Raw genomic sequence first — 144179 nt, forward strand, 5'->3', positions numbered from 1 at the left:
AAGCCAGTACTTTCCTTGGGGCTTCCCAGGGGGTGCAGTGGAAAAGAATCTGCCTGCCAATGCAGGAGATGCACGGGACTCGGGTTTAATCCCTGGGTCGGGAAGATGTCCTAAAATAGGAAATAGCAACCCATTCCAGTATTCTCGCCTGGAAAATTCCATGGACAGAGGAGCCTGGTGGGCTGCAGTCCATAGGACAGCAAAGAGCTGGACACGACTGAGCAACACACACAATGCTTTCCTTCGAGGTGTTCACAACATAGGGGAGGAGACAGGTAACAGATGGCCTTGGCACAATGAGATTCATCTCCATCCTAATAAAGCCTCATTCAATTATTCAGAGTACATAGAAGAAGCAGCAATTCTATATGAGGAAGAGCTGAAAGAGGTGGGGAAAAGCTCGAGAAAAGGCATAGGGGTGGAAGGCTCTTGAGCTGACTCCATGGACGAGTGTAAAGCCATGGAAGGCATGACTTCAGGAAGACATGCTGGGCTCTGGGAGCATGGAGTGGAGCTCTTGCTGAGGCCAAGTTGCTCATGTGGGAGCTGTGTGGGTCTGAGGAAGGGTGGGGGACTACTGGCATCAGAAGTGGGGGCCAGAAGTGTTGTCTGGAGAGTGAAGGGCTCTATACACCATGCTGAGGAGTTGGGGCTTTCTCGGATGGGTTCAAACCTACAAATGGACAAAGTTCAGATCGTAAGTGACCATAGAGCTGTGACCACAACCGTTGCAGCAACCTGCCCAGAAATCCAAATCACAGCCTCAGTCCACAGCTCCCAGCTTCCCACCTTTTTGTCCCCGCTTCCAACTTAGGACCAATCACATAAAATGCCCATTTCCAGTTACCAGCCTCCACCTTCCTCAGGCAACGAGCTCCAGTTAGGGCACACCTGAAGTCTCTGAAACGTGTTCGTGCCCCCTGCTTGGCTTTGAGTTTCCGCTCTAAAAGAATTGCTTGTTTATTCTCATTTAAGTCACGTCTTCATTTATTTCCACAGTAGAGACCACAGGTATTGCTTTGTAGAGAGGGAGAGGGGGCAATGGAAACAGATCTCATACCCTGATATGTGGTGTTAATACAGCCACAGAGAGTGGTGTTATTCAGAGCTAGAAAAATCTGCTTTTTAAGACCCTTTGCAATCTATACACACACAGAAATTAATAACGTTTATGTTCACCTGAACACACCCAAATTCTTTTACATTCTAAAGAAAGGCTTTATATCTTTAAATGCAGTTTAAAAACAAGTGTCAGCGCTGTCTTCCATTTTCTTTCTGACAACTTTTTTATTTCCCCTTGTGGGAGATTGCATCAATTTGTCCCTCTTCCCTAGATCAGGTCCCTGATTAATTTTACTCTACAGCCTCCTCTCACCACCACTCCCCCCCAACTAAATGGGTGGAGCCCTGTGATGGTGAATTTGGTCATGTGACCTGCTTTGGCCAATGATATGTTAGCAGATATGATGCAAGCAGAGACTTGAGTCAGTCTTGGCCTCTGAGTCTGGGGCTTTTATACCTCTGCCACCTGCATAAGAAGGACCCCGCTTGTCACAGAAGAGGATGAGTGTCAGGTGGAGCTAAACCACTCCAGCCAAAGAGTCTAGATTACACAACCACCAGCTGACCAATGAGTTAAATAGTTATTTTTCAGTTCCTCTAAAATTTTGTGATTGTTACTCAACAGTTCATACCAATAGTTGACTTTCCACCGCTTGATTTCAGAATTTCAAGAAATTCTTCATTACCATGAGTATATGATTATTCATAGCAAATTCTAATGGTTGTCTACCCAAATTCATGTCCATTCTTTCCTTCTGTTAGAACCTTGATTTTATTTTCAGGTCACCCTGTGCTCAGACAAGTGCCCAGAGAAGGTGTCCTGTTCAACCTCAAGGAACAAATTTCCGTACATCCAAGTCAATTGTAGTTTTCTGGTGACTGCAAATCTATACCTGTTATGGCCAGTGAAGTGTCAGAAGGCTTCCAGGGGCTTTCTGAAATGGCTTCTCTCCTCTTTATGAGGAATTCATGAGGTGAGGCTTCCTTTTTTAATGCCACTTGACTCTTAGAACTGCTGCTGCCATCTCGGGACAAAGAGAGAAGCTGACAACAGGAAAACCGACATTTTGAAGAGAACAGATGGGAAGGGGCTGTGTCCCAGACTCGTTGAGTGGCTGTCCCACAGCGAGCCTTTGGCACTGCCCTAACTCGGGGCTATTTGATACGTGCCCTTGCTATTTAGGCCTTGTTTTCTTACAGCTTCTACTCCTTATAGCTCAATCCTTCCTGATTCGGATGTCTCCTCAGAAAAGGAAAATCCCATTTAAAGAGTGGGAAGAGTTGATTTTCTTTTCTTTCTTATGTTTTCATCAAATGATTCATAAAATCACGTACTAAAAAATGGGGCAAGGCCTCTCAAAATCTTTGAAGATGGGCTTAAAATGTTTGCTCCAATTTGTTGTTGCTGAGTCATTCAGCTGTGTCCAGCTCTTTGCCACGCTATGGACTGCAGCACACCAAGCATCCCTGTCCTCCACCATCTCCCTGAGTTTGCTCAGACTCATGTCCAGTGAGTTAGTGATGCCATCCAATCATCTCATCCTCTGTTATCGCCTTGTCCTCTTGCCCTCAATCTTTCCCAGCATCACAATCTTTTCCAATGAGTCAGCTCTTCACATCAGGTGGCCAAAGTATTGGAGTTTCAGCTTCAGCAACAGTCCTTCCTGTGAATATTCAGGGTTGATTTCCTTTAGGAATGACTGGTTTGATTTCCTTGCAGTCCAAGGGACTCTCAAGAGTCTTCTCCAACCCCACAGTACAAAAGCGTCAATTCTTGGGTGCTCAGCCTTCTTTATGGTACAACTCTCACATTTGTACATGACCACTGGAAACACCATAGCTTTGACTAGTCAGAACTTGGTCATATAGATGTCATTTGCTTCAATGACATGATGCCTCCAAAATTTGACTTTAAGTGGTGTCACCATGGCTACAATATGCTATGAAAGGACTCCTGACCTCACTACATGAGTCTGTGCCGCTTTGGGCTAACAGATAAGTGCAGGAAGAATTTCAACAAGCACAAGGTTCCTTGATGATGGTCCCTCCTTCCAAAGAGAGACTCCCAGGGCCTATTACCCTTTCTTGACCAGGGTGAAGTTGACCCTCTTTAAGTAGCAGCATATACATTATGAAAAGCTGATTCAGTCCTCAAGAATGTTCTTGCTCCAGCACAACAAGCACATGATACATCTGCTCAGTATGATACATCCCAATGCAGTAGATGACACTTTTTGAAAACATATTAAAATGTCATTAGATTTTATCTAAACTTGCTGCTAATTTGGGTAACTTGTCTATCTTCCCCTCTTCCCATGCTGTGCTCAGCAGAAACCAGCTCATGCCAAATTATCATTCATTTTGTTAAAACTTCAGGCCACTCTCTGGACTTGCAAACTTTCTTCTGCCCCGGGGCCACTCACTGCCCTCACTCTTGTTGTACTCACTGCCCTCACTCTTGTTGTTCCCGGAAATGTCTCTCTCCCACTCACCACCTGGTAAACTTCTTGGCATCTGGCAATGCAAAATTCAAACATCAATTTCTCTCTGAAGGTTTGCCTGGACCCTTGAGACAATGCTGCACAAGGGGTGAAGTCAGACTACCTGATTTTGGATTCACCTCTCCACCCAGTTGGGGGCTCAGATGGTAAAGAATCTGTCTGCAGATGCAGGAGACTCGGATTCGATCCCTCGGTCAGGAACATCCCCTGAAGAAGGAAATGGCAACCCACTCCGGTATTCTTGCCTGGAGAATCCCATGGACCAAGGAGCCTGGTGGGTTACAGTCCATGGGGTCCCAAAAGATTCGGACACAACTTAGCAACCAACACTTTCACTTCACTATCCCCAGTTAGCCAGGACACCTCAGTAGAGGAGCCCAGCTTTTCTGAGCCACGTCTCAGCTTCCTCTCCTGTAAAATACGAATGCTGATTGCTCCTGCTACCAGCCTGTGCCAGGAATGAGCTGAGCTCATGGGAGAGGCCTGGCACAGAGTAAAGGCTCAATATGTTTTTGGCCGTTGTTGCTAGATACCTTTCTACAGAATCATAAAGCTTTATAGCTGAAAGGGGCTTCAGAGAGTTCTTCTCAACCTTCAATGTACAGTGAATCACTTGGGGATCCTGTTAAAATACAGGCTCCGGTGCAGCAGCTCTGGGGCAGTGCCTGCAATTTCTGTGCATTTCTCACAAGTGTTGCAGATCCTGCTGGTCCCAGAACCGCACTTTGACCAGCCCAGCTGGTATGGGATGCTGAGTTCCTGCTTGTTTTAGAAAAGAGGAAGATGAGGCCTGAGAGGGGATGTTCTTGGCCCAACAAGATCTAGAAGACTGCTGAGAAAGGCAATACGGAACACAATCCTGGTGGAGTTTAAAGAGAGATTCACTTTTCAAAGCAATCCTCATCTGAAAACCATGTGAAATTGATCTGTGCATCATGAATTTGTTTCCTCACCCCGAGAGCCAGCGCTCCATTTCCTGAAGAGGTATCCTTTTTTCCTGACTCTCAGATGGGAGGAAGAGGGGATGAGATGGACAATGTCGAAAGCAAAAGGATTAAGCCAAAATGAGCAGTGTTCTGTTGCGGGAGAAGAGGAAACACATGACCTCAGGGGCCCGTGGTATAAAACATAGCTTAGAAGGAGCTGCCTTGGGTTTTTACTCATCCCAGAACATCCTAAAAACAATCAAAGTTTTCAGGAAATTGGGAGATTGTGCAGAAACAGTCATTGCTTTTCCAGCAAAAGGCAATTACCAGGTTTCCAACATTAGGGAAATACTCAGCTCTCTCATCTGTGGGGAGGCATCTGGGCTGATGAGGCTTGCTTGTATGGACACTGAGCCGGGTCTCACAGCTTTCCTAAGTAGATCCCAAAATTACTCCCTAATTAAGAAGATGTGCCCATCACGTCCCACTGTTTGTGCTGACACCCAGATGCCTGTCACATTGACTACCACGGTGGGTTCTATTTCTTTTCCCCACACCTGACCTTGTCTCTCATTTGGTTCAAACCAAAGCTTAACCCCGGCTTCTCAGCGCAGCTGAGAAGGAACCTACTAAAGATAACACACAGAGCCCCCATCAGAGAAACTGCTGGAATCTACCAGCCCCTGAATGCAATCCTTTAGAGAAGGCATGACTCGATCCTAAGTGAGATCTGGTATTTAACCATCTTCCACCATTCACAAGCTCTATTGGTGTCAACAAAGTTTTCCCCATCAGCTGCTGGATGGAAGAAGAAATGGAAGAAAATTGTTCTCTGAAGGGTTGCTCATACCCAAAAGGCTACAAGAGTTCAGAGATGCAAGTCCCTGAAGAAAAGGGATCAAGTCTTTTGCATGGTATCAATGATTCCAGGAATTCTGTTCATTTTCTATCAAAAGATGACCAGTAAACTCCCTCAGGCCTCTCTGCTGTCTGCAAATGGCCCTTGTCTTCAGAGAGTTGACAATCTAGTAGAAGGAAGAAGAAATAACTAGGAAACAAGATGGAGAGTGGTCCCTGCACTAAAGGAGTAGGAGAATTGCTGGAGGAAGGGAACATGAACCCTGATCTTAGAAGTAGAGCACCACCCTTCAGGCAATTTTCAGAGTTTCATGGCCCAGCTTTCTCAACTTCCCTAAGGATATCTAGAATATGAGACTTGTCTAACTTAAAGAGTAAATGAATGGGAAATAGTGTATATAGTCTTCTGCTTTTATAAATATAAAAATATGTATGAAAGTGATTGTAGAGATGAGGAGCAAAGGACTTACACGTTTTAAGTAGTTGTTTCATCCCAAATGGCACTGTAAGGTTGGGCAGGTTGTACACTGTACAAGGGCACCTGATCAAGGGGGTGAACAAGGACTAAAATCCAACGATGTGCCTTAGTGCAGGGTTGTATTTATCCAGAAAAAAAAAGGTGTCCCTTTTTATGATTTGCACAGGGCACCACATTGGCTAGTAGTGGCCCTGATTCTGAGAAGTTAAAAATACCTTAAAATTTCTGTCAAATATTTATAGCATTTTCTTTTGAGACTTAGCAACTGAACAACAGCAACACTGCTATAGATAAAATAAGCAACTAGATTCTACTGTGTAGCACAAGAATCTATATTCAATATCTTGTAATAAACTATAATGGAAAAGAATGTATTATATATGTGTATATATATATATATATATATATATATATACAAAACTCAATCTGCTGTAAATCTGAAACTAATACAACATTGTACATCAATTATATTTCAGTTAAAAAAAATTAAGATTCATGTTGATAACTGCCTGGTTTGTAAAAGTCAGAGTCACCTCCCAGAAACATCAGAGTGCCTGTGGAGTGGGTGCTGGCATGAAGTGCAGGCAGGAGCTTGCTGAGCAAGGCCCTCCAGGCTGGTTTGCAGAGGATGCAGCCGGGCAGCAGGATGGGGCTCTAGGGAACGTGGTCGGCTGGGGTCTTTGTCTCCCGGCTCACCTGGAGCTGAGATGAGCATTTCTGACTCTCTGACTTTGGACCTCTGCCATTGCTGCACTAGAGTATTCGGCTCAGCCTCCCACCCCAGCATCAGCTCTCCTGGTCATCCAGTAACAGGTGACATGGAACAGGCAGTCCAAGGTTTAGGCAGAGAGGTTACCAGGCACACAAATGAACTTCAACATCCCTTACTTGAAAAAAAAGCCAATAAAAAAAGCAGATTTCCTGTTTGCCACTCTAAAGAGGAAGCTTTCTGTAACCTCAGAAATTTCAGGCCCTGATGCCTGCTCTTCTCTGCCTTAGGAACCTGCAGCCTCAGCCCTGGCTGAATGCAATTGGCATTAACCACATTCAGCTTTTTAATAGCTGATTCCAGCCAAGCTTCTCCTCTCCCCGTCTTCAACCCCGAGAGTATTGCAGAGATTAATTAGAGAGAAGCTGTCTGTAAGAAGGTAGCCATATTATGAGTCTCTGGAGAGCAGGGCCCCTGTCTAATTCAGCCACTCGTCCCATAAATACTTACTGAATGTGCCAGGCATTCTTCCAGATATAAGAGCAGAGTGGTTCTGGTCACACGCTCTGAGCAATGCTGCATGGTTCCTGTTTCAGCTCTACTACTGCCTGCAAGCTGTGTGGTCTTGGGCAAGTTAACTGACTTCTCTGAGCCTTAGGATAATAATGTTACCTCACAGGGTTTGAAGGCTTAAATGACATATGTATAAATTTCTGAGAACAAAGAATGAGAACATGTTGTACACAGATGATTGTAACAGTCCCAAAGCAGAAACAACCCAAATGTCCATCTGATGAATGGATACATAAAAGGTGGCACATCCATACTATAGATGATTATTCAGTGATAAAAAGAAATGAAGTACAGGCAAATATAATAAGGATGAGCCTTGAGAACATTATGCTAAGTGAAAGAAGCCAGTCACAGAGGACCACATATTGTATGATTCCATTTTTATGAAATGTCCAGAACAGGGAAATCTAAAGAGACCGAAAGTAGATTAGTAGTCACCTGGGCAGGCGGAAGGGAGAATGATGGGCAGGTACTGGGTTTCCTTTTGGGGTAATGAAAACGTTCTAAAACTGATGATGGTAATGGCTGCACAACTCTGTGAACACACTAGAAGCCATTGGAATGTATACTTGAAATTGGTGAACTGTATGGTATGTGAAATATAATTTTCACTAAAGCCGTTTTTAAAATGTCTTAGAACAATGCCTGGTGCAAATTAAGCACTAAATAAGGGTTAGTTAATATTGTTTGGTGCTCAGAAAATTAGGAATGTAAAAGATTAGCAGTCTCTGCTTCGTGAAGTTTGCATCCATGGAATTCACTTCTGCATCCTATGCATTGTCAGGCACGGGGGTAGGCACATAGCCAACATCCTCCGTTGGCTGTTGGACCATGTGCCTTCTACAAGTCTCATCAAGTGAAGGGATGACTTGTGATGGCTGCTCAGGACTGTCTGCCTGTCTATCCTTGTCCCACCCTCTCGTGGTCCACACAGTCAACTCAGCAGTTTTCCTTCTGGATCATCTCAACTCCTGGCTTGGCTTTGTCTCATATCTTTAGAAGTCTTCAATCTCTTCACTTCCTACCCTATCTTTGGACTTTTTTTTTTTTTATATGGACCATTTTTAAAGTCTTTATTGAATCTGTTACAATATTGCTTCAGTTTTATGTTTTGATTTTTTGGCCAGGAGGCACAGGGATCTTAGCTCCCTGACTAGGGATCAAATGACACCCCCTGCATAGTAAGGCAAAGTCCCACCCCGTGGACTGCTAGGGAGGGCCCCCCCACCCTTGGACTCCAATGCCTCTGCTTCTCTGGTTTGGACCTTCAGCTCTCAGGAACAGGCTCTGGGCCCCCATCCACCGGATGGGGTGGTGCCAGTGACATGGGACCATCTCGTTCTCAGCGCATTGCCAAGGTTCCAGGCACACCAGTTCTTGGAACATTCACCAGAGGGACTCCGAGTACAGAGGCAAATGAAGACCTCATGCCCGAGGAGCCACACCTGGGTTCACACAGCCAGATGGCCGTGTTCCGGGGGAGTCTCAGGGAATACAGAGGAGGCAGACTCTGATCTTCCAGGACAGCAAGGCACTGTCTGCAGCCCCATCCAGTCCTGGCTTTCCATGTCGGGTGACCAACTCGACCCAGCTTGCCAGGGACTTTCTCAGTTAAAAAGCTCAAAGTTTCTGCTCCCAGGAAAAGCCTTGGCCCCAGGCTAGTTGGAGTGGATGGTCACTCTAGTTCCACAGCTCAGTGGGAGGGAGTGTTCCCTGGGAGTCAATGACCCCGCCTCCTCCTTCCCCTCCTCCTCTTCCTCCCCTGGCAACAACCAGGGTGGAAATCATCATGATGGCATCAGGCTAAAGACAGACAACAGAGCCAGCACACAGGTCATCAGAGACTGGGGAGCCTCCCCTCACACCCATGGGGGGCAAAGAGTGGAGGAGCAGGGGAGTTGCAGGACAGCCCACCAGCCTGGGGGTTCCAAGGGGAGAGGCTTCTAGACACGAGGCAAAGAGGAAAAGACAAGGAGGCAACGGCATTCCACCAGAGGGCTGGGCGGGCCTGGGGCATCCGTCCTCCCTAGAGCCCCATACTAGCCCCAGCCCTTCTGCATCGGCCCCCTTTGCCCTTGTCACCCCCAGTCTGCGCCTCTACGTCGCACACCAGCCTGGATGACAGCAGCCATCCGTCTTCCTGTGCAGGCGGCAGCGGTTATCAGGCGGAATGAAGCTGGTGGAGCGGAGATAGGTGTTCACAGCTGCGGGCAGAGGCCAGCGTGGCTGACTCCCAGCACCGTGGGTTTAAGAATAATGAACATCAACCACGGGAGCCAGACAGCAAAGAGCCCTGAGGTGTGGCCTCCCTCGTCTCTTCCCGCGGCATTGTCCTGCGGCCAGCCTCAGTCTGGGAGGGACACGTAACAGCGTGTGAATTCACTGCAGGCCAAAACTAGGAGACAAGCGCCCCCAGGAAAGGATCGGAGTGTGTACAGCAACCCCCAGCTTAGTCAACACCACCCCTGCCACACACATCACACCAAGGAGGGCATCTCTGAGGTTCTTAGACCCTTAAAAAAAAAAGTCATCATTGACATTTTGAAGTCCTAGAATCAAGTTATCAGGTTTTTCCCTCCAAAGCCCTAGGTGACACCATCCTTAAGTGTCCTTGAATAGTAGGTTTTGGAGACCTGGAGGCTCTGGATAGGGGGCTGGGGAGGGGCAGCTCTGTGCAACCAGTGTCCTGTGATGGGCGAGAAGGTTGCTGAGAGGTGCCAACTTCATCTCTTCTCACCCGATTTTTCCTCCCTGCTCTCCAAAAAGAGAATGCCCATTCTCACCTGCAGACTCAGCACTACCCAGGTCTGAGACCGTCCTGATGGGCAGCAAGTGTCTTGGCAGTAATGTCAGTGCCCGGAGCTGGGGGAAAGTCCTATTGCCCATGGGTTCCAAGGCTTGTATAGCCAGGTTACCCTGGGAATCAGAAGCCTGAATGGGGCCCCGTGAGTTGACCCAGCATGGAGGACAAGAGTCCTGATTCAGTTTCCCTATCCAGCACTCTGTTGCCCTATAGACCATGTGTCCCACTCTCACTTCCCTTAATCTGCTGAGTTGGGGACCTATCACTCCACTTGAGTTGTTCCAGCCATTCATTAGAGGCTGCAGCTTGATTCCCAGAGCTTGCTACTGGCCGCTGGACAGCTGGCCTTGCCAGGACCACATCCACCCCATCCTTCCTGGTCCTGGGGCCTTCTCTCTTCCCCTGAGCCTATCAGCCACATGGCTGTGGCCCCGATGGGTCTCACACTTGAGTTTGTCTCCTTTCTTTCCCTCCTCTTTCCATATTCGTTGAGTGGACTGGAAGGTGTGGTCCAGTGGCTGGATAAGCGACCATTGCCTTGCTGAGGGCAGAGAGGAGCCGAAAGAGAGCAGAGGCAAGAGGTGACCTGGATCCTCAGAAAAGCAGACGCTGCTGCTCAGAGGAACCAGGAGGAGGAGTGTGAAGGGCAACTGAGAAGAGGCCCAAAGCTAATACAAACGCAAATAGGACAGCAAAAAAGTACTGCATGTGGGTTAAATGCCCACACTCTGGAATGAGACTTCCCAGGTTCAAACAACCTGTGTGATCTTGAGTAAGCACTTAATTTCTCTGAGTCTCATCTGAATTTTCTCATCTAAAAAATAGAGATAATAAAATCTTAAAGGGTTGCAATAAAAACCGAGTGAGAAGCACATAGCCTGTGCATGGCATATAGTAGATACTCTAGAAATAGGGGCCATCATTTTATTGGAAAATACATACAATATGCTTTGGTTATAGGAACACCACCTCCAGGAAGCCCTCTAGGCTCTCTTTCAAGTTTCTAGAGTATTTTGGGGGGAAAGAGCAGAAAAGAGAGTAGGGGATGGTGGGGTGGGAGGGTTGGTGGGGAGGGAATAAGGATAATAAATGGGGACAAGCATGCATTTTGCCCCTCCCTGGGTCGGGGCCCTGTGCCAAACCCTTGACATATCAAACCTCATACTATCCACCCAGGAAGGGTTTCCCTGGTGGCTCAGTGGTAAAGAATCCACCTCCAATGCAGGAGACACAGGAGACACTGGTTCGATCCCTAGGTCTGGAAGATCCCTGGAGGAGAGCATGGCAACCCACTCCAGTATTCTTGCCTGGAGAATCCCATGGACAGAGGAGCCTGGCGGGCCACAGTCCACAGGATCACAAAGAGTCAGACATGATTGAAGCGACTAAGCACTCAAGCACATTCACCCAGGAGCCCAAAAGAGGGAGACATTCTGGTTGACCCAACAAAACAATAACCGGCCTTAGTCAATGAACAGTAAGTTGCTCCTGAGTGATGAGGGGACATACGAGGCCCAAAAGGAAAACTATCTCAGGACTGGCCTTCAGTGACAGCCCAAATTCCGGGCTTCAGGCTCATCAGCATAGCGTAAGGCTCTTTCCTAAGGCCGAGGGGCTGTGAGCATCTGAACATCACACTACCATCCCCCAGGACAGCAGGTGAAGAGAAAACTTTTCCCAGGTACAAAGCAGGAGCACGGGCAGAGCCCGTCAAAGGGGAGGTCACACACTGAGCTCAGACCTGGGTTAGAGATGCGGCATTTTCAAAGCATAACCTATTTACTGTGCTGGGTCACGGGGCAACAAATGGGGCAGGGGTTCTGGAATGATCTGCTTGTCTGTAAATGGCTGTTTGCCATGGCAACGGGCACCGTGGAGACTTCAAGCCTGCTCAGATGGGAATCTGCTCTCCAGGGATGAGTCAGACCTCTGTCTCCTCATTGTGCAGGGCAGGCTACTCACAGAGTGAATCCTTCCTAGGGCCAGCCCGTGTCTCCCCGTTTTCTCTCTTTGGGAGATTTGGATCAAGGGACAATAGAGTGAAGAGGAAAGAAAAGGCAGCACAAAATCCAGTCAGACCAGCCTCTCTGAGAAAACCTGTTCTGCCTCCCACTCCCAAATAGCAGAAGTCAGGAAGCCCAGAAAATGCTATCGCCTCATCCCCAACTGAGCCAAGCATCACTTCTACCAGGGACTTTCCAGAATGCCTTCATCTGTGCACCCATTCCATGAGCAGTTACTACAAAGATAAACATAGACACAGTCCCACTTTCCAGGAGCTTCCAGAGCCCCAGGGAGGTTTCCAGAGCATCTGCTGTGGGAGATTGGCTGAGTACAGCCCCAAAGAGCACCAACAGGGAGGGATAGAGTCCTGGGAAGGCAAGGGGCCCCACCTCAAACCCCCTTCTCCATGGTTCCCCCCATCTCATAATGGCCAAGCCCAGTACTCCAGTGAGTCAGACCAAATCTTGGTTCCAGTTCTCTCTCTCACACCTCATGTCCAGCCCATCCTATGCTCCCTACTGCAGCCATGCCTCTTGGCTGGTCTCCCTGTTTGCCTCTCTCTCATTGCCTGTTCTCCATGGACCAGGGAGGGCCAGCCCTCCAACTGAAGTCAAGTTGTATCCTCTTCTGCTCAAAACTCACCAAGGGCTTCCCCTCTCACTGGGAGGGAAAAGCCATATCTGTGGTTTTAAGGCCCTGTTTAACCTGCTCGCTGCTACCATTTAAACTCCTGCCAGTGCCAGCCCCTCTCCCAGTCTGCTCCAGTACTGCTGCCCTTTTTATCATCTCTCCTCAAATAGCACCTTCTCCCAGAGGTCTTTCCCAACCCCTGTGGGGAGGCTGTGATGCTTCTGCTTTTCTGTTGCAAGAATTTAACAAGTTATTGCCTATGAAATATCTGGCAAGATGGTGCTTAATAGATGGTAATAACTTCCTCCTACCCCTGTATCAGTCAGTCATGGCTGTGTAACAAACACCCCCAAATATCATGGCTTAATACAGCTGTACATTTCTTTTGCATCTGAAGATATAAGATTCTTTGGGTTTTTCATTCCTGCCATTCAATCCCCATCCGCTGAGATAAAATAAGCAGAATAAAAGAAACACTCAAATGTCCCAGCTCCTCCTTCATGCCCAGAAGAGATGGCTGGTGCCCATCCAAAGTGCTGCTTCACCAGGCGGAGACCTGGGCTGCAGATTAAAAGCCGGGACTGTGCTGACAGTGGGATTGGCTGGAAACCAACCAGGAAAACAGGCCAGCATCCAGCAGAGCTAATCTGTTGTCCACCCACTGTGGGCTCAAGGGGCTCAAGTCACTTTTCTAGAGTGGATACAACCCTGGTATCACCTGGCTCTCTCTACCCCTTAAAACCCAGACAACAGTCCTTCCCACAGTGGTCCAGTGGTTAACACTCCGAGCTCCCAGTGCACGGGGCACAGGTTCAATCCCTGGTCCAGAAACTAAGATTCCACATGCCCTACTGTGTGGTGCCACCAAAAGAGGGAAAAAAAAAAAATCCAGACAACATTGCCTCAAACCCAATCCGCTATCCCAGCCCTGGCTCCCCCCAAAGTGTTACATCCTCACAGTCACCCTGGCTCTAATCCCTGCCTTCCCTGAGTTCCTGTTTTCTGCTCCACATTCTGCTGCTGGTCTTTTGTGCCCACGTGGCCACCCAGCCGTAGGATGTAGACCCACCCCAGCCTTGAGAGGGCAGCAGTTCACACTGGTGATTTGGAAACATGAAGGCAGTTGGATCCACAAAACGAGTTTAAAATTAAACCTCAGATGTACTTGCTCTCAAACAGAACCTGAGCTATTTCACCCGCCCGGGTGCCAGCACCTTCCAGGCTGCTCAGGTTCTCTTGTGGCTGGCTCCCCTGCAACTGCAAACACCGCCCCCATCCTTTGTATTGCATAGAAGAGCCCAGCTTTCTCCAGCTCCTAATAGTTCAGAACCCCTTTGCCTGTCCACCAGAGCACGTCCTCAGAACAGTGCACGGTCCAGGCGATACCCTGTCCCGCGTGATGTTAAAGATATGAACATCCACTTCCTCAAGCAGAAGGGAAGGATGTCCCTCACTCCCCCCAGGAAGACAGGCATCCTGGTGTTGGCTTGGATTTTTTTATGATGATACTTTTTCCTTCCTGTGGGCTGGATCTGCCCTCATCCAGTCCTGTTCTCTTATCTGTCTTTACCTACCTAGTCCTGCAGCCCAAAGGGGCTGAGGGTGGATTTGGAGGGAGAAGACACTGGCCTGGGGGGTAGTGGGCATGTTTGTGAACTGGGTTCTATATCACGATGCTTGAAGCCAACAGAGGATGAAATGAATGTCCATCACAGCCCTGATGGTTTAAGTCAAACTGTTTCCCCTGAACAGCCCAGCCTGTGACTCAGGGGTGCAGGAGGAGCTGCAGAGTTCCCAGATGCGTGACACCACACTCCTTCACTCCAGGAAAAAGGAAGGCTGGGTGGCTAAGACATCTGCAGGTAAGAGGCCACGGAGCAATCCCCTCTAGGAAATCCTGGCCCGGGCCTGTGGACCACACATGTCTATCCACACCTTGCCTTGTTTGTCCTTTTGCAAGGAATAAATGCCCAACTGGTAGGTCTCTGGGTCCAGTGATGAGGAGAAGAGAGGAAAGATGACGGCAAGGGTTGGGAATAAAGGCAGGTTGGTCCAAGCCGAGGCAGGCCACACCTGGAGCCCTCCCCAAGGCCATGGTCAGGGTGCCTTTGGCTGGCCTGTCCCCACCACCGCTCTGTGCCCAGACCTTCCCAGGAGCTTTTCACCCTCCGTTAGCCACCATCTGGCGGTGTTGTTGAGAGCCTGGAGGGTGGCCAGGAGCTGGCACGAGCTAAGCACGGAGATTTGCTGGCCTGCGTGCTAGGCCTGGCCCCAGAGACCTGGGCTCTCTCCTGATTCCATGATGGGGGAGGGGGTTTCAGCTGCACCAAGCGTGGCCCGCAGGGTCGGCAGATGGGCAGCCCCGGGAGGAAGCCACATGGCAGGGCTGTGTTGTTGTTAAATGCAGCTCATTAGGTTTTATCAGCAAGATGCTGCTCCATTGGCAGGAACATACCTGCCCCCAGCAAGGGAGGCTGCCAGAAGCATCAATGGCCCTGGGAAGACTTTGGTGGGAAGGCTGGAGCCATAGGCTTGCTGGAGCCAAGTCTTGGAGCATGGTACCCTCTCCCAGACCTACCCCTCCATGCTTGGGGTGGGGGGTTTTGTTCTCAGTCGTGACTCACTTGGTGAATGTCGTCAGGTCACCTCCCACCCTTCCTTCTTCCTGACTCCCACCCCCTCCCCATCTCTTTGTGCCAGGCACCAGCAGGCACAGCTCTGAGAAGTGAAGTGGGGTTGTTCTCATCTCAGCCTTGCCTATGTTCCCTCCTCGTTGGCTTCAGACCAGCTGCACTCTGCCTTCCCATGGCTGTTTCTCCACCAGCATGTCCACAGCTAGTCCTATTTCTGAACCTCAATTTTCTGTGCAGATCCGGGGAGCAGCTACTGAAGACCACACATGTTCCAGGTCACAGATGCCCTGTGCTGGACCCCTCCAGGTACCAAGTCTGATTTATGGGCACCTGAGCTGGGCACTCCAAAATCTCTGCAGGTGGTGACTGCAGCCATGAAATTAAAAGATGCTTGCTCCTTGGAAGAAAAGCTATGACCAACCTAGACAGCATATTAAAAAGCAGAGACATTACTTTGCTGACAAAGGTACCTCTAGTCAAGGCTATGGTTTTTCCAGTAGTCATGTATGGATGTGAAATTTGGGCCATAAAGCTGAGCGCCAAAGAATTGATGCTTTTGAACTGTGGTGTTGGAGAAGACTTTTGAGCGTCCCTTGGACTGAAAGAAGATCAAACCAGTCCATCCTAAAGGAAATCAACTCTGATATATTCCAATATTCATTGGAAGGACTATTGCTGAAGCTGAAGTTCCAATACTTTGGCCGACGGATACAAAGAACTTACCTCATTTGAAAAGACCCTGATGCTGGAAAAGACTGAAGGCAGGAGAAGGGGACAACGGAGGATGAGATGGTTGAATGGCATCACTGACTCAATGGACATGAGTTTGAGCAAGCATCAGGAGTTGGTGATGGACAGGGAAGCCTGGAGTGCTGCAGTCCATGGGGTTGCAAAGAGTCGGACACGACCAAGCAACTGAACTGAACTGAGCTGGGCACAGTGATCCCTGCCTTTCACAGATGGGAAGGTGCTAGTGAGTGAGTTGAATGGCTGGTTTCCAGGTCCTGAGACGAGGTGTCTGATTCAAGCTTCTTTCTGCTAGTTTTTCCCTGTAAGATGGAGTGAGATTGGCAGTGTGATCTAGAAAACCAGCATCCCAGCACAAGGCTAAGCGGATTCAGACATGACTTAGGCTAGGCCTGGCATGCTGCAGTCCGTGGGGGCACGAAGAGTCGGACATGACTGAGCGACTGAACTGAACTGAGACTTGGGCCCTGAGGCCACCAGAAATGTGTTTGTCTGATGAACTAAGGAATTTGTTAGGAGAGAAGTCACCTAAGGAAGATGGAATCAGACAGATGAACTCAGCCTGGCACTGAGCATGACACAGGGGGTCTTCGGGACCACAGCGAGCCCGGGCACAGCTGGGGCCTCGGCGGCGCCTGGGCTGAGGCAGGAGGACCTGAGGTGAGGACCAGGAGATGTCGGGATGGCCACGCAGCAGCTCAGGGCCCTGAGGGACCAAGAGTGGGGAGAGAGACCTGCTCGTGGCACGGGCAGCAGGCCAGGGCTTGGGACACTCACGCGGTCTGTCCCCAGCTAAGGTGGCCATGCACAGGGGCTGTGGGGGCTCAGCTGGCCCCAGACCTCTGTGGCTAAGCCTTGGAGGAAAGCTGAGGGTGGCCTTTCCTGCAGGATTCCTTGCCCAGGAAACTGTAGTCGAGGGGTTGGCAAGTCTGGCCCTCTGCCTGGTTTTGTATGGCTTGCAAACCAAGAATTGCTTTTACATTTTTAAGCAGTTACCCAGTGTCTTCCTTCCATCCCTGAGTGCGAACAGATGCTTTCCTTCACCTGCACCTGGCCACGTGAGTCACCACCAACACAGCTTCAGGTGGGATGGCTTTGGCTGCACCAGAGTCAACCAGGATTAAACAATATGGAATGAGAAGCCTAGAGGTCAGAGGTTCCAGGGTAAGTTCACAGCTCTGGAACATCTCCAGGTCACATCCTCTGAGAGTTTATGCTGTTGGCCTTGCCCACCTGGCTGCAAGACAGATGCTGCAGGTACCACCTCCCAGACAACTGCATCCCAAGACCCGAAGTTATGGGGAATGGGGCTTCTCATTCAAACCAAGTCCTTAGCAGACTTCCATCAAGTCCCATTGGCCAGGACTGGTTCACATGTCCAGCCCGAAAGCCATCATTGGCAAAGGGGAGAGAGCCAGGCTCCAGGCGGACCCCCACAGTGTACACAGCACCCCATCCTGAGCACAGCTGGGATTCTGTTGGAAGGAAGATGGTGGGAGTGGACATTCAACTGGAAACCAACCCAGCTACCAGGGCTTGTTGGGATTTTTGTTTTTTTAGCTTCTGTGTTATTTTTAACTAGAGATATTATACTGTCAAAACAAGTGAGTCACCATGCCCTTCTGACTGAAGCCTGGTGGCTTATTAATACTTCCATCCAAATTCCCAGGGAGACACAGATGCCTGGATGGGACAAAGCAAGAAAATGTTCGGCTGCCCTTGGAAGGGTTTGATGTCATCACACCAGGAGCTGGGATGCTGGATTGATGGAGAGGGCCTGGGCTGAGGACCCATGTGTAGGGATTTGGCAAGTAATGGCTTTTATTCATTCACTGTGTGACAGGCACTACATTAAGACATGAGAGAAACACTCCATAAAATATTAAGGGGCTAAAACTAATTGAATTGTCCAAATACTCCAGGGGTGGCCCCAACAGGGAGGGGACCCTTCTCCTAGCCCCTCCTTGTCACGGAAATGATTCAAAATCACCAAACCAGGGGACAGGTTGTCAGCATTCTGATTCTAGATGAGCTCCTAGCCCATCCTCAGTTTCCTCATTTGTAAAATCAGCATTTGGTGTCAAAGGTCAAGGTTCTTGCCACTCTTGTCCTCACTGACTGCAACCTTGAAGCACAAATGACAAGCAGGATGCAGAGGTCTGAAACCAGCAGATCTCTAGATTGATGGAGATGATGCAATGGTGATGGGGATGATGAAGGGGTTAGAGATGGTGGTATTCAGGAGGCTGAGCCCTGGCTGTATGCCATCATTGCCCTCACGTAGCACCTCACTGAATTACCTCCAAAGACTCTATGGAATAGTCACTTTTATTAACCTGATGTAACAGATAAGGAAACAGGCTGGCGAGGTACATGCCTACATTCACCTATGGAGCTGTGTCTCTCCAAAATTCTTATGCCCTATCCCCATTGTGACTGAATTTGGAGATTGGGGCTTTATAGAGGTCATCTAGGTAGAGCCTTAATCCAGTAGGATCGGTGTCCTTACAAGAAGAGGGACAGGAGAGACTCTCACAGAGAAAACACCACATGGGACACAGAGAAGATGACCACCTGCAAGCCAAGGAGAAGGGCCTCAGAAGGAATCAATCCTGCTAACACTTGATCGTGGGCATCCAGCTTCCAGAATTGAGAGAGAATAAATTTCTCTTGTTTAAGCCACTCCAACTGTGGTATTTTGTAATGGCAGCCCAAGCTGATACACCAGCCAATGGCAAAGCCATCAATGAAACCAGGCAGTCTGCCTTCAGAGCCACATCAAGAACCTCTCTATCTAACAAACGATCTAATTTATAGAACAGAAAGAGCCTCACAGACTTAGAGAATGAACTTATGGATGCCAGCAGGGAAAATATGGGGAAGAGAGAGTTAGGGAGTTTGGGATGGACGTGTACACACTGCTATATTTAAAATGGATAACCAACAAGGACCTACTGTATAGCACAGAGAACTGTGCTCAGTGTTAACTGGCAGCCTGGATGGGAGGGGAGTTGGGGGGAGAGTGGATACATGTACGTATATGGCAGAATCCCTTTGTTGTCCACCTGAAACTATCACAACATTGTTAACAGCTATGTGCAAGTGAGCGTGCTCAGTCATTTCAGTCATGTCCAACTCTTTGCAACCCTATGGACTATAGTCTGCCAGGCTCCTTTGTCCATGGGATTCTCCAGGCAAGAATACTGGAATGGATGACCGTGTCCTCCCCCAGGGGATCTTCTTGACCCAGGGGTCGAACCCGCATCTCCTACAGCTCCTGCACTGCAGGCAGATTCTTTACTGCTAAGCCACCAGGGAAGCCCCTAATCAGCTCTATTCCAGTAGAAAAAGTTAAAAAAAAAAAAAAAGAAGAAACTCACTATCTACAACTCGACTCTGATTGGAGAGGTGGGTGGTGGGTCTCCATGTGACTGGGCCTGTAGGTACAAAGTATACAGATTGCCAAGGCTCACCCTCTCCATTCTACCCAACAAAAGACAATCCGTTCAGGACCAGCCAAGACCCACGTTTTGGGTGAAAATGATCCCAGGGAAATGCAGGCTAGTGTTCAGTGGGTGGCTGGAACCATCAGGGTAAGGTGTTGACCTGTGTCATGCGTCAGATGTCTGTAGGTACCAAAGAGATTTCAGTCAGATTTGAAGGGGTGTCACCATCTGCTTCCAGAGGAGAGTCCCAGTTGCTGCCCAAGTCAAACCTGGATTGGAATCCTGTCTTCCCCAGGGTGGGATCTTGGACAAGTTACTTCACCCTCTGAGCCTGTTTCCCTATCTGTCACATAACCATCCTGACTCCACAGCAGTGCTGTGAGCATAGAGAAGTCAGCACACAGGACTCCACTTCACAGATGATCTCAATTTAGTAACACTTAACCCGCGGGAACCACCTGAAATCCCTTGAGCTTCATCAAAGTGAAAGCCATGGTTACAAACCCCCGGCAGGCAGCCATCAGTCTTTCCTGGAAGGAGCTGGGGATAAATGAACAGATCACAGTCTTACAGGTCAGGTGCTGTTCTAGTTCTCACCCCACTGTTGGCAGAGGTCTGAGCAAGTCCCCTCAGAGTGCCGTTCACGGCCCCCAGGGGCGAATCTTGCTTCCCCTGCACTGCTTACCTCCTGCCCCAAGCTTTCCTTCCCACAAGCACTTGCTCTATTCCTTAGGCCGCGGGGTGAGGGGATGCCATGAAAGGACTCCCCAAAAGCTGCTCGCCCACTGGACAGCCACAGCCTGAACCCCAAACCACAGCCCCTCTGAGCATACCCACTCCATCCTCCAACCCCTGGGAAAGCTTGTCTCCGGAGACCTGGAAGAGAAGCCCAACACCCTGAGGGAATTTTGTGTTTTAAGCCTGGGAAGCTAGGCTTTCCCTCCCAGTGACTAAGATTCCGTACTCCCAATGCAGGGGGCCGGGGTTCAACCCCTGGTCAGGGAACTAGATCCCACATGTTGCAACTAAGACCCAGCACAGCCAAATACATAAATATATAAAAATATTTTAAAAAGAAAGAAGACTGGGAGAATGCAAGAGGCAAGAGCAGCCCTGGTTTCATCAGCAGGGTCTGCCCCCTTGAGGGGACCAGCAAGAGTCCTCGCTTCTTTCCTGGGGCTGCCCATCATCTCCAGGCCATGTTCCCAAGCCACGCCAGCACACAGCTTTCTCTCCCTTTGCCAGCCCCTCTCCGAGGAACCCCCAGCCGGGGCAAGCCGAGCCAGCAGCTCCTAGGTAGACAGAGTCCAGGGCCAAGTATTTCTCCTCCCGGGAAATTTAGGATTCCGCCTCAAGAGCGAAGGCCCTGGAGCCAGCCAGCCAGGACTTCAACCAAGTTTCACCCTTCCAGACACGTGACTTTGGACAAGTTTGTTGTTATTTTTGTTGTTTAGTCACTAAGCCATCTCTGCGACCCCATGGACTGTAGCCCGCCAGGCTCCTCTGTCCATGGGATTCTCCAGGCAAGAACACTGGAGCAGGTTGCCATTACCTTCTCCAGGGGATCTTCCTGATCCATGGACTGAACCTGCATCTCCTGCGTTGGCGGGAGGATTCTTTACCGCTGAGCCACCAGGGAAGCCCTCAGGCAAGCTGCTCCCTCTCTAAGCCCCGTTATCCTCATCACTAAAAATGGACACCCAAAACACAGGTTTCATCAGGTCATGAGGACTAGAGAGTGCATAAAACAGGAGTAACAGAGGGCCTGGCAGGAAGTAAGCTCGAGACAGAGATTAGTGAGCTCTGATCCAGGGCCCGGGGTTGGAGTGGAGTGAATGAGGCCATGAGGGCACAGAGTGCAGAGGCCTAAGAATGAGGGCGCCTTAAAGCTCGTGGCCTGGCACCTGGCTTACCTCACAGGTGAAGCTGAGAGACCCAGAAGTCCGGAATCAGCCAATACTTGCATCAGTCTTCACAAAGAATGGGCTTCCCCTGGTGGCTGAGATGGTAAAGAATCCGCGTGCAATGTGGGACACCTGTGTTCAATCGCTGGGTTGGGAAGGTCCCCTGGAGGAGGGCATGGCAACCTACTCTAGTATTCTTGCCTGGAGAATCCCGATGGACAAAGGAGCCTAGCGGGCTACAGTCTATCAGTTCAGTTCAGTCACTCAATCATGTCTGACTCTTTGTGACCCCATGCACTGCAGCACTCCAGGCTTCCTTGTCCATCACCAACACCTGGAGCTTGCTCAAACTCATGTCCATTGAGTCAGTGATGCCATCCAACCATCTCATCCTCTGTCATCCCTTTCTCCTCCTGCCTTCAGTCTTTCCCAGAATCAGGGTCTTTTCCAATGAGTCAGTTCCTTGCATCAGGTGGCCAAAGTATTGGAGATTCAGCTTCAACATCAGTCCTTCCAATGAATATTCAGGACAGATTTCTTTTAGGATGGACTGATTGGATCTCCTTGCAGTCCAAGGGACTCTCAAGAGTCTTCTCCAACACCACAGTTCAAAAGCATCAATTCTTTGGTGCTCAGCTTTCTTTATAGTCCAACTCTCACATCCATACGTGACTACTGGAAAAACCATAGGTTTGACTAGACGGACCTTTGTTGGCAAAGTAGTGTCTCTGCTTTTTAATATGCTGTCTAGGTGGTCATAACTTTCCTTCCAAGGAGCAAGCATCTGCTAATTTCATGGCTGCAGTCACCATCTGCAGTGATTTTGGAGCCCAAGAAAATAAAGTCTGTCACTGTTTTCATTGTTTCCCCATCTATTTGCCATGAAGTGATAGGATGGGATGCCACGATCTTAGTTTCTTAAATGTCGAGTTTCAAGCCAGTTTTTTCACTCTCCTCTTTCACTTTCATCAAGAGGCTCTTCAGTTCCTCTTCACTTTCTGCCATAAAGGTGGTGTCATCTGTGTATCTGAAGTTATTGATATTTCTCCTGGCAATCTTGGCTACAGTCCATGGGATCATGGCTACTACAGGTAGTCCAAGGCTACAGTCCATGGGGTCGCACAAAGGAAGATGCAGGGTCCAGCCTGCAGAGGGCGCAGTTCCTGAGCTGGCTCCAGTTGCTCAACTCTTCTCACTTCTCTGGGCCTGTTTACTCAGCAGAGATGCTGAGGCTCCCACGGTGGGTCCCTCTCCACCATCCCCATCCCAGAGCTGTGTGGGGACCAAGTGATAAGGGACTCAAAAGGCTTTGTAAACTATAATAGGTGGACCAGACTGATCAAAAGACGATGCTTACAAGCAGGATGGTTAGTATTACATTCTGGGAGGTTTTCTCCAGTCTCCCCACCCTAGCCCGCCTCTCAGCTCCCCTCCTAATGAGCTGAAAGTCTTGCTAGCTATTTAAAGCCTCTATTAAACACATTTAATTATCTTTTGATTCTCTGGTTTCATGTCTTTACATCTGAGAGAAAAAAAAAGCAAAAGTACCCAAAACATGAGTTGGTAGAGTTGGTAATAAAGTGCTCTGTAGCAAGACCCATTTGTCTCACCTCCATTTTAGTTTTTTAAACAAAAACTACATATCACCAACCACCACCTTCAGTGAATTAAATGGTAAGGAAAATTAGAAAACAGCTCAACTTTTAATCAATATTGGCCTTGGCCATGCAAACAGAGGTTCCTTCTTTGGCCCATTTCTAATCAGGAGTGTTAATTATCTTGCTACATGCTAGTAAATTAAGTATGAACTAATGAAGTAAAAGGAGGTCATTTGCTAAGGAAAACTGGTTACATATTGTTAGCTCTTGGGGATTCGATGGAAAACCACTGTCATGAAAATGGCTTTAAAAATTAGACCTGATATTTGATTTGTGAGGTTGCCTGGCTGAAGGGATGAATCACAAAGTCTCCTGCAGCAACCCGTGGAGGACCTGAAGGCCTTTGGACCACAAGATGCTGTCATCATCACCTCCTCTGTACTCGAGTCTTTCAAAGGTCTGCCCCCTGGTGAGAGCCCTGTAACCCCTAGATATCAACACTATGTAGGGGCAAGAGAAACAAAGGTGGGAGAAGTGTAGGTGATTGTGAAGAGAGAGAGCTGGGGAAGGTGGGGGGCAGGTGTGCACATGAGCAAACACACCGTGGGCTCCAGTCCATGGCCCAACTGCAGCAGTGTCTTCTCAGTGGGCGAGTCCAGGGCAGCTGAATGGACACCATCCTACTCTCCAAGGTACAGAATAAGAGCTTTAGCGGTTTTGCCCCTCATGTGGGGGTCCAGGTGCTGCCTTGGCAGCAGCAGAAAAGCTGAGCAGGAAGGCAGAATGCTTGGGCTTGGTCCAGTGTTGGTTATTCAAGTCAGGGAGACAAGCCTATCACTGAATGACCGACTTTCCTGTCCTCCCATCCATGAGCCAGGCCTGCAGTGCAGAAGCAGCAGAATAAGCTCACTAGTTCTGAAAGTTCATCCAAGGCCTCGACTGCCACGCTAAGTGAGGCAGAAATTGCTAGTTGCCTACCAGTATTCATTCTCCTGTTCTTCCTTAGAAGAGAACTCTTGTCTCATTTATAGTGTCCATGTGGAAACTGATCTTCCCAGGTGGTGCTAGTGGTAAAAAGCCCACCTGCCAGTGCAGGAGACATAAGAGATGGGGGTTTGATCCCTGGAGTCGGGAAGATCCCCTGGAGAAGGAAATGGCAACCCACTCCACTATTCTTGCCTGGAGAATCCCATGGACAGAGAAGCCTGGCAGGCTGCAGGCCATGGTATCTCAAGAGTCAGACGTGTCTGAAGTGACTTAGGACTTCAGGATGTGAAAACTACATTTCCCAGCCTCCCCCGCACCTGAGTGACTAAACTCTGTTCTATGAAATATAAGTGGATATTACTATATATGATAGCTAAGGAGAAGAATTGATGCTTTTGAATGTGGTGTTGGAGAAGACTCTTGAGACTCCCTTGGACTGCAAGGAGATCCAATGAATCCATCCTGAAGGAAATCAGTCCTGATTATTAATCGGAAGGACTGATGCTGAAGCTGAAGCTCCAATACTTTGGCCACCTGATGCAAAGAACTGACTAACTGGAAAAGACCCTGATGCTGCGGAAGATTGTAGGCGGGAGGAGAAGGGGATGACAGAGGATGAGATGGTTTGATGGTATCACCGACTGAATGGACATGAGTTTGAGTAAACTCCGGGAGTTGGTGATGGACAGGGAGGCCTGGAGTGCTGCAGTTCATGGGGTCACAAAGAGTCGGACATGACTGAGCGACTGAACTGAAGGAGAAGAAAAATTGAGTGCACATTTTTGCTCTTCCCTATTCTTTTTTCCCCTGCCTGGAATATAGACATGATGATTGGTGCTCCAGCAATCATTTTGGGGCAGAGGCAAACTTGAAAATGAAAACCACTTCCTAACAATGGTGGAGAATAAAGACAGAAGCAGCCCTGGTCTCTGTTTACTGGGGAGCCCCACTTCAGTGCTGAAACACCTTCCTTTGAACTTGTATAGGAGAGGGAAAACAAAACACCTGAGGTGATGTTTGAGTTATGGTTTTTACTGGGGTCTGGGTGAGGCTGTCTCCTCTCAGAGTGGAACGCTATTTCTAACTCATGCAATGAGGAATATGGCCATCTCAGAACTGGCAGTGGGTAGCTCCAAAGGTTTGATTTACTCAAAGTTTGTCAGGCTGAAAGGAGAAACAACTACTTATGAGGGGGAAGCTCCTGTGAAAGGGGAGAGCAGAAATCTAGCCACAGTGACCCACCCCCCCACCCCCCACGACAACCCATTCTAGACACACTGGCTTTGCTCACCCTCCTCTCACTGGTCAGAACATTCCAGCTCCCCGCTGAGGTTCAAGTCAGATGTCCCTATGTGTTCAGGTAAATGGGGCTTGGGGCACGGCCTTGGGGCTTAGGTGGGAGTTAGGCTGCTAAAGCCCTCACTTCCTGAAGCTTCACTCTTGTGCAGTTCCCTTGGCGGCTCTCCCTCTGAAGCCACTGCCCAGTGAGGTAGCCTCCTTCTAAGTCCCAGCAGCCTGTCCACCTGACTCGTCAAGAGTCAGACCAGGAAGGCTGCTGACAGGAGTGCCCAACGTCCTCCGTGATAGTGGAAGGTGGGGAAGCACCCAGGCCCCCTCTCTCGGGGCAATAGAGGCCTTGAAGGTGACCTCACTTCTCTGTGTCACACACAAGAAGAAAACTGAGGCCAGGAGGGTCAGGAAAATGCTCAACATTTAGCCTGAGAGAGACCAACACCAGCTCCTCCAGCTCCTTCCAATCCACCGCTCCTAAACCTTCAGTCACGTGACCCAGTTCACTAAGGGTTGAGGAGAATTAAACCCAGGTTGGGCTGAACCCCACTTCTGTGTGGTTCACAAAAAGTGTTAACTCAGCCATATTCTAAAACCATGCCACTAGAAATAAATGCACGTTACAGATGTTGTAGTCATACTCCTAGGCATATATCTAGAGAAAAACATGATCTGAGAGGATACATGCACCCCAATGTTCACTGAAGCACTGTTTACAACAGCCAAGACATAGAGGCAACCTAAATATCCATTGGCAGAGGAATGAGTAAAGAAGATGTGGTACACATATACAATGGAACATTACTCAGCCGTTAAAAAGAATGAAATAATGCCATTTGCAGCAACATGGATGGGCCTAGAGATTGCCATCCTGAGTGAAGTCAGTCAGACAGAGAAGGAGAGACATCACATAACATCCCTTATATGTGAAATCTAAAGTGAAATGATACAAATGAACTTACAAAACAGAAGCAGACTCACAGACATACACAGAGAATGAACTTACAGTTGCTGGAGGGAAGGATGGGGAAGGGATAGTTAGGGAGCTTGGGATGGACAGGTACACACTGCTATATTTAAATGGATAACCAGCGAAGACCTGCTGCATAACACAGGGCACTCTGCTCTACGTTATATGGCAGCCTGGTTCGGAGGGGAGTCTGGGGGAGAATGGATACATGTGTATATATGGCTGAGTCCCTTCACTGTCCACCTGAAACCATTACATGTTTAATCAGCTGTAACCCCACACAAAATAAAAAGCTTAAAAAATAGAAAGAATGTCCTTCCTCACAGGGTTGTGGTGAGGATGAAGTTGGCCAACACTCAGTGGCTTACAACAGGGGACAGCCTCTCTCATGCTTCAGTGAGTTGACAAGGCTCAGCTGGGCAGTTCTCACTTGGCATCTCTTGTTCTTATAGTCAGATATCAACTAGAGTTGCGGTCACTTGAAGCAGGTATCCAAAACAGCTCACTCACAGGGCTGACGGAGGATGAGACTGCTGACGGGAGCAGGGGATGCTTTAGAGAGGTGGACATGGAGGGCTTTTCTGAGGAGGTGACATTTTTGCTGAGGCCTGAATGGTGAGGGGACAGCCATACAAATGCTTGTTGGAAGCCTGTCTCCACCTGGAGGAACAGCAGTTATGAAGCCTATGATTCCAGAAGGACTTCTGCCGGAAGATTTCAGTCCCAGCAGCAGGCGAACCCAGCCAGCCAGTGGAGGAGGCAGCTGGTACTCTCCACTTGGGAGAGTTCTTCAGAAGGAAAAGAAAACATGATGCAGGGATGGGTGGGCAGGAAGCCTGCCTCGCTTGAGGCTTGGAAAGATGAGATTGGGGCCAGGATCCTCCTTCCTGTGGAAAACTGCCTCACTTGTTCAGTCCAGGCCTCCTAACTGAATTGGGATACTCCCCCCATTCCTCAGATTTCATGATTGCCACCAGCGACATGTCAGTGACAGCTTAGCCCAGCAGAAATAGCACAACTGGAGACAGAACGCAAGATTGCAAGGCACCTTTTATGAAGCGAGCCCAGCAGGCACCCTAAACAGCCTTCACTCTGTTGCCTTCTCTTTGACATGAACAGCTGCACTAATGTGAGTTTACCCATCAGATAAAAATAATTTGCTAAATATCACAGTGGAGTTATTTCTAAGTGGCTTCAGTTACTGTCATAAGATGCAGAGCTGGCTCTACAGTGATATGCATTTGGAGAACAAAATCAGGGATTTGAATCAAAACCTCAGAGAAATGAAGCATATATTCACGGTTCAATCAGGTGCTATTATAGCCTGGATTATTTAGCTATTTGAGTCTACCAATTTAAATGCTAATCTCATCTGGGAACACCCTCATAGTAACACCTAGAAATGTTTAGCCATGTATCTGGGCCCCCACGACCCAGTCAAGTACTCAGCGCTCAGCTACTCTGTCATGTCTGACTCTTTGGGACCCCATAGACAGTAGCCCACCAGGTTCCTCTGTCCATGGAATTTTCCAGGCAAGAATACTGGAGTGGGCTGCCATTTCCTACTCCAGGGTAGCTCTTCCTGACCCAGGGATCAAACCCACATCTCCTGCATTGGCAGGCGGATTCTTTACCACTGAGCCACCTGGGAAGTCGACATATAAAATGAACCATCACACCCGATCCATACATTAACGCACTTCACTGAAACTCTTTCAGGTGGCTCTGAAAGAGCCAATGGACCACCCAATGGTCTAGATGAAGAATTTGAGACTCAAAGCTTCTAAGCTTGCCAAAAGTCACAGTGCCACTCACAGCGTGTTCCATATCCTAAGCCAGGGCTCTCTGACTTCGCAGCTGTGCTGGTTCATTTTCCCCTGGCACCTGGCTGTGGTATGGTTCATAAATACTGTGCAGGTGTGAATACTGGCTAGAGGAGTCTGCGCACCCCATGCCTAGAGAGGTTCTGGTTAGGAGACAAATTCTACCAGTCCCTGAAGCCCCTCCTGATAGAACGAGCATGCTTCCCTGGGAAGAGGAGGCTGGTCTAGAACTGTGTTAACCCTCTCCCGGCTTTTTGGACTTTTGGGTACCACCCTCCTCCTGGGGACAATTTATGTGAATTGCAAGGAAGGGTCTCAGAGGAAATAAACAAGAAATAAACAGCCCTTTAACAATCCTGCCTTCTCCTCCCCAGTGGTTTTGGTCCAGGAGGACCATCAGCTCTGTCCTGTCCTGAGCAGGTGGGGGCATTTTCAGAAATGTTCTTAAAATGTAGAGACAAAGTGTTAGACGGTGAGTGCAGAGGGACTGTCCAGCTGTTTTCTGACTTGGCTCTGGCTGTGGCAGGGGGAGATGGCAGGGGGCGCACTGCCGCAGCGGCCCCCACCTGCCGGAAGGGACCACGGCCAGCAGCTGCTCCCCACCACCATCCACTTCCTCTTCTCTCTCCTTCCCCCTGAGGCCTTCCTGGCTTCTTCTCCCAGAGCTCAGCCCACTGGCCTCCAGCCAAGCTGGCACCTGGCAGGTGGATGAAGGCAGGGTGAGTCACAGCTTCCTAGAAAACCGTGGTCTAGATGAACTCCCAAAGGGCGGAGGCCATGCCCAACCAGCCTCTCCTGGAGCCTTGTCCAGCTTGTTCTGTTCCAGGTACTCGAACTGCAGTTGGAAGAAAAGGGGGACCTACAGGCTCACCCTGGGTGTGGGACCCAGTTTCTGGCTGTGCCTGGCCCAGTTCAGCTCAGTTCTGTGCTGCCAGGGAGCCAGGACACTGGACTCAGAAGACAGACTCAGAAACTATTTTCTGATTTAATGTGTCTCAAGCTGGTGTTGTTTAGTCGCTAAGTCACATCCGACTCGTTGCAGCTCCATGGACTGTAACATGCCAGGCTTTCCTGTCCTTCACTGTCTCCCAGAGTTTGCTCAGACTCGTGTCCATTGAGTCGATGATGCCATCCAGCCAGCTCATCCTCTGTCATCCTCTTCTCCTCCTGCCCTCAATCTTTTCCAGCATTAGGGTCTTTTCCAGTGACTCAGTTCTTCACATCAGGTGGCCAAAGTACTAGAGCTTCAGCTTCAGCAACAGTCTTTCCAATGAATTTTCAGGGTTGATTTCCTTTAGGATGGACTGGTTTAATCTCCTTGCTGTTCAAGGGGCTCTCAAGAGTCTTCTCCAGCGCCACAGTTTGAAAGGATCAGTTCTTTGGCCCTCAGTCTTATTTATGGTCATACACACAAAAAGTCACCTGAGATCTTGCTAACATGTCGGTTCTCATTCAGTAAGCCTGGGAGGTGCTGAGCCTCTGCCTCTCCAACAAGTTCCTGGGGATGCAGTTGATGCTGGCTCCCACCCTGCACATTGAGTGTCTAGAGGCTCTAACCCCATCTCCCAGGGTGTGCTGTGGTTCAAAGGGGACACATCCCAGCAAGGGCTGGCAGATGCAGAAGGGGAACAGCATCAAGCAATGAAAATATGAGTGCTTGGGGGTCAGGCAAACAGTTACTTCACCTGTCTGAGCCTCAGTTTCCTCTACTGTAAAAAGAAAACACTAATTTCATTGGAGTTTCTGATGAACCAAATGTCCTAACATTCATAAAGTGTGAATTACTGTTTTTTAACCAATCAGAATATCAGGGATCACCACATCTGCTTACAGAAGTGCCTTCGGGGACTTCCCTGGTACCACAGGTGGATAAGAATTCACCTGCCAATGCAAGAGACACGAGTTCAATCCCTGGTCTGGGAAGATTCCACATGCCTCGGGACAACTAAGCTCATGCTCAGCTACTGAGCCTGGGAGCTGCAACTACTGAAACCCACATTCCCTAGAGCCCATGCTCCACAACAAGAGAAGCCACTGCAATGAGGAGCCCGAGCATTGCAAGGAAGAGTAGCCCCCACTTGTCACAACTAGAGAAAGCCCAAGCAAAGCAACTAAGACCCAATGCAGCCAAAAATAAATAAATAAAATTATTTTTTAAAAGTAAGTGCATTCATCTGAGATGGTATAAGGATTTTCAATACCACTGGATATCAAGTAATGATGGACAATGATCCTGAGACACAGGAAATAAAATAAGACCTATGATTGCCTTTGCTTCCTGCCTTTAGAAAGTTTCCAGAGGTGGTGCAGAAATGGGAAACTCAAGAGGAGCTCAGCGGACTCTCTGAGTTGAGGAGATGAAACTGAGGATTTGGGGAAAGGTGTTGGAGAAGACTCTTGAGAGTCCCTTGGACTGCAAGGAGATCCAACCAGTCCATCCTAAAAGAAATCAGTCCTGAATATTCATTGGAAGGACTGATGTTGAAGCTGAAGCTCTAATACTTTGGCCACCTGATGCGAAGAACTGACTCACTGGAAAAGGCCCTGATGCTGGGAAAGATTGAAGACAGGAGGAGAAAGGGATGACAGAGGATGAGATGGTTGGATGGCATCACCAATGGGATGGACATGAGTTTGAGTAGGCTCTGGAAGTTGGTGATGGACAGGGAGGGTTGGCATGCTGCAGTCCCTGGGGTCACAAAGAGTCAGACGCAACTGAGCGACTGAACTGAACTGAACTGAATGCAGTTAGAGATGGAAGGACAGGGTCCTGAAGAGAAGAGAGCTGCCCAGAGAGAACTCCAGAGACCTGCGGAAGGTTGCTTTGAGTATTTGCCTAGACTGATCAGTTCATGCATGTGAGGAAACTACCCACCGTTATGGAAAGAACCTTCCAAAAGGAGGACCAGGTACAGTGCCTATTCCCACCAGTCAGACTGGAAAAATTCATAGACTTGAGTATTTAGAAAAGCCTTACCCCATTAGTGAAGAATAATTAACACCAGACAGCACTGCTCTGGTCCTGCCTACCAAATCTTAAAGCAAGATTCAAAAGAGTCAAAATGTAATTAAACTGCACAACTCAGTTGGTAAAGAATCCACCTGAAATACAGGAGACCCCGGTTCAATTCCTGGGTTGGGAAGATCCCCTGGAGAAGGGATAGGCTACCCACTCCAGTATTCTTGGGCTTCCCTTGTGGCTCAGCTGGTAAAGAATCTGTCTGGAACGTGGAGGACTTGGGTTCGATCCCTTGGTTGGGAAGATACCCTGGAGAAGGGAAAGGTTACTGACTCCAGTATTCTGGCCTGGAGAATTCCATGGACTGTATAGCCCATGGGGTTGTGAAGAGTCGGACACAACTGAGCGACTTTCACTTTCACTTTTCTGAAAAAAAGAGATTTCAAGAATTTAAAAATATCCAGCACCTAACAAGGTAAAAATCACAATATCTGACATCCAATCAAAGATTACTAGATTACTAAAGCAGAAAAACATGACTACAGTGGGAAATTAAAAAGCAATCAATTGAAATCAATCCAGAATTGACACAGATGTTAGAGTTAGCACACATAGACATTAATTATTCTAATTGTATTCCATATTGAAAAGCTACATAAAACCATGGAAGAATTATTTTTCAAACACCAAAATCAAATTTCATCTCAATACTATAATGTCCAGATAAAAAGCAATACTGGATGGAATTAGTAGAAGATTAGACATTACAAAAGAAAAGATTAGTAAACTTCAAGACAGTGATAGAAATTATCTAAAATGAAATTGAGAGGAGAAAAAAGATTTTTTAAAAGTTAAAAGAGCATCAGTGAGCTCTGGAACAACTTCCAGCAACCTAACATAGGTGTAATTGAAATTTCAGAAAGATATGGGGATGCAAACAGAAAATATTTGTTCTGATTCAGTAGGTCTAGGGCAGGGCCCAAGAACTTGCATTACTTACAAGTTCCCAGGTTTAATGCTTTTGGTTCAAAGGTTACACTGAGCTATTGCTCTAAGGCAGAAATCAGTAAAATATACCCTCTGGGCCAAATCTACCCACTTTTATAAAGTTTTTTTGTTCAGTTGGTTTTGGTTTTTTATAAATTTTATTGGGTAGAGAGTGGTGTCCACAAACTCTCATGCCATGGGACAGCTTGAGCTCAGTGTGAAGACAAAAGAAGAAATATAGGGCCGTGAGATCTCAGGAAGAAAGAATGCAGGCAGAGGGGTCACTGAAGATGGGCCCAGGATTGATCAAACCCCTGTGTCTCTTTACCTGTGGCTGGAGGTGAATGGCCAGATCACAGCCTCCCCATCCCTGGCAGCTTGGTGACATCACAGCCTCTCGGTCCCACCCCAGACCCACTGCATCAGTCTCTCCAAGGAATGGAGGCCTAGGGCTCCCTGTTTCTTGGGCTCAGCAAGCAGTTCAGATGATGACCCAAGTCTGCAAACAATCTCCAGCCAATTTCTGTGACCCCTTCCAGCTATGCAAATATCTTAAAATACATTTGAGTATCTCATCAGCATGTGCTTAGGGGGCAGCCACCTATGAGACCAGTAATGTTAATACACCCATTTCACAGATTAGGAAACTGGCCCACTCTGAGACCAGCTAGTTCATGGCTCATTTCACTTGACCTTAATTCCACCCAGAGCCCAGTCAGTCAGTCAGTCAGTTCAGTCACTCAGTCGTGTTCGACTCTTTGCGACCCCATGAATCACAGCACGTCAGGCCTCCCTGTCCATCACCAGAGCCCAAATTGTCTCAAACCTGTGCTTCAAACCTGCACATCTCAAACTAATCCACAGGTGGGCAAACTTTTCCTAGACAGCCTCTCTTCGACTCTGTGGTCCACACCGCCTCTGTTGCAGCAGCTTGACTCTGCCACAGCAGAAGAAAGGCAGCCTTAGACATTATGTAAATAAGCAAGCATGACTGTGTTCTGATAAAATTTTATTGATCGACGCTGAAATTTGAATTTCACACATTTTACATCACAAAATATTTTTCGCCTTTTGATTTTTTTTTTCAATGATGAAATAGAATTCATATTTTATAGAAAGACAAGGAAAATATAAACATAAAACTTTTCTCTGCCCATTTGGGCCTCCTCCCTCCCCTTTATCACTGAGTCAGACATGACTTAGCAACCAAACAAACAAGCCTCCCCTGTAGTGTATGTTGTGCACCTGCATTAACCAGAGCTCTCAGGAGATAACACTCCTTCTTAATCTTGTAAAGAGTCACAATGATCCATAATTCCTTGGAAGATAACCTTCCCTCTTAATCTTGTAGGGGGTCACGATGACCCACTACTTCTTATACATGTGGATCTGGGTTGTGTCAACTGTCAATACATCATTTGTCTCAAACACTATATAACTGTGCTTTGACCTCTCAAGGGCAGGGCAGGGCAGGGGACTCCTCAGGGCTTTCTGAAAGAACATCTCCTGCGTTATAATCCTCAGGTTGGCTCAAATAAGATTTTCCATTTCTTTCTTAGATCAACTACTGATTTATTTGTCATCAATACCAACCATCTAAAAATATAAAAACCATTCTTAGCTCACAGGCCATACAAAAACAGGCATCGGGTCAGATTTGGCAGTGGCCATGGTTTGTGAACCCCTGCACTAATCCATTCACATATCAGGCAACTGGCCCTCCAAGGCAATGAGCTGGGGTGTCTGGGCCCTGAGGGCAGTTTTGGTTTCAGACCCATCACTTCACTCCCCCAACCCCTGCCCTGCCCCGCTCTGCTCTTTGCTTCTCCTTGGATCTGCCCAGCCTGACCTCTTTGACTCCCAGATTTACACTCACCTCTTAGGTCTTTAAGTCTGGGCTTCCTAAGTGGTACAGTGGTAAAGAATCCACCTGCAGGAGACACAAGAGATGTGGGTTTGATCCCTGGGTCAGGAAGATCCCCTGGAGTAGAAAATAGCAACCCACTCCAATGCTGTTGCCTGGAAAATTCCATGGACAGAGAAGCCTGGCGGGCTACTGTCCATGAGATCGCAAAAAGTGGGACACAGCTGAGCACACACACAGTAATACTTGGCCCCCCAAGCACAGGCAGTACTAACCACTTTGCCATCTTGCCTTAACAAGTCTAGCCCAGGGCTTCACTGCTTTCCAGAGATCAGACACATTAATTACCTACCATTTGGAAATTCAAGGTGGGGCAACTTACCCTGAATTTTAAAACAAAATCAAATCCTCCCAGCCAGTTTACAACCCACAATTTACAAGCCCAAGGTGGGAAGGCCTCCCGGACCCTGGGTAAGCCTGTAGTCAGAATCAAACAGTGTAGAAGTCACATTGGTTCCGTGCTTTTCACAAACAGCCCCAGAAGTTCTCGTGTGACACAGAACTTTTTTTTCAGTGGATTATTTTAGCTACCAGCCAGCTCTGTGATCTCTCTCCCCTGGGGTCAAGTTCAAAGAGAATTCCAATGTGATTAAGTAAACATATGCAAGTAGTAGATTTATGTGCTACTGTGCTATTCTTTGTGATGTTGGCACTGGGGGTAGGGAATTATCACAGCTCCTGGGTGCTCAGCTTATTTCCTAACAAATTAACTCATCAGTCCCCACTGTGGATGAAAGCACTGCTTGGGACATTTGAAATTCAAAGTGAAATGCGTTCATGGCTCTATCATTTGAAAAGGATGAGGAGGACAGGGATCAGGAGGCGGTGGTGATGAACAAACACAGACCAGTGAGGAGTGACTGGTGGATCTCTGCTGTGTGTGGATGTGTGTGGTTCGTGGAGAGGTGCGGAAGCGAGTCGGGTATTTCTATCCATCGTGACTGAGAAACTGGACTGCAAATGGCACCTGGAGCAGTGGGCTGACTGCCCCACATGGGGAGTTAATGGAAACGTGGAGAGCTTTTCTGTTTTAATAAAGTACTTGAGCTATTATCTCAGCACACCCACCGTGCACAGGGACCATGCAGGCTGCTGGGTTAACCAGGCAGTTAGAGCAAAAATAAATTCCCTCTCAGCTTGGCACATGGATGCTCTGGTCCTGATTTGCCATCAACAACAAAGGATGTTTGGGACCTGAATCCCTCCCCAGCCATCCCTTCTGTATCCTCTGGGTACAGGGTCCCTTGCAGGAAAACAGTTAGTAAACAGATCCATGTCACAGCCCTATCCCTACATACGGAAGTTAGGGGCTCCCCTGGTGACCCCATTTTAATCCTCACAATCACCTTGCGAGGAGGCTTTAGCATCGCCCACCTTGTACGTGTAATAATACCATTTTACAGAGGAGAAAATTGAGGTTCAGAGAGGTCATCGAGGCAGAGCAAGTTCTGGAAGTCAAGTCAGCTAACTCTGAGTCCTGAGCTCTCTCCCTTATGGCACAGCAGGACCCCCCAGGGTCCTGAAATATACCATGCCTTGGGCCTCACATCAAACCCAAGCAACCTCTCAGGTTAGGACTCACTGAGGGGGACTTCCCTGGTGGTCTAGTTGTTAAGAATACGCCCACCAATGCAGGGGATGCAAGTTTGATTCCTGGTCAGGGAACGAAGATTCCACATGCCATGGGGCAACTAAGCCAGTGTACCACAACTGCTGAGTCTGAGTACCACAACTACTGAGCCCGAGCACCACAACTACTGAGCCCGAGCACCACAACTACTGAGCCAGAGCACCACAACTGCTGAGCCCAAGCACCACAACTACTGAGCCAGAGCACCACAACTGCTGAGCCCGAGGGCCACAACTAAGATCTCACCTGCAGCAATGAAGGATCCCACAGGATATAACGAGGTTCCCATGTGCCACAACTAAGACCTGACGCAGCTAAATAAATATTTGTAAACATACTCACAAGCTCTTTGGCTGGGAAAACAAATACCATATGTAGAAGTTCAGGACTTTTTTTTAAAAAATGTTGAGAAAGAAATGAAAAAAAAAAAAAAAAAACTCACTAAGGATGGGGAAGTGGATGGCCCTGGCCTTGAACAAGGAAAGAGAAGAAATGAGAAGGGGTCATGTAGAAGCAAATGGAGTCCCTCTTGGATCCAAGAGAGAACAGACCCCATGGGCATGTCTGGGAAACCTATGCTGGCTTCCATAAGACCTCTATGGGCATCATGGTCGAACTGAGTCTCGAGAGAACCCATCCCATGGGAAAGGGAGCCTAGATGGGAGCTCTTGGCCCAGTCAACAGATTTGTTGGAGAGGCGAGAGACTCTGATTTCCCTGTGGGATTTGCTGTTTGCATGGGTTGGTCCCTTAGCCAGCCCCATGGATTCACAACAAAACTTCACAGAGAACAGAATTTAGTGTGTTCTTGTTTAGACTCAGGCTCCGAGGCCAAGCAGCCCACACCTGGTCCTGCAGTGTCCTCTTAATACCCATGGGAAATGTGTAAGTCATGTGACTTCCCTGTGTGTATGTGGGATGAAGAAAATGATCTTGTGATTTTCTAGTTCTATCATTTTTATATCCTTGACATGGAAGAAAGGAGACAGACACATGTGTAAGATAACAGAAACCTGCTAAAAAAAAATCCTGTAGTTGAATTTGAACAGGAAGTATCAGAAAGTTTCATGATGATTTTTATCTTTACAAAAGAACTAGTTCTGAGATTTAGTCACTGAAACAATCACCAACCAAAGATAAATAAGCATCCCTTATACCTAGATGGGCTTCCCTGTAGCTCAGCTGATAAAGAATCCGCCTGCAAAGCAGGAGACCCCAGTTCAATTCCTGGGTTGGGAAGATCCGCTGGAGAAGGGATAGGCTACCCACTCCAGTATTCTTGGGCTTCCCTTGTCACTCATCTGGTAAAGAATCCACCTGCAATGCGGGGGACCTGGGTTCAATCCAGAGACTGAACATTCTTGCCTAGAGAATCCCCATGGACAGAGGAGGCTGGTGGGCTACAGTCCATTGGGTCGCAAAGTGTCGGACGTGACTGAGCGACTAAGTACAGCACAGCACACGCAGATAGTGCTTTTAAATACCAGTTCACACTGAAAGGAACCAAGGCTACTTGGAGAAATGGTTGATTTAAGGACTGGCTCAGGAAATATACAAGATATATAGGAGACTAAGCCATCAAAGGGTCATTACAAAAAACTCAAGGGCCACTGGCCCACGTTGAGAAAATCTGAGCATCCATAAGGGTAATAGCTGTCAGGGATCAAAACCCACCAAACATACTTAAATCCATGAGTCATGAATGGTCCTAAAGCTAGCTAACTGGTTACTACTGGTGGATGCTGGGGAACCCACTCATTATTTTGAAAACTGATAAAAATTAAAGCAAAAGAATTAAACATTTAACCTATCTTTCCAAAAAGGACTGTGCCACTGAGGAAGCAAAGAACTGATAGAGGGGCATTTCTCATTATAGAAGTAACTGAGCTAATAAATAAAGAACAATGATAAAATTAGAAGGTCAACATTTTGTAGTCCCTAATAAACTAATGGGCCTAAGCATTGTTACTCAATGGCTGCTAATATCACAGAGAGACAGAGACAGAGAATCAGACATTAAATGCCTCCTGGTAGAAGAACACAACACCACCTATGAAGTAGTGATGACCAAAAAATAAATAAATAACAACTTGAATCTGATCAAGCTTCTGGATTCAAATACCAGTTTATAGGGAATACAGCAGAAGAGCCTGTTAAATAACACCAAGGGGCTGCAATCAGCAAAACCCAGACTGTGGAAGCCCCACAAACAGCCTGGTTTCTTGTATGATGTAAATTGCAAGAGGGAAAAAAGAGATGGATGGTGAAACTGTAGGTTAAAAGAATGACAAATTTAGAAACAAATGGACCAATCACAATGTGTGGAATTTTGTGGATCCTAATTCAAATAAACTGTTAAAAAAGTTTGACGTCTAGAAGACAACTGGAAATTTGAATACTGACTTGGTATTGGATGCTCTAAAGAAACCATTACAAATTTCTTTTAGGGGTGATAATTCTATTTGGATAATTTTTTTTTAAAGTAGCTAAGTCTGATGCATCCTTATCTCAGACACACACTGAATTATTTATTAATACACGACCCTGTAGATGAACTTTGAATAGTGTGGGCTACTGGAAACTTCAGAGGCCAAGCTTTAGTGAGGGTGAGGAAGCCAGTTCCAGGGTACCCAAGAAATGGTGCCTGATGGAAGATGGTGGATGCCTAGCAGAACCGTGGGTAGCCCATGGCGCCCCCTGGTGTATGAGAACTTGATCCTGAGCATGAGAAGTGCTAGACATCCTGTGTGTACAAAAGTGAAAGTGAAAGTGAGTCCCTCAGTCATGTACCACTCTTTGCAACCCCATGGCCTGCCAGGTTCCTCTGTCCATGAGATTTCCCAGACAAGAATACTGGAGTGGGTTGCCATTTCCTTCTCCAGGGTTTGTGTACAACTGGAATAGAATCAGGTTAATCGGCATTATTACTTGTAACAGGACTCTTCTATACGCACAGGCTGGTAAGGTCTCCAGAAATTCAGAAACTCATTTACAGAGAGGTAACAATTTCTTGTACAAACCTAGAAGGACTTTTTCTAAATACTCAAATTTCTTGGCAGAATCCAATAGCTTCTTCTATTCAAGGTCGTTTAAACCCTAGTATATTTGGGTTTAAATGCACAGACCCTTCCTTTTCCTTAGAAAATTTTTCCTAAATGAGTAGTGCTCAGACTTTGAAAGATTCACTTGTTAAAAATACAGGTTCTGGGTCATCCACTACCCCAGACTTTTATGAGTGAGTCTAGAAGAACTAGGACTCTTAACAAACTCTTAGACTTCCAGGAAAGGCTCAAAAGAAGAAGAAGAAAAAAAAGCAGATCTCCCTCTCCCCTTCCCACTGATTCCAGCTCAAGACATTCAGAGCCGCCGTGCCTCTGTTCTATCAGGCAGGTGTTCACTCTGTGTCTTAGTGCTGGAGCCCCAAGAGTGGGCCCGGACGACAGTGCCATGGCCAAGGCCAGCTGATGGTCATGACCCTTCCCTGCTGTCCTGCCAACTGATTACAGGATTTGCAAACTACCCAGGTGCTCTATCTTCCTGTGGATCCAGGAACAGGGAGAGACTGCTTGGTAGACTGATGACTTGGGCATGGGCATGGTTGATCTCTGAGGATGGGAGGAAGTGCCTACTCTATGCCCGAGACCTTGTGCAGGAAAGAGAAGACGTGGCCCCGCCCCCAGGGATTCAGAGTCTAATCATCTTTATTTTATATCCTCTTCTTCACCCGCCCTCCACTCCATCCTCACCTGGCCCTGTCCTGGACTGGGGCTTCCTGTCTCCCTTGGACCATCCCAGTAATCTCTACTCCACCATCACCACCACTGAAACCCAAGCCCTGAGATCTGCTGGTGGCCAGCACTATTCAGGGTTAATTACAGAGTCCTGGTAAATATTTCAGTGCAGGTCTGAGATAAGGATGCATCTGATGAGGTCTCTCTTTGTGGGAAAAAAAAAAATCTATAATAGAATTCTCACACCAAATCTAATTAACAGGGCTTCTCAAGTGGAGCTAGTGGTAAAGAACCTGCCTGCTGATGCAGGAGGTGGAAGAGACTTGGGTTTGACCCTGGGTCAGGAAGATCTCCTGAAGGAGGGCATAGCAACCCACTCCAATATTCTTGCCTGCAGAATTCCGTGAAGAGAAGACTGGCAGGCTATAGTCCATGGGGTTGCAATGAGTCAGCACTTGCCTATGGTATTTTCCAGGCAAGAATACTAGAGTGGGGTGCCATTTCCTCCAAGGGATCTTCCCAACCCAGGGATCGAACCCCCATCTCTTGCATCTCCTGCACTGGCAAGAGGATTCTTTACCACTAGCACCCCCTGAGAAGTCCTATAGAAGTGTCATATAACTCAGCAATTTCACTTCTAGGTATCTACACAAGAGAAATGAAACTATGTATTCACCGAAAAACTGTTCACACATATTCACAGCAGCTTTATTCATAATAGCCAAAAAGTAAAAAAAAAAAAAAAAAAAAAAAAACCCACAAATATCCATCAACTGATGAATAGAAAAACAAAATGTGGTGAAGTAAAGTGAAATTTGCTCAGTCATGCCTGACTCTTTGCGACCCCATGGACTATACAGTCCATGGAATTTTCTAGGCTAGAATACTAGAGTGGGTAACCTTTTCCTTCTCCAGGGGATCTTCCCAACCCAAGGATCAAACCCAGGTCTCCTGCATTGCAGGCAGATTATTTACCAGCTGAGCCACAGGAAAGCCCCAGAATTCTGGAGTGGGTAGCCTATTCCTTCTCCAGCAGATCTTCCCAACCCAGGAATCGAACTGGGGTCTCCTGCATTGCAGGCAGATTCTTTACCAACTGAGCTGTCAGGGAAGCCCATAAAATGTGGTATAGCCTTAAAATGAAATGTTATTCAGGCATAAAAAGGAATGAAGAACTGGTTTGTGCTATGCACGAATCTTGAAATTATTATGCCAGATAAAAGAAGATAAACACAAAAATCTACATACTGAGTGACTCTATTTATATGAAATATCCAGAAAAGGCAAATCTGTAAGTACAGAAAGTAGACCAATGACTGCCTGGGGCTAGGCGAGGGGAAATGGAAAGTGACAGCTTTGAGTACTGAATTTCCTTTTTTCCCCCAACTTTTGGCAGCACTGTGTGCTGCGAGGGGAGTCTTAGTTTCTCAGAGATCAATCCTGCATCCCTACAGCGGAAACTCAGAATCTTAACCATTGGATCACCAGGGAAGTAAGTCCCTGAATACAGAGAGTGATAAAAATGTTCTGCAGTTAAGATAGAGGTGATGGTCACAAAACTCTGTGAATATAATAAAAACTACTGAATCGTGCACTTTAAAACAGTGACTATTATGGGATGTGAATTACATCTCACAACAAACAAAACAGCTGATGATAAGCCAGCCAAGAGTTCACCCAAGTCATCAGCCTCTCAGCCCTGTTCTGACACCACACAGTGTCCATCTCAGCCTCACACAACCAGAGTCCCTCACGTGGGGACTCTCCCACCCATGTCTGTAGCTGAGGGGGCAGCTGGCATTTCTTACCATGTGACATAGGGCAGAAGGCCCCACCCTTGCAGCTAACAGGCTGGGGGAGTGGCCTGGAACACCCACTGCCTGGCCAGAAGCCCATGACTTCAGCTGCCTCACTCGAGATGACAGCCTAGGTCAGTTGGACCTCTCCCTCCTTCTCTCTTTGGAATCTGGAACTGGAGAAGGAAGGACAGAAGAGATGAGAGAGACCAGCCTTCAGAGCAGACCTGGGAGCTGGTGAGCAGGCGGAAGACAAAGGATGCGGCAAGGATGTGAAAGCCAGGGAGGGCAGTCAGAAGGGAGCAAGAAGAGTGGCCAGCAGAGCGGCTGTCTTCTTCCTTCCCAGGACTGTGTGGTACTCGAATTCCTGCTCTGATTCTGAGTCCCTGTCGTGTCTTTTTTATTTTCTGGGTGTGCTGGGTCTTTCTTGAGGCACGTGGGCTTCTAAAGTTCTGGCAGGCAGGCTCAGTAGTAGGAGTGTGTGGGCTTAGTTGCCCTTCGGTATATGAGATCTTAGTTCTCCAAACAGGGATCGAACCCACATCCCCTGCATTGAAAGATGGAGTCTTAACCACTGGACCACCAGGGAAGTCCCTCCCTGTGGTGTCTTTATGGCAGCCACCAGTTTGAATGAGGTCTGTTCTTTGTACTGAAAAGAGCCTGATGTCACCCAGCAGGCATTTGTAAACCCACGTTGGAGAGACCAGCTCCCCTGGATTCATGGCCTTTGGGATGAGTTCTTTGGTTTACAAAGAAAATGGCAACTCTCAATGGTCTTTTCCAGAGTCCAGCTGAGACAGCCTCAGGCCGTCTACCTGAGATTCTCTATGTAGGACTCCGGGATCCACTTTAGATGCTGGCTTCAGAAGCCCTTCAAAACCTGCCAGCAATGAGAAGATAATACACAAGGTGTAGGTTTCTGCAACACTGACCAGTTACCATCTTGGTGTCCTTTTTATTTTTCTTTTGACTTATTTGACATGATTTAGCCTCTGTAATCCCCTCAAGCTAGCCTGGTTTCTATAAGACTGATGATTGGTGTGGAATAATAAAGGTAGTCAAACCAAATATCTTATCTGGAGTGACCTTGAACCTATCAGTATTCTTCAAAGTAGGGAGAAGACATATCACATCTCACTTTTAATGAGGAAAAAAAAAAACTGTTGCTGGAAATATTTACCTTTCATCTACCGCGCTGAGAGATGGGGGAGATTTGTCAGCTTTGATCTCCACTTGTTTAATTACTGGGAAATGAAGTGTATGCGAGCCAGCGGGATCATGAAGTCTCACTCTTGCTGCAAAAGATGGCAGCTGGGGACCCAGCAGCCTGGCCTTTCATTTTCCCAGATCAAAGTTGAGCCAGCACCAGGATGGAAGTAATAGCCTGATGAAATGCGCCTGAAGAAGAACCAGGTGGTAGGGACTTGAGCAAGGGGTCACTGGAACAGTGTCTCCCATGGGGTCTTCCCTTCTTGCCTTGTACCCTAAGAGAAGAGCAGCATGATAGTCCAGGGCCCTGTGTGGCCTGCCTGACCAAGAGTCTGCCCACATACCACATGCCACGTCCCAACTTGAGGCAAACCCAGTGCACCTGAGCATCGTGGCCTTAGCTCTGACCACTGGGCATGCACTCCGAGTACCTGACTCCCTCCACCAGTGCTGGACCTCCCAGCTACAACCTCAGGTCGGTCCTATTCTGAGCCTCACCTGCCCAATCCAAGTGAGTGGACACTATCCCAAGGATAAGACCAGGAAACTGAAAACAAGACAAAAGCAGGCCTGCTTCATGGACAGATGGCCAATGATGTAGGATATGGAATTGGGCCTCTGGGCATGCAGGGGCTGATGGGTAACCATGGGATAAAGATGGGTAACATTTAGGGGAGGGCACTGTCAGTCACGATGGATAGCATCCCACCATCCTTAACACAGGGGTAGCTCCACCAATGTGTTTGTGTGCTCAGTCGCTCAGTCATGCCTGACTCTGCAATCCCATGGACAGTAGCCTGCCAGGCTACTCTACCATGCTCATCTCTAAAGTGAGGGTGTTAAATGAGACATTCTTGAAGAACATTCCCTCTTTAACATTATCTATCTTTATGATTACAAACTGTGGTGCTGGAGAAGACTCTTGAGAGTCCCTTGGACAGCAAGCAGATCAAACTAGTCAATCCCAAAGGAAATCAACCCTGAATATTCATTGGAAGGACTGATGTTGAAGCTGAAACTCCAATACTTTGGCCACTTCGTGTGAAGAGCTGACTCACTGGAGAATACCCTGATGCTTGGAAAGATTGAGGGCAGGAGGAGAAGGGGACAACAGAGGATGAGATGGTTGGATGGGATCACCAACTCAATGGACATGAGTTTGAGCAAGCTCAAGGAGATGGTGAAGGACAGGGAAGCCTGGCCTGCTACAGTCCATGTGGTTGGGGTAGCAAAGAGTCAGACATGATTGAGTGACTGAATGATTACAACAAATCCTTATGATTCTATTTATTGAGCCTCTTTTGTAACCAGAACTGTGCTAGCTCCTGAAGAAGGCACATAGGATAATCGTGGTGGTGGTGATGATGGTAGCTGCTCACATTTACTGAGTCTTCATGATGTGCCAGGTGCTATACAAAGATCAATTTGTTCATTCTTCAGAAATAACTATGGGGTCAATACCATTATGTATTATCCCATTTGACAGATGAGGAAACTGAGGCCAGAGAGGTTACCTAACTTACCCAAGTTCATACAGCTGTTAAGTGACAGAGCGTGCTGTCAAGATATTAAACTTCTCTTACATTTCAAACAAGGAGACAGACAAATCCTCCTGAAACAACATAAGGGAAAATATGATATAGGATTAAATTGTGCAGGACAAATGTTCAGCCCCAAAGCAGAAATTAGCAAACTATGGCACATGGAGCCAACAGTCCACTACCTCTTGTTATAAATAAAGTTTTATTGAAACACAGCCACACCCATTTAGTGCATATTGTCTACAGTGGCTTTCATGCCACATTGGCAAAGCCAAGTGGTTGCAACAGAGATCATGTGTCCATAAGCCTAAAATTATTCACCATATGATTCCTCAAAGTTTGCCAAACCCCCACCCCTGCCTTATGGTGACCAACTGGCTGGCTGGTTTAATATATTAACAGTGATTATCTTGAAGTTGAATATTTTTACTTCTTTATTCTATTCCTTATTATATGAACTTGTAAAATGATAATGAATTATTTTTACAGACAGAAAAGAAAATGTCACCAAGAGAACCTTTCTCTACATTTCTATAGAATCATGATCTTCTGGTCCATAGTAAACCTCTGCCCTCTCCACCAACTCCACTTACTACCAACTCTGGAGTGAAATCTGATGGTCCTTGAAGTTGCCCTTCTTACTGGCCCAGGAGACTAGATCCCACATTTGGAGGCTGAGACGGGAGCACCAAGCCCCAAGGAGGCCTTCTGTGGAGATGCTGAAGAAAAGTGTTCCCTTCCCAACCATCTGCAAGGAAATTACCCATGAAACCAACTCTAACCATGCTTTTAAAAACTCCTTCCATCCAAGTCATAATATTTTTGGAGTGAGATTTACTTTACAATATTTTAGTAACTGCAGTGTTGCAACTAGGAGTTCTTTGTAGCTGGTCTCAGGGGCCTTCCTAGGACGTTGCACTTAATGAGGTTTATAATTCAATAAAACTACATCTGCATCTTTAATTATGCCTAACATTTAATCTTCATTGCTCCACTTGAATTGGAAGAGCTAAAATTAGGTCCGCTGTAGTTTAATCTGATAATAAACATCCATGACATTTAGAGCAAAAATGTACTCATTTCATTAGAGTGGCCGACACGTTTACCATTTGCCTGAACTGAACAAATACTCTCAACAGTCCCTCCAACTGTAACAGAGAACATTGTTTTAAACCATCCCCTGTAGACTCCTGGAACTCTGGAGCTGACAAGGACCTTGGAGGTTAAGCAGTCTAGCAGAACTATTTTTCAAAGGAGGGCACTGAGGCTCAGAGAGCTGAAGTCATTTGTCCAGCATCACAGAGCAAGTTAGCAGATAGAGGATATTGCAGGAAATAAGACCCAGGATTCTTAGATCCCTGCCCAGTGATCTATTTGTCATTCCTCTATTGCTACGCTTGCATATATAGCTAAAGTAGGACACGATTACTTGTTGGCCAAGACTCTCTCTGGGCAATCACCGCCAACCTTTTTTATGGAATGCAGACAAGATGTCATTTGAGTACCTATACTGAGCATCATGCCCCAATCCCAAATTCAAAGCAATAACAAATAAAATATAAAAAGAGAAAATTAATAAAGCACGCCATCATTGAAAAGAAAATCAGTATCTCCAAGGACAAAAACTCAAGAAAACAAAACATTAAATGAACTGAAGCTTCGAGCTATTTGCCTGCAAATCTAGAAGGATGCAGAGGTGGTTAGTAGTTTAATTCCACCAGTAACCAAAACTGCCCCATTAAAGACCAAGGATGAGACCCAGGCACTTTTTTTTTTTTTTTTTTTTCATTTTGTGCTTTGGTTTATTGATTTTTGAAAAACTTTTTATTTTGTGCTGGGACATAGCCAATTAACAACAATCTTGTGAGAGTTTCAGGTGAGCAGCAAAAGGACCCAGCCATACAAACACATGTATCCGTTCTCCTCCAAACCCCCTTGCATCCAGGCCACCACAGAACATTGAGCAGGGCTCCGTGTGCTGTACGTAGGTCCTTGTCAACTATCCATTTTAAACACAGCAGTGTGTGCATGTCCATCTCAAACTCCCCAACTATCCCCTTCCCCCAGCACCCCCGCCCCCCAACAATCGTAGGTTTGTTCTCTTAGTCTGTGACAAGACCCAGGCTCTTTGATTTAAGCTGAGACAGAGGCTAAAAAATTAGGGAATGACACAGCTAGACAATCACAATTTGTCAAGCATCACAGTAATAATTAATAATAATTCCGGCAAGAATCATTAGCAGATGCTAAAACCTATGGATAAAAATTTGAGGATAAACAAGATATTTACATAGTCTCAAAGACTTCCCCAGAAAATGCCGGTTACTTACAAAGAGGAAAATATTAACTATGAAAGTGGTGAAGTCTTGCGAATACCACCTGGACTGAGTGACCCATGTTCCCATCAGCAGCAGTGGCATACAGAAGAGCACAGCATCACTTTTCCGACCCTTTCCACTTCACCAGGCTTCGTACTTTGCCGTTGACTCATTCTCACTGTAAACCCATCTGTTCTCTGCTTCTGCACTTTCTTGAACCACCATCTCTTACGAGGCAGGGATTGGTCTGCTTCATTTATCTGGAAGGAGCTGGTCAAGAGACAGATGTTCCTGATTCCTCACAAGGTTTTTACACCTAGTTTCTCATTGACCCTCATAGTCTGAAAATTAAGAAAAACATATTTTTCTCCTATTAAAAAAAAATGTTCAGAGAGGCTAAGCCACTAGCCCGAAGTCACACAGCCAGCAAGTGGCTGAGCCCATATCTCCTGTTTCCAATGGTAAGATACTGCAGTACACGTCGTAGCTGACTCCCCAGCATGCATCCCCCTCTCCCACTGTGTGGCCATGGTTCAGTTTCAGTAACTGACCCTGCCTTCAGGTGGGCCCCACTTAGTGCCAATCATGAAAGCCCATCTCTCCTCCAGCAATTGAGGCAAGAGCTCAGGCCTAAGCTGATCAGCACGTGCCATTCCCCTGGGTCTGGGGAACAGTAAGAAGTCTGCTGGGAGTTTCCATTCTTATGCTTCCTTACTTTTAAGAACAAGATTAGGAAGCTTCTCTCTCTTCATAAGATAAATACAGAAGAAGGTAAATCAGCTTGCTGCTAGCAGCAGTTCTACAAAGAAGGGAAGCAGCCCTAGAACAAAACTAACACTGTGGATGGCGGAAGAGAGAAGAAAAAAGGACCAAGCACCTGTGATGACCTTGTGAAGTGCAATGTCAGACAATCTTGAAACCACATTAAGTCGGGTCATCTGATCATTGCAATCAAAAGCACCCTCCTGGGGCTTGCCTGGTCTCTCAGCTGTAAAGACTCCGCCTGCCAATGCAGGAGACACAGGCTCGATCCCTGATCCAGGGGGATCCCACGTGCAGGAGAGCAGCGAAGCCCGTGCACAACTATTGAGCCTGTACTCCAGAGCCTGAGATTCACAACTACTGAAGCCCCGGAGGCTAGAGCTGGTGTTCTGCAACAAGAAAAGTCACTGAATGAAAAGCCTGCGCACTGCAACTGGAGAGGAGCCCCTGCTTGCCGCAAACCAGAGAACATTCAAGGGCAGCAAAGAAGACCCAGCATAGCCATAAAAAAATAAATAAAAAATATTCATTGAAAAAAAGCACCCTTCTGGATGCAGGCCCCTTCTTCCCTGAGGCAGCCTGGCAAATGCAGAGCCCAGCAGTCCAAGTGTGCCATTAAGCCGCAAGGCAAGAATGACACCTGCCTCATCAGCCCCCATACACCCCCGCTGTCCTCCAATGGCTGTTTGTTGACACTGCCTCTCTTGAGCTGTTTGAACTTCGCAGGGAAGGCGGTTCTATGGTGCTGTGAGTCATCCTTCCGAGAAGCAGCCTTCATGCTAAGGCAGGGTGAAGATGTGTCTGTTCCCAGTACACACTGCCTCTTCTCCTCCCCCACAAAGGGCAGCTTTCCTCCGCAATCCATGCACATGCAGTTTATTCCTCACAGCACCAGCAGGTCCCAGGCCTGTTGCTTGCTGCTTCCAGTTATTCGCTTGGAATCAGAGCCGCTGGGAAGTCAAAACTAGCCTTACTCTACCAGCATGAAAATGAGATGCAGAAGCAGACTTTTGGCTTCACAGAGGGAAGGATCTGGGACTTTTCTCCTCTTCCTAAGAACATCAGGGCTCCTGCCTACATGGGTCTATGATTACACAGCCATTTGGAAATTCTGTGAATTGGAAGCAGCACTGTCATTGACTTCCTACAAAGAAGAGGCAGCGGGAGAAGTCTTCCGGCAGAGGGACACGGGGCCGCCATCTGGCTGGAAGTCACTGTATTTACATAAGTTGTCGCTTCCCTTCAGGTGGCGAGGAGCAGTGTGCCGGGGAAGGGATGCTAATGACCAAGGCCATGCTTGACAGCACATATTAATCAGGGTTTTATTTGATTTTTTTATTTTCTGTATTTTATAATGCTTTATAAAGCATTGTAAGGGACAGAGACTGACCTTCCCAGGCCTGGCTAATTCCTAAAGACAGCAGAAAAACGTGCCTTCAGTATGCCATTCTATGCAAACCAACCAACCCAAAGCCCATACCTCTACCCACTCCTTTATCTAACTTTCTCATACCATGCTGATGTTCCCCTGTCCTAAATCACCCCCAGGCCAGGTACCAGCCATATAGAGACCACCCTTGTAGCCCAGAGCCCACTCACATTATTCAGACTATACAATCCGGTGGTGGGTTAGACACTAAGTTGTGTCCAACTCTTTGTGACCTCAAGGACTGTAGCTCACCAGGCTCCTCTGTCCACAGGATTGTCCAGGCAAGAATACTTGAGTGGATTGCCATTTCCTTCTTTAGGGGATCTTCCTGACCCAGGGAATGAACCTGGTCTCCTGCATTGCAGGCGAATCTTCACTGACCAAACTACCAGGGAAGCCAGCCATAATACAATCCTAAACTCGTTCAAAGTGACCTACCATATGTGTCCATTCCTTCCCATGGAAACTGCAACAAAGGCTCTGGCCAGGCCCTCCCTTGCCTTCTTCACTCCTGATGTACCCAGGTTTCTCCCCAGGTGACCCTGCAGAGCAGGTGTGTCTCCTGCTTTTGGGAACTGTGAGTAATAAACTCTGCTTTTAAGGCAATTAAGTTTCCATGTCTGTCATCTTGCCATATCTGATTAAGCCAGAACAGACAGCAAGAGGAAGAGAGTATGATTGTAGGTAATGCCTACCACACTGCAAAGTAGGATTATTAGCTCCGTTTTCCATGTGCATAAAGTGAAGCTCAGACGGTTGAGTAACTTGCTGCTGTTGATTAACAGGGAATAGTGATCATGAGCTCAGGGTACTGCAGTCAACTTTTTTATAGAGATATATGAAATTTTAGAAATACTGTTATTTGGCAGGAGAGTTGAGTACTATTCATCAAAATTAAAAAGTTTTATTTTAGGAGGGAAATTTCTTAGGCTTAGTTAGTAGAGATGAAATATGTTCTGTGAGTCCACTCAGAGGAGCTATTGGGGAAAACTGACAGAATAACTCGCAGGAACTGGCCGGCATTACTGCATCAAATCTCCTGGGCTTTTTGTTTACATTCTTACAACCTCAAGAGGAGGCGAGCCAAGTTGGAATGTGGCCAGCGGAGCAGAGGGTCCAGCTGAGACTGAACTCACAGTCCCTCTCCAGGGTATCCCAGTGACAAAACAGGCCACCCCCAGCATGTCAGCGATGTGATTACATAAGGAAAACCACAAGCAAGAAGTAAACATTCATTAGGGGAAGAGCAGCACATGGTCTTACTGTTACTCATGTCTGGCCTGGGGACCAGCAGCACTGGCATCACTCAAGATGTTAGAGATGCAGAATCTCCAACCGCATCCCAGACTCCCCAAACCAGAATCTGCAAGTTAACAAGATCCTTGGATGCTTCACATGCATGTCACAGTTTGGAAAGCTCTGGTCTTTATAGTTCCACACTTGAGAATGGGGGACAGTGGGGAAACGATTAGGATGTGAGTGAAGGAGGAGATCAGAGATGGACTGAAGCTGTAACTGGAAGGACTCGTACTGAGTCTGTGTGTGTGGTGCCTCTTTGGTACCACAGACCCGATAGAGCTCCCACTGCTTTCCTGGTTAGGTTATCAGGGTTTTACCAACTCATCCTGGATAATCCTTTGTCATGGGAAGGGGGGTGATGTCACGTGCACTGTAGGCTTCTTTAAAAAATAATGTACATTTTCTCCCAGCACACCTCATAGCCTGTCTTCTGCATCAGCCACCCTGGCCTTAGACCTGTTATCTTTACCTTCCATCCCCTTCCCAACTGGCCTGTCTTCTGCACAACCTCCTGGCTTGCTTCCACCTTCTATCATTCTCCTTTTCACTACCCATCCTGAGTATCCTCACAAAATCCCAGAAGCTGGTTCTAGTCTCTGGAAACAAATTTGGCTGCATGAATCAGAAAACAAGGGACTTCCCTGGTAGTCCAGTGGCTAAGACCCCGGACTCCCAATGTAGAGGGCCCAGGTTCAATCCCTGGTCAGGGAACTAGATCCCATGTGCCACAACCAAAATTGAAGATCCTGCATGCTGCAACAAAGACCTGGTGCCGCCAAATAAATACTTTTTTTAAAAAGAAAAAAAAATAAAAAATAAAAAGTATCATAAGTATCCCAGGTCTGTTTCCCATATCAAAGTTCTGGAAGTCAGCTGTCCAAAGTTGGTACTATAGTCCCCTTATTCCTCCCACTAGGCCTTGTATAAAGCTGGGAGTGCACTCTGCTATCAGGTCCAAGACGGCTGCTGTAGCAAGGGCCTCATGTGTGGTCCCAGCCCAGAAAGGAGAAAACGGATGAGATGGGCCTAAATCCACCCTTTTAGGACATCTGCCAGGATTTTGCTGACATTTAGGATGCTGTTGTTGTTATCATTCAGTCTCTAAGTCATGTCTGACTCTGTGACCCCATGGACCGCAGCACACCAAGGTTCCCCTGTCCTTCACTATCTCCCCAAGTTTGCTCCAAATCATGTCCCTCGAGCTGGTGATGCTAACTAATCACCTCATCCTCTGCCACCCCCTTCTCTTCCTGCCCTCAATCTTTCCCAGCATTAGGGTCTTTTCCAGTGAGTCGGCTCTTTGCGTCAGGTGGCCAAAGTATCAGAGCTTCAACATCAGTCCTTCCAATAAATATTCAGTGTTGACTTCCTTTAAGATTGACAGGTTTGATCTCCTTGCAGTCCAAGGAACTCTCAAGGGTCTTCAGCACCACAACGTGAAAGCATCAATTCTTTGGCACTCAGCCTTCTTTATGGTCCAACTTTCACATGCATATATGACTACTGCAAAGCCACAGTTTTGACTATATGGAGGTAAGAATGTAAAAGACTTTTGATCCCATGGTAACAACAAGAAAAATCTGGACAAAAATTAAAATCTTTCTCAACAGGTCTAGCGAAGAGTAGAAGGAAGCCTTGATGAACTGAATTCCAAAAAGCCATTCATAGGGGAGCAGAGGGCCACAGCAACTGGCCTGCCTGAGAAAGGATGGGCAACCGGTCTGGGCATGTGTGGCAACATGGAGGGGAGAAACGGTCCAGGAATGAGGAGAGACCAGCTTAGTCTTAGCTGCCTGTGTAGCTGTCAGGATTGATCAGAGAAGCCAAACTACTACTATCAGAGAAACAGGGATTACTTTCATGAGTTTGACCTGACACAAGCTGGGGACCTGGTGAAGCAGACTCACAGGCTGTTGCCTCTGTAACTAGTATCAAGCCTTAAATCACCAGAGGTCAGCTAGACTGGCAGTCAGAAAGGAAAATTGAATGTGGACAAAGGAAAGGACAAATTAGAATCACAAGGATGAACTGAAACTTAGGAGGACAAACTGGAATCCACAGCTGTCACTCAAAGTTTCCAATCTGAATGCTCCAGATGATTTATAGGAAAAGCCAACAGCCTTTGCCTCAGAGGTACAGCTGACCTACAATTCAGAGAAGAAGTGTAGGCCCTCAAGGGAGCTAGAGAGCTGGCCATCAAGGTAGGCATTCCCGTTGTTCTCGCTAACCTTCCGAATGTCCAACAATGGACCTTCAGCTTCACTTCTGTCTGCAGGATCTTGTGCAAAATGTCTCCTGGGGCCTCAACTAACCTAGAAGTACAGAGAAGGAAATTCTCGGAAACTTAGTTCCAATTCAGCCAAACTGACAAAATACAGAGCTGCCATAGACCGTGTGCAGGCTGGCAGGAGGACATCTGAAAGAATCCCGGCAGGAATCTGAAAGAATCCCACGTGCAAAAATAAATTACTCAGTCCAACAATGCTGCCCTGTCAAAGCCGTTGCCAAAGAAGGAAGGAGTCATGAAGACAGGGCAGGTGAGCAGAGACAAATCTCTTAGTCCCACTCAGCTTCATGATGATCATGCTGGTTGGATGTGGGGGCCCTGAGAAGTTCGATGAATGCACAAAACCAAAAATATCTGAAACTCTAATCCAACCTCCTCCCAATTCAAATACTGATCAGAGAGAAAAGCTGGAAGACAAATGAGAATTTACTTTAAACTGTCGATCTAATTAAGGCAGCAGCCCAACCAGACTCAAGGAGGAATGACTGATTCAGTCTCTCATACTATCTGCAAGATCGAGGAGTGGGTTTGCCTGTTCTGGAAAACAAAGCAAAAATATTATACTTTATTCTCCAAACAAAAAAGATTATGAAACATGCAAAGAAGCTAGAATATGTAACCAAAAGTCAGAAAAATCATAGTCAATATAAACAGATCCACAGACAAATACTAGTTAATGGATTGACAGATAAGAAATTTATATCAACTCTTACAAATATATTAGGTTATAGGAAGAGATTAATATGGTGACTGAATATATGGGCTCATTCAAGATAAAAGGAAAAAAGTTAAAATTGAAAAAATTATAACAATACATTGTAGGATTTAAAGTGTATGTAAAAGTGAAATATGACAACAATAGCATGTAAGATGGGAGAGGAGTAAAGAAAGGTTCTTACATTATTCATGAATTTGAGGTAGACTATGATAAATTATACAGTCAGCAAAAGCAAGACTGGGAGCTGACTGTGGCTCAGATCATGAACTCCTTATTGCCAAGTTCAGACTTAAATTGAAGAAAGTGGGGAAAACCACTAGACCATTCAGGTATGACCTAAATCAAATCCTTTATGATTATACAGTGGAAGTGACAAATAGAGTCAAGGGATTAGATCTGACAGAGTGCCTCTTCAGGAACTATGGACGGAGGTTCCTGACATTGTACAGGAGGCAGGGATCAAGACCATCCCCAAGAAAAACAAATGCAAAAAGGTAAAATGGCTGTCTGACAAGGCCTTACAAATAGCTATGAAATGAAGAGAATCAAAAGGCAAAGTAGAAAAGGAAAGATATACCCATTTGAATGCTGAGTTCCAAAGAATAGCAAGGAGAGATAAGAAAGCCTTCCTTAGAAATCAGTGCAAAGAAATAGAGGAAAATAATAGAATGGGAAAGACTAAAGATCTCTTCAAGAAAATTAGAGATACCAAGGGAACTTTTCATGCAAAGATGAACACAATAAAGGACAGAAATGATATGGACCTAACAGAAGCAGAAGATATTAAGAAGAGGTGGCAAGAATACACAGAAGAACTGTAAAAAACAGATCTTCACGACCCAGATAATCACAATGGTGTGATCACTCACCCAGAGCCAGACATCCTGGAACGCGAAGTCAAGTGGGCCTTAGGGAGCATCACTAAGAACAAAGCTAGTGGAGATGATGGAATTCCAGTTGAGCTATTTCAAAACCTAAAAGATGATGCTGTGAAAGTGCATCACTCAATATGCCAGCAAATCTGGAAAACTCAGCAGTGGTCACAGGACTGGAAAAGGTCAGTTTTCATTCCAATCCCTAAGAAAAGTAATGCCAAATAATGTTCAAACTACCCCACAGTTGCACTCATCTCACACGCTAGCAAAGTAATGCTCAAAATTCTCCAAGCCAAGCTTCAACAGTATGTGAACCATGAACTTCCAGATGTTCAAGTTTGTTTTAGAAAAGGCAGAGGAACCAGAGATCAAATTGACAACATCCACTGGATCATCAAAAAAGCAAGACAGTTCCATAAAAACATCTACTTCTGCTTTATCGACTCCGCCAAAGCTTTTGACTGTGTGGATCACAACAAACTGTGGAAAATTCTTTAAGAGACGGGAATACCAGACTACCTAACTGCCTCCTGAGAAATATGTATGCACATCAAGAAGCAACAGTTAGAACTGGACATGGAACAACAGACTGATTCCAAATTGGGAAAGGAGTACATCAAGGCTGTATATTGTCACCCTGCTTATTTAACTTACATGCAGAGTACATCATGAGAAATGCTGGGCTGGATGAAGCACAAGCTGGAATCAAGATTGCCAGGAAAAATGTCAATAACCTCAGATATGCAGATGACACCACCCTTATGGCAGAAAGCAATGAACTAAAGAGCCTCTCAATGAAAGTGAAAGAGGAGAGTGAAAAAGTTGGCTTAAAACTCAGCATTCAGAAAGCTAAGATCATGGCATCTGATCTGATCACTTCATGGCAAATAGATGGGGAAACAATGGAAACAGTGACAGACTTTATTTTTTTGGACTCCAAAATCACTGCAGATGATGACTGCAGCCATGAAATTAAAAGATGCTTACTCTTTGGAAGAAAAGTTATGACCAACCTAGACAAATATTAAAAAGCAGAGACATTACTTTGCCAACAAAGGTCCATCTAGTCAAAGCTATGGTTTTTCCAGTAGTCATGTATGGATGTGAGAGTTGGACTATAAAGAAAGCTGAGCACCAAAGAATTGATGCTTTTGAACTGTGGTGTTGGAGAAGACTCTTGAGAGTCCCTTGGATTGCAAGGAGATCAAACCAGTCCATCCTAAAGGAGATCAGTCCTGAATATTCATTGGAAGGACTGAAGCTGAAGCTGAAGCTCCAATACTTTGGCCACCTGATACGAAGAGCTGACTCGTTGGAAAAGACCCTGATGCTGGGAAAGATTGAAGGCGGGAGGAGAAGGGGACCACAGAGGATGAGATGGTTGGATGGCATCACCCATGGGATGGACATGAGTTTGAGTAGGTTCTAGGAGTTGGTGATGGAAAAAGGGAAGCCTGGCATGCTACAGTCCATGGGGCCACAAGGAGTCAGACACAAGTGAGCGACCGAACTGATAATAAACTAAGAATGTATATTTAATCCCTAGAGAAACAATTTCAAAAGTATAAAGAGAGACAGCTGAAAATCCAATAGAAGATATAAAATATGAGGGAATTCCCTGGTGGTCCAATGGCTAAGACTCCATGCTTCCAATACAGGGGGCCTGGGTTTAATCCCTGATCAGGGAACTAGATTCCACATGCCACAGCTAAGAGTTCACATGTTACAGGTAAAGATCCTCAATGCTGCAACTAAGACCCAGTGAAGCCAAACAAATGAATGAATAAAAATATTTTTTAAAAAATGAAATAAGTACGGCTTGTCCCATCACTTCATGGGAAATAGATGGGGAAACAGTGTCAGACTTTATTTTTGGGGGCTCCAAAATCACTGCAGATGGTGACTGCAGCCATGAAATTAAAAGACACTTACTCCTTGGAAGGAAAGTTATGACCAACCTAGACAGCATATTAAAAAGCAGAGACATTACTTTGCCAACAAAAGTCTGTCTAGTCAAGGCTATGGTTTTTTCAGTGGTCATGTATGGATGTGAGAGTTGGACTGTGAAGAAAGCTGAGCACCGAGGAATTAATGCTTTTGAACTGTGGTGTTGGAGAAGACTCTTGAGAGTCTCTTGGACTGCAAGGAGATCCCACCAGTCCATCCTAAAGGAGATCAGTCCTGGGTGTTCATTGGAAAGACTGATGCTGAAGCTGAAACTCCAATACTTTGGCCACTGGATGCGAAGAGCTGACTCATTGGAAAAGACCCTGATGCTGGGAGGGATTGGGGGCAGGAGGAGAAGGGGACGACAGAGGATGAGATGGCTGGATGGCATCACCAACTCAATGGTCATGAGTTTGAGTAAACTCCGGGAGCTGGTGATGGACAGGGAGGCCTGGCATGCTGTGATTCATGGGGTCGCAAAGAGTCGGACACGACTGAGCAACTAAACTGAACTGAACTGAATCCAAAAAAAAAAAAAAAAAACAGGGAGAAAAGGAATAAAGAACAGATGAACCAAATAGAAAACAAATAACAGGAAGATTTGTTGTTGTTGTTAGTAGTCACTAAGTTGTGTCCTACTCTTTGTGACCCCATGGACTGTAGTCCTCCAGTCTCCTCTGTTCATGGGATTTCTCAGGGAAGAATACTGGAGTCCATTGCTATTTCTTTCATCAGGGGATCTTCCCGACTCAGGAATCGAACATGCATCTCCTGCATTGGCAGGCAGACTCTTTACTAAGCCACAAGGGAAGCCCTACAGGAAGATAAGCAAAACCATATCAATAATTTATATCACATGTAAATAGATTAAACACTCCTATTAAAAACTAGTGATTGTTAGACTAGATATAAAAACAAGACCAAACTATCTGCTGCCTACTCAGGAGACACACTTTAACTACAAAGATTAAATCTTTTGGGCTTCCCTCATAGCTCAGTTGGTAAAGAGTCCGCCTGCAATGCAGGAGACCCGGTTCGATTCCTGGGTCAGGAAGATCCCCTGGAGCAGGAAATGGCAACCCACTCCAGTATCCTTGCCTGCAGAATCCCATGGACAGAGGAGCCTGGCAGGCTACAGTCTATGGGGTGTCAAGCACAACTGAGCGATGCACACACTAAATGTAAAAAGATGGAGAAAAATAGACCATGAAAAAATAATTAGAATAATAATCATAAGAAGCTAGGCAAAGTAGACTTTATGATTAAAAAAATTACCAGAGATAAAGAAAAAATTCATAATGATAAAAGGGTCAATCCAATAAAAATGCAAAACTATCTTCAATGAATATGCAACAGAATTTCAAAATGCACATGGCAGAAATCAGAAAAGGGAGATACAGACAAATATATAACCACAAAAGTATATTTTAGCATTACCTTCTCAGGAATTCATAGAAGTAGATGAAGTATAAGTAGAAATACAGAAAATCTGAATAACACTATCAACCAGCTTGACTTAACTGACATTTACAAAATATACTAAACTGTGATACAAGTCTCAAATTTTTTTTTTAATTTTAAAATAATTCAGAATATGATTCTCTGATGAAAGGTAGTTAAATTAGAGATCAATAACTTAAAAATCTAGAAAACCTCTTAATATTTGGAAATTAAGCAGCACTCTTCTAAGCAATACATGGATTATGAAGAATTCACAGGAGAAATTAGAAAATATTTCCAACTGAATGATAACAGAGTGAATAGTTCATTCATAGAATTCTCACCTGCCAACTGAATGATAAAGAAAACACAACTTATCAAATTTATGGGATGTGGCAGAGTACTTAGAAGGAAATTTACATCCTTAAATGCTTATATTAGAAAACAAAGATTTAAATCACTAATCTAGATCTCCACTATAAGAAGTTATATATTAGAATGAAGGATACAAAATTAGTAGAAGGAAGAAAATAATAAAGAGTAGAAATCAATGAAATAGAATATATATGAACACTAGCAGATTTAGCAACATCATAGGATACAAGGAAAATATACAAAAAAATTAGTTGAATTTCTACATACTGGCAGCCTATAATGTTTAAAATGAAAAATTTAAAAGAATAACATCTGCAATAGCATTAAAAAAAATACTTAGAGGCAAATTTAACAAGAGACATGCAAAACTCCTTCACTGAAAATTATAAACACTGCTGAGAGAATTTTAAAAAGACCTTAAAAATGGAATGACATACCGTGTTCATGGATTATAAACATTTGGTATTATTAAGATATTAATTCTTCCCAGATTCAATAGAATCCCAGTAAAAAATTCCATTTCTGTAGAAATTGAAAAACTGACTCTAAAATTTATACAGAAATAAATATGAAGGACTTAAACTAGTCAACGCAATTTTGGAAAAAATTTTTGGAAAACTCACAGTACTTGTTTCAGATAAAGCCACAACAATCAAGATAGTGTGGGATTTGCATAAAGACAAAAATATGAGTGGAACAAAATCAAAATTCAGAACTAGACCCAAATATATACTAACAACTTACTTTTGCCAAGACATTAAGACAGTTCCTTATGTGTGTATGGACGGGGGTGTCTTTCCAACAAATTATTTTGCTGGTACAACTAGGCATCCAGTTGGTGGGGGAAAAAAAAAGTGAACCTCCATCCCTACCTCATCCCATATGCAAAAATCAGTTTAAGATGGGTCACAGACTCTAACATAAAAGCTAGCATTGTAAAACTTCTAGGAGAAATCATCTGAGAACAGCTTCACAAATTTGAGGTGGAGAAAGTTATTAAAGAGCACACAAAAATTGTAAGCCATTAAAAAGGATATTCATCTCTTCCATTTTATCATAATTAAATATGTCTGCCCTTTTGAAAAACACTGTTAAGAAAGCCACTGACTGGAGAAAATGCATGCAAAATACATTTCCAATAAAGGAACACCACTTCTGCTTGGATCTAAATGATTAGAATTTAGTCACATGGCCACACTTAGCTGTTAGGAAGGCCAGAAAAGTCTAGTTTTATTCCAAGTAGCTTTGTGCTCAATTAAAATTGCTTTTCTTGTTACTGTAGAAGAAAGTAGAGACTTGATTTAGTGGCCCAGCTAACTTATCTCTGCCATTGGCCAACAGAGCAAATAAAGGATCTTTTTTTTTTTTTTTTTTTTTTTGAGGGAGAGGAGCACAAAGATGATGTCAAATACTTATAATAATTTAATGTCTTCTAATTTTTGCTATTATGCTCCTCTCTAATTTTTCAGTGTTCCCTTTTCCTTACTGTAATCAGGCAAAGTCAATCTTTCTACAGTGACTATAACCTTGAGAACCTGCCAAGGGCACACTAGTGACAAATAGAAGGAGGACAGAGGAAGGAGGGCTGGGAAGGAAAATGAAACAGCCTTGAAAGTGTGAATGAAAACCTTCCCAGCAGACACCACATGTGTGATTCCTGCCGCCTTCTAGTTAGAGGAAACCACCACCTTTGTGTTTAAAGCTTGGCTTGCCTTCTGTTGGGGGCCATACTGGATTTTGCTGGTTCTAATCTATTCTGCAAGACGCAGCAACAGTAGCATCCCCTGTGCCTGGAAGTGTTCTGACCTTTCTGGGCAATGCTGGGAATGTCTGCCACAAACACAGGAGATCTTCCTCTCCAGAGATAGTCCAACATGGACGCTGCTAGGATTTTCCTACAGAGAATCTCATTCCATAGGCAGGTACTGAAGAAGAACGCGACTTTATTTCCCATGGGAACCATGCTTGGCTGACTTTCTTGCTGCGTGTAATCCTATACCAGTGCTTTCTCAGTGAGACAACAAACATTTATTGAGCTCCTGCTTTGCCTGGCTCTGGAGTCAAAGCTGAGGATACAGACAAAGCACAGAACTGTAGCCTGGGGTTGAGAGTCAACCTCCTGTTCCCTGCCCACCCTCTGGAGGGAGCCCTTTTGACACTGATGTCAGCCAGAACTGCACCTAAGATCCCTAGAATCAAGCTCTTTGGGAATGAACCCCACTCTATTTCCTTATTCCATTCCCCCCAAACTGGCCCATCCGCCCAGGGTTTCAGCCTACTCTGCTTGAGTCAGACACAATCTCTTTCCCAGTATAGAAGGATGAGAGATGAGCAAGGTCTGCTTGATGAAACCAGTCCATGGGCTGCTTCCAAGATCTGGCTGCAAGGAGAATGGACTGGAAATTGCACAGTCATTATCTTTGCAGACAACTCTCTCCTCCCCATCTTTCTAACATAATGAATTGCATGGAGAGCTCAGCTGTCATGAAAGCTTTAGAATTTCAGCCCCACTGTCTTCCAGGACATCCTTAGAGGTTATCTCGGCAAGGCAGGTGGAGGAGGAAAGAGAAAAGCTTAACCCTATAAGAATAATTATGATGTATTATTAGCAACTGATGACAATCTAATGCAGGATTTTCAATATAGACACTGCTGGCTGTAATTTTTCTCTGTCATATGCACATACACACAAAGGCTACATTTAATGACTCCGAAATTGAGAGCAGTTTCTCAAACTAAATTTAGTTCCTTGGAAGCAGTGTCTTAATACAGAGCATTTTAATAAAATACAGACACAGTCTGAATGTTGGAGACACTTTTCGGGAAAGATGAAAATGTTCTGATTAGTATGTTTACATGATAAGACCACTAGTTGGCATTAGTATTGAGTTTACATGGTCATGCTAAATGCATTATGTGTAGAAATCAGAGTGGCACTCCATATGGCAGAACTACTTTTGCCCATAGGATGATCACGGTAAGCAATTTGCAGGCAGCTAGCCTACTTAGTTTCTCTGTCCTCAGCCTCCAGCACAACATTGGACGCAAGCAGAGGTCTGATAAATGATTGCTGGCTGGATAGATGGATGGATGGATGGACTGACAAAGATGCAATTTTAGTAGTTTATTTTAATGTGTTGGAAATCACTCTTGTGACTAAAAGGCTAAAAGGCTGGGGATATGAATTCAAAGCACACTGAAGTGATTGCCTGGAGTATGTTTGACTTAGTTAAAAAATATCCATACTTTTGTCTGTAAACCAGTCTTTTGTGTCTCTCTGTCCTAGCCAGATTTGGAGCACACACAAAAATAGAAACTTCTAAGGCATTTATTGTCTTTCTTTGAGCTCCCTCCCCCAGAGGAGACCCTGGGGCAAGGATTGAGGTTCAGTTCAGTTCAGTAGCTCAGTAGTGTCCGGCTCTTTGCAACCCCATGGACTGTAGCACGCCAGGCCTCCCTGTCTATCACCAACTCCTGGTGTTTACTCAAACTCCTGTCCATTGAGTCAGTGATGCCATCCAGCCATCTCATCCTCTGTCATCCCCTTCTCCTCCCGCCTTCACTCTTTCCCAGGATCAGGGTCTTTTCCAATGAGTCAGTTCTTCGCATCAGGTGGCCAAAGTATTGGAGCTTCAGCTTCAGCATCAGTCCTTCCAATGAATATTCAGGACTGATGTCCATTAGAATGGATCTCCTGGTTGGATCTCCTTGCAGTCCAAGGGACTCTCAAGAGTCTTCTCCAACACTACAGTTCGGTACAGGTGGTTTATTTAGAAGGTGATCCCAGGAAATGCAAGTGAGGAAGAGGACAAAGTATAAAAGGATAGAGAAAGAAAATTATTCATGAGTGGGTTACTGCTGTGGGCAACTGAGGCTCAGTCTCACTGAAGACACCCTGAGAAATCACATGGACCACGTCCTGGAATTTTCCCACAGGACAGAAAGCTGGACACTCACAACATCCCATCCCCCAGTGGCTGAAAGAAATCCCTGGACATTCACACCTTCACCCCCTGGATTGCCCCTGCCTTTAGCAGAGTGAATTCCAGGTGCTGGAAAAAAACCCGTGATCAGAGAACACTTTGACACGCAGGCACTCAGGAGGGCAACTGGGAACTCACAACTGCAGGTGAACCTAGGTGATGGTGGGGGGAAGCATCAGCAGCATCCCTAGAGCATTTTAACAGGAAAAGATTCAAGACCAGGAATTAGATACGTTCACGGGAAGGCCTAGAGCAGCCTTCCTAAACTGGCCTCCAGGAATGACTCCCAGATGAGCAGAACTGACCCACCAGCAGACCTTTGCTCTCTGAGGCCACCACTGCTACTGCTGTGACCATCACAACTCTCTCCACGACCAAGAGGCTATGGAATGGGCTTTGCAGTATGGCTGCAGAAATCCTCACACTTCCATGACCTTGTTTAGTATCAGAAAACAGCCTAAAAGGGCAAGAAGAAGGCTTCTGCCACTGTTCCCCTGTCCCAGTCTTGTACACCTGCATCTAAAATTGACAGGCCCTGCTTCACATGCAGAATTAGAGCTGTCAGGGAGTCTGGAGAATGTGTTGTGTAGCTTCTCAACCTCCTGAACTGGAATGAGGCAGAAAGAAGCTTGGGGAAACCAGTGAACCACGCTCCCTAAGGACCTCCCCTTAGCCTGTGGTCCCGTCACCACCCAGAACCCCTCTCAGAGGGGGAGCACACCTGTGGCCTCTGCTCCTACCCATGGAACCTGGTACAACAAGGTAAGAAGACGCGAGACTGCCTGCTCTTCTCTCCTGCCACGTGAAACTTCTTTCAGTTTCTCAAAAATGCTTAATTCTCTCCAGCCACAGGCCCTTTGCACCCACTACTCCCCTGCTGGAATGGTCTCCCCACTTCTCCCACTATACACTTCTAGGTTCTGTTATCCTTTGAATTGCAGCTCAAACAACACCTCCTCCAGGAAGACTTCCTTGACTCCCCTATTTCAACTTCCCTGATCAGAGCCTCACTTAGACTATAGCACTTGCAGACTATTAGCTGATCTTGGGTTTCTCTTATCAGCCATACCCTGTGTCAGTGTGCCCAGGAGTCTTTTTCACCTGGGGCTTACAGGTCTAGACTGAATCGAGTTCAGGCTAACCCTCAGACTGTCTCACCCCCACAGCCGCAGTCCTTTTCTCAAAGATGCACTGAAGCTGAGAATAACCTTCATGATGCTTCCTTCAAATACACATTTAAGTACCCTGGCATCACAGTTTTTTTTCCTATAAAACAAGGTAGACAAAAACTCAGTCCTGGCTCTGACACTAGTCCTTTCACCTGAAGCAAGTTACTTCATCTCTGAGAGCCTTGGTTTGCTCATCTTTAAGTGGGGATAATAAATACCAACCTTGGCTAGATGCTAGAAGACCTAATACAATAATGTAAGTGAGACAGGAAGCCATTGCCTAATACCCAAGTATGCATTTTCACCATCGTTGTTAGCCCTCAGGGGGCGGGGCACTTAGGGTCTTCATTAGGTAGCCTGTGATGCCAGCATTCGGGGGTTTTTGTCTTTTTTGTGTAGGGTGTGGTTTTTTTTTTTTTTTTTTGTCTCTCTCTCCTTACTTTTTTAAAATTTTTTATTTTTTGTTAAAGATGTCATTTCCAATTCTTCCTCAGGAGAACAGGGGTAATTTTTGAGGCTCTGAACAGAAGACAGAGAGAGAGAGCTGGGAATCCTTATGGACTGTTTGCTGCACCGTGCTCTCACCGGCTGCACGGAGCCCTGGGGGAGGGCAGAGAACGTTGATTCCCTTTTTGGAAAGTGATGTCGAAAGATTTATCAAAAGCCAGAGGCACATCTCCACCTTTTGGCCCAATAATTCCTTTTGTGGACTACATGCTAAAGGAGTAAAGTAAATGAAAACAAGAGGTTTTCATTGTGAAGATATTAGTTGCAGGAGCCCAAGACTGGAAACCCCCTCAATTACCAAGAGCAGAGGAGCAGTTCAGGAAACCAGCACACAGATTTTGCAGTCATTAGAAGAATCACTGTGAAGTCTCTGCAGAAACGTGGAAAAACATTTCTGCACAATGTGAAGAGAAAAAATCAGTGTTGGACAGGGGTCAGCCCGACACCACAGCACACAGAAATGAAAAGCATTGCTTTGGAAAAGAAGAAGATTAAGAGAATTTTTTTAATGTTCTTTAGTGTTCATTTTAATGCTATGCTGTTTCCACAAGTTTAAAATAACCAGCCTACTGGGCACCTTCTAGCAGATGAGGGGGAGCAAAGAGAAACCCCATCCCCACGAACAGGAATGGGGAGGTCCTTCCTTACTGCAGCTGTGCTGATATGCGGACGTCCATGTCTTGGATAAGACTCTGGCACCGGCAAGGCAAACACTATCAACGAGACTAACTCAGTTAGCAGGGAAAATCCTTCAGACTAGAATGAGGTGGAACATTTAACGTCACTTAAAGGGCCATAAACCATGATGAGACAACAGTCTAGGTCCTCCCATGCTGATGTGCCAGAAGTGGAGGGGGGCCTACTCCGGGTAGGAGGGAGGTATGGAGAGAGGTGGAAAGCAGCCAGAAATGTGTCACCCAAACATTTTAGGGACAAGGTCCAGAGAGCTATCTGCAACTTAGCCCAGCATTCACAGTTGATGAACTATGTAAGTGTTAATATTTCTCCCCCAGGCTTGAACAAGAAGCTGACTCAGGGCTGTTCATGCTATGAACATACCCGGACATTACCTATGTAATGTTTGGACAATACCAAACATTACCTATGATATTCAGAAACATAGAAACATTCTCAAAGCTACAACTTGGGAACTAACGTGTGCTCAACAGTGGGGAGCTTCAGTTAACCATGATTCTAGGCTTTTAAGGTAAGGAGGCAAACAATGAAATCTAAAAGAAGAAAAAAAAGAGAGAGTGAGAGGGCAAGAGGGAAGGAGAGAGGGAGGGAGGAAGGGATCTAAAGGCATTCATACCCCAGTTGAGGTCAGGATGTGTTTAACCCATTTTCCTGTTGCTTCTATCCTTAAAATACAGCAAAAAAAAAAAAAGTCGGTGTTCAGAATGGTGCTTCTGAGGCCTTGCAGTGTCCTCGGTATCACAGACGGCCAGAATGACAGCTTTTTTCAGGAATAGACAAGAGAAAGCCTGAGAGGTCGGGGAGCTGTTCTCAGGAATGCTCAGGAGCAGGAAGTGGGCCCACGGCACCTGGAAGGACTGTGATGCCAAGGGCGGGGCCCTCAGTCCTGAAGCAAAGGAGGGACGGGGGGACACAGGTCCGTAGAAAACGAAGCCAAGGCATGGTCTCCTGCAACACAGGTGGGATGGCAGGGGGCAGCAGAGCCGCGAGTGGGGGTCTGAAGGTGTGGGGACAGCAGGCATGAGATATCAGAGAACTGCTTCTCATCAGGGCTGAGAAAACCCCTCACAATCCAGTGTCTGCTTGTTCTGGACCATGTTCACTTGAGCCAGTTTGAAGATGCCCCGTTGTCAGGCCATGGGCCCTCGTGTTGTCTGGAAAAGATGATCATTATCTTTCATCTGGGGCTCCCCCAGGAGCAGCCCCGTGATAAGGATGGGCAGTGTGTTGGGGAGTAGAGGACAGATGAGCAGACCAGGAGGGACGTGAGGTCAACAGGAAGGCTAATCCCTAACCCTCACCCTCGCGCATCAGTGGTGCTCTCTCAAGCCGGCTACCACTGTAGGTGACTGAGACTTCATCCCCCCGGGGAAACTCTGGGAGCCAGTGTTAGACACAAAGCCCAGAGTCAGACGGGTGAGGGTGGACTTCCCTGGTGGTCCAGTGGTTAAGAATTCACCTGCCAAGGCAGAGGACACAGGTTCAGCTCCTGGTCTGAGAAGATCCCACACGCCACAGGGCAAAGAAGTCCATGGGCCACAGCTACTGAAGCCCGCGCACGCTACATACAGCCCGTGCCCGCCGCCGAGAGAAGCCACTGCAATAAGAAGCCTGCGCACCGCAGTGAGGAGGAGCCCCCCGCTCCCTGCAACTAGAGAAAGCCCTCCCAGCCACGAAGACCCAGTGTAACCAAAAATAAAGAAGGGTGAGAGGCCAGGATATTTAAAGCCACCAGCCACTGGTTGAGGGCCACAGAGGCAGGGGGCAAGAATTCCCCAGTCTTTCCAGCAAAAGCATAATGGGCAAGCAAAATGATTTCAGTGCCACAAAAAGAATGCCCTCAGGAGCTGGCTGTTGGAAGTTGGTTCCTCTTGCCCTAGTGCAACAAAGGATGATGGGATGTGGGTGGGTCTTGGTAGCACCAAATTCAAAGGTTGTGTGATTCAGTGATGCCATTGGTAAGTTCTTAATAGCCCTTCCAAGGGGTCAGCCAGTTCCACCAACAGTTTCCCCCAATAATCGGGACTCATCATCTACCTCCCAAGGCAGCCCAACATGTCATTCTCAGAGAGCTCTCTGGAGTGGGAAGTTTGCCTGCCCTCTGGGGAATTGATGTCAGCTCCCACCTGCTGCTCTTAGCATGCCCTCTAAACCATGCAGGACCGCAGGAAGCCCTCTTCCCCCAGGAATTCAATTCTCTTCTCGATGGTATCCTTAACTCAGAGCCAGCCAGCAAAGCCAGCAAATGTGCTTTTGGAAGAACCCCAACAAGGACCGTTCATACCAGAGAAAGATTTTAGTTAATTAGTACTGAAGTTCAAGTAATCAGATGAGTCTGCCCCTAGCCCTTCTGGTGAATGAAACTTCCACTGTATGGGAAAGCAGTTATCACCAGGTGGGCCAGGGGCTGATAAAATATGAGGCTTAAATTCAATATCAAGATGAAAGTCAAACGAAGGCTCCCCAGGAGAAAAGGCGCTCTGCTTTCAAAAGCCTGGAGAGGAGAATATTGCCTTTCAGCAAATAGTACTTCTAATTTGATCCTGCAAAGATTCCTGCAAAGAGGAAGGCAATGATATGTCAGGAGAATATGGCTTGTGTACACTTCTATACGTATTTTTTTTATCATGGCTACATTCTTCAGGATCTCAGTCATCAATTATTGGTGACAGGCAGTCAATTATTTATCTTTCAAGAACATTACCACTTACTCCCACTTATATATCTTCCCTGCATTATGGTGGGTACAGGATCATCTATTTTCTCCTCCCTTCCAAACCCTTCTGTCATTTGCTGCCCAGCACTCAGTGTAACATTGCAGAATGATGGGCTTTGTGAGGGAGGAAGAGGAATTACTTGAGGTTTTTTTTCCCCCCTCACCAAGGGATGTCCAAAAGGGCACCAAAACTGACATTTCATTCAGCCTAATGTCGGGGCCCAGTGGGTGGAAATTCACCTCTGTGTGTTGGGTGTTGCTGGGAAATGCCCAGAGAAAGTGAAACAGCTCAAAGCACAATCGTATCCCCCACCCTCAAATCCCCTGTTCAGAAAACAGAAGCAAGTTTCTGCCATGAAAATCATTTTTGCTTAAAACACGAGCCTGAAATAATTGCATACTTGTTGGGGATTGACAGTTGAGTTTTCTTCCTGAATTTTGCTCTCTTTTGACAGTAGCAAATAAGTAGGTAGAGAAATGCAATCTCTTGGGGCTTTTAACAAGGGAAACAAAAAAACCACAGTAGGAAAATCGCACCAAAGAGCACAGCAATATTTCCATACTTTGCTGCACTTAAGAGGAGAAAATGGTTATTAAAGGTAACAGAGTTGTTTCACAAACAGTGGTTCTATTTCTGGGTCTCTCACTTGCCAAAAGCCTCAGCCCACAGTCACTGAAAGTGGGGGAATGCCAAACCTGGGTTTCCGTAACGGGCCTTGCAGACACTTGGATTTATTCTTAATGGAGCCTTGCTGCATTTTTTTACATTATGCAGCATGTAATTAGCTATTAAATGACTTAGAGATAAACAACTCAGATTTGTTGGGCCTGATGCCTGATGAATGATTTCATGGTGTTCTTTCAAATCAGTACTGTGTTGACTGTAATTTAGTGGTGGATTTGAGGGGGGCAGGGGGTTGGAGGAGAGAGGGGTTAAGGATCTCCCAGTTTGAGAACCTGAAATGACAATGCAATACTAACTTAATTACAAACCTTTTAACCAACCCACAGCCTCCTAGACAGTTCAGGGCAGCACAAGCTGAATTCAATCTCTGCAAACAGTGCTTCAGACTCTCTCAGGTCTTCTGCTCATCAAAACAAACCAAAAAGCCCACAAACAGGCCCCCTTTTTCTGTAAAGTCAGGAGATTAGGGGGGAAAAGGGGTGCTGAATTTTCCATCAAGTGGCACAAATGTAGGAAAGTCCTACGTAAATCCAGAATGGCTGATGCTGGGAGGACGAGATAATTTGAAACTGAAATCTTAATCTGCATTTTGTTCTTGCTGCACTTTTCATGTACCCACGGCCTGCAGTAAAGGTTGCTTGCAGAACATCTCACCAGAGCCCAGCTCATGAGTGGATGCTGCTAGATGATCTGGGAGGTGAGAAGAGAGAGCTGAGTCTCTGAAGAGGGGAGAACAGGATGGGCAGAGAGTCTAGGAGGGGAAGTGGGCAGGAAGACAGAGGTCTGCAGGTTCTGGAGGCAACCCCAAAGCCGCCCAGAGGACCTCTGGGGGAAGCGACCAAGAAGATCACCCAAGGACTGGCTGGGGCTGCTTGAGGCACTGGGACCCCCAAGTGTGGGCAGCAGTAAGGACTGCAAGAGACTTTGCTCAGCCTGAGACCCCTGGTACCTGTACCCGGCATGGACCAGGAAAAGGAGCCACAATCAGGTCAGAAGTCCTCACCAGCCTGGCAGGATGAGGGGCTTAGAGTCAAATTAACATGGGTATAAAGAGATGTTGGGGCCACTTGTTACACAACGAAGCTTGTGGGGGCAGCAGTCGTGGCCACCACATTTTCTCGTCCTGATTGCTGCCTCTGGGACCTTTGTCTTCTCCAGTGATGCTGTTATCACCTGTAAGAAGATTCCAGGCTGGAATACGATGACCATGACTGCAGGCGACTCCAGCATGGCATAGAATGACAGAGGGCAAGCCTGTCAAGGACTGGATCAGGACCAAGTCCCACCATCCCCTCCTCTCCTCTTCCCATGACTGCAGGAACTCCCAGCTTTGGGTGTCTTCTCTGACCCCTACTCTGGAGCTCAGTTCCTCTACTCCCTCCAAAGCAGGCCCACCCTGAACCCAGGGCCCTTGATCAGAACCCTGGCTTCCAACTCACAGCCATCCACAGAGATCTTGCCCTCAACATAGATCCATTCAGTCATTTATTCACTCAAGAGCTATTTTTAAACACTTAGCACTGTGCCAGGCATTCAGAATCCAACAAGTAACTAAAATAAAGCCCCTGCTCTCCCAGGCCCCTGAGACAGCTCTCTGTGATTCCACAGAGACTGGAGCCTAAATCCTGACCAGCAGCCCCAGTGGTCGGGTTAGAGCCCCCCATCACCTCTTTGCCCCTGCCCTGCCCACCCCCACCCTGAGTTCAGGTCCCGCAGTACCTTGCAATACAAAACCCAGCACTGGTAGGGAACAAGCGTGGCTGCCATCTTGAAATGGAGAGGGCATGACAATTAGCCCAATAAGAGCAACGTATAAGTTAATATCTCAGTAAATCATTGTAACACCACACAATTACAGAAGAACGCAGTGCCAAGCAGCACAGGGCACACTCAAGGCAAGAGAGAGCCTTCTAGGCTGGGAGTGGAGGACTGAGCTAAATGGGAGGGGGTAAGTGGAGAGTCCCAAGCCCAGAGATGGAGTCCATCATGATTTTCATCTCTGAAGATCTGCACTTTGAATGATGGCATATACTGAGCAGGAAGACAGGAGAAAGCAACCAGCTGTTGCTTGGACATTGCTGACAGGAATGAAAGTGGCACAGTCTTTTTAAAAGCAATTTGTCAAAACATTTCAAGAGCCATAAAAACCTTATCACCTTTGATCCAGTAATCTTACTTCTGGGAATATATCTGTCAGGATCAAATTCAAAAACACAATAAGAAGGAAAACAATAGGTTATGATACATGAGCGCTTTCTCTATGCCAGACACTATTCTAAATACTTAAGTGTTTTCTCATTTAATTCTCATAAGCCTATGAGAACAATACTATTTTTATGCCCATTTTGTCATAGATGATAAAACTGAGACAGAGTTTGACAACTTTTGTATAGCAGTAGGGCCAGGATCCAAACCTAGAGACAGTCTTAATTACAACTCTACCCTGCCTCCCAAAGATCAAGGAAATTCTATGTAGCTTATGTATATTGAGGGAACAGAGGAAACATGTTTTATACCCAATAATATGCGGTGATGAGCTGTGGGGATGCCTGCTGATAGACTCCTATACAGGCGTGGACCCAATTATAATGAAGACTATGGGGCATTAGTGGTTAAAAAAAAAAAACAACCTGCCAATGCAGGAGACATAAGAGATACGGGTTTGATCCCTGGGTCAGGAAGATCCCCTGGAGGAGGGTATGGCAACCCACTCCAGTATTCTTGCTGGGAAAATCCCATGGACAGAGGAGCCTGGCAGGCTACAGTCCACGGGGTCGCAAAGAGTTGGACATGACTGAAGCGACTTAGCACGCACGCACATGTGGCACCATGGGGAATGTAGACAATAGCAACAAGAAGGGATGTCTGCTCTGAATCCAGAGGAATCAGTAAAAATAATCCAGTTTGGTTAGAGAAATACTCAGCTCCAAGCAAAGGAATGCGGACACAGGAAGGAACCTGATGTGTTCAGGGAACCAAGAGGTCTTGGAATGGCTGAGCCACAAAGACCAGAGGGGAGCAGTCAGAGATGCAGCCGAGGTGGAGGGCAGAGGCCAGTGGCCTACGAGGAGGCGGTCATGTCTCTGAGCAAGAGATGGTGGGAGGGGTCCCAGAGCCACATGGGCAACAGAATTGACAGGGCTTGGTGGTGACTCACGTGTGCAAGTAAGTGACAGCAGACTCTGGGTTTCTTGGTGAATTGCGCTTGCTGTTCAGAGACAGAAAATGTGATAGGAGGCAGGGACAACCTTGCTGATGATAGCCTGAGCTTCTTCAAAGAACTGGCTGGGACTGCCCTGGTGGTCCAGTGACTGAGACTCTGTGCTCCCAGTGCAGGGTGCCAGGTTCAACCCCTGGTCAGGGAACTAGATCCTGCATGCCACCACCAAGAGTTTCCATGCCGCAACTAAAGATCCCACATGCCACAACTAGGATGGAAGATCCTGCAGCACTAAGAGCTGGCTCAGCAAAATATAAATAAATATTTAAAAAAAAGAAAAAAAAAAAACTGTGTGGTTCCAGATATTCCCAGATGCCCTGAGAGCCTATGTATTATTCTTTAGTAGATTCACACATATAGACATGTATTTGTATGGGTGGCTCTAGTGGTAAAGAACCCCCCTGCCAATGCAGGAGACGTAAGAGATGTAGGCTCAATCCCTGAATCGGGAGGATCCTCTGGAGCAGGGCATGGCAACCCACTCAAGTATTCTTGCCTGGAGAATCCCATGGACAGAGGAGGCTGTCGGGCTACAATCCACTGGGTCACAAAGATCAGACATGACTAAAGCGACTTGACACACACACATATACTACAATATTACACTTTGGCATTTGCAGCTATCAAAGTTGAGACAGCCTAGATGAGATGTAAATTAACACATGTTGAAGTACAGCCCAAGCATTAGTTAAAGGAAAAAAACAGCCTTAAGATTGCTGGAGAAGATATAAGCATCATTGCATGTGACCTGGTTCAACATATAAATGGCAGATCATTCAAGTCCCACAGCAATTCCAGGGACAAAGTACACGTCACCACTGGGACGACCTGCCCTCCCCGAGCTGTTTCAGAGCAGTTTGATGTCAACCGTAAAATTCCAACCTTAAAATTCCTTCTAAGGGTCAGCCCATTAATGTCCCCTAGGGCCCAGTCCCTCCCCTAGGGGTGCCCCTTGCCATAGGACCAGCAACAATGGCCTTTGAAATGACCTTGCCATGTGGTGAGCAACATGTCCCAGGTAGAGCGGGAATGTCATGGCCCCAGGGCCATCAAGGTTCCATGGATGACTTGCTCCTGCCCCCACACAGAGGCCCTCCTCTTGAGGGCAGCTGGGGAGTTGGTCCTGAGTGACCCCAAAGGCCAGGGCTGACCTCTATTTTCCTTTCAGATTCCTGTCCCTGAGACCCAGGCCATTCCAGACTCTCTTGTCTGGAAGTCTTTGGGAAGAAAATGGATGCCCTCTACTTTCCCCATCAGGTTGAGGCTGCTGGGATCACTAGAGTCCCGTAAGTTTCCTCAAGATGGTGGAGCTGGATAGGGCCATAGGGACACCTGGCCCAACCAGGTCCTTTTATCAAAGGGGAAACCAAGTCCCAGAGACATCGCTTTGCTGACAAAGGTTCATATAGTCAAAGCTATGGTTTTTCCAGTAGGCATGTACGGATGTGAGAGCTGGACCAAAAAGAAGGCTGAGCACCCAAGAATTGCTGTTCTCAAATTGTGGTGTTGGAGAAGACTCTTGAGAGTCCCTTGGACTGCAAGGAGATCAAACCAGTCAATCCTAAAGAAATCAACCTGACTATTCATTGGAAGAACTGATACTGAAGCTGAAGTTCCAATACTTTGGCCACCTGATGCAAAGAGCCAACTCATTGGAAAAGACCCTGATGCTGGGAAAGATTGAGGGCAAGAGGAGAGAGGGGCGACAGAGTATGAGATGGTTGGGTGGCATCACCGACTCAATGGACATAAGTTTGAGCAAACTCCAGAAGACAGTGAAGGACAGGGAAGCCTGGTGTGCTGCAGTCCATGGGGTCACAAAGAGTCGGACTCGAATTAGTGACTGAACAACAAAGGCCCAGAGAATAGATCAGACCCAACCAACAACACACAAGAGGGACTGAACCTGAGTTCTGACACCCCACCCAGAGCTGAAGTGTGTTCCTCACTTTCTGAACTTCCCCCAGCTACACTAGAAGTGTCCTGACAAGGATAGGACCCTTTAAGTTCCCCAATTGACTAATAAAGGTGGGAGGGGTGGACTCTGTTTCAAGACCAGCAAATTACACTGACTTATTTAATACATCTTTATTGAGCACCCACTGCACATCAGTCTTGGTCTGGGCTCTGGGAATTGTGAGATGAAGAAAACATGGCCCTGACTTTGAAGGACCAGCAGCTGGTAACCATTTCTTAGACACATCACAGTTGCTCCCACTGATTTAGTCAACCAATAAACGGTTATTAAAGCACCTGCTGTGTGCTAGGTACTGTGCTTGAGCCCAAGAACTATGTGCCTAGGAACTCTTGGAACAACCAAGAGTCTATGTCTGATCCATCTCCCTTTGCTGGATGCTGTGAGCTCTCCCGAGGCCCCTCTGAGCCTCAGTTTCCCCACCTTGAGCACTGACATTTGATCGTTCTAAGAAGTTACATCAGAATGTTGCCAGAGCCCCTTCCAGACTCCTCTCTTTCCCCTGTTCTTTCTGCCCTTGGGCTTTTAACCCAGATAAATTCTACAGGCCTTGACAAGAGGAGCAACAAGCCAGTGTCCATTTATCAGGTCCAATGGAAGTGACGGGTGAATGGAGCTTCCTTGTCTGGTGGAGCGGGAAGCCCCTTTCTCCTTCCCCCATCACCACTGAGCAGACACAAAGAGCCAGAGCAGAAGCTCCAACCACATGAATGATCCCTTCTTTCTGGCCTGAAGTGAGCCCTGAACAGGGGCGCCGCCCACAGAGCCCCAGGGGAGGCCACTCGCTTTGGGTCCGGAGTCAGGCGGGCACAGATGAGCGGCTGACGCATCAGCCCGGCCCCTGAAATCACAGGGCCTGCCCCAGAGTTTCTGACTTCGGAGGAAGCAGGAGAGGGACATCCGAGTGACACAGGCAGGTGGGGGGCGTCACGGAAGCTGGTGTTTCAGGGCACAGAGCATGCCATTTGGAACCAGCCATTTGAGGCCTGTCCAGGCTGTCTCGTCCTCTAATGAAGACAAGGCCAGGAAGAGCGCTTGCAGAACTGGCTGAGGATGAAGGGGGAAAATCAGTTCAGACAGCTCGCTTTAGATTTAATTGTTCCATTTCGCAAATCTGTCTGGCTGCGGGGAGGTTGGACAGAGTGTCTGGGCCCGGCCCAGGCTGGGGGAGGCAGCGTTCCCCAATTAAATTATCGCATCTCCAGGCGCTGAGGGCAGCTCAGAGGAGCCAGGCCAGAGGAGCAAATGATAGCTGCCGTCCCCTGCGTCACTGCCTCCCAGCCCACATGGAAAATCTTCACGGTTAATTTAATGACAATCTGCGGCCCAGAAGCCCCAGGATAGGGACGCGGCTGAGTGTCTGACTCGCCACCAATTTCAATTAGCCAGAGCCAGATCCAGGGACAGGAGGAAGAGGAGGGAGAGGCCACGTAGGGCGAAGGAGGGCCTGTCTGGTTCTGCTCCCTTCCTGGGGACACTCCAGGAACCCCACCTGGTCTCACCAGGCAGGGTCTTCCTCACAGTAAACGGGGGCAAGAAAACAATGTCCCCTGCTTTCCACTTGAGATGGTTGTGCCGATAAATGAGGACACACACCACACACAGGCGCCCCTTCTTAGTTTGGCGGGTGTTTTATCCCTGAGAGGGGTGGGTAGAAGGAGCACTCACCTGGGAGTCAAGAGACCAGAGTTTAGTGCTGGATCTGCCATTTCTGGGGCTTCCCTGGTGGCTCAGTGGTAAAGAATCCATCTGCCAATGCAGCTGATGTGGGTTCAATCCCTGGGTCAGGAAGATCCCTTGGAGAAGGACATGGCAACTCACTCCAGTATTCTTGCCTGGGAAATCCCATGGACAGAGGAGTCTGGTGGGCTACAGTCCAGGGGGTCACAAAAGAGTCAGACACAACTTAGCGACTAAACAACTGCTATTTTTAGCTGTTCATCATTGGGTGAATCAGCTGCCCTCTCTGGGCCTCATTCTAAAGGAATTGAACTAAATCTGGTCTGCAGACTTCTTCTTCAAATTAAACCTTTCACAGGACCCAAATAGATACTAAAAAACAAAAATTCAGCTTCTCACAATCGAAGGTGGGTAGGCCTCTGAGCTGGCCCCTCCTCCCTATCCTATAAACCACAGAGTGCCAGGACATTGTGGATCACTCACCTGGAAAACACTGAGCCAAATAATGACCACCACCCCCAAAGATGTCCATGTCCTGTTCCCTAGAACCTGTGAATATGGCAGCTTACCCAGAAAAAAGGACTCAGCAGATGTGATTAAGTTAAGGACCTCAAGTTGGAGAGATTTATCCTGGTGGCCTAATGTAATCACAAGGCTCCTTAGATGAAGGAGGCATGAAGGTGAGAAAGGATAAGGTTATGTGAGGACAGAAGCTGAGGAAGAGGTTTGAAGATGCTACACTGCTGACTTTGGAGATGAGGATGGGGCCACAAGCCAAGGAATGCAGGCAGCCTCAAGGAGCTGGAAACAGCAAAGAAATAAATTCTCCCCTATAGCCTCCAGGTGGAAGACTGCCCTGCCAACATCTTGATTACAAGACTTCTGACCTCCGGACTATAAGAGAATAAATTTGTATCATGTTAAGTCTCTAAGTTTGTGGCAATTCATTACAGCAGCAATAGGAAATGAAAACACTCACACTGTAGATTCCTGTGGGGAGAAAAATGAACTCGAGGGAATTTCCCTCATGCTCAGCCCCTCTCCTCTCCCTCTGGCCAATCAACAGGAAATTTGGCATCAGGACCCATGTAAAAGAAGTTGTTCCTTCCCTCCCCAAGAGGGAAAAGCCAGGAAGGACTCAGGAAGGAAGTGTCCCCTCTGGCCTCCCAAGCCCCTGGCTCCACAAATGGGGGTCCCTGAGACACAAGAGCTTGAAACCTCCCCCACCTCATGGGAGTTTAGTCCTCATTTATTGATGTATGGCTTTTCTCTCTTCTCTTTTCTCAACTTCCTATCTGGGGGAGACTGGTAAGAGAAACTCTGAATTCAGTTCAGGGGTTAATTCTAGGACACAAATATCGATGAGTCCCCTACCTCCCTTTGCAAATCCACTGGCCATGGGGCATTTTCCAGGCACCCAAACCTGGGCTGCCCTTTGCCTTGCTCCTGTCAGGCCCGTGTGAACCCCAATGGCCAGTGTTGAGAGCTGGCAGCCCTCAGCACACATTCACCTATGGGATGACGTGGCAGGTGACTCCTCATTGACCACAAGGCCACAGCTGCATGGAGGGACAGCACATAGACACCAGTACCCACCAACTCCAAGGAGCCAGGCCAGGCAGTGGAACCCTGCGGGCCTAACGACCAGAAGCCAAAGAGCCCAGAGCCAGGGGGGTGGAGGGTGGATGGCCTCGCTCAGGGAGGGCCAGCACTGGTCTGCTGCTGGTGGTGGTTTTAAGCACAGAAAGCAAGCCTTCTTTCTGATAGTCAGGTAGGTAAAGAACTGTTTTTTTTAATCTGTAGTGCATGCAGTACACCTATCTGGTCATTCAGTAAGAGTTCATTGAGTGCCTCCTATGTGCCAGGGACCAGGCAAGGGGGAAGCTTTTCTCCTGGCTTCTGATGTGGAAGGTGCTCCGTGAGCAAACCTTCCTCTGCCTCCTCAGTCATCCCCAGGGAGGAGGAGAGACTTGCTCTGACAAGGAATTTGGAGACAGAGACAGGCAAGGGCAGGCCAGGCCTTCCCTTGGTTGTCTGCCCTGTTCCCTCCACATGAAAGTTTACAAGCAACCTGCCCCCATTCCTGAAGGACCGCACCAGCTGTCTCTGGGGAATTAGCCCCAGCCATGTTTGCAAATACCACTTCTGTACAGCAAGAAAGAGAACATTTTGACTTCCATCTGCTGGCTCCTCTGAGTTCTTTCTCAGTTGGTTCAGACCTTGGGTAAGAAGAGATGGAGTGCTACCAGGCTCTCTCACAAACTGCAACACAAGGTAAAGGGGTTCGGGGTGACGAGGCCAGCTTGGCTGCCCTTGTGGAGCTGACAGTCGGGCAGGAATGGGCTCTTGAGGCTCTCAGTAGAGGTCTCAATCCTGGGCACCTGCTAGCTGGTCCTTAAGTTCTGAGGCCTGAAGACACCAGAGTTTGACCCCTGGGACACATTGCCAAGCCATTGTGTCTGATGCTTCAGGGGCCCCCCACCCCACCGCCTTTCAGGCAAACTCTACCTCCTGTCCACTTGGGTCTCCACCTACCCGCCTCCCCGCTGCCTCCACGCAGAGCCCGGGTTCCACCTCTTACACCAGCTGGTTCTCTCTTTCTCTCTGGCTTTCATTTGCTATTCTCTCCTCCTGAACAGCTTTCAGCTCTTGCCCTTCTCCTAATCCCCAAGAGTCCTTCAAGTCTCCATAGGATGCCTCTTGACCCAGGACACCATCTCCCCATCAAATGAAAACACAGGTGAGGCTTAGCTGTCCCTCTGATTACCCACAAAATATTTGTTTTTCTCATAAAATACTACCTATTAAATTTTCCTAACACATTTAGAGACATCTGTCTTGCAGAGGCCCAGCCATCAGCCAGCAGAGAAGGCAATGGCACCCCACTCCTGTACTCTTGCCTGGAAAATCCCATGGATGGAGGAGCCTGGTAGGCTGCAGTCCATGGGGGAGCAAAGAGTGGGACACAACTGAGCGACTTCACTTTCACTTTTCACTTTCATGCATTGGAGGAGGAAATGGCAACCCACTCCAGTGTTCTTGCCTGGATAATCCCAGGACGGCGGAGCCTGGTGGGCTGCCGTCTACGGGGTCGCACAGAGTCGGACACGACTGACTGACTTAGCAGCAGGAGCAGCAGCAGCCATCAGCCAGACAAACCAGATTCGTGTCTGCGCAAAGCCCACAGTCTAGTAGGACACACAGACACTAAGACAGCAATGCCCACAGTGTGTCTAGGTGTTCCTTGTGAGCACAAGACCCTGGGTCCTTGCCCCTGTGCGTTGGTTCTGTTTCCCAGTGTCCTTAATATACAGATCCAGGTGATAAATTTTTCCGAGAAACTTTGTGCCAGGGGAAAAACGCTTGCCTTCTCCCAACACTTCATTTATTTCAAGGTACTAAGAAACCCATCATATTTCTCTTTTCGTCTTGTCTGCCAGAAAGTTCAGGGCCAAATTTAGACCTCAATCACAAACCATTACTCAGTTTCTTGTTCCGGCTTACAGATCTCTTGTTATCCATATAGTTTTCCTTTAATTTATGCATCTCTGGATACCCACACATGTGTCTTTACTGTAACCTCTCCAAGTCCCTCACCAAAGCAAGTAGAATGTAGGTTCTACATCGTGTGGCTCCTTCTATCCCAACCCCAGAAGGGCCAGTGCCCTTGTCCTGCCCACAGCCCTTCCCACACAGGGCCTCAGGCTGCAGGCTGAAGCCTCCTCTTTCCCCACCCCTAGCAGGGAGAGAGTCCAAGGACTTGAGCTACTCTGATAGGCTTAGTCTGGCCAAGGTGCCCCCAGGCACCAGGCCTCTCTCTCTCATCCCTCCAGTCCCTCCCATGGGGCAGAGGTCCTATTAAAAGGGCCAGACCTGGGAATTCCCAGTGGTTAAGACTCTGTGCTCCCACTGCAACAGACACAGGTTTGATCCCTGGTCAGGGAACTAAGATCCCACATGTCTCATGGTGCAGCCCAAAAGTAATAAAAATAAATAAATAAATAAAGGGCCAGACCCTTAAGAAAAGTCAGAATGAGAGGAAAAGGAAATGCCAGGCAAGAGACAAGAGGCGAGTGAGGTTGAGGGCAGGGGACCCCCTAGGAGAGAACCATCATCACATGGCCTCTCTTTCCTCATAGCACACTCTCTGACACCAGGGATGCTTGATAATGCCACTCACCAGGGGCCTAGTCTTACTTTCAGACCAAAGGTTTCCACTAAACGGGCTCCAAGTAAGGAGTGGAGATCTGCGATCATGAGTCCTCTCTCGGATACACCACGTGGCCTGCCGAGGTCATGTTGCTTCTCTGTATCATGGTCTTCCTGTGTCAGTTTGGTGGGTACTTTCTGGGGATCCTGAGAGTGTCACTAAAGAAGAGGTGGAATCATTGGGTCTGAATTAGATAAGGATCCTATCTTAATATAGGGCTTCCCTTGTGGCTCACACAATAAGGAATCCGCCTGCAATGCAGGAGACTCAGATTCAATCCCTGGGTCAGGAAGATCCCCTGGAGAAGGAAATGGCTACCCACTCCTGTATTCTTGCCTGGAGAATCCCATGGACAGAAAAGCCTAGTGAACGATAGCCCATGGGGTCACAAAGAGTTGGACATGACTGAGCAACTAACACTTTCACTTTTCTGTCTTAATAAAATCAATCACATGTGTATGATGCTTTTAGAGAAAACGGAATACTGCCACACACTTGCTTTTCTGTAAACTGAACCTGAAACCCTTTGATATAAGCAGGGTAGATATCATCCCCACTTTATAAATGAGGAAACAGAGATGCAACGAGGCTAAGTGATTTGCCCAAGACTGAAACCCCGGACTTCTTTCTGAAAGGAGGGACAATGTTCAGCTTGTGAGTTTGTAGCACCAATTCCCTACCTAGTGCTAGGCATACAGACAGTGATGGTCAGTAAAACTTGGAGTTAAAACATCTGCATCCTGTGATCCCCCCTAAACTCTGCTCTGAAAACCAACATCTGCGTCAGCATAGGCGCTAATCAAGTAGTGTCAGGAGCTTTGCCAGCCCCCTGCCTGACCCTCTATCCACATGCTTGAGGTGGGAAAGCACCCTTGAGATATTCCAGGTCATCCTGTGATCAAGGTCAAAGTCAGAGTCAAAAGCACAAGACCAGGAGGGGGCCTTACAGATCTAGTGATCCCATTTGGCATCTGTCTTGACCTAGCTGGCTCAGTCCATCATTAACCCTAATTGGGGGGGGGGGGGGGGGGGGGCGGCGGTTGGATCATAAACCCTGTCTTTTTGCCTGCCATACCAGCACCCTTTCTTGGTGATGAACTATTGCTCCAAACATATCACTGACCCTTGTGTTCTTACCAAACACCACCAAAGGCAATAGGATGTGTCTGCCATGCCTGCCTGCTAAGTCGCTTCAGTCACGTCCTATTCTTTGTAACCGTATGGACTGTAGCCAGCCAGGCTCCTCTGTCCATGGGATTCTCCAGGCAAGAATACTGGAGTGGATTGCCATGCTCTCCTCCAGGGGATCTTCCCGACCCAGGAATCGAACCCATGTCTCTTACATCTCCTGCTACAGGCAAATAGTAGGGTCATCCCATTCCTTCCTTTCTGCCCCCACTGGACCCTGTACTGAAGTGACCTGTAATGCTCGATAATGCCCAGCACCCCCTCCTCTCCCTTTTGTTGAAAAATACTCTTCTGTTCCTTTAGGAGAATTGCCTTTTCCCCCCCACTTTATTTGTGCCTGGCTTGCCTACCACAGGATCTTCAGCTCCTTTAACACAGGACCAGACATGTGACACAGACTTGCCAATCAGAATGCTCCATCTCTCTTGGCAGCATGATTGGATCAGAAATGAGCACATGGCCTAGTCTGAGCCAATCGAAGCCTTCTCTAAGACTTTGGCATAGGCTCACTGGGTGTCAGGGGGATCTCTTTTCCTCCAATGGCAGCAGTAAAGGCTGAGAAAGCCTGGATCTGCCAGACCCATTTATCTCATTGTGTTAAAGCCATCTGCAGGGTGAAGCCAACACACTCAGAAACCAGGCCAAGAGAACAAAACAGAGAGAGTGCTGACCACACCATCCGAGCATCCAGACCCAGCCATACACAGTCAGACAGCTCCTGTGCTTGCCAGCCACAGGAGCCTAGGCTTGTATGAGGAGTGTTTCTGACACCAGCAACAGAAAGTGTGCTAATACAAAGGCTTTACCACTCTAATTGGTTAACACATAATCATAACCGACTGCATTATTGCTCCCCTTTGTCCACACCCTTTGTCATGTGACTTAGGGATTTCTCTGCCCCCCCATCAAGGCAGAGCATATTTCTCTACCCCTAGATTTTTCAAAGCTGAGTCACATGACTTGCACTGATCAATAGGATGAGGCAAAGTGAGCATGTGCACAGTCCAAGCCTAGGCCTTGAGAAGCCTGGACTGTTTCTGCTTGCCCTGGTGAGCTGCTCCCCATACCAGGAGGAGGACAAGCCCTGGCTGGGCTGCCCATCCCAGGAAGAGAATACAAGAAATCGTTCCAGCTGTGGCCAACCTAGATCAGCCAACCTCCAGCCAATTCACAAATGCCCGAGCTCAGTAAGCACTTATTCTTGCACTGAGATCTTAAGGTTGCGGTTAAGCTGCCATAAAGCACCTGTCACTCCTGCGCCTTGGGCTTCTCGCAGACAGGAACTTATACACGGCTGTCTCCCCAGTGACTAGCACAGCTACGGGCACACGGAAGGAAGACGGTGGGACAAGGGGAGACTCTGGTTCCCATGCACCTGTGTGTGTGCTCAGTCACTTCAGTCATGTCCAACTCTTTGCAACCTCATGGACTGTAGCCTACCAGGCTCCTTTGTATGACATTCTCTAGGCAAGAATACTGGAGTGGGTTGTCATGGCCTCCTCCAGGGAACCTTCCCAACTCAGGGACCAAACCCACATTGCTTATGTCTCCTGCATTGGCAGGCAGGTTCTTTACCACTAGTGCCACCTGCACCTCTCTACCAGGTTTGAAGTTCTGACCTCCACAAATAAGGATGCGCTCAAATGAGGAGAGTGAAGCTCTGTTTCTGACACATAAGGTATATATGGGAAATTCTGCTTAGGCACCAAGTATTACGGACTGATGTGTAAGGACTACATATCCCATATGCCTTTGCCAGGTCCTCACCTGTCAGCCTGCCATTGAAGGGAAGCCATAAAGCCATCTTTGCCCATTTCCGCTCCCGTGACAGTCAGGCGGGATTAGACGGATGGATAGCTGGGTACACAGTACCACGGCAAACCTGCCACAAAAATCTGCTAATCACACCCAGCTGATACTCACCATTTGCCAGTGAAAGTCGTTTTACAGTGTCTCATTAAAATGGAGAGGATTAAGAGGCCCTTTCTTGATTAATGACTTTCTCTGCCTCAGAGATATAATCCTATCTATAACCCCAAATAACTGGAAACAAAATTAAATTTCTCAGAGATCAAGCAGGGCATGTGTTGCACCATGCCCCGAAGTCTTGTTTTCTTTGCATATTTTATCCAGCTTAAAGGCACAAGATATCTTGATCCCCAAACCAGGACTGTTCTGCAGTAGGTAGCAGCAGTGACAGAAGGGAATTTCTCTGGCTTTTCTTCAGTGCTAACAAGCTGATACTTTTAAAAGAACTGCCACTTTCCCTTGGGTAAACATGGACATATATATAATGTGTGCCTGCATGCTAAATTGCTTCAGTTGTATCCGACTCTTTGGGACCCCCTGGACTGTAGAGTCCACCAGGCTCCTCTGTCCACAGGATTCTCCAGGCAAGAATACTGGAGTGGGTTGTCATGCCCTCCTCCAGGGGATCTTCCCGACCCAGGGATTGAACCCACGTCTTCTATGGCTCCTACACTGCAGGTGGATTCTTTACCACTGAGCCACATGGGAAGCCCCATGTATAAAGCAATATATCTAAAGATTAGTCACCTCCTCAGATCCTTTTAAGGAGATAGGCAAGAACAAATCAAAAACAAAAGCTTCCACCACTGACTTCATTGATTTCCTTCCCTGGTCTTAGTTATCTTTAAAAAAAAAATTAGAGAATCATGGACAATTCAACCTGGAAGCGGCCTTCAAGACCCTTTAGTCAAATCCTGTAACCATGCTTCTCTGGTGGCTCAGTGTTAAAGAAACTGCCTGCCAAGGCAGTAGACATGGGTTCAATCCCTGATCCTGGAGGATCCCACAAGTTGCAGAGCAACTAAGCCCATGTGCCCTTGCACTGTAGCTGGAGAGTAACCCCTGCTCGCTACAACTAGAGAAAAGCCTGAGCAGCCAAAGAACCAGTGCAGCCAAAACTAAAATAAACAAATAATTAAAAACAAAAAAACAAAAAACCCATAACCTGAGAGACAGAAAGTCATGCCCAGATAGGGAAGACGATTTATTCGGAATTAAGGTGAGCGCTCGCTCAGTCCAGCCAGTGCTTCCTGTTCTTACTCACCCACTGTGTTAGTCCGTTCTGGTTACACTCTAGATTGGGTGGCTTATAAACTACAGAAATTTCTCACAGTTCTGGTCACTGCAAAGTTCAATATCAAAGCTCTAGTGAAATATTGGTTCATAAATGACAATTTTCTGGTTCATAAATAACCATTTTCTCACTGTAACCTTACATGGTGGAAGGAGCAAGAGAGCCTCTGGTGTCTTTTCATAGTTGCTATTGTTGTTTAGTTGCTAAGGGGTATCCAACTCTGCAACCCCATGGACTGTATAGCACTCCAGACTCCTCTGTCCATGGGATTTCTCAGGCAAGAACACTGGAGTGGTTTGCCATTTTCTTCTCTTATCAGGGCACTAATTCCCTTCATGAGGGTGCACTCTCATGACTTAATTAACTCCCAAAGGCCTCACCTCCACCTGCTTGTCCAACCTGCACATTTCCCCTTCCCATGTGCCAAAAGCGAGGCCCTGTCAATATCTTCAAAGATGAGTCAGAGCCCCACCTTAATAGACCTTGGATTGGGAGCTATGGGTGCTTATAGACAGAGCATCCCAGAGAGACCTGAACTAAGCTTCAACCCAAGAAAGGTGGGAGCATGGAGCAAGCCTCACACTATGCTCACCACTTTCTTCTTTGCAGCCCATGAAGAGTGGGAAGGGGGGGCAGATGGCAGGTGGCTCATGGAATGCTATTTATAATGCCCTATGCTTTGTATCTGCCAAGGAGGGAGCATCCCATAACTGGAGGACTCTGTTTTACCAAAAGAGGTTGCTGGAGCAAAGTGATTTGCCCTGAATCACACACAGATGAAAAAGCTGAATTCCAGGGGGACTGGGAAGGAAGACTAGACAAGGGATATGGGAGAGGGCAGAGCCAGGGTTGGATTAGGAGTTCTCTGTAGAGGAGAGATTGTGGTTACTGAGGAGTTTCCAAGTAAAGGGCTCTGCACTATGCAAGGTGATCCCTGACTAGGCCCAAAGATCTTCAGTTGCATGCGTGCATGCTAAGTCACTTCAGTCATGTCCAACTCTTGGTGATCCTGGCGACTGTAACCCACCAGGCTTCTCAGGGATTCTCCAGGCAAGAATACTGGAGTGGGTTGCCATGTCCTCCTCCTGGGGATCTTCCCAACCCAGGGATCAAATCTGAGTCTCTATGTCTCCTGCATTGGCAGGTGGGTTCTTTACCACTATCACCATTTGGAAGCCCAGATCTTTGGTTAAAATGGCCTGAAAGTGCTTGGTCTGCTTTCTCATGGAAACCAGTAAAGGGGCTAAGCTAGTTATTTTAATGAGAGGAACATAACTGAGGCGAAAACAGAGTCAGCGTCCCTGAACAAGGGGAAACCTGACATTGAGTCACATTTCCACAGATATGAATCCAATAAATCCTAACAGAACCTAGTAAGTTACGGTACTTCTACATGTTGGGATGTTATAGTTACTTAAAATTGATAATGCTAAATACAGGAGGAAACGTGCAAGGTGGTACATTTTAGAAAAAAGAACTTTGATTTACATATTCATTACGAATCTAGCTCCGAAAATGCAGATGCAGAGACAGAGGGGTAAGGTGCAAAAACAAGAAGAGTCATATTAGGGTATGATTATTATATTGATTTTCTGTTCTTTTCTTTAAAAAACCTTTAGTGTCATTTTAAAATCCAAACCATTGTAAGACACTGGGAAATGCTGATGTGGGCATTTAGTGAGTACCTCATCTGTATGAGGGGTACCCCTCTGTGAGGGGTTCTGGTCCTGGTGCACCATCATGGAATCTGTAGGCTAGTAAGGAGACAGCAGTTCACCGATCATTACAAGGAAGAAAGTGATATGGACGATGACCAGAGGAGAAAACTAACCTCTTATCAGGGCAGAGAGGAGAAAATACATCTAACATATTGAAAAAGGCATCATGGAGGAAGGAACTCAAAAACTCTGAACACCATTTCTGAGACCCTGGGAGCCACTGGGAGCCAGTGGATGTATACTGGAAGAGGTGGGCCATGATGGGAACTGTGCTTTATAGAAACACCATTGCATCAAGTATAGAATAGAGGTTCCTATAGACCAGGATGAAGAGAGATTGGCCTCCAATAGTGCGGGGGTTAAAAAGAAGAGAGGAAAATTACACTAGAGTACACATCACACAATAGCTTGAAGGGGAGGAAAAAACCCAAAGTAGCAGCCTAAGTGAGAAGACAGAGCACAACTGTTCACATAAAGATGGCAGGTCTATTAGTCTACTTGGGCTGCAGTAACAAAATACCATAGACTGGGTGGCTTAACACAGAAATTTATTTGCTTCCTGTTCTGGAGGCTGGAAAATCCAAGGTTAAGATCCGGCAGAGTTGGTTTCTGGTGAAGGTTCTTGCTGGATGGCAGCCAGCCACCTTCTCAATGTGTCTTCACAGAGCCTTTCCTCAGTATGTGTACATGGAGAGAGACAGCTTTTCTTATGAGGCACTAATCCCATCATGGCGCTCACTTTCGTGATCTCATCTAAACCTAATTACCTCTCAAAGGCCCCACCTCCAGATACCATCCTGCTGGGGGCTAGGTTCAACATACGATTTGGGGCAACACAATTCAGGCTGTTGCAGGAAGGTAGTACTGCCATTCCTTGGCTAATGGATGGGAGGGTGAAAAAGAAACGCATTGTGAGGATGTCAGATAGTATTGGTCAGAAGAGACAGTGACTCCATTAGAGGATGAAAGTCAATCAAAATTAGTGAGTGAAAATAGAATGTATTAAGTCACATAATACAGGCGAAATCATGAATGAGTGAGTGAAGTTGCTCAGTCGTGTCCAGCTCTTTGCAATCCCTTAGACTGTAGTCTACCAGGCTCCTCCATCCATGGAATTTTCCAGGCAAGAGTACTGGAGTGGGTTGCCATTTCCTTCTCCAGAGATCTTCCCAACCCAGGGATTGAACCCAGGTCTCCTGCATTGCAAGCAGATGCTTTATCGTCTGAGCCACCAGAGAAATCATATGGGTCATCAAAGCATTGTGGGAAAGCAGATTAGATAAGAAAAGGAAGGCAGCAAAATGTCTCATCCTTGCAATCCCAAGGGTGAGCTTAAACCAGAAAGGAGGGAGTTCCCTGGTGGTCCAGCGGCTGAGACTCCGTGCCCCCAGTGCAGGCAGCCTGGGCTCCATCCCTGGTCAGGGAGCTACATACTACATGCCACAACTAAGAGTTCATATGTCATAACTAAAGATCCCACACGCCGCAACAAAGATCCTAAGTGCTGAAAATAAGACCAAGCACAGCCAACTAAATGAATAAAAATAAATATTTTTTAGAAAACAGAATGGTAGTAAAATCTGACCACAAAACACAGAAGGCTTGGACTTCCAGCCAAAGTGAGAAAATGTTGATAGATTTACCCTCTTGCCTGAAAATGGGCTTCCCTGGTGGCTCAGAGGCTAAAGTGTCTGCCTGGAATGTGGGAGACCCCGGTTCGATCCCTGAGTTGGGAAGATCCCCTGGAGAAGGAAATGGCAACCCACTCCAGTACTCTTGCCTGGAGAATCCCATGGATGGAGGAGCCTGGTAGGCTACAGTCCATGGAGTCGCAAAGAGTCGGACACAACTGAGCGACTTCACTTTCTTGCCTGAAACAACGAAAAAAGTGGACAAAAATGTTTGAAACAAGTTTTCAAGAGACTGATCATTAGGCAAGGAAAGAGTGCTCCCAGAGAGTCAGAAAATAAACCAAATTAGCCCACAGGGGCCTGGCTGGTTGCCTTGGGAGAGCTCCAGAATGCAGCACTAAGAGAGAATTTGGGAAGCCCCCAGGAGACAAACTGGAAGTCCAGGGAGACAGGACAGTTAGGGTTCTCTGACAACGTCCCAGAGAGAAGAGAACTTCCCCAAGAGAGAACTCCAGAGAACTGCAGACAGTCCCTTAGGAGCAGATGGCAGAGGACTGGACAGCAGGCATGTGAGAAATCAAAATTCTCCTCAGAAAGAACGCAAGCAAGCAGAGAGTGGGATTACATCTTTACAGAACAGATAGAAAAAAATCTTTAACCTAGAACTCTATACCCTGTGAATTGGTTTTCTTCTGTTGCATAACTAATTATCACAAGCTTGGAGGCTTATAACAAAACAAGTTTGTAACTAACACAACATATTCCAATAAAAAAATTTTTAAGTTTATTAACTCACAGTTCTCATAAGTCAGGTTGCCCATATTTACATCAGACAAATTACATATAAGAGCAAAGAGTATTACTATTCTTTGTAATGAATGAAATGAAATGAAAAACACCACTTCATAACAAGAAAAGGATCAATTTATCCGGATGATACTCCATTTTTAAGTCTTTAGGCCCATAGTAACAGAGTTTCAAAATACACTAAGCCAAAAAAAAAGAAGAGGAAGAGGAATAAGAAGAGGAGGAGGAGAAAGTAGGAGGGCTAAAAGAAGAAACAGAGAAATTCACAAACATAGTCAGACAATTTCACCTTAAGATACTAGATAAATAGAGCAAATTAAATGTAAAGTAAGTAGAGGAAAGAAAATCAGAAAGGTCAGAGATCAATGAAAAACAGAAAAATAACAGAGAAAATAAAAAAATCAACCAAAGCTGCTTTTAAAGAATATTAATGAAATTAATAAATCTGAGCCAGGTTGATCAGGAGGAAAAAAAGAGAGAGGGAGAGAGAGAAAGTAGATACAAATTACCAACAACAAGAATGAAATATCATTATAGAGTCTATAGATGATAAAGTTAAAATAAATGAGATATTATAATCAACTTTATGCCAGTAAATGTGATGATTTAAGTAAAATGGAAAAATCCCTTGAAAACTACCAAAACTCATCCAAGAAGTAATAAATACCTAGAATATCTCTTAATTTATTAAAGAAGTTGAATTTATAGTTAAAATTTTTCACATCCTTGAGAGGAATTTCCCAGGACACAGGATTTTCATGCTAAAAGTAGGACAGTCCCAGACAAACCTAGATGGTTGTTAACTGTAAATCTGCCACCTCATCCTGGACATAGCTGCAAGACCAGACACAATGGTGGCCAGGCTAAGTCCAGCATGGTCCCCATGCCCAAGTGGTCACTGAAAGGGTGACATGAAGCCTTAGTTCAGCACACTCAGCTTTGGTTATTTAATAGCCTCTCCTTTGGAGCCTTAACTGAATTCCTCTGACCTTTTGCTGCAAAAGCATGTGAGCTAGATACCAGATCATTTGCAGCAATTTATAATTAATTTATGCCGCCCAGAAGTCCCACTGGGTCAGTTTCATTCTTCACCCAGTTAATGAAAGGATTTCAGGACACCTTTGATCAGTAAAAGCATGATTAAGACTTCCTCCCTATTCCTCCTCTCTAGGAATGAGCGATGAATCGTCCCACTGCAGAAGCCTTCCATTCTCAAAAAAAATGCACGTCCTACAATCTTGTGTTTAATTAGTCTCTGCCTTCAGATGAAATCACCATGTCCCTACTCTAGATTTTGTTCATAAGATCACTTATTTTCCATATGGAAGGCTTTGTATTGACTCACTCATTTAAGCAAGGCCATATGGTGCACACAGAGCAAAACAACCATGAGTCAGGTCGAAACCCAGTGGGAGCAGAGGAGAAGCCAGCATAGTCCGCCAATTGACATTTAATTGACCGTCTACTATGTACCACCAGTCAGGCCCAGAGCCTGGGGTGTTCAGAGATAAGCAAGAGGCATAGACACTACCTCGAGGCAGAGTTTCTCAACTTCAGCACTACTGACCTTCAGAGTTGGATAATTCTCATTTGTGGGGCCATCCTGTACGTCGTAGGATGCCTAGCAGCATCTCTGACCTCTACCCACTTAGAAGCTGGGATATCTGTCCCCCGCTTTCAGTGTGACATTCAAACAAATCTCCAGATGTTCCAAATGTTCCCTAGGGGCAGAGTTGCCCTTGCGTTGAAAGTGTTCAGGTGCTTGCAATCAAGAAAAGTAACTAGAACAACAACACAAATCTTTATGATGAAGGACATCACAGGAGAAGTTTAGTCGCTAACTGTCTCTGACTCTTTTGTGACCCCCATGGACTATAACCCTCCAGGTACCTCTGTCCATGGGATTTCCCATGCAAGAATACTGGAGCGGGTTGCCATTTCTTTCTCCATGGGATTTTCTCGACCCAGGGATTGAACCCACGTCTCCTGCATTGGCAGACCAGTTCTTTACCACTGAGCCACCAGGGAAGCCCCACAGTTGGAGTACAGCGGTTGTAAACTCCAGCGCTCTTTGAGACCAGCAATGGGAATGCCAGTGGGGACGCATCTAACTGGAAAGGACAGCTGGGCTCAGCTCCAGTCAAGTGTTATCAGGTACTCTGACATGTCTAGTGAATTCTGAAATCTGAGCATCTATCTGAAAATTTCCAATTTCTTAATATTCTCAGTTTAAAAATCATTTTAAAAGAATGTAAACCCTCAAAATAAGTAAATAAATTAAAAGATAAAGAGCCTGATTCAGCCAGGTGCCCCTTGTGTGTAGAAAATTGGGCAGCATCTGCCTCCTGGCACAACCTCTGGCTCACTTCTGCCTCTGGGCATTGGGGTCTGTTTCTAGACATTGAGGAATCATCCATATGATCGAGTTTCAACAGAGGTTCTTGACCCCAACACCCATTCAAATCACCTGGAGATATTTAAAAACCCATCAGGGCACTGACCTCACATCCGCCCAATTAAACCAGAACCAGGGAGTGGGGTAGAGGTGTCCATGTTTGTAAAAGTCTTCTCAGGTGATTCTAACATTCATTGGTGTTGAAGAAAACCAACATGTGTGAAGACTCACCTCCAGGAAGTGTGTTGATTAAAATCTGGGGCTACAAGGAATGGGAAAGGATAAATTGGGAGACTGGCATTGACATTACACATTGAAAGTGAAAGTGAAGTCACTCAGTCGTGTCTGACTCTTTGTGACCCCATGGACTGTAGCCTACCAGACTCCTCCCTCCATGGGATTTCCCAGGCAAGAATACTGGAGTGGGTTGCCATTTCCTTCTCCAGGGGATCTTCTCAACCCAGGCATCGAACCCAGGTCTCCTGCATTGCAGGCAGACGCTTTAACCTCTGAGCCACCAGGGAACCCCTTTACTACATATAAAACAGGTAACTAAATAAGAACCTACTATACAGCACAGGAAAGTCTACTCAGTACTCTATAATGACCAATATGGGAAAAGAATCAAAAAGAGTGGATATATGTGTATATGGAACTGCTCCATTTTTCTGTACAGCAGAAACTAACACAATACTGTAAATGAACCATACTCCAATAAAAATAATTTCAAATTTTAAAAATAAATAAAATCAATGCATGTTCATCTTCAAAAAATAGAGAAAAATTCAGAGAAATGTTAAAAGATAAAATGAAATATCAGTCACATACACACACACACACACACACACACAAATCTGGGACTCCAGACACAGACTGGTTTCAAATCCTGCTCCACCCTGGGCAGCTATTGGTCTAAGAGAAACTTCATCCAAGCAACAGGGTCTCTATTTGTTAAATAGAGATAATAACACTACCTACTTTATCATGCTGGTGTAAACAGTTAGAATGTCTAGAGGTGGGGCCCAGACACTACTGGTTTTGCTTTTTTTCCAGATGTTTCTAAATAGCAAGCAAGATTGCTCTAGAGGAGAATTAATTAGGTTCCTGCCACCTCTAACACTCTGAGGATTTCCCTTTGTGTGAAGAGGAAATGAGTGCTAGACACACACTAAGTCTGGAACTGAAATGCCCCATGGGGGTCCCTCAAGAAGGATGGGAGATAAGGAGCCAGATGCTGACTGTTCACAACAGAAATTCCAAAGTGATACAAACTGTCCTCCTACACACACAATCATTAGCTGCCAGAACAGAAGTACCTTGAGTATCATTCTAAAAGAATCTGGCTTTTGAAGCTTACCTCTGTTACCATGAAGGGTCTTCCACCAAAAACCTTAAGGAGCCCTAACATCCAAACACTGAGTATTCTGAAGCATCTGATCCAATGTCATGCCGGTAATATTTCCATTATTCACCTGAACCTCTCTGTAACAAGATGGCTAACTAGGGCCTTCCATTTGGGACACACACATTTATCATTTGATTAGAAAAGATTACCTATATTTAGATAAAACATATATCCCCTAACAGGGATGGACAGTTATAAATAACTTGGGAAACTCTTGCCGACGCCCAAAACATCATGATTTAGGTCAAAAGAAAAAGCCTTTCTGATCACTGTCCTTTTGCATTCCCCAACACATTTTTCATGTTTACTTGCTGTCACCCCACATAAGTGATCACCCTGGCTGCGTCCCATTTCCTCACAAGCAAAGGTGGGAGGAAGAAGTGTCACAATCAAATGGACAAGATCAAGGCTCCGAGGAGGAGTGGCTAGGGTCTAGGGCCTCTGCCCTCTAATCAGTTGATTAGCCTACCTCCAGTTTATGTTGGACAGCTATTGGGGAGCCACAGAGTGGCTTCAAGTGAGACCTCTACTCAAGCTGTTGGATGAAAGAAGGAGTTAAAGGAAACCAAGCCTCTCCTTCCACATTGAAACAGAGGCCTAGCCCTTCCATAGTTTTTCTTCCTTCCCTGTCCATTGAAGCAGCTCCGGTGGATTCTGATGCAAAAGAAAAACCACAACCAATGACTATAGCTGAAAATTTTTGAGCAGCAAACAAAACAAAGTAGTATTGGATTAGAACCAAGTATAAAATAAGTACCCATGAGTCCAGAAGATACTTCCTCTTCTAGGAAGATGGAATAGACATATTTTCCCCTATTTTTTCCACTATGTAAAACTAAAAACCATAAACATTATACATAAAACACACATAAGTATACTGAAGGGAAGAAAGTAGACCAGCTGGGACCTTGGTGTCCATGACATGATATGGTGAGTTCCCTGAGTTTTCTCTTTATTCCATATACCTCCCCCCACCACATGGAGTGGGAGAAACCCTCTATCAAATTGAAGCCCTCTAACAATCTAGAAAGACTAATACACACAGACCAAAAATATAAATAAATAAAAACAAAAAGCTCCAACAAAAGCCTGGCCAAAGGGCCAGGAAAAAACACTGTTAGTCCATGACCACTCTACTCCAGTCAAACACCACTTAAACCTGTGGTTCCATCTCTACTCATGCCAGCAAAGGCCAAGTGGGAAGCCTAGAAGTCCACTCTCTCAAGGCTGTAACAAAGTGCCCCAGCACCCCTACCCAGATAGTATCAGAAGATCAAGTAGAGAGCCAGGGCTCTTATCCCACCCCGGCACTGTGGTAATGAGCCCCCACCTCTTCAGTGTCAGTGAAGACCGCATGGGGAGCCCAAACTCCTGACCGGGACTAACCAGGAGCTGCCACCACCTCAGGTGTCAACAAATGCCTTGTAGGAAACTTGGACTTCTATCTCCACCCGGCAGCAATGAGGCAGCACTACAACGTCCCCTCTTGCAATGGTGTCAGAGAAACCCAGCTAGAACAAAAGGATGAAATGCGGTATGGTCTCAAAACACAAGACAAAAATGCCTGCTGCTGCTAAGTCACTTCAGTCGTGTCTGACTCTGTGTGACCCCAGAGACGGCAGCCCACCAGGCTCCTCCGTCCCTGGGATTCTCCAGGCAAGAACCCTGGAGTGGGTTGCCATTTCCTTCTCCAAAGCACGAAAGTGAAAACTGAAAGTGAAGTCACTCAGTCATGTCTGACTCTTCGCGGCCTCATGGACTGCAGCCTACCAGGCTCCTCCATCCACGGGATTTTTCAGGCAAGAGTACTGGAGTGGGTTGCCAATGCCTTCTCCAAAAAATGCCTGGGCTTTGGTCAAAAATCCTTTGACCAAATAAAGACCCATGACAAGCTCAAACTGAACAAGCAAAGACAATCAATAGATGCCAACCTCAAGAGAAGAGAAATGTTAGAATTACATGACAAAGGTTTAAAATCAGCCATGATCAGCAATGGAGATGCAGACATAGGGAGGAGATTTTTTGGCCACAGTTGGGGAGAGAGAAGGTGGGATGATTTGAGAGAGTGGCATTGAAACATACATATACATTTCCACATGCAAAGTAGATAGCCAGTGGGAGTTTGCCCTGTGACTGGGGGAACACAAAGCCAATGCTCTGTAACAACCTAGAGGGATGAGATGGGGAGGGAGGTGGGAGGGAGGTTTAAGAGGGAAGGGACATATGTAATACCTATGGCTAATTCATGTTGATGTATGGCAGAAACCAACACAATATTGTAAAGTAAATACCTTCCAGCTTAAAAAAAAATTAATTTTTAAGTAGCCATGATAAAAATGCTTCAAGAAGCAATTACAAATGCATCTTAAGCAAATTAAAAGGTAGAAAAACCTCAGCAAAGGAATATAAAGAAGAACCAGAAAGTTTGGAACTGATAATCTTAACAACGGAAATAAAAACTCAGTGGGTGGGCTCAACAGCCAAATGGGAAACAGAGCAAAGAACTTGTGAACTGGATGACAAGACAATAGGACTTACCTGATCTGAACTAAAGAAAGAAAATAGACTAAAAGGAAAAAAAATAGAGGAACAGAGCCTCAGAAATCTATGGCACTACAATAAAAGATCTAACATTCTTGTCATCAGAATCCTAGAACAGAAGAGAAATAGAGTGGGACTGAAAAGAGACTCAAAGAAATAATGGCTGAAAACATCCCAAATTTAGCAAGAGACGTAAACCTACTAATTTGAGGAGATGAGTAAATCACAAACAGAAAAAAACCCAAAGAAACCCACATAAAGTCACATTATAATTAAAATTCTAAAAAGTAATGATGAAGGAAAAGTGTTAAAAGCAGCCAGAGAAAAACGACAACTTACCTTTGAAGAAAAAATAATTAGAATGACTGTGGCTTTCCTATTAGACTCTATGGAGCACCATGGAGCAGGAAGCGACACAGTATTATCAAGGTGGTGAAAGAAAGAACTATTAACCTTGAATCCTACAGCCAGCAAAAATATCCTACAGGAGTGAAGGGGAAATGAGAACATTCTCAGATTAAAGAAAATTAAGAGAATTTGGTTCCAGCAGATCTGCTCTAAATGAATGGCTAAAGGAAGTTCTCTAAACAAACAAACAAAAATAAATAAATAAAACAAAAAAATCTTAGAACATCATCAAGAAGGCAGAAAGATTCCATAGAAAAGCAGGGAACAACACCCAATTCATTTTATGAAACTATTATCATCCTGTTACCAATGTAAAAAGAGAAAGCTACAGTTCAGTGGAACAGACTAATGTCCCTCTTCAATATTGACACAAAAATCCCTAACAAAATACTAGTGAATTCAGCCATACACTCTAAGACCAACCAAGGTTTATTTTATAGATGCAAGACGGGTTTAATATTGACAAATCAATCAATATAACCCATCATATTAACAAGCTAATTAAGAACAAGCAATCACATATTCATCTTGATGCAAAAAAAGCATTTTACAGAATTCAAAACACGTTCATGTTAAACACTCTCAGCAAACAGAAATAGAAGTTTCTCACTTTGATAAAGAGCATCTACAAAGCCCCACAGTGAACATTATACTTAACAGTGAAAGAGTGATTCTTTACTCTCTAAAGTTGGGAACAAGATAAAGACATTTATTTAACACAGTGCAAAATGACCTAGCCAGAGAAATAAAGCTGGAAAAAGAAACAAAAGTCATACAGATAGAAAAGAAAGAAATAAAACAGTCTCTCCATGCAAATGACATGATTATTTACACAGTAAAACCAAACGAATCTACAAAAACTCCTAGAACAAATAAATGATTTTAGCAAGGTTATAGAATATGAGATAAACATATAAAAATCTATTGGATTTCTTAGATGTCAGGTAATATTTTTCTGTGTAATATTTGCATGCATACTTAAATAATAAGAAAAGCAGATGAGACAAAAGCAACATAGGAACATTATTTGTGTGTCTATGCAAATAAACCAGGCTTAAATCAATATTTTATGATAATCAAATTAGTTATATGAATAATAATATGCAATCACTGAGTAGTCTCCATAATAAAATGTTGAAAGTTATATTTACACTGATTTTCAAATTAAAGTGATTTAGGGACCAAAGCCTACTTTCCTAATAAAATGACTTTTCACTGTTTCAACAAGCCAAAATATATGTCTGTATGTAAGTAAAAGAATACTTATAGAAAACATGGAAAAATTTCACCAAACATTTTATCAGGGATAGAAACAAACACTTTGTTACATCTTATAAATCTTTTAAAAGAAATGTACATAAGCATTTTCTCTTTTACAAAATTGATATAAAAATATATATAAATCAAAAAATTTATTTTATCTCTATATACTTGCAATGAACATGTAGACACTGAAATAAAAAATATAGTATCATTTTAAATTGCTCCCCAAAAGTGAAATACTTAAGCATAAATCTAACAAAATATTGACAGGACTTGCATGTGCTTAACTACAAAATACTGATTAAAGAAGTAAAAGAATCTCTAAATAAAGAGAGATGCACCATGTTCACAGGCTGGAAGACTCAATACAATAAAAGATATCAATTCTCCCCAAACTGATATACATATTTAATACAATTACTTTCAAAATCCCAGCAAGAATTTTTATAGATACAGAGGTTATTTCTAAAGTTTATACAAAAAAGAAAAGGAACTGTAAGAACAAAAACAATTCTGAAAGAGAAGAAAGCTACTGCAATCCACACCATGTGACACTGGTGGAAGGAAGACACACAAATTAATAAACAAAATAGAAAACCCAGAAACACACCAACACAGATACAGCCAACTGATTTTGACAAAGACACAAAAGCATTTTGATGAAGGGAAGACAGCTATTTATTTATTTATTTTAAGATAGTCTTTTAAATGATGCTAGAGCAATTGTATATCTCTACAAAAATAGTATTAAATCTCATATACTTTATATAAAAATCTTATTAAATCTTATATATCTTATATAAAAATGAACTCAAAATGGATCATGGGGGAACTTCTCTGGAGGTCCAGTGGTTAAGACTCCACCATTTCAAAGCAGGGGGTATGGGTTTGATCCTTGGCTAGGGAACTATTGATAAGATCCCAAATGCTGTTCAGCACAGCCAAAAAATAATAATAATAATTTTGAAATAAAAATAAAAATTTTTTAAATGGTATGATGGGGAGGCTTCTATTTCCATTGCAAAAAAAAACAAACAATGGATTATGGTCTTAAGTACAAAACATAAAACTGTAAAACTTTTAGGAAAAACAATAAGAGAAAATCTTTGAGATCTAGGGCTAGGCAAACCACTCTTAGGTTTGATACCAAAAGAGAAAAGTTGACAAATTTGAGTTCATCAAAATTTAAAACTTTTGTTCCACAAAAGAGCCTATTAAGAAGATAAAGCTATGGTTTTTCCAGGAGTCATGTATAGATGTGAGAGTTGGACTATAGAGAAAACTGAGCACCAAAGAATTGGTGCTTTTGAACTGTGGTGTTGGAGAAGATTCTTGAGAGTCCCTTGGACTGCAAGGAAATCCAACCAATCAGTCCATCCTAAAGGAAATCAATCCTGAATATTCATTGGAAGGACTGATGCTGAAGCTGAAATTCCAATACTTTGGCCACCTGAGGCGAAGAACTGACTCATTTGAAAAGACCCCGAGCTGCTTTAGACAAAAATGGAGAAGAAGTGGTAACTTCTAAGGATAATTTAGAAGAAGAGATGGAAGATGATGACCTATTTGAAACCGAGTTTAGGCAATATAAAAGAACATATTACATGACAAAGATGGGAGCTTACGTAGTTTCTGAGTATGTTCTTGCCATTGCTTTTACTTTAAAGTAGGAAAAAGTAGACTTTGCAGTTCTACAGAAAACAGCATGATTTTGATGGTTACGGAAATGGGAAGAAAGGATTTTTTGTTTCGCAAATTATTGTAGACCTTTCAACTACTGTGGTTTTGGAGAAGATAATATTCATTGGCATGTATTATGCAGTATACCCTTGAATAACATGGGCTTGATCTGCATAGGTCCACTTACATGTGGATTGTTTTTACTGAAGACTTAATACAGTACTACATTTTTCCCAGTTGGTTGAATCTGTAGATGTGGAACTGCAGACACAGAGAGCTATCTAAAGTTATGAGTGGATTTTCTACTGCAGGAGGGTTGGCGTCCCTAACTTCTGCATTGTTCAAGTCTCAACTGTATGCCTATGATAAAAATTGCCAGATAGAAAATGAAAAAAAAAAAAAAAATGAAAAGACCCTGATGCTGGGAATGATTGAGGGCAGGAGGAGAAGGGAACGACAGAGAATGAGATGGTTGGATGGCATCACCAACTCAATGAACATGAGTTTGAGTAGACTCAATGAACATGAGTTTGAATAAACTCGATGAACATGACTTTGAGTAAACTCCGGGAGTTGGTGATGAACAGGGAAGCCTGGCATGCTGCAGTCTGTGGGGTCGCAAAGAGTCAGACACGACTGAGCAACTGAACTGAACTGAACTAAGAAGATAAAAACACAAGCTATAGAAGAAATATTTGCAAAATACATATCCCATAAAGTACCAGTGTCTAGAATATATTAAAAAAAAAAAAACTAGGGTTAAAAAGGCAACCTAATTTTTAAATGGACAAAAGGCAAAAAAAGACATTTCGTCAGAGAGTATACAGTGGTAAACGAGCACATAAAAAGATGTTCATTATCATTAGCCAAAATGGAACTAAAACAACAGTGAGGCATCACTACAAACCTATCAAATGACTAAAATAAAAAATAATAACACCGCCAAATGCTGAGAAGGATACAGAGATACAGGGTCACTTACACCATGGTGCTGGTGGGAACGCACAATGGTAGAGTCACTCTGGAAAACACTTATGCAGTTTCTTAAAAGCTAAACATGCAACTACCCAACACTTGCACTCCTGGGCCTTTATCCCAAAGAAATGAAGGCTTATGGCAACACTTACCCCTGTACATGAATGTGTATAGCAGCTTTATTCATAATTGCCAGAAGTAGAAACAATCCAGATGTTCTTTGACGGATGTATGGTTAAACAAACTATAGTACACAGTATGGAATACTACTTAGTAAAATGGAGCAAAATATTAATATAAACAGCATGAATGAATGAATCTTCAGAGAATTATTCTGAGTGAAAAAAAAAAGTCAATTCTGAAAGGTTACAGACTATCATGTTTCCATTTATATAACATTCTTAAAATGACAAAAATATAAAAACGTAGAACAAATTAGTGGTGGCTTGGGGTCCAGGAAGGGATGCAGGTAGGAGGGAAGTGGATATAACTATAAAAGAGCAAGAAAATGAGAGCTCCTTCTGGGTGGGAGAAGTATTTTGTATCTTGCTCATATGAATTTTAATATTCTGGTGGTGATATTGTACTATGGTTCTACAAGATGTTACCATAGGGGGAAAATACATAAAGCGTAGAAGAGATCACTCTGATAATTCTCAAAACGGGGGTGAATTGGGAGATTAGGACTGACACACATATGCTTTGATGTTGCTGTTGATCAGCCGCTAAGTCGTGTCTGACTCTTTGTCATGTGGGGACCTGCTGTCTAGCACGGGGAGCTCAGCTCGATGCTCTGCGATGACCTAGATGGGTGGGAAGGGTGGGATGGGTGGGATGGATGGGAAGGGTGGGGTGGGTGGCAGGTCCAGGAGGAAGGGGACCCATGTACACATGCAGCTGATTCACTTCACTGTACAGCAGAAACTACAACACAACATTGTAAAGCAGTTATAAATAAAAATAAATCACAATAAAACTTGCGTGTGAATCTATCTTCATCTCAAAATTAAATTTTTTAAAAAAAAAATTCAAAAGCACAGGAGGTCTTCGAACCTTCCAAACAGGCTCAGAAAATAGGAATCTTTGTTTGATGCTGCCCTTGTGCAAATAACAGATGCAAATTAGGACCTGGCTCAACTAAAAGATATCAATACTGTCATCCGGACGCACGGCAACGGAAAATGGCAATTTCTGTGAAATCTGCTTCCAAATATTGGAATAGATTTTAATGATCCTGGAGTGAATGAGGACACTTGACAGAGGCATTGCTTTAGTTCTTAAATTTTCCTCCAAGTCACGAAACAGCTTAACAATTTCCAGGGCTTATTGCTTCACCAAGGGTTTTAATTCAACAGTGCGGCAAGCAGGATGACTCAAGGCAATACTCTTGTGTTAGAGAAAATCCAATTTTGGTAAAATTCCAACTTTTTCCAATTGAGCCTTTTACTCAAATAGAGGCCATGTAATGTGCTTTCAGGACATAAGGGGCCACTTCAGCTTTGTTGGCTCCATAATTCTGTAGGTAAGAATCTTGCCATAGGAGATGCCTTCTGACTCTTGTGCTACATCATGTTGAATTAAACAGGAAGGCTATAAGGATATATACACTCTTGTTATGCAGTCTTTTTGTGTGATTTCCCAGCTGGTGTCACAGAACAAATATTCAGAAATTCATAATTACAGTGACACCTCACATTCTCAATTCATATCAAAGGGAACAATTTTAGAAATTATAACTTGTAAATGATGACAATTATAAAATACCAAATGCATATATGAAAGAATGTTTTAATAAAAATATAATCTGTGGTAATTCCCTGGTGGTACAAGAGTTAGAACTCCATGCTTCCACTGCCTGGGTCTTGGGTTCAATCCCTGGTGGGGAACTAGGATCCCACAAGTTATGTGACATCGTCACAACTATATATATATATATATGTATATATATATATATATATAATATATTAATATAGAAATATATCCTATGTTCATGGACCAGATTTATTACTGTTAAGATGATAATACTTTTAATACTCCTCAAAGTTATTTATAGGTTCAACACAATCTCTCATTGAAATTCCAGCTGCCTTCCTTGCAGAATTGACAAGCATATCTTAAAATTCATACAGAAATTAAGTGGACCTCAAAGAGTCACAATAATTTTGAAAAATAAAAATAAATAAAAATAAAGATAATGTTGAGGTTTCAGACTTCTTGATTTCAAAAACTTACTACAGTTCTACAATAACCAACACAGTGTGATGCTGACATAACGATAGATGTTTAGATCAGTAGAATAGAATTGAAAGGTGAGAAATAAACACTTTTGTTTGTGGACAATTGATTTTTGACAAGGGTGCCAAGATCATTCAATGGGGAAAACTGGTGCCTTCAAAAAAAATGGTGCTGGGACAACTGCATATCTACATACAAAAGGGAGGAATTGGACTCCTACCTTATATCATAACCAAAAACTAACTCAGAAGGAATCAAAGACCTAAATGTAAGAGCTAAAACTAAAACTCATAGATGAAAATATAGACATATGTCTTCATCACCTTGAACTAGGCAATAGTTTCTTACATATGACGACAAAATTACAAGCAATGAAAGGGAAAAAAGGATAAATTAGACTGCATCGAAGTATAAAACATCGTACTTCAAAGCATAACAGCAAGAAAATGAAAAGACAATCCCCAGAATGGGAGAAAATATTTGCAAATCATATCTCTGATAAGGGATTTATATCTAGAATATACAAAGTACTTATACAGCTCGATCATTAAATGACAATTGACCCAATTATAACCTGGGAACAAGATCAAAATAGACATTTCTCCAAAGACATACAAATGGCCAATAAGCACATTTAAAGATGCTCAACATCATTAGCATCAAAGAAATGCAAACCCAAACCACAATAAGATGCCTCTTTACACTCACTTCTCAGCAATTCCACTCCTAGTTACATATTCAAGAGAAATTAAAAGCCAATATCCACACAAAGACTTGTACATGAGAGGTTATAGCAGCATTACTCAAAATAGCCCCAAAATGGGAACTTCCCTGGTGGTCCAGTGGCTGAGACTCCACACTCCCAATGCAAAGGGTCCCAGTTCAATCCCTGGTTGGGGAACTAGATTCCACATGCTCCAATTAAGACCTGGCAAAGCCAAATAAAACTAATAAATAAATTTTAAAAAATAGTCTCAAATGGCAATAACACAGATATCCATCAACTGATGAATTGATAAGTAAAATGTGATATAACCATACAATGGAATACAATTGGCAGTAAAAAGAAATGAAGTGCCGATACCAGCTACAATACGGATGAAACTTGAAAACAGAGGTGAAAGAAACTTGACACAAAAGATCACATATTGTATGATTCCTTTAATCTGAAATGTCCAGAATAAGCAAATCTATGAAGACAGAAAGTAGATGATTAGTTACCTAAAGTTAGGGGGGAAAAATAAATAAATAAAATAAAGTTAGGGGGACTGGGAGCAAGTGGAGAGTGGCTGTTAATGGTTGTGAGTGAAAGTCACTCAGTCGTGTCCGACTCTTTGTGACCCCATGGACCATATAGTCCATGGAATTCTCCAGGCCAGGATACTGGAGTGGGTATCCTTTCCCTTCTCCAGGGGATCTTCCCAACCGAGGGATCGAACCCAGCTGATTCTTTACCAGCTGAGCCACAAGGGAAGCCCAAGAATACTGGAGTGGGTAGCTTATCCCTTTTCCAGCAGATCTTCCTGACCCAGAAATTGAACCGGGGTCTCCTGCATTGCAGGCGGATTCTTTACCAACTGAGCTCTCAGGGAAGTCCTGATAACGGTTACGGGGTAAAAAAAGTACTTTCTGCAGTGAAAAGATACTCTAATGTTGCTGTGGCTGCAGTTGTCTCAACTCTCTTTGTTGTCTCACGTCCAGGTTTATTTGGCACCAGCTGCTGCCCTGGATGGGGAAGTGATTCAATGTCTGCCCTGACCCACAACTTGGGTATACTAAAAAAACACTGAATTGTATACTTTAAATGGGCTCTAAATGGGCATGAGTTTGAGCAAACTCCAGAAGATTAGTGAAGGACAGGGAAGCCTGGAGTGCTGCAGTCCATGGGGGTCACAAAGATCTGGATACAACTTACCAACTGAACAAAAGCAACAAATGGGTTTCCCAAGTGTCTTAGCGGTAAAGAATCTGCCTGCCAATGCAGGAAACGTGGGTTTGAGCCCCAGGTTGGGAAGATCCCCTGGAGAAGGAAATGGCAACCCATTCCAGTATTCTTGCTCCGGAAACCCCATGGACTGAGCAGCCTGGTGAGCTACAGTAAAGAGTCAGACACGACTAAACAAACAATACATTAAATGGATGGATTGTGTGGCGAATGTCAATAAAGTGAAAGTGAAAGTGAAGACTCAGTCATGTCTGACTCTATTGTGACCCCATGGGCTATAGCCTACCAGGCTGCTCAGTCCATGGAATTTTCCAGGCAAGAGTACTAAAGAGTACTAGAGTGGGTTGCCATTTCCTTCTCCAGGGGATCTTCCCAACCCAGGGATTGAACCCAGGTCTCCTGCATCGCAGGCAGACGCTTTACCGTCTGAGCCACCAGAGAAGCCCTAAATGGATGAATTGTGTGGTGAATGTCAATAAAGCTATTATAAAAATATATAGGCATAATTTGTGCAAAAGAAACCCAAAAATCCACAATGATATAAAGAAATGAACAAATAAACAAATATATTAATGGGGAAAAACAGACAAATCTTGCATGCAAAAGAATTCCAAATAATTTATATAAATACTTTGCTCTCTGGGAAGTGGCTAACTCCCAGTGTGTAAGTACAGGCTACACATAATAACTTTCACCCAAAGAACACAGTAAGAAAAGGAGAAGTCACTTTACAGGGAAGAAACCTACAAAGACTACCTAGGCCAGTTGATCAAGGTTAACACCCACAGGGCTGTCATGCTGATAACATACACCTTTGATATGAATGGCTGTTTACCTGTGTGGTTTTCTCCTCCCTAAAACCAAGGGAGGTGAGGGAGGAACTGACAAATCCCAGTTGAGGGACATTCTGCAAAATATCTGACCAGTACTCCTCAAAACTGTCAAAGTTGGGCTTCCTCGGAGGCTCAGTGGTAAAGAATCTGCCTGCCAGTGCAGGAGACAGGGGTTCGATTCCTGGTGTAGGAAGATCCCACCTGCTGTGGAACAGCCAACCCTGTGCCCCACAACTCCCAAGCCTGTGCTCTGGAGCCTGGGAGCTGCAACTGCTGAAGCCCACGCACCTTTAGAGCCTGCACTTCGCAAGAGAAGCCACAATGAGAAGCCTGCACACCGCAACTAGAGAGTATCCCGCCCCCCGCCCCGCTCCGGCCACAACTAGAGAAAAGCCAGTGCAGCCACGAAGACCAAGCACAGCCAAAGATAAAAATAAATAAATAAAATTATTTTTAAAGCTGTCAAAGGCATCCAAAACAAGGAAAATGTGAGAAGCTATCACAGCCAAGAGAAGCTTAAGGAGACATGGTAACGAATAAAACATGGTTTCCAATGTGGGATTCTGGAACAGAAAAATGGACATTTGGTAAAATCAAAGGAAATCTGAATAAAGTATGGACTTTAGTTATTGACAAAGTGTCAATCATTGTTCATGCAAATGTGACAAATGTGTAACATACTAATGTAAGGTGTTAACAATTGGGGAAACTGGGTGTGGGTATATGGGAATTATATTATTTTTGCAATTTTGCTGTAAATCTAAGCTGTTCTAAAAAAATTTTTTTTAATTTTATTTATTTATTTTTGGCTGTGCTGGGTCTTCATTGCTGTTCTTCTTATTGTTGTGGCTTTTCTTGATGTGGAGCACAGGCTCCAGGAGTGTGAGCTTTAGTAGTTGCGGCACACAGGCTTAGTAGCTGCAGCTTTCGGGCTTATCCGCACCACAGTATGTGGCATCTTTCCAGATCAGGGATCAAACCAGTGTCCCCTGCATTGTGAGGCGGATTCTTAACCACTGAACCACCAGGTAAGCCCTGCTCTAAAATTTTTTTTAAAGATCTTTTAAATTTTTCCTTTTTGAAAAGGAAAGGCAGAGAGCTCTCCTCTTCAGACTTGCAGAAGGCAAAGCATTAGCTTTCTTTGACTGTCCCATATCCAGGTTTCTTTGACAGCTGCTACTGCTGTCATGAATGGGGAACTGACCTTGTGTCTGTTATGGCCCAAAGATGGCCTCAAGTCCACCTCCTAAAGAGTTGGTGACCACATCATCAACTAGTGGTCAAGAAACTAAGGACCGTGAAACCGACCCTTCTGAATGGACAGCATGGATTACAGTGGTCGTCTTTAACCTCTCCTCGGGTGATCAGAGCTCTCAGAGAACCAGCCAGGGGACAGAGAGAGGCAGGAACACTTGGAGAAGGGTGGAAATCATCATATCAGTGAGACGATCAGCATCGTCCCACGCATGAGGCACAGGGCGGTGGCCAAAGACCTCTCTGGAGCGTTAATGAGAACCTGGAAGCTGCCTGCTCTGCGGGCTACAGTAACCATGGCCCCCATCCTCTGCAACACAAAGACGTCAGCTGTGTGGCAGAACGCCAGTTAGATAACAGGGCCGAGAGGAGGATTTTTCAATAATCAATTGATCACCACCATCACAAAAGTAAGGCCAACACATTTTTAAAACCTATATCTCTTCTCAATCCTGGAGGAAGTGAGGTGAATCAGCTTTCAGGAAAGCAATTTGACACTGTATATTCAAGAAACTTTCAAAGTTCAGCCCATGTGAACCAGTAATTTCACTTCTAGGAATAAACCCTGAGGAAATCATCCAAAATGAGTTCAAAACCCAGGAAATGTTCTTTATTGTTAATAATGAAAAATTGCTAACAATTTCAATAACCATTAGAGGAAGGACTAAGTAAATGATGGTACATATAATTACAGCCATATGATACATCTCTCATCATTGTTTAAAAAAAAATACTTGTGAAGGGTTTTCAATGACATGCAAAAATATGGTGAAAAAGCAGGATGGAAGATCAAGTTTAAGATATGACCTCAAAATTGGGCAACAGGGGGAGGGAACATTTATATACAGAGCTAATAATGGTTATCTCTAAGAAGCAGGATTAGTGTCACTGATAGCGCTTCTGTTTTTGAAAATTGCCAGCGTTTTTCAGATTTTCATCCATGAGCATGTACGGAATTTTAATAAAAAAAAATAAATAAACAATAAGAGTGTCTCATCCAAAGTTAAGTAAGGATGTTGTAGCAGACTGTTGGTCAGTTCCCAGTATCCTCCCAGTGGGCTTCCCAGGTGACCCTAGTGGTAAAGAACCGGTCTGCCAATGCAGGAGACACAAGAGACACAGGTTTGATCCTTGTGATGGAACCTGATCCCCTAGAGGAGGGCATGGCAACCCACCTCTAGTATTCTTACCTAGAGAATCCCAAGGACAGAGGAGCCTGGTGGGCTACAGTCCATACGGTGGCAAAGAATCAGACATGACTGAAGCAGCTTAACGTGTACATATCCTCCCAGTATCCCCATCTTTTTTCTTAAGACAGCACTGATTTTTCAGGCGGACACAAGGGCACCCAGTTAAAAGCCTCATTTCCCAGCCTCCCTCGCAGCTAGGAGAGACATGTGACTGAACTTCCAAGAGACATGAGCAGAGGAATTGTAAAGAATAACTTAAATAAGATTTCCCTGGTGGTCCAATGGTTAAGAATCCACCTGCCAATGCAGGGGACATAGGTTCGATCCCTGGTCCGGGAAGATTCCACGCACCAGGGGAAACGAAGTCCACACGTCACAGTTGCTGACCCCATGCTCTAGAGCCTGTGCTCCACAACGCAAGACGCCACCACAATGAGAAACCTGAGCACCACAAATAGAGAGTAGCTCCTACTTGCTGCAACTGGAGAAAGCTCGCACACAGCAACAAAGACCCAGTGCAGCCGAAAATAAACAAATATAAATAAGTTAATCGACAAAAAAGAATGACTTAAAAGTTAAGTTGCAGCTCCTCCGTCCATGGGATTCTCCAGGCAAGAATACTGGAGTGGGTTGCCATTTCCTTCTCCAGGGGAATCTTCCTGACCTAGGGATCAAACCCAGGTCTCCCATATAAGAGGCAGACACTTTAACCTCTGAGCCACCAGGGAAGCCTAGGTAGAACCTAAGGCTTAAACCCTAAGGCTGATGAGTTTTGCCTGGGTCCTCGAGTTTTGATGGGTCGGGGGTTACTGGGCAGTCAGCTGGTGGGGTTTAGTGGCAGGGAAATAAGAAGCCTGAAGGTGACAGCTTCAGGAACAGGCAATCCCCAACCCCCGGACCCAGGAAGCCCTGTTTTCCAGCACTTTAGCCGGAAGCTCCTCTGAAAATGAGATTTGGCCCTGAAGGTCCTGGAAGCGGCGAGAGGTGGGAGTCCACATGGGGAAGCTGGACTCTAGACCTGGCTCTCCCCATCCCTTCTTATCTGGGCACTGTAGGCTGCCTTCAGGAATCTCTGACCGGTTGCCTTAAAGGTGACTTCGTTCAGACAGGCTCAGGGCCCAGTTTCTTTCCTCCCATAACCCTTTGTTTAGCCTGTCATCTAATAACCGAAAACCCCGGATGTGCAGCCAGACGGTTCTAATCAGGGCTAGAGCCCTCCTGAAACCTACAAAAATATCTAGAATTTGGTGGGGGGACAGTACACATCAGAAAGCATGGTGTGTTTTCCCGGTGCTGGGCTCTATGCCTTGCTAGTCCCAAAAAAGAGATGGGAGGAGGTGGTTTTTCTCTGCCCAAATACATCTGGGAAATACTCCATGCTCTATACTCATTTAGGAAATCCATACTTCATATTAACATAGTAAAGGCTCTGGAAATTCCTGCTGCAAAGAAAACTTGCATACTTGAATATTTTTCCAAATTGTTTAACCAGAAACTCTTTTTTCACAGAACACCTATTAATATTAACTGCTTTTAGAACATGCACAATAGGAAATGCTATCCTAAATGTTGGAAAAATATCTTACTTTGCTCACTAATTACATAAATGCTACATCTATTGGAATAACCATTGAGGTTTGTCATTATTACTATTTCTGGAATTACTACTTACTGATCTTTGAGGGAATTCCCTTTTGACTGAAAAAACTGCATAGTTTATTGCATTGCAGGGCCAAGAAGCATCTTTCTTGGAATATTCTATCACCTTCTTTTCTGATTTCTTCAGTATGGTTTGGATACTATTATTTGCACCTGAACTATTTAGCCTATTTTAGCTGGAAGTGATTCCAAGTTCAAACTAGTTCATGCATCATTTATTCACCAGATAGTTATTAAGCCTCTACTGTGTGCCAGTACTGTGCCGGGCACTTTACACACAGTATTTCAAGTTCTCACAACATTGAAGGGAACTATTATTATACCCATTTCACAGGTGCTAAACTGAGGTTAGCTAAAACTGAGTTACTTACCCAAGACCACAGAGGGATCAGAGCAGGAGCTATGTGGCTTGCCTGGTCCCTCCTTGTCCTGTGTCCCAGGGCTCTCAACCACCTGACCTGCAGCTTCTCTGGTGGTTCAGACAATAAGGAATCTGCCTGCAATGCAGGAGACCTGGGTTCAATCCCTGGGTCTGGAAGATCCCCTGGAGAAGGGAATGACTACCCACTCCAGTGTTCTTGCTTGGAGAATTCCAGGGACAGAGGAGCCTGGCAGGCTACAGTCCATGGGGTTGCAGAGAGTCAGACACGATTTAGCAGCTAACATACACACTGCATTTTTGATACTGCATGGGTCTCAATTTGGTATCCCTAATTGGAATCAAATATTTGTGACTCTGGAGATAAATACTGTTGACCAGTAGTTCAAGCATAGAATAAATGAGTGTGCATCATGAAGAATGCGTTAGGAAGGAGCTGGGAAAAGAGGAAGCAGATTCCAGCCACCCAGAGGCCCTGTGACGGCTCCACCTGAACTAAAGCAGGGCTTGGGCAGGTGAAGAACTGAGCAGGGCGCCTGGTACCTGGAGAGGGCGGGCCTGGGAAAAGGCCAGCTGTCCCTCTGCCCGGCCTATTGCAGGCCACCAGGGCCAGATCTGAATCATTCAAGAGAAAGCAGAATCTCTATATTTGGTGAAATCGGTAAGACTTCATCACTGGCAACTGTAGTGGGTTGACTAGCCTCCTCCAGAAAGTCGTATCTACCTAGGAACTCAAAATGTGACCTTATCTTGAAACAGGGTCCCTGCAGAGGTAATTAAGGATGAAGATGAGATAGTGCTGAATTGGGGTAGCCCCCAAAGCCAGTGAGAGTGTCCTTGTAAGAGACATACTTTTTAGCGTTAACTAATCTGATTTAATACTCTATCTTCAAAGATCAAAGATTAAATCTGACTTAATACTCTCTACTCAAAGATCAGTTGTGAATCCCCGTTCTCCAAGAAGGCTCTCCAGATGCCTGGGGTAGAATCCATCTCTTCCTCCCACACGTTGTCCTGCCACTTTGTTTCTGCCTCTGCTCTGGCATTTGGACCGTCTGCTGCTTCTTGAGCAACATCAGTGCTTGACTGGCCGAGACCCTGCTGGCTGAGACCCCCCTGGAGGACTGGCTGTCTTCTGGCTTTGGGTCCCCTAGGGAGCCTGAGCCAGGGTGCCAAATACTGAATTCCCACATGCTGAAATGTATCTTGGGTTTTACTTCACTTCATCAACCTGAATCCAATTGTCTAATGAATGCACCTTCTGCCCATTACCAGATTTCTGCGAACTGTGTTGCATGGGTGGTGTGCATGCTAAGTCGCTTCAGTCTGGTCCTATTCTTTGCGACCCTATGGACTGTAGGCCACCAGGCTCCTCTGTCCATGAGGATTCTCCAGGCAAGAATACTGAAGTGGGTTGCCATGCCCTTCTTCAGGGGATCTTCCCGACCCAGGGATCAAACCCGTGTCTCCTGCGGCTGCTGCATCGGGGTGGGGGTTGGGGGAGAGGGGGCGGGGAGGTTACAACAGTGAAATTGCCCAGAGCCAGGGCCACAGTTCACAGAACCCCACCCTTTGAGCCCTGAATTGAGCATCACACCCCACAGGTAAGCCTCGGGTCCTTCCTCTGGCCCAGCTCCAAGAAAACGAGGGACTAGATCCAGAAAAGACTGGGGGCAGCAAGCTCCCAGCCCTGGGAAGGAGGTCCTCTTTCAGTGGGAAAACCCCTAGAAGCATTCCCCTGTGGGGTGGCTGTGCCAAGCCGTGTTTGGTTGTTTCCGGTGGGGGACTTTTTTGCACTTGACTCTGCTTGGTGCCTCTGGCACGTTAGAGCCACAATTACAGCGTGACATGACAGGGTTCGTCATGCACGGTCCATCCTAAAGGAAATCAACCCTGAATATTCATGGGCAGGACTGATGCTGAAGCTGAAGCTCCAGTACTTTGGTCACCTGATGCAAAAAGCCGACTCATTGGAAAAGTCCTTGATTCCGGGAAAGATTGAGGGCAGGAGAATGGGGCAACAGAGGGTGAAATGGTTGGATGGCATCATCGGCTCAATGGGCATGAGTTTGAGCGAACTCTGGGAGATGGTGAAGGACAGGAAAGCCTGGCGTGCTGCAGACCATGGGGTCACAGAGTCGGACACGACTGAGAGACTGAACAGTAACAGGCACACACATCCCATGCACAGGTTTCTCATTCACCTTTTAAAGGAATCACAGGTCTGAGGCTGGCAGAGGAGGTCAGAGAATCACCTCTTCACCTCCTTGGACCGCCCCCCAGACACAGGAAGACAGATTTCATATAGGACACCAGTTAAATTTGCATTTCAGATAAGCAATGAATAACTTTAGCATAAGTATATTTCATGAAATATTTGGGGCATAATTATGCTTTAAAAAGTATTCAAATTTAAAAGTGTTCACATTTAATTCAAATTTAATGCATCCTGCATTTCTGTTTGATAAATATGGTAAAGCTACTCAAGCAGGATCTTAAAATGCTTAAGCCCAGAATCTCTGAACTGCTTCCAGGGAGGGTCTTCACAAATGAGGAGAGGAAGATCAGAAAAACCATACTGTGGAATCATTTCAGCTATGTGAGGCTCGCAAATGAATATCCAAATCTATGGCATAAAAAAGCCTAATCAGGCACTTGATGCAAATTATACAAAATATTTTTCAAGGGTATATTAGCTTGGATAAAGCCCATTAGCACACTTAAATTAATTCTGTACTTGGCATAATAACACATCCACTCTCCCTTACTTGTTCTTCCAAGGGGAAATACTCAACCACTTCCGCCAGTCACCTGCTAGAATGCCCCGGTATCCCAAGTGCCTGACAGTTATTGACTTTTGATGAATGACACAGCTCTCTCTTCTAGGCTATCACTGCTTTGTTTTCAAACCTCACTTAATTGTTCGATGATTTCTGATGTGGTTTTTTTTTTTTCCCTTTCCAGAGAAATAAATGCAAAGTGTTTATTCTCCAAAGGCCGTAAACAGAGCTTGCGGGTCTGGTTTCTATGACAACCCCACTTGATACAGCAAACCTAGATTATCTCTAATGACAGACATGAAGTTTAAATTGCACATTCTGAACAAACAGTGCTCTGCTGACCTTTTATTGAAAAATGGAATACAGGGTGATTAGCATAATGTGTTATATAAAAAGGAAAAACGTTGTATTTGCGGGCATTATGCACCAGCGATTAGCTGCACTGCTAGTCTTTAACAAACTGCTTGCCAGGATGGAGAGCTTGGGAAATTAAGATTTGCCATCTATCATTTTCAAATTCAGTAAAGTCTGCAGAGGTAATTGCACTAAACAGTTTTCAAATAACACATGCTGCTGTTTCTCTTACTTATTCAATTGAGTGCTTTAGCAGGGGAGTAAGAATAGAGAAGGAAATTTTACCCGTTGCACCAAAAAAAAATAATAATTGTTGGCTCCAATAGCTATTCTAAAACATTCTCTGCCTCTTAAGCCTTTAATGTAATTCCTGGAGGAAACCTGGGGTCTTGTGTTTCCTGGCAGCAACCAACTAGAAACTGCTCGTTAGTGGCGGGGAGGGGGGGGGGCCCTAGGTTGGTTAACCAGAGATGGGGTCCAGGGGTGGCCTGCCCACTGCATACCTGGGACCAAGTTCTCTGCCACCATCAGCTGCAAAAGAAAAGACTAGAACGTTTGGGTGCTGGTGTAAGCCACCTGGTTCAAATCCTGGCTTGGCCTCATACCTCCTTGGAAACTCGGGCAAATCACCTGGCCTCTTCAAGACTTGGTTCCCTTTGCTGCCCAACGGGAATTATACTCAGTGGGAATTCGGTTCTAGTCATAGGACCCACTTCATGGGATCATTTCGAGGATTAAAGAAAGCAGCATGTAATAGGTTTAGGGCCAGTTCTCAGTGACCATCAGGTGCCTTCATTGCTCAGAGCTCAGGTTCTGCTTGTTTCTGCGGGAGTGTGTTCATAACAGAACTTCTCCAAATAGCACTTCGGGCTGTAATGGGACACTGTGGAATATGGGAACAGCATTCGCTTCTTCCTTCACCCACACCTGCTGAACATCAGCTATTCAGGGGTACGTCACTGATTATAACACAAACAGAATCTGACCCCAAATGTTAGCTGTGTGACTTTGTGCCTGTCATTCAGCCTCAGAGAAGAAGTCCTATTTATGTCACCCCATCCTCATAACGGCTTCCCAGGTGGCTCAGGGGTAAAGAACCCGCCTGCCAATGCAGGAGGCACAAGAGACTTGGGTTCAATCCCTGGGTTGATGGAAATGGCAGCCCACTCCAGTATTCTTGCCTGGACAATCCCCTTGGACAGAGGAGCCTGGTGGCCTACGGTCCATGGGGTCACAAAAGAGTCAGACACGAATGAGTGAACACTCACTCACACACACACACACACACACAATCCTTGTAACAATCCTGGGGGAAGGAGAGCATTCCCATCATCTCCATTTCACACGTATCAACACTGAGGCTCAGAGTGATGACGAGGTGGCTGGGTGTGGCACACGGGAGCTTGTCACAACACTTCGAGTGCTGTGACAATGCCTGCCCCCGGTGCTTTCACCTGCCCCCCAGTCTTAAGAGGTAGGTGTTATAATAGCCCAGTGTCCTCGACCATCCCTGCAGGTCCATCTGGGGGCCCCGTGACCACTGAGCCTGCATCTCACCAGCTCGAGGCCACCACTCTCAGAATCTCAGCCTCTTTGACCCTTGTTCCGAGTGTTCCCGGGGCTCCCGTGGGCTCAGGCATGGTCTCTGCTCACCTTCCTCTACTCCAGACTCTTCAGTGCTGCCCACAAGCCCCTCCGGAGACACGTCCCACCCTGCCCTGGTGCTGGTGTTCAGACACCATTTCCCAGGGCAGGAAATCTTCCAGGTACCCACGGTGTTCCCCCAGCCCTGGTGGTATCCAGGCTCAAACGGCCCAGGGGCTCTCCTGGTCAGGGTCCCACATTGTCCCCGGGCCCCCAAGCAGCACCACTTGAGCCCCACATCTTGCAAAGTTTCCCCAAGGCAGCCACTTCTGTTACCTGAGTCACGGGACTCAGAGCCAGTCCTTTGGGCAAGGGTGAGGGAGGCAAACGGGGTCCTCCCCACCACCCTAGTATCCCTCTTGGCCCCAGGCACACAGCACCCAAATCTTGTTTCTCCTTCTTGGGCCAAGCAGAAAATAGCCCTCATGCAAATGTGTATTTTTAATTTCCTGCCTGCCTAATGACCTCAAATCCAAACAGCCCCTGAGCTGCAAAACGCAATGGCTGCACTATTATTATCCCCATTTCTCAGAGGAGACACCGGGCTCCGGAGGCCAGGTGGCTTGCCCGAGGTCACCCCAAGCTAGTGGAGGGTGCGGCCAAGGCCTGCATCTCACGGGGCTGACACCAAGCCCAAACCCAGTGTCTTCCCAGCCTGCCCTTGGATGCCAGGAGGAGCTAAAGTGTCCAAATTCCATACATGCACAGGAATCGGACAAACTTCCGAGTTTTCTGGGTCACCAACCACGCTTATTTTTATAGGCTCGGCCTCCTTTCAAAGCACAGGGTCTTACTGGCTCCAGCAATGGATTATCCCTCAGAATATAATTGCCAACAAGACCCAAATGACTGAATCTACAAAATGTTTCGACTCCAGAGAGCAGCCGCAGATCAGCAGAGACCCTGGCAGACCAGCTGTCACCAGCAGCTCGGCCCAGAGCTGGTGTCCTCTCCCGCTCTATGAGCCCCACTCTCAGGCCACCAGGAGATCCCCCACCTCCTTCTTTGCAGTAGAGACATCCATCTCCTCCCAACAGGTGAGAGGCACTGCTGGCCTCCTAGGTAACTCACTCACTTCCGCTTCTGCGAGCAAACCCTCCTTACTGCTCTGGAGAAAACCCTCTTCATCAGAGAAAAGACCCAGTTTCTCCAGGAAGCTGGGGCAGAGCCATACCTGGCATTGACCCAAGTTTGCCAATTAGAATCAGAGGTACACAACTAAAGCCCCAAACCAGCCACCTCTGAAGCACAGCGTTCCTTTGACCCAGCAGACAGGATGGCCCTGATATTCTAAAGCTGGAGAAGAAGCCATCACTGGCCTTTCTGGAGCGTGAAGGGGGGTGGGGTACATAACACCAGCATCCATTCTGGCAGGTGTAAGAAGAGGCCTGGTCCCAGAGGAGGGAGAACCCAGGCAGGCAGAGAGGATGTCTGCTCTCCATTCCCAGGATAAAGCTTGTCCAAAGCCTGGAATCCCAAATAGAGGGTGGAAAAGGATGAAATACAAACTTTACGGCAGAGAGCCCAGCGGGCAGCACAGTGGAAAATCACATTGGTACCCTGAGCCCTTAGGTACGATGCACCAATAAGACTTCCCCTCTCTGGTCCTTTCCCCCAAATCTGCAAGCTTAGTCTCCAGGAGAAAACGTCAGGTATACCCACCCTGAGAGATGTTCTATGAAATAGCTGATGGCTTCTCTCAAATGTGTGCAAGTAATGAAAGGTAGAGAAAGATGGCAAAAGCAGTCACAGACCAGAGGAGACACATGATGGCTATAAATAAAAACACACGATGACTGGAAGCAAACTAGGATCCTGGATTGGATCTTAGAACAGAAAAACGGACTCAGTGGGTAAAACTGGGGAAATCTGAATGAAGTCTGTAGTTTTATTAATAGTAACATCGTAATGACAATTTCTTAGTTTTGGTAAATGCACTGTGGGCACATAAGATGTTCACACAAAACTGAATGGGAACACACAGGAAAGCTGTATTATCTTTCCAAATCTCGGGTAAATCTAAAACCATTTCCAAATTAAAAGTTTAAAAAATAAACCCCCCTTGGGACTTCCCTGGTGGTCCAGTGATTAAGAAGCCGCCTTCTTTCAGAAATCAAGAAAAGCCATGAAATGGGAAAGAAATCCCTCAAGGATCTGCTTTACGAGAAGCAGAAATCACGAGAGAAACAAAATCAATGATCTGAAGAGTGAAAATGATGCTTTAAATGAAAAGTTGAAATCAGAAGAACAGAAAAGAATATCAAGAGAGAAAGCAAAATTTAAAAAGCCCTCAGATCATGTATCTGGAGCAAGAGTTAGAAAGCCTAAAGCTGTGTTAAAGATCAAGAATGAGAGGCTGTGCCAACCGGTCATCGAGTGAATGAAGAAGGAGAAGCTGGTGGACAATGACACAGCACTGGTGGACAAACTTGAGCAGTTCCAGCAGGAGCATGAAGAATTGAAAGCTCGGATGGACAAGCACATGGCAGTTTCCAGGCAACTTTCTATGGAGCAGGCGGTCCTGCAGGAGTCGCTGGAGAAGAAGTCCAAAGTCAACAAGCGCCTCTCCACGGAGAACGAGGGGCTGCTCTGGAAGCTCCGCAACGGGACCCTGTGCAGCCCCAAGAGGTCCCCCACTTCCCCCACCATCCCCTTCCAGACACCTCGGAACTCTGGCTCCTTCCCCAGCCCCAGCACGTCTCACTCAGATGACCTTCCTGGGAGCCAGAGACAGACTGACGGAGTCTCTGCAGGACTGACCCGTCCCACAGCTGTGCACCACCCACCCTAGAAGTGGGAAGTCATGGCTTCCCAAACCGGCTCCTCCTACGTGAGACCAGACTCCGGAGGAAGGCTTCCGACCCAGTCCAAAGATGCTATGGGAACGGATCTACACGGACACTGTTGTACAAAGCACTTACAGAACGGGAAAACCTTGGTCATTGCCTTTTTCACCTATGGGCAGAGGGGAAAACCCTCAAGGCATGTTAAGATAAAGATTTATATAACCTTTGTAACGTTATATAACCTTTGTAATTTATATAACCTTCACCACAAAAAAAAAAATAAGACTCCGCCTTCCTATGCAGGGGATGCAGACTTGCTCTCTCTTCAGGGAACTAAGCCGCTCTCTGGTCAAGGAACATGCCGCAGAGCATGCACACCTGGAGAGTCCTGGGCTCTGCAAGAAAGTCACCGAAACTCTCCCCTTCCCCCCCCGCCTTCCTCTCTGCCTTCCTCTCCTGGCTGTTCTGTTCTTTGTCCCTTGCCAACCCAACCTACCCATCCTCATCTGTTGATTCCACTTTCCTGTCCCTTCTCCCATAGAGGATGGAGCCCATCTTTGCAGGGAGAGACAAGGCCCCCCATCTTAGGAGGCTGAGCTCACTCCCCAGGGTGGCCGGTCAGTCACCCCTCCACCTGGCTTCCAGGATTGGTTCAGGCTTTGGTCTTTCACAGGACTTTAATGAGTGAGAGTTGGGACTGGGACATTCCCTAGAATTACTGGAGGAGAAGCAGACTCTTTCCAACGGGGTTGTTAAGCTAGTGGAGTATAAACCTGGGGCTAGAGAAGAGCCCCTCTTCCAGAATGAAACCAACCACAAGTAAAGCAGGTGAGCAATGGAGAGAGAACTGCTGTCTTGGTTTGAGCCCCTGGGCCCAGCCATGTCTCAGGCTAGCGCCATCATCAGACTGGTACCATCATCAGAGTTTCTCAGCTCTGTAAGTCAATATTGTGGGCTTCTCTGGGTGGCTCAGATGGTAAAGAACTTGCCTGCAATACAGGAGACCTGGGTTCAATCCCTGGGTCAGGAAGATCCCCTGGAGAAGGGAATGGCTACCCACTCCAGTATTCTTGCCTGGAGAATTCCATGGACAGAGGAGCCTGGTTTGGGTTAAACTAGTTAGAATGGAGTTTCTGTTGCTCACAACTTCCAATGCTAAGCCTTCCCTGGGGACAAACTCTGCAAGCATCTCCTCCCTTCCTCAGATGCTCATACTCACCTCCCCCACACCCTGGGACCAACCATGCCTGAAGGCAGAGGGATGAGATGGTTGCACCAGCCCTCTGGGGTGCTGACCTAACATTGGAGTTTGGGTTGCCCCAGCAGCAGCCTCTGAGAAAAGGATACGAGTACCGGGAGTTGATCTGGGAGGTGGTCCCTGGAAGCTCAGGTAGGGGAGAGAGGGAAAGGTGTGTTCACAAGATCATCGCCACGGGCGACTGGAGTTGAGTCCTGGTGAGGACCTCTGGAGAGGGTGCAGACCACTGCTCAGACTTGCCCACCTAAGGACTAAGCAAGCTGGGGGTTTGTACACCAAATCTCACCCGTCCTGCATTGAGGTCTGCTCCTGAAGCCATTAGTTAATTAATTACCATGTCTGGACTGCCCCACACACAGGACAAGTGCATGCCCATGCAAAGCAGGAGATGCTTCCAGGAAGAATCCACTGGCATCCTCGGAAAGGTGAGTGCTGGGGTGGGGTGGGGAGGTGGGGGTGTGTGCAGGGCACAGCAGCGGATGCTGCATCCACGGCCAGCATCAAGGAAACTGGGCTCCTCACCTCCTGCTGTTTTCCAGCCTCTGAGGAGTCCCTCCGACCTGTCTCCTCAAGTCCCAGGCCATGTGTTCTGCCCTCTCATCAACACCCCAGACCGCCACGCCTTTGGGACCATGCCCTGTGGACAAGGGCACGCTGCGTCCACACAGGGTTCCCTGTGCCAGGAGCGCTGGCCCCGCAGCAGCTGGGAGCTCCGGTTCCGTGGTGACTCCTCCAGAGGTGACCTGACATTGTTCAGCTCTCTGACCCCATAACCTCTTCTCCTGAGTCAAACCCTTCTGACCTTAACTCCTTTCCCTTCTTCCACAGGCTCCTCCCTCATCAAAGCACCTCATCCCAACACTCCTGAAGTTCCCAAAACCATACTTCTTCCATGACAGTTTCCCAGCCTTGTCCTCCCTGGAGAAAATTCAACAGGAGCGAGTGGAAATTCAGCGGGAAAGGATGGCTTAACAGATGGTGCTAACTCAAGTGGGTATCTTTCTGGATGAAAATAATGTGGATCCCTACCTCAGACTCTTAAGTTCTGTTGGCAAAAGTAAGTTCCAGCTGGAATAAATGTTTACACGCAAAAATGTAAAACAAGAAAAATGATTTAATTTAGGAGACAAGAAAATATGAAGTCCGTATTGGCAAATCTTTTTTCATAGAGATGGGAAATTCAAAGCGTACAAAAGAAAATAAAGACATCTTGGCAAAAAAATATTAAATTCTTGAATAGCAAAATATATAATAAATTAAGGAAACAAACTGTGGAGTGGGAAAATATTTACATTTGAGAGAGAATGTGTTAGTAGCTGTCCTAGATAAAGAGCTCTCACAAACGGGGGTTTCCCTGGCAGCTCAGTGGTGAAGAATCTGCCTGTTAGCACAGGAAATCGGGTTTGATCCCTGATCCCGGAAGATCCCACATGCCTCGGGGAAACTAAACCTGTATAACACAACTCCTGAGCCTCAACTAGAGAGTAGTCCCCACTCCCTGCGACTAGAGAAAGCCCGCATAGCAACAAAGTCCCAGCACAGTCAAAAATAAATAAAATTACAAAAAAAAAAGAGTCCTCACAAATTGATAATAGGAAGACAAAGGAAAAGCATGCAAAGGATAGGGACATAAATTCAACATAAATTCACTACATGTCAAATCTAAATGACAATTAACATACAAAGGCCAAAAAAAAAAAAAAAGTGAGCAAGTGGAAGAAGCATCTGGGAGACAAGGGGACTTGATCTGAAGCCAGCTATTGACTTCCACCAGAAACTGCACAACACAGAACCTAAAAGCCAGGATTGTGCCAACACACGGTCCCGGCTTCAAACTCCAGTTCACCTGTGGTGAGGTGCAGCAAGATGCTGTTTGTATTCATAATACACTCTGCACAGTGACCCGCAGGCAGTAACTCTATTCACACTAACTCTGCACATGACAACATCATTGCCAAGGTCTCGGAAGATGGAGAAAGCACCTTTCTGGATGGTTACAGTGAATTCCCAGCCCAGAACCACCTGCTGCGAACGCACTGTATTATGGGTTGGACTGTGTCCCCCATAAAGATAAACTGGAGTAAATTCCCAACACCTGAAAATGTGACCTGGTGTGAAACAGGGTCCTTGCAGATGTGATTGGTTAAGATGAAGTCAAGCTGGGCTAGGATGAGATCCTAATCCAATCCAGCTGGCTTTTCCTTTTCCTTGTTTGAACTGCTCCAGGTCTTAGATGCAACAGGCAGGATCTTCTTATCTTCCTTGCAACGGGCAAACTCTTAGTTGCGGTATGTGGGAGCTGGTTACCTGACCAGGGGTCAAACCCGGGCTCCCTGCGTTGGGAGTGTGAAGCCTTAGACACTGGACCAGGAAGTCCCTGGCATCCTTACAGAAAGGAAGAGACACAGAGATAGCCCACAGAGGGAAGATGCTCATGTAAACACAGAGGAAGAGATGCATGATTCTGCCACGAGGCAGCATTCACCAGAAGCTACCAGAGACCAGGATGGAGCCTCCCCTACAGGCATCAGAGGGAGCCAGGCCCTGCTGACATGGTGGCTACAGGCTTCTGGCCTCCAGAATTCTGAGACAACAGAGGTCTGTTGTTTGAAACCACCCTGTTTACAGTACCTATTACAGCAGCCCTGAGAAACTAAGATTTTAATTGACTTTTCATTTTGAGGTTTGCAAATAAAAGTCAGTTCAATCACAATGCTGTGAACAGTGTACCAGTCCCCTTCCAGGGAAGGGGTTCCTAGATATACAGGAAGTTGATGGGGGTTACATGTGAAATCAAGCCTGAACATTAATTGGAAGGACTGATGCTGAAGTTGAAGCTCCAACATTTTGGCCACTGATGAGAAGAGCTGACTCACTGGAAAAGACCCTGATGCTGGGAAAGACTGAGGGCAGGAGGAGAAGGGGGCGACAGAGGATGAGATGGTTGGATGGCATCACTGACTCAATGGACATGAGTTTGAGCAAGCTCCGGGAGATGGTGAAGTTGGGAAGCCTGGCGTGCTGCAGAGTTGGTCATGATCTAGTGACTGAACAACAACATGTGAAAAGATGCTGTGATACGGGTTCCCTGGTCAAGCAGTCAGGGAAACACTGGCCTAAACGTTCAGAGGACTTCTCGATTGCAGGACTCCATGAGGCTCTTTCCATGGGAACATTCTTCATGATTACCCCAGACGGGACACAGGAGTGGGCTCATGTATGTGACCACAGAACTCTCTTTCCAGAGCTGTTGGTGGGACTCGTTTGTACAGAGTGGAGTTTGGAAAAGTCTGCAAGAGACCATACAGAGGTGAAGGAGGAAAGGACCCTCCCCTCAGAGTTCCAGCCCCACTGTATCCCTGTGGGGGTACTCTCAGGGTAGTCTCAGAGCACAGGGTCTGGGGGCTGTGGCATCGACAGATCTGTAGCCACGAGCAACTGCCTCCAGCCCCGTTTCTGACCCCAATTCCCGCATCTGCCTCAGCCCCTCCTCACCTCCCCGCGTTCTCACACCGCCTTGTATTTTCTGTCCTCCTTGCTAAGTAGTCTCTTGGTTTTACCCCAGAGACTTGGTTTTGTCCAAGAGACTTGGACAATTTTCTGACTGTCCATCCCACCCCACCTGTCAGCAGGCATTTAACCTCACCTAATATCTTCAGTTTGATGGGGGAATGATGTGGCTCCTTAAAAAAGAAGCTGGATTTCCAAACGCTGAGTCATTCACCCCAGGGAGCACGCCTGAGGGAGAAGTAGGTCAGCCTGGGGCGAGCCTCCCTGCCCACCCCCAGGAGGAGAAGCACCAGAAGAATAAGGCCAGCTCACTGGGGGTCAGGGCTGTTCTGAGGGCTTCATGCGGGCTCCCTCATTTACACTGCGAACCTCTCAATCTTTCATATGAAATCAAGGCACAGGGAAGTGAGAAGGAATGGAAACCCAGCAACCAGGCTGCCCTGCTGACAAGACACTGTAGCAAGAGACTCAAGTTACCATTTATTCACTCATTTATTCATTCATCAAACATCTGAGAGCCGGCCCGCCCCTGAAGACGCTTGCATTGGTGGAGGAGTTGGACAAACAGAACCCTACTTATAACAATGGGTATCAACATCTGCTGGGAGGAAGCCCAAGGTGCCATGGGACCACCTGGAGGGGCATCCAGCCTGGACTTTGGGGGTAGTCAGGGAGAGCTTCCTGGAGGAGACGGTCACTGAGCCAAATCTTGAGAAAAAGTGAGAGGTGGCCAAGTGGAAGGGTGTTCCAGCTCAAGGAAGCACATGTGTGGGGGGTTTAGAGACCAGAAGACAACGAGGGCCTTTGGGGGCACTTGGGCAGAAGGAGGGGCAGCGAGAGACTAAAGCCAATTAGAGTCAAGAAAGCTCTTTGACCCCCAGCCACAAACCTCAAGCTGGTAAGTCTGGATTTGGACCCTGACTCTATTTCTAGCTGTGTCACCTTGGGCAAGTTAAAGAGCCTTTCTGGGCTTCGGCTTCCACATCTGGAACTTGCAGAATGGAGCAGTACCTCCCAGCAGACAGCTGCTGGGAGGGAGAAATGAACTAACAAGTGTCAAGCACTTGGTTTGGACAGAGGAAGCCCTGCCCAGTGGTGTCATCACCATCAGCTGGCGGGAGTCAGCCCCACAACTGACAAAGTACTAGGTTACTCGGTCCTGCAGACAGGGTCCACCAGAGCACCAAGGTGGGCTTGGGGCTCCCACAGAGGGGGGCTTGGGGCTCCCACAGAGGGAGAAAAGAATGAGTCTTCAAGCCAGCGAGACCCACCCTCCCGCCCTGGACAGTGAACTTCCAGATTGCCTCCTCCTTCCTAAGATAAAGACTATGCTAAGAAATTCCACTGAGATTCCAAGATAGTCCACTTTGAGTTTCTCCCAAGCCTAACTAGAAACACACAACACACATGCACACACACAGCACAAGGGAAACCCAGAGCTTGTTTTCTCTCTCTGCGGGGTGAAGCCCACCGACATGGAAAACATCACAACGCCTGCCTCTTATCTGGCCACGTGTGGGTGGACAAGATGGTGGGAGGCGGATGTGGAACTCCCGCCACCTCCATGGTGGAGTGGGCTGGGGGCAGAGAGGGCTGTAACATCTCTCCCCGAGCCTGGAGTATTTGAAAGGGATGCAGTTGGTTCAGCCCATAATAACATCCAGACTGATCCCGGCTAGGGCTGCATCGTTTCCCATGAAGAGTCCCAGTAAACTCACTGGAGAACTTGTCAGGCGGACACTGAGCCAGCTAGTGCCTCGATCCTTTAACACAGGTTCCCAGAACTGATCATGTCCACCCTGGATGAGACATGCCAACCAGTGCAGGAGCTGCAGCTCATGGCCTGTGACCTCTGTATCCCCTCTACCTTTCAGACTCAGTCATCAGGGGCTCTTATGTAAGTACCGGCCCCCACGAAGAGAAAGCACACTTTGTTCTGATTTATAGAACACTCTGGAGCCCCCGCTTCTGAGCACTGATCCTTTAAAATGACCCTGATCACACTAAATCATATAAAAGAAACTTTGCATTTTACCAAAAAAAAAAAAAAGTTTTAATCTTTGATGAAATAAAACAGCTTGCTGACTCATGAATGTCACCAACTGCATTTAGTAGCACCTTGTTTTGGCATCATGCCTCTCCTATCAGAAGGGAAGGGCAGGTTGCTGAGCTGAAAGGTGAGACATGTCTAGACTGGGTCCCTGAGCCCCTCACGATGGACTCCGTTGCCCAAACCAGGCTTGTGTCTGCCTCTGGCATCTGTCCCATCCAGTGATGACGAAGCTCACTGCATGCTCACCTTGTTTGCCTGCCAGCCTCTGCATCTCCTCAACCTTGAGGGGCCCTGGAACGAGTCACATCTATCTCCCCGTCTGCCTCAAAGCCCCCCTTGCCTGGCCTTACCCAGCAGCTCTTCTCTAATCCATCTTGAGATTAACGCCTATGAAGTAAGGGATGCTTGCTGTTAGAAAACGCCGCGGGAGAAAAAAAAAGCCGCCTCTAATGACCGGTAGTAAAGGCCTTTTATTGAGCCCCGCTCTCGGGCAGAACTCCCGGGGGTGGGTGAGTGAGGAGACAAAGGGAGTCTGCAAGGTATGAGGGGTGGGGAGGGGTTTTATAGTCCGGGCCGGGCGTCCAGGCCAGGTCTTTTCATATAAGGAAGAAAGCGCGGGCTACAGCGGTGGTCAGTGTCCGAGGGCTCTGTGTTGGTACCTGATTGGACAAGGCTGCAGGGGGCCAGCCCCTGGAAGTTTAGCCAGCCTCCGGAATTTGCCTTGCAGCACTTTCCCGGGGCATGCCCCGACCTTTCACTTGCCACCCTAGCTCATGCCTTACGTTGGAACCCAAGGGCATCTGCTCCAGGGGCCATCACTGCCACTCCCCTGTCTCACACTGTGCTGGGGACAGGGCTGAGCCCTTTAGGTAAATTTCCTAATTTATCCTCAAAGCCATTTCATGGAGCAGATACTATTATTCCCATTTTCCAGATGAGGAAGCAGAGGCTCAGAGGGGTTAAGTCACAGATACAAGGCCACATGCCACAGTAAGGGTCCAAGCGCTGCAACACAGGACACCCCCAAACCCACTGTTCTCTCCATGTTCCCTGAGCCAAACGAGCAGCCCCTGCTCTAGGCTGCTCTTTTTCTGATGGTCTGGAAGGGTCCCCTCCTTCATTTTTGCCTTGTCCCATCACGGTCCCTTTAGTACCCACCACCCTGGGCTGGGCTTTTGTTATGAAATGAATTATGATTCCCCCCAACTCGAAGCCCTAACTCCCAATGTGACTGTATTTGGACAAAGGGCCTGTAAAGAAATCTTTCAAGTTAAATAAGGTCACGCAGGTGGGGCCCTAATCTAATAGGACTCGTGTTCTTACAAGAAGAGGAAGAGACACCAGAGTCCTCTTTGCCTCCCTCCCTCTCCATCCCTCCATCTCTCCTCTCCTAACCGCGCCCCCCTTCCTTCTGTCTACAAACCTACTGAGTGAAGTCCACAGAAAGACACAGCGAGGTGGTGGCTGCCTCAGTTCAGTTCAGTTCAGCCGCTCAGTCATGTCCGACTGTTTGCGACCCCATGGACTGCAGCATGCCAGGCCTCCCTGTCCATCACCAACTCCTGGAGCTTGCTCAAACTCATGTCCATCAGGTCGGTGGCTGACTACAAGAAAGGAAAAGAGACCTCACCAGAAACGATCCCTGTCAACACCTCAATCTCAGATTTCCAGCCTCCAGAAAAACTGAGAAAATAAGCCTCTGTGGCTGAAGCCTCCTGGTCTGCACGGTTCTGTTGTGGCAGCCGGAGCCGATTAACCCAGCAGACGAAGCAGGGACCTCGAGGACACCTTGCTCCCTCACTTCCTGCCGCCCCTTCACCCAGACAGCTCAGGATGGAGTGCGAATCAATGAGGAATAAGGGAGCGTATTCGTGAACAGCACAGCCCTGCAAATCTGAAGACTGGAAGTTTCTTGGGGGTGACCTGTGCCTCTGGGGCTTTCTTTGCCAGTGTCTGCCCTGGGGTCTGTGACGGCAGATCAGTGTTCTGAGAACACCTCATTTATATGAATCTCTGAGATTACTGGGTTTTGTTCTAGGGACTTCTATTGCTGTTACTTTGCCCTCCAAAAAATATCCCAGCAGTTCCTGGGGCAGTGAGCAGGCAAGGTCACCCCTGTTCCCCACCCCATGCTTTAGGGGCCAGAGCAAGGCCCCCGCACAGGCAGTGCACCCCAAGCCCTGGATGTGCAGGGAGCCACACCCAGTTCTCTGCATTCGGGAACCGGAGACCCCCGTGGGTAATTGGATCTCGGATCAACTAAACCATGAGTGCCCATCCCCAGGTAGGTGGAGTCCATTGGCGCCTTTTCTCACTTGCCTGCTCTGAGTGCTTTCTCTGTATGGAAGGAGATCTGAGCTCTCTGAATTCTCACAGCTGACTCCAGGAGAAGGTACTATTACTATCCTCACTTTGCCTGCGTGCGTACTAAGTCACTTCAGTTGTGTCCAACTCTTTGCCACCCTATGGACTGCAGCCCGCCAGGCTCCTCTGTCCATGCGATTCTCCAGGCAAGAATGCTGGAGTGGATCGCCGTGCCCTCCTCCAGGGAATCTTCATGACCCAGGGATCGAACCTGCGTCTCTTACATCTCCTGCATTGGCAGGTGGGTTCTTCACCACTAGCACCACCTGGGAAGCCCTGTTCCCACTGTACTGGGAGAAACGGGTCTGAGGAAGTAAAGCAGTTCACCCAAGACCCCAGAGTGGCAAAGGATGGAGTAAGATTCAAACCACACTCGGCTTCCCTCCAGAGGCCACCCTCTGAACCTCCACCCAAGACCACAGGAGACACCCACCCGGACACTCAGGATGGCGGCACACAGCCAGCCTGCAGTGACACGGAGCAGAGCTCTGCCTGGGCCTCGGGAAACAGTGGCCGGATGGGACCCCAAGCCCTGGGTGCTCAGAGACTACCCAGTCAGCTTCCCCAGCCACTCTCAGCTGCACAGTCCCCGGAAGCAGGACGCTGTGTAGAAGGCTCTGCTCTGCGTCTCCTCCGGGCTCCTCTGAGATTCCCCCTAAAGTCCTCAACATCCACCCACATAGAGCTGGGTCTCATACTGGCTCCAGTTCCCAGAAAGGCCCAGAAAACCAAAATCTCATGTAGAAGCAGAGACTGTGCCCAAGCCTCTCCCAGGGACAGCAGTGATGTGGAAGACCATTAACCCACAATTGGCGCCCGCTCCAGGGCACAAAAAACTAAGCAATAACTTGCCCATCCTACTCAGCAGCTTACAAAGATTCCACATGCCCCAGCTCACATAATCCTCAATAACCCCGTGCAGAGAGTGAGGCTTGTCAGATGAACCCTGTGTTCACAATGCAGCAATAGAGGCTCCAAAGAGGCTCTGCCAGAGGTCCGGAGCTTCAGTGGTAGACCTGGTTACAAACTATCTACTCTGCCCACAGATCATCAGCCTTCCCCTCCACTCCTCACTGTTTTCCTCAATGTTTCCAAGGGTCTGGGTCCTGGCCTGGAAATGCTAATCCATAAACCAGAACCCTGAACAAGACAGCCACATATGGCCACACAGGTTACACACTGCACAACCCCAGGGGGTGCCATTCATGTGGACTATAATGTCTGGAGCTGTGCTCTGAGCCCAGACCCCACCCGGGCCTGGCCCAGCATCTGCTCGATTCCATGGAGCCCAATGCTACCCTGCCCTGTCTTCAAAGGCTCCTTCAACTGGGCCACAGTAGCCTAGATATAGTTCCAGCTAGACACAGTAGTCTAGCCACTCAAGAGTCCATCCTAACCTGTTCTCACGCTAAGCCAGATCCCGGTGGAGGCCAGGGCACACCCCCTCGGGGGCTTCTCCAGAAGACTGAAAGGTCACAGAGCCTGGGGGGCTTTCTTGATGTCGAGTTGGCAGGAAATCCATACCCATAGCTGCACATCACCTGCACACCCATTGGCTCTGCCTTCCAAAAGGCCTGCAGACCCATTATTCCACGTCTGCTGCATAAACATCTGCCCTGAATGAATCCAGACTGAGTCCCCAGCAAGAGGACTCAAGGACAGTGTAGCACTGTCAGCAGCCAATGAAATTCCAACAGCAGACTGGAACAAGTTCCCGCCAGTGATTTATCCTCGCTTGGTCAATTCCTCAGCACCCCCTGATGCAACAAGAGGCTTGTAACTAGGGGGCCTGTTAGCAAGGGAGACAGTGGGATCATGAGCCTTGCAGACCCACCATCCAGAAGAAGAAGAGTTCAGCTTGGAGCCACACAACTGTCATATTCCTTGGCAGGACCCCCCAGAATGTCTGACCATCACTACTGAGGGCCAACTATATGTGCCAGGTGCTTTTAGAAATCCCTTCCTTCCATGCAGCACATCCTTCAGACCTCACCACCACGTAGGGAGGAGGGTACTATTATTGCACCCATTTTAAAGATGGGAAATTGGAGGGAATTCCCTGGTTGTCCAGTGGTTAGGACGAAGCCCTCTCACTGCCAAGGACCCAGGTTCCATCTCTGGTCAGGGAACTAAGATCCCTCCAGCCACGCAGCACAGTGGAGGTAGGGGAAGAAAAGATGGGAAACTGGAGCGGGAGGAAGGCAGGCTTGATGATCTTGTCCAAGATCACTGGTGAGCTGACCGCAGAGACCCAGCTCCTTAGCCCTGTGCTTTCGCTGCTCCCATTATCAGGCATGCATCACATCCTCTGTTCACCCCTTTACTAGGAGCCAGGGATAAAGGTAAGCAGAATCCATCACAGGCCTGTCCCTTGTCTAGACTGGTGGGAGAGACAGGCATGAACCTGTTTCACAGGTGATGTAAAATGGCCCCGTGCTATGTACGGGGCAGATGCAGGGCTCTAGCAAACTGTTAAATGGGGAGCCCTTCTGGTCTGGGGGCTCAGAAAGCCTCTGAGAAACTGATGAGAATTGGGGGGATGTTAACAAGGGGTGAATCCTAAAGGAAATCAGTCCTGAATATTCATTGGAAGGATTGATGCTGAAGCTGAATCTTCCAATACTTTGGCCCCCTGATGCAAAGAACTGACTCACTGGAAAAGACCCTGATGCTGGGAAAGATTGAAGGCGGGAGGAGAAGGGGATGACAGAGGATGAGATGGTTGGATGGCATCACTGACTCGATGGACATGAGTTTGAGTAAGTTCCAGGAGTTGATGATGGACAGGGAAGCCTGGTGTGCTGCAGTCCATGGGGTTGCAAAGAGTCGGACACGACTAGACGATTGAACAAGGGGTGAGGAGGAGGACAGGAAGAGGAAGTTCAGACCATGAGGCAGGAGGGCAGTAGGAGTTCTAAGAAACTGGAAAAAAGCCCAGTGTGCAAAACAAAAGGAACACTTAACAGAAGATTCCCTTTACGTACAATTCTAGAAAATGCAGGCTAATCTATGGTGACAGTTGTCTCCTGGGCTAGGAGGTGAGGCGGGGTGGAGAGATTGCCAAGGGTGACTGATCTGTTCCTTATCTTGAGAGTGGTGACAGCTGCATGGGTATATACATGTGTCAAAACTTGTCAAACCGCACGATACACTGTGCGTCCATTATACCCTAACACAGCTGCTGAGAAGTGAACACGTGGAAGGCCGGTGTGACTGCAGCTCACGGAGAGGCAGGAGGGGAGGAGAGGATGCTGGAGGCCTGGGAGGGTTCGGCTCAGGCAGGCTTCCACATCTCTGAGGCCTGGGCCTGCATTAGTCACCAATTCTCAAGGCTGCTGAAACAAAGTACCACAAACTGGATGCCTTAAGCAAAGAAATGTATTTTCTCTTAGTTCTCGGGGCTAGAAATTCAAGACTGAGGTGTCAGATGGTTTGATTCCTTTTAGACAAATGTGAGACAGAGTCTGCTCCAAGCCTTTCCCCTGGCTGTGGGTGGTGTGCTGGCCATCTTTGGCGTTCCTTGGCTTCTAGAAGCATCATCCCAGCCACCACCTTTATCTTCACACAGCCTCTTCCATGTGTGTGTGTGTGTGTCTTCTCCCAAATTTCTCCCTTTTAGAAGGACCCTAGTCACACTGGATTGGGGGCCCACCCTAACCCAGTATGACCTCATTTTAACTCATGACACCTGCAATGATCTTGTTCCCAAATAAGGTCATATCCTGAAGCACTGGTGATTAGAACTTGAATGTCTAAATCTATGTGGACCACAACTCAACCCTAACAGACGATTTGAAAAATAAATAATAACCGAGTAAGATGGGGAGAGATAACAAGAACTGAGTTAGAATTTAGCTCCATCACTTCTCGTGGGGATTCCAGGCAGTCACTTAACCTCTCAGAGTCTCTCTCTTTTATTATTATTATTATTTTTTTTTTTTTTGGCCGCACTGGGTCTTCACTGCTGCGCGCAGGCTTTCCCTAGCTGTGGTGAGCCAGGCCTACTCTTCATCCTGATGTGCAGGTTTCTCATTGCAGTGGCTTCTTCTGCTCCAGAGCATGGGCTCTAGAGCACAGGCTCAATAGTTGTGGCTCACGGGCTTATTTGCTCCGAAGCATGTGGAATCTTCCCGGACCAGGGATTGAACCTGTGTCCCCTGCATGGGCAGATTCTTCACCACTGAGCTATCAGGGTGAAGTCCTGAGCCTCTATTTTCTCCCTTCTAAAATGGATATTATGACCCATGCTTCAGTTTGCCACTAAGAGATCCCAGGATTGAAGACAAGGATCAGTTTCCACTTGGGACAGTTGCTTGTGTTCCAGGGGCCCTGAGAAAGCTCTCCATCCCACCCAGCACTTGCTCCCCAGACCAGCCCTATGTGTTTATTTGGCACCGCCGGACACCAGGGACCCAGGGAGAAGAAGGTCAGGTCCCTGCCCACACATTCTCAGTGAGGGAGCGAGACCTACCATGAGCACTGCCCACAAGTATGGCAAAGAGCACCCGGGGCCATGGGAGTGCAGACTTCAGAGCAGCACCTCTGCCAGGTATAGTCAGGGAGGGCTCCAAGGAAGAGGTGCCTCTTCACATGGGAAAACTGCTGTGGGTCAAGCCCCAAGCCTCAGAGTGAGGCAGAGTGAAAGGAAGAATAATGCCTGCCCCCAAAGACATCTACACCCTAATCCCCAGAAGGTGAGAATGAGTTACCTTAAATGGCCACAGGATTTACAGATGTGAATAAGGTTAAGGACGTTTAGAAAGAGACATTATCCAAATGGGTTCAATCTAATCATGAGCCCTTAAAAAAGGGGAAGAGGAGACAGAGTGGGTCAGAGATGTGATAAAGGAAGAGGTAGAAGAGGTACCAAGTGTGAGAGAGAGACTAAACCACAGGAAGGAGCCACAAGCCAAGGAATGTGGGCAAAATCTAGACAAAGGTCTGGGGGGGGTCCCCAACCTCCGGAAACTAATGCCTGATGATCTGAGGTGGAGCTGATGCAATAACAACACATAAAGTGCACAATAAATGTAACGCACTTGAATCATCCCAAAACTATCACTGCTCCCTGTCCATGGAAAAGTTTGTCTTCTGCAAGACTGGTCCCTGATGCCAAAAATGTTGGGGACCACTGCTCTAGAAGCTGGAAAAGAAGGCTCACCTTGGGCCCCAGAAGCAAAGCAGGTCTGCCAACACTTTGATTTCAGCCCCGTGAGACCTGTCTCAAACTCCTGCCCTCAAAACTATTACAAAATACATCTGCATTGTTTTAAGCCACAATAAGTTTAAGGCAGTTTATAAAACTCAGAAAACTCATGAGGGTCAGGTTGGACACTTTGGTCCCGGACGGGGACAGGCTCAGACAGGAGTGTGAGGAAGTGAAATCCTGGTGATGTTTATGTCAGGGACTCTGACCTTGGTTCCCATCGTCTGACCGGGGGACGTCAGAGAAGGTCAAACATCCTCTCTGTGTCTCTCCTGGTGAGGGAGGGGCCCATAGCGTCCACACCACGGGACTGCCAGAGCGAGGAACTTGTGGTGGACGAGGACCCGGGCGCTTGGAGCTGTGGCTGCCAGACTGGGGCTGTGACGTGGGCAAAGGGGTGACCCTAGGGACAGCAAAGCTGGGCTGTGCAGGCCAAAGGGACATCACGTCGCTACCCGACACCTGGCTTTGCAGATGAGAAATTTGAAAGAGAAAGGATGCTTGTCCAGGGCCTCACCAGAAGTCAAGGCCAGAGTCAAGGCAAGAATCAAGGCCTCCTAATGGCCAGCCCAGAAGTCGGGGACCTGCCCTTGCAGGAGGCTCCTGCATCACAGCTGGGCTTTCTGAACCTGGTCTTCTGCCTAAGCCTAGAGCTCAGACCCCACAAGAACTGCCCATCCTGCACTGCGCCTTCCACAGATCTGGCTTAGATGCGGCTCATGACTCTGCTGGGCACGTCCCACCTAAGGGCCACCCCATCCCAAGGAAGTCACCTGCCTCTGCCAGACGGTGGTTAGACCACCGCCAGGGCCACCAGTTATCCAGTCTCTGGTTCCCAGGTCAGGCTGGAGCCTGGTCCTGCTCAAAGTCCTGCTCTGCTGCCTGGCCAGCAAAGGATGAGCAGGGTCAGCTAGGGATCTGAATATTAGGCCCTCAGAGCTGACTCATTGGAAAAGATCCTGATGTTGGGAAAGACTGAGGGCAGTAGGAGAAGGAGATGACAGAGGATGAGATGGTTGGATTGCATCACCGACTCAATGGACATGACTTTGAGCAAGCTCCAGGAGATGGTGAAAGACCGGGAAGCCTGGCGTGCTGCAGTCCATGGGGTTGCAGAGAGTTGGACACTACTGAGAAACTGATAACAAACAGCAAAAAGGCAGGCAATGAGTCCTGAAGCAGGCTACAAGCTGGAAGCAGAGGAAAGAACAAATATTGAGAGCCCTGAGATCCACAACTGTTCTCTGGATACTGGTCTGGTTTGTCAAGCCAGTTTCGAGCCTCCACGGCAGGGACCAGAGCCTACACAACATACACATCACCTATGTCCTCACCATGCCTGCTAAGCAGTTCTCTGGTTAGCCTGGTCATACCTTCAGAAGATCCCTGTCTCCCTGACAAATTCATGGAACCCAAGGGCAGTGGCCAAGAGGCCAGGTGGGGCTGGGGCCAGCCAGGGAAAGAGAAACAGAGCTTGAGCAACCATAGCGAGGTAGGGGGTGACACCCCCTACATCCTCCTCTCCACTACCTGCTCCTTCTCTCCTGGCTTGGGGCAACAACCAGTCCTGAGGCAGGGACATCATCCTCCTCAAGCTCCAGCTTCCTGCTTCCTGGAAGAAAGCATATTCAATCAGCAAGCATCCACTGAAAAGTTATCCAGGCCATGCTAAAACCAGGCATCAGGGCCTTAAACAAACAGCATCTGGACCCTGGCTGGGCTTCTGGCCTCAACCCACAATTTCTGCAAACACCACCCCTATGGGGAAGGGAATGCAGAGTCAGCCAGACATAGTCAAATCTTGGCTTTACCACTTAGCAGGTCCTCAAAAGCCAACCATGAGGCGAGGATTTGGGTGCAGTTTATAGATGATCTGGGACAGGATCTCAGGAAGCACTGGTTCCTGGAAGTTGGGAGGTATGGCAGGGAAGGGATGAAAGCCAACCAAAGGTGCCTTAATGAGCCTGGACCCCTGCGGGGGAGCCGCCAAAAAACCAGGCAGAGCAGCCTGGAGGTATCCCACTAGGGCTTGGAAGCTGGGAATTTATCTAACAACCCCCTTCCCCCGCTCCAGGGTGTCAATTCCCTGACCCTTCAGACTGGCTGTGCACCAATGGACATCCCTGGAAGAGAGGCAGGAACTGTCTGTCGGTGACTACAGGGGCGGGCCTCAGAGCATTCCCTCCACTGTTCCCTTGGCCTCTCTGAGCCTCACTGTGAAAAGGGCACAGAGTGTGGGACGGCTGAGCAGCGGAAGGCGTGAGGTGCTGGCACTCAGCAAGGGCTCGTGCAGACAGCCTGGTTCAGACTACAGCCCATGATGTTGCGGTGGAGGGATCTGACACCTGGGGGACTTCCCAGAGAAGGAGGCATTTAGAGAACGGGTCATATTTGCTAAAGGATCTGATCTGATAACTTAATACTTTTTTCATGGTACCTCTGGCACTTTACCTCTGGAAGGGACCTCAGAGGGAACCTAGTGATCCCTTAGGAAAATAAGCGAGAGAACCAGGGCCCAGAGACGTGAGAGGACTCCTGGTAAGGAGCCGTGCCCACCTCCTCAGCCTCTCAGCTCCTCCCACCACCCCCACGCAGATGGCCCACCCTGGGACACCAGTGATGTCCTGGGACACCACTAGGATATGTTGTTGTTGTTTCGTCACTAAGTTCTGTCCGACTCCTTGTGACCCCATGGACAATAGCCCACTAGGCTTCTCTGTCAATGGGACTTCGCCTGGAAGAATACTGTAATGGGTTGCCATTTCCTTTTTCAGGGGATCTTCTTGACTCAGGGATCTAACCTGCATTAGAACAAGTGCCAATTCTTAAAGACCCAGCTGCCCAATTTATTCACTGTGTAAGAGCCTCACAAAAATGCCTACTTGTAACAGTGATGAAGTCAACTGCCCAAACCCAAGAGATGATTCATGGTCTAAAATCCATCATACAAGTTTCATTCTTCTGATTTCAATCCCGTTTCATTCTGTGAATATTTTCTGAGGCTTTTAGGAGCCAGACATTGAGAACTGAGTTCAGAGGGGAGACAAACCCAAGTCCAGAAGAATAATGCCATCGAAGTGCTACAGGCATGAAGGAAAGGGAGCAAGTAAGTGTGCCTGGGGACCAAGGAGCAGATAGCTGAGTTGGGTCATAAAGGATGTATAGGAGTTTGCCCGGCAAAGGAAACGGAACTCAGGGCAGTTCACTCCAGGTGCAAGAAAAAGCCTGAACGAAGAAGGGCAGTGTGGAATGCTCATGCCCAGGTGGAGAATCGTGGGGGCTAGGCTGAGGGAGGAGGCAGAGAAGAGCGGGACACGTTGCCATGGCAACTTCCACTGTTTGCATCCAACACCTGCCCTGACTGGTCAGCACCTGTGCTTGTATCAGTTGTTACATAATTTGACTATCAAGTCTGATAGACAAGGGCTGGAGCAGCAAACTGTCAGCAGAGGAGTAATGGGATCAGAGTCATTTTCAGAGGAAAATCCTGCTTTGAGCACAGGCAAGGCTGACCTGATGTCTGCAGAAGGATGCGGGTGAGAGGCAAGAGTCACCCTCAGCTCCTAGGACCTATCTGCTTTACCTCTGCCCTGCACACAGGAGCAGGCGGAGACAGCTGGAGTATCCACATACAGCTATGACGTGAACCCAAATCCCACACTGCTCAGTGAATTAGAATCTCAGAGCTTGAACTCTGGAAGCTCCCTCAGGGACCCCCAAGGTCTCGTCCCTTGTTTTACAGATGAGTTACCAGAGATGAAATTAGAACTCACAATGCATTCAGTCATTCAACCAATACGGGAGCACCCTTTCTGTGCCAGGCACAGCCCTAGGCCTTCAAGTCAGAGCAGAGAATAAAGTAGCCACCTCCTTAGCCCTCATGAAGTTCATAGTAGAGGAAAGAGAAGATAAACAAAATAGTTCAAGCTGTGGGAGGTGAGAGGTAAACAGAGTGATGTGATTCAGGGCTCCGCAAACTACAGCTGGTGGGCCAAAGCCTGCCTTCGGCCTCTGTAAGCCAGCAAGCTAAGAACCGTTTGACATTTTTGAAGAGACACACACACACAAAAAAAAAACGAAAGGAATTATGCAACAGAGACTGACCAGCCCACAAAGCCTAAAATGTTTGCTCTCTGGCCCTGTATAAGAGAAGTTTGCCAACTCCTATTGAGAGTTAGCGGGAAGCGGGGGCCTGTCTTAACCAGTGAGGTCTGGGTTCCTTCCTTGTAATACAGACTCTTTCTGCTCCCCAGAGCAGCCTCCACCTTGGGGAGGATAAAACTTTCAAACAGTTCGTCAGAAGTTCAGTGGAGCTGGCAAACTGCCTGCGGCCCAGAGTCCAGATTTCCAGACGTCTCCTTCCCCACCTGCTGTCTGGGGTCTGACTCAAGTAGCCTGGTCCCTCCCCAACTAGCAGACAAACCACAGCCTCTCCCAGGGACCCCTAACCCCTCAGCTCACCTCCAACTCCTTCCTGAACTACCTGGTCAAAAATAGAACCTCATGGATCCCTATTTCAAGACCTCTCCCTGGAAATCCAACACCTAGAAACGCTGATTTCCTGTATTTCAGTTCACAGCTCAGAGTTCAACTTTACAAATCCTGGCATTTGGCAACAAAGACAGAAATGTTACTATCCAAACAAAATCAAACACACAAGTCTAGCTCTTGGGAAAGAAAGTCTGTAGAACATTCCAGCAGCAATTGTGAATGGAAACCCACACAAAGTCAGAAACGCAGCATAAATTCCCAAGCTCGGTGCTCGGCAGTATCTGTGATACACATCACCGCATTGCTGTGCAAAACGGGAACCAGCTTGTCTCTGAAAAAAAAAAAAGTTTGTCCCATTGATGTTCAACACGGAGCCTTTCCTCTCACACAGCCTATCACCCCAGAAGGTTCCAGAACATCTATTGTTCACAGTGAAATCTGAGCCTCATGGAAAATAACTTACATTTGAACAGTTAACATTGCAATCGTTAAACTAGACATCCCCTAAAGTTAAAACAACTCACAAAGCCATACAATAAATTCCCATTATGGCAGTGGTGAAGACCTCTGATGGAAGATGATAAATGGGACACATTCACTCGTGATTCCTCCCCGCACCTCGTTAAGGCTAAAGTCAAGGGCAACTTTAAAGGAATAAGCGCACGGGAACAAAAAAGAATGAGAAACAGCAGGAACAAGATTTTGGAAAATGGGAAGCAAATGGATAAACTCTAACTGAGAGAGCAGAACCCAGAGAGCCATGTAGCGCCCCGGGGCTCAGCCTGGTTTCCACGGAAGAACCCCACCCAGGCAGCCACAGCATCCAGCACCCCGGCATTGGGGGTGGAGCTGGGGTTGATAAGATGATGGTTAGCTGAATGACTATCTTAGGAGCACGAGGACCGCTGATCATTTCTCCCTCTCCTCACAGTCGACCAAACACCCCTTCTGCCCTTGTGGAAGACTGACAGCTGATGCTCTAGAAGAAGTAAAATAGCACCTCAACACTGGGGGACACCAAGGACCTCTGCGGAGGGAGGACCCGGGTCCAAAACGGGAAATTAAATCAAGTTTACATGTCAGATATCGAGACACCCCCACCACCATCTTCTTCCCCGACTCAGATCTCAGGATGCTGGCAAGAAAAAAAAAAGAAAAAGGAGAACAGAAAATTCTTCATGGAGGAGTCTGACCAACTCAAGAGAAAAAGAGCTTCAGGTGCTGACACGGTTGTTTTCTGTCCTCGAAGGAGGCATGACAGGTAAAATTGTTTTCCCTGCTTTTCTTTCAGGGATACTTAATTTAGAGTTAACTTCTGTCAGAGAAAACATGATTTCCTGCACCTCCTCTCTATTATTTCCCACCGTCTCTGTTGTAGAGGAGGGCACTGTATTCAGGGTTTGATGTGAGTGATTGCAAGTTGACAGAATCTACTTACCTGTCAGCTATGACTGTTTCTCAAGACAGCTGAACTAAATCACCCTACAGCAGGGTTCTCCAGAACCTACAATTAGAAGTACCTGGGGAGCCTTAAAAAGACACCAGTCCCAGAGCCCCACCCTCCCGTGATTTAATTAGTTAGGGAGGGGTCAGACAGCTGCATTGTACCAGCTCCCTGGTGACTGTAATGTGCAACAAAAATTGAAAACCACTGAAGTGAAAAACACTAAAAAAAAAGTGGAGCCTGCAGTTGACGAGCTCACTCATTCAATCAGAGAATCCAGCGAGCGATGATCCACGATAGTGAGGAAGCAGAAGGTCCAGCACAGAAGAGAGGCAAGGAAGAAATCCAGAAAGAGGTCGTGGGGAGATTCCAGGATGCAGCAGATCCAGAGAGCAACTAACCCAGATGAACCTGGCGCTTTCCAGCCTCCTTCACAGCTAGGGCGTAGATACGTGACCTCAGCCCTGGAGACCAGCGGATCCACGTGATATTCATTCCTCAGGAAAGTAATGTAAGAAGCAGGTGTCAATAACAGACACCTGCTTTACAAGAGCAGGTAGAGGGGAAGGCATCTAACCTTCAGGGACAGCAGAGGTGGAAGACTGACCTCTCCCTGACCTCCAGCCCTGTGGTCTGAGCATGGTCCCTGCATGTGAACATCCTGTAACAACTTCTGGCTAGAGTGGGATCTGTTTTTTGCATCTAAGCCCCTGACAGAGTGTTATCAAATATTTAGGGCTGAATTCACAAATATACAGGAAATTAAACAACAACAACAAAAAAAAGCAATTATTAACTCCAAGAAAACAAAAAACGACAAACATAATTCTGGTGCTCTACATGGATCAGCTGGGAGCAATGTTTCATCTTACATAAACACTGAAATGTGAATTATAGTTATTAACAGATCAGAAGGAAAGGTGATGAGGAAGTATGTGTGTCAGAGTGGGAGGTATATTTTCTCTTGCTATTTGCTGAACAAACTTGGTGGCCTAAAGCAACAGAAATTTATTGATTTATTTTTTGCCACACCATGAGGTTTGTGAGAGCTTAGTTCCCTGACCAAGGATTGATCACACCCTCGGCAGTGAAAGTGCAGAGCCTGAACCAGGGAATTCCCCAGATATTTATTATCTTAACACTCTGAGTCCTTGGGCTTCCCTGGTAGCTCAGACAGTAAAGAATGCACCTGCAATGCAGGAGACCCAGGTTCAATCTCTGGGTCGGGAAGATCCCCTGGAGGAGGAAATGGTAACCCTCTCCAGTATTCTTGCCTGAAAAATCCGGAGAACAGAGGAGCCTGGCGGGCTACAGTCCATGGGGTCCCAAAGGGTCAGACACAACTGAGTGACTAACGCTTTCACTTTCTGGGTCTTAAGTCAGATGAGGGTCTCACTCAGCTAAAGTCACGGTGTGGGCAAAGCAGCATGCCTTCCGGGGCTCCAGGGAGAATCTATAAGCCTTGCCCACTGAAATTGTTGGCAGAATTCAGCCTCCTGCCATGGCCAGGACTGAAGGTGCCATTTCCTTCCAGGCTATCGGTGGAGGGCAGGTCGCCTTCTGGAGTCACCCACATCCCTTGACTCGTGGCCCCCTTCCTCCACCTTCCAGGCCAACAACAGGGCTTCTACCCTCTCCTGCCTCACCTTCCCTTGTCGCCTCTCTGACCTACTGCCTTTCACTTCTAAGGACTCATGATTGAATTGAGCCCACCCAGATAATCCACGATAATCTCATTTCAAGGTTCTTAATTTTAATCACATCTGCAGAGTCTCTTTTGCCATATAAGGTAACATTCACAGGTTTGGGGGGGTTAGGGCAGGGACATCTGGGGGAGCGGTGCGCTATTAAGCCCACTGTGGCAAGGAAGATGTAAGAATGGTAAATCTCCATCTTCCAGCGTAGGAAGTCATTAGTGTCTAAAATGGAAAAATCATGAAAGAAGAGCGTAAACACTGGAACGTGGAAGTAGGAACCAGAAGACATTTCTAGAAGAACAAAGAAAATGTTATCACTGAGCAGCGAAAAGGGGGATGGGAGAGAGTTTTGCCGTTTTTTACAGTGGAAGCCTCACAGGGCACTATTTAATGTTTAACTTTTAAAACCTTTTTAAGGTACGCACGTGTATTACCTCCTGTACAGAAACACCCCTGTGTTCTATTTTGACTTTTCTACCTAAAGGACACTTGGGGACACTTCTGACAATGGCAGGGGTGGTCTCCCGCACCAAGCGAGCTTGTAACACCAGCTGGGTGTCCTACACTTGAACTCAGTACTGATACTGTCCATCTGGAGGTAGCCTCAGAGCCCACCGGCAAAGGGCTCAGTCCCACAGGACGCCCCCACTTCAGACACCACTTCCAAGTCTAGATTGCCACATGTGCTTCTAACAGACAGCTTTAAATAGGAGGTCCCCATGGCCTGGAGGAGGGCACAGCAACCCACACCAGTATTCTTACCTAGAGAATCCCATGGACTGAGGAGTCTGATGGACTACAGCCCATGAGGTCGCAGAGTCGGATAAGACTGAAGCATTGCATGCAGCACATGCATGCTACAGTAGTTCACAGAACTCAGGAAAACAGTTTACTTCGGAGGATACAAATGAACAGCCAGATAAAGACATTCATAGGGCGAGGTCCAGAAGGGCCCTGAGTACAGCAGCTTCTAACTCAGGGGAGTTTGGGGTGTGAAACCCTCTGACACAAGCTGTGTTCTTTTTATTTATTTATTTATTTTTTTGGTCATGAAACGCAGCCTGTGGGATCTTACTTCCCCAACCAGGGATTGAACCTGCACCCCCTGCATTGGAAGTGCAGAATCTTAACCACTGGACTGCCAGGGAAGTCCCAAACCTGCTATGTTCTTGTTTACCAACCTCAAAGCTCTCAGAACCCTACTATTTAGGAGTTTTATATACATAGGCATGATTGATTAAGTCATTGGCCATTGGTGACTATTTCAACCTTCATCCTCCTCTTCCCTCCCTGGGAGAAACAGGTGTGGGGTGTGGGAGAAACTCAAAATTCCAACCCTCTGATTGGTTCCCCTGGCAACCCCCACCCCCATCCTTAGGGGCTTTCCAGTAGGCCCCTCATTAACATAAACTCAGCTGCAGTTGAAAGGGGCTTGTTATAAATAACAAAAGACACCTTTATCCTCTTACCACTTAAGAAATTCCAAGGGTTTTAGGAGGTGCCAGGAACAGGCTGAAGACTAACTGTATATTCCTTAATATAAATCTTGCTGGCTCCTCAGCTGGGAACACTCTCTCCTCTAGCCCTCCCATTAACTGTTCCTGACCCCTCTCCCAGCCAGTAACCTTGATCTCGGGTGACCTCAGCCCACAACGGCTGGGAACAGGGCTTGGGTTCCCAGCCGGAGACCAAGGCCGGCTTGCGATGATGAAAGAACCAGATCCTAGCCACTAGACCAGTGGTCGGTGACAAGGGCCCTGGCCTTTGCAAAACAGAATTTCCACAAAGATGGAAAGTAGTGAAGCAAGTAAGAGGAAAAGAGTACAGAGCATGTGGATAGGCACACTGCAGACTCAGAGGGAAAGTCCCTGAGTCGCGCCGTCGTGGCAGTTTGAATCAAATTTATGGGGCATTTCGTCTGGATTTCCTTTGGGCAATCGTTTTGGCTTGCCTGGTTAACAGTCCGTATTGTGTATATCTCAGGATTCTCCCATGTGTGCACACACACCTCTTAGCTAAGGTGGATTTTACCTAAAAGGCGTCTAGGTAAGGAACATCTCTTGACATAACTCCCCTTGGGCCTCCAAGGAGCCTTTTCTGCACATGCGTGATCAGGGAGGTCTCCTGAGTTGTAGAAAAGAAATATGTAGTCTAGGCAGGGCCCAATCTCCTCCCTTAACTGTCCTGCTATTCTTGTCTTGGAGCTTCAGTCCATAGGGAACGAATTTCCAATCGCTTTACCCCGGAGTGCCCATCTGCCTCCTGTTTCAACCTCACCCTGTGCTCCCACACTCCTTCACAGGTCCCCCCATTCTAACGATCCACACACACACACACACCCTAAACTGAAATTACACCAGTCTATCTGCTGGAGAAAGCTTCTTTGTAGAATGAGAACAACCAGCGACATGCCAACCAGAGAAAGAAAAGTCAAGCACCAATGAGACGCAGTAGCCATGAGCAGGACAGTCTCTCCTCAGGACCTGAAGTTTAGGAGATGTGAAACCTGGAGCTGCTGCAGCCATTATGTGCCTCTGAGGTTAGGGCTTGAAATAGGAGCCACTGTGAAGGACAATAAGAAAAAGGAAAGAGAGACATGCCACGTCCCAGTGATAGCACTGTAGCTATTACCGTGCCCCGTCCATGTCTCTGGCCTCTGAGATTTCTAGTCCTAATGACAATAGTTACCCTGAAGTAGTGGTTCTCAGCCCTGCTGCCATTAGAATCATCTGGGGCAAATTTAAAAAATACCTAGACCTGGTCCCACCCCCCAGAAATTCTGGTTCCCTCGGCGTGAGGTGGAATAGCCCTGGCAGAATGGGGAGAGGAGAGGAGCAGAGAGGGGAAAACAGCATGTCAGCCAGATTTTCTCTTTTAGATAAGGTCTGAGAAAGCATGGCTTCGTGCCTGTCATACAAGACAAACACCAGACTTCATTTCCTCTCTCCTCCCCATTCACCGGAAGAAGTCGGAACTCCTAGACATTTTGGTAGAAAGCAGGAGCAGAAACTGCAATGGGAAAGACTTAATTCTAGAAAATAGGGGCTTCCCTGCTGGTCCAGTGGTTGAGACTCTGATTTGCAATGCAGAGGACCTGGGTTAGATTCCTGGTCAGGAACTAAAATCTCACATGCCTCGGAGCTACTGAGCCGGAGTGCCAAAACTCAAGTTGGTGCACTGCAACGAAAGATCGGACTTCATGTAATGAAGATCCCATATGCTGCAGCTAAGATGTGATGCAGCCAAATAAATATTTTTTTTTAATTCTAGGAAACAATTGGAGGGAGCCCTTTGGCTTTTGAGAAGGAGGAAGTTTCCTTCACTCACTGTGTCTTGTATATTTTGGAAACTAGAGATGCTGAACATCCAGAGCCTACAGCAGCCTCTCGGAGGAGGGTGGTAAGTTGCTGGCAGGTGCCCACTAGGGCAAAGACAGGACAGAAAAGCCTGACTTAGAGTTGTGGGCCCCACAGTGGACTCAGGAGGGCAAGGGGTGGAGCCAGCTTACTAGGCAGGGAGACCACCTCTCACAATACCTGGAAATACAGTATACTGTGGTCCTGGGGGCCACGGCAGTGAGCTGGGGGTAGGGAGGGCCTCTGAGGCCAGTTCAGGGAGGTCTGAAGGCCAGGCAGTCCAGGTCCTGGAAGGCCAAGGGCACCACACGGAGGAATCTGGACTTTGCCCGTGTCAGTTGAACCATGGATGCCTGAGAAGCCCCCCACAGGTGGCAGAGGCTCTGAACCATTACCAGGTCCAAGGTCAAGATGACCTTTTGAATGCAGTTCAACAGGAACTGAGTCTGCGGTCAGTCCCCACCAACCATCGTCTGCACATACTGACATGGCCCTGGACTGGAAGGTGTGGAGGAAGTAAAGATTCTCTTCTGGGCTGCACAAGGTGCTTCCCAAAACAATCCCAACACCTGCCATTCATTTCCAAACATCTCCAGGTGCAGCCAGGAAAAGTCTGGCCGGGGGGGGGGGGGGGGGGGGGGGGGGGGGGGGGGGGGGGCGCTTGGGAACTTTGTAACTTTGCAGAGGAGACCAGTGACTTCTTCCTGACCCTGAAAGTGGCTGCAAACTCCTCAAACTCAGCTGAAGTATTCTTCATGCAACCCTGACTCCTCCACAGGCAGGAAACAGTCCCAGAACCAAATTGCTGAGCCAAAGATAGAAGTCAGAGAAGAGATAGAAGTAAAAGAAGTAATAAAAACAAGTTGATACAGGTTAAATGCATTCCTACTGATTTTATTATTGACAGCTGATGCCATTTATGCTCCAAACGACCCTACGGGTAGGCACTATTTTTATTCTCTCCATTTCACACATAAGCAAACTGAAGCCCAGAGAGTTAAACTAATTTGCCCGGGATCACACAGCTTGTCAGTGGCATTGGCTGGAACTAGGACCTCCAGTCCTGAGTCCCCAGCAACTTGGTTCTTACTCAGTCACTCCTGTGACCTGGCATCACAAATCCCCAGGCAGAGGACCACTGTGATCTCTCCGGACTCATCTCTGGACAGTGTAGGCTCTGGCTGTGGGACCAGAGGTCAGCCTATCTCACCCATGCTGACCGGTCTCCAAGGAACCCTAGCGGGTCACCTTCCTGGCCAGGGCTCATGAAAGTGCGGGCGGGGGTTGGGGAAGGCTGTGCAAGAGGCTTTAGCTGTCCTGCCACCGGACCCTGGACCAACCCCAACCATTTTCGGCCACCTTCATAGGTGAAGTGTAAGGGTCTCTGGCTTCCAGAAGAAAGCCAGACTTCCCAGAACTGGGCGTCAGGCTGAGGCCCTGATGACGCAGGTGAAGACTGGGAAGTATTACAGAGAGAACCAGAGGAGGGCAGAGACTCATGCTCGTGGATAACAGGCCAGAACTGCTCAAGCCCCTCCTGGCTCTGAATTCGGTGTGACTGCCACCAGGGGGTGGGGGTGTAAGCCTCCCTCTCAGGGGGTGCGAGGGTAAATGAACTAACACAGAGAAGAACTGGGAACAGTGTCTGACCCGCAAAAGCCGCATGGCTTCTCCAGATCCCCCAGGCTTCCTTTAGGTCTTCCTGCAAGTGTTACTTAGTGACACCCCTGACCACCTGCCCACCCACCACCACCATCACCCCCAGCCCTTGCCAAACCCCCTTCCGCTTCATTTCTCTCCTGGGCACTTTTCTCCATCTAACATATCTTCTCAGCAAGATCAAGCCCAGCTTGCTCCTCCTTGGCAAGTCCCCCAGGCCCTGGCATGAACCACTCCAAGCCCCACGCTGCGCTCAAATCAATGCTTCTTGAACTTGAACCTGCAGAGTCATCACCAGGGATCTTGTTAAATATAGAAATGAAATCAGCAGGGCTGGGTGGGCCTGAGGATCAGCCTTTGGAGGTCATTCCCAGGTCATGAGCCAGAATTCAGGCTCTAGAATTTACCTATGGGCTAACGTTCTTTTCATTTTTCTTTTCTCCCATCTCTCTTCTTCTCTCTCCCCCTCCCCCTGTCGTTTCTCCCCCCAACTACTCCCTGCCCGCTTCTCTTTCTGCTCACTATCACTCTGTTCCAACCCCTCTTTCTCTCCCTTGCCTCCTCTCTTCTCATCTCTCCATCACTCCATCTCTCTCTTTTTAAAAACATTTATTTGGCTGGGCCAGGTCTTTAGTTGTGGCATATGGACTCCCTGACCAGGGATCAAACCCAGGTCCCCGGCCCTGGGAGCTCGGAGTCTTAGCCACTGGACCACCAGGGAAGTTCCAATCCATCTCTTGATCACCCTTCCTAACTCCCTTCTCATCTCTTCCTTTCCTTTTCCTTTTCTTTCCCCTGCCCTACGCTGCCCCCCTCTCCACCCCACCCCCACCATTAGCTGCCTCAGGAAGTAATTGGTACCCTCAGGGATTGTCCCAACCTACTGGACTCAAAGTTCAAATTCCCTGATTCAAGGGGATTCTAGGTAAGTAGCAGGACTCCTTGTGTGCAGAGGAAAAACAACATTAAACCAGGAGCCCCTTGAATTTAGCTATTCAGAGCTGGGCTCATCACATTCCCTTCTTAATAACCACATAATGACTCCTATTAACAGCCCATCAAAGGCAATTACGCCTCTGAAGGAACAAAGGCTCCCACAAGCTATTTTTCTCACCGTTTGTAGCAAATGGCTCTTATTCCACACCTGCATCCTAACTGCCCCCCACCCTCCCCACCCCTTCTGAGGGCAAATGGTACAGATTTGTCTCCTTTCTCTAGCAGCTTCTCAGCAGACCGCTCCTCGCCTCTCCTTTCCAAAGGGACAGAGAGGGACCCTGGGAAAATCATAGTCTTTTCCTCTTTTGCATTTAGTGGGGACATTTGATGGAGGCACAAGAAATCAAAAATCTGTCTGGCAGAAATACTCATAAGCACCTCTGTTTACAAGCTTATATAGGCAGCGTGGATTGTAGGAGTGGAAAATCAGAAATTACCTCCATGATCATCACGGCCAAGTTCAGTAGAATACTGGAGAGTCATGAAAACAAATAGGTGCGCCCAGAACAATAATAAGAGCCTATGTTGACAAGTCTAGACAGCACATTAAAAAGCAGAGACATCACTTTGCTGACAAAGGCCCATATAGTCAAAGCTATGGTTTTTCCAGAAGTCACATACAGATGTGAGAGTTGTATCATAAAGAAGGCTGAGCGCCAAAGAATTGATGCTTTTGAATTGTGGTGCTGGAGAAGACTCTTGAGAGTCCCTTGGAGTGCAAGGAGATCAACACCAGTCTATCCTAAAGGAAATCAATCTGAACATTCATTGGAAGGAATGATGCTGAAGCTGAAGCTCCAATACTTTGGCCACTTGATATGAAGAACTGATTCATTGGAGAAGATCCTGATGCTGGGAAAAATTGAAGGCAGGAGAAGAAGGGAGCGACAGAGGAGGAAATGGTTGGATGGCATCACCAACTCGATGGACATGAGTTTGAACAAGCTCCAGGAGATAGTGAAGGACAAGAAAGCCTGGCACACTACAGTCCATGGGGTCGCAAAGAGTCAGACATGACTGAGTGACTGAACAACAAAAACATTGAGTTTCACTTACTGTGTACCTACTCTGAACCCTCGACACGCATTGTCTCACTTAATGGACAGGGGATTCCCTGGTGGTCTAGTGGTTAAGAATATGCCTTCCAATTCGAGGGACACAAGGTGGATCTTTGGTTGGGGAACTAAGATCCCACATGTCTGCTGCAACTAAGCCCAGGCACTTCAACTACTGAGCTCACACGCTCTGGAGCCTGTGCACAACTAGCGAAGAAGCCCACATGCCACAACTAAGACCTGTTGCAGCCAGATAAATAAATAAATACTTTTTAAATGTCACAACCACCCTGGGAAAATTCTTATCTTCATTTCCTGGCAAAGGAAACAAAGCTTAGGTGTTATTACCTATTTTTTCCCCAAACTGAATTTCACTCCTCAGTAATCAGTGTCTAATCTTTAAGCAACACAACACAGAAGACTCTAAACATGGACATCACCAGATGGTCAACACCGAAATCAGATTGATTATATTCTTTGCAGCCTAAGATGGAGAAGCTCTATACAGTCAGCAAAAACAAGACCAGGAGCTGACTGTGGCTCAGATCATGAACTCCTTATTGCCAAATTCAGACTTAAACTGAAGAAAGCAGGGAAGACCACTAGACCATTCAGGTATGACCTAAATCAAATCCCTTATGACTATACAGTGGAAGTGAGAAATAGATTTAAGGGATTAGATCTGATAGAGTGCCTGATGAACTATGGACGGAGGTTCGCGACATTGTACAGGAGGCAGGGATCAAGACCATCCCCTGGAAAAGAAATGCAAAAAGGAAAAATGGTTGTCTGAGGAGGCCTTACAAATTGCTGTGAAAAGAAGAGAAGTGAAAAGCAAAGGGGAAAAGGAAAGATATTTCCATTTGAATGCAGAGTTCCCAAGAATAGCAAGCAGAGATAAGAAAGCC

The 144179-nt window shown here is 46.7% G+C and overlaps 1 pseudogene; it reads left to right on the forward strand.

Moving 5' to 3' along the window:
* The first annotated feature begins 16498 nt into the window (after window positions 1–16498).
* On the forward strand, window positions 16499–114187 carry LOC133069905 (microtubule-associated tumor suppressor 1 homolog; annotated as a pseudogene).
* Window positions 114188–144179: the final 29992 nt, after the last annotated feature.

This window comes from Dama dama, chromosome 15 (genome assembly GCF_033118175.1).
Source record: "Dama dama isolate Ldn47 chromosome 15, ASM3311817v1, whole genome shotgun sequence".
NCBI lineage: Eukaryota > Metazoa > Chordata > Mammalia > Artiodactyla > Cervidae > Dama > Dama dama.